The sequence below is a fragment of the Melanostigma gelatinosum genome (assembly GCF_949748355.1).
Source record: "Melanostigma gelatinosum genome assembly, chromosome: 18".
NCBI classification, from domain to species: domain Eukaryota; kingdom Metazoa; phylum Chordata; class Actinopteri; order Perciformes; family Zoarcidae; genus Melanostigma; species Melanostigma gelatinosum.
This window is the reverse complement of record NC_136651.1, coordinates 4,415,763-4,559,941: the sequence shown is the minus strand read 5'-3', so window position 1 is coordinate 4,559,941 and position 144,179 is coordinate 4,415,763. Positions and strand designations below refer to the sequence as shown.

At 43.0% G+C, this 144,179-nt stretch overlaps 1 protein-coding gene across 1 annotated transcript; it reads left to right on the top strand.

The window, feature by feature from the left end:
- Positions 1 to 43,435: 43,435 nt before the first annotated feature.
- Positions 43,436 to 125,893, top strand: fibcd1b (fibrinogen C domain containing 1b; the record flags this gene model as incomplete). The annotated part of the gene is made up of 8 exons (XM_079290185.1): positions 43,436 to 43,483; positions 70,057 to 70,140; positions 73,938 to 74,417; positions 80,969 to 81,128; positions 85,984 to 86,120; positions 98,085 to 98,181; positions 123,188 to 123,367; positions 125,628 to 125,893. The coding sequence occupies 8 exons, from the start codon at positions 43,436 to 43,438 to the stop codon at positions 125,891 to 125,893; spliced, it is 1,452 nt and encodes a 483-aa protein (XP_079146311.1).
- Between the last annotated feature and the right edge of the window lie 18,286 nt (positions 125,894 to 144,179).

Here is a 144,179-nt window from a genome sequence, read left to right as displayed (position 1 = left end):
GCACCCTGAGCGTGTTGTGACTGAACTAGTGACTCCGCTGTGGGGAACAAACAGAATTGTCTCTAGGGCTCTGTTTATACCTACATCTTCCAGACAAAGAGTAATCAGCTTAGGCAAACAAGGCTTCAATTTCTGGAATAAACTTCAATGATTCCTCACCTCTGAAGATTATTACCTTGTCAATCAGTGAGCTCTCAGTGAATCAGCGTGTTTTAATCCAACAATCTCACAAAAGCCGAACAGAAGGTCTCTGTGTGCTACGTATGGAGCATTTAATGTGAACTCATTTTCTCTTTTCTGTTAACCCTTAGATGTCACTTAACGACGCCCTCCATCACTTCTACATGTTTCCTTTGGGGGAGCAACAAAACAAGTTCTGCAACTCTGTGTGATCGTATTCTGTCTGTTTTTGGTCATTTTGTGTCTATCTTTGTGGAATTGTTGCATCTCTTTGTGGTCTTTGTCTGCCTTTTTGGGTTGTTTTGTGTCTCTGTTAGTTGTTTTGCATCTCTTTTTGGTAGTTTTGTGTCTCTCTGTTGACATTTCACGTATCTTGTTTGTTTGTTTTTGTGTGTTTCTTATTGGTAGTTTTTTGCATCCTTTTGTCGTTTTTTGTCTTTTTGTGATTGTTTTTGGTTCTCTTTTTGTGATTGTTTTTGGTTCTCTTTTTGTGATTGTTTTTGTCATCTCTTCACATCCACAGTACACCAGCAAATGACCCCAATGATTCCCAGCCAGTGTGTCTTTGAGGATACCGTTATACTCTACTATAATTAGCGCTGAGCGTTTCTCCTCAGGCCTCTAGGTTCAAGGATCATTTATCCTCATTTCGGTGGTGCATTTTTCTCAATTTGTATCAGGAGGAATGTAAACAGAAGTAAAAAAACAAACATTCCTTGGATGCCACGGTAGAGCAAGGTCTCTGTAAAGATGTGGCCACCTCTCTAGACCCGTCTTCAGTATGAGAATCAATATTTATTTCACAAGATATCCCTGCGACTGTGGTCTCTTTTGCTTGAAAACTACTCGTATTCTCAATGACAGCTTGGCCTGTGACGCATAACCAGAAATCCAACACTGATTTAATCCTAAACAACTCCATTTTTTTGACATGGCTGCGTTGCGGGACATCCCCTGAGGCATCAAGGACACCCTCCGACACTTTGTCCAACTTCTTATCATCTCACATCGGCATTGCCCTCTGCTTAGCCGGGCTCCCAAAAATACTTTTAAGCCTCTCACAACTCATTGAACTTAAAACCCTTTCACGCATACTGGTCACCACAGCCGTTTTCTATATATGCGTGGGTGTCGACGGCATACTTGCACACCAGGAGTGGTCAGGAAGAGGAGTAGAAAGGAAGCAGGTTCAACATTTTTGCATTGCATTGAACGGAGGGCAATTAGCCTTCTATATGTTAAAATATACTGTATAGGCTTTATTTTATAGTTTTCAGAACATATCATTTATTCATTGTTAAATACATCTTTCTTTAGTTGAAAACTGAAATGCATGCTGTCCACCTGAGTGGACTGTGAAAGACTCCTTGAGAAATGCATGTTTTAATAAAAAAATATTTATATAAAAAAAATATAGTTAATTATTATTATAAGTCATGCCGACAGCGGAATCAAATCTCACGACGGAAGTTGTCAAGTCATGCATGAACCCGAGGTAATCGCTCTCTCACTTTCCTCAACAATGCCTCGAGCTGTTTATATCAAATTGAGAAACCTGCTGTTCGCACATCTGCAGACTTTGCCCTGAGTTTTGCTGTCGCACGACAGTTAAAGATCTCAGCTCTGTGCTGTCAGCCTGCACCTCCTTCTTTTCTTCCTTAAAGATCGAGTCAAGTTCTCACCTTGTCAAAACAGCCATGCGAGTCCTTTACAGAGCAAATGCCTCCTTCCATAACTGAAAAATATCTGAAATAACATCACATTTTACATTTATAAATGATTTTTCTTTTGTTATGCTTTAGGTCTGGCTATAGGGATCACAATATCTCTTAATTATTCGGTCTACAACCTTGGTTGTAGACCAAATACATGGTGTCGCTAGAGGAAGATCACTTTGGTGATCTTCCTCTAGCGACACCATGACATTTCTGGTCTGGGTTAAAATGGCATTACGACGTTCCCATCAGCCTGAGCTGTACTCAGTGTTTCGTGCTTATTCGCAAATACTACCACTGACAGACGGGCTCACGGTACTTCTCCTGGAGATGTTGTTTCTGAGTGCAGCACGCAGCCTGGCTCCAGCAGCGCAATGACATGTTCAAGGGAAAAAAAGCAAAAGAAGAAAGTGTGATGTTTGGTGCTGGTTGTTAGGGGTGACACACAGCCTCGGAGTTTATGCTCTGCCTGAGAAGACACATCAAGGGGAGTCAACACAAAGCACAGTCCCATGCATGTGCGAGGTAATTGAGGTTGAGGAAAGGACTTGTTTTTGTAAACAGAGAAGAAACAGTCTGGCTCATTAAAGGGAAAAGATCTTCTCATCGTTCTTGAGTTTAAAATAGGTGTAATGTCATGTCTGTTGGCCTGGAGACAATGAATGTTTCTTTGAACAGACAGGGCTTCCAGCATGGATCACATGTTTCTACTATCTGTGATTTATTTTCATTTTTACGTAGTTGATGAGCTCACTTGAAAGAAATCTATAGTCTTTTGATCATCGCTAAATCTGTTTAACCGAAGATGCAGGAAAGAGATGATTGATCTCTCGATATAAAGGGATGTTGATCTTTTAAAACATGTCTCAGTTGAGAACTAGTAGACTCTCAGAGCTGACAGGTTTCATGGATTTCAGCTTCACAGTCTTTTGTCTTAATGGCTTGCTAAAGAAGAAGACGCTCTTAATGGTGCTGACTAAGAGGCTCCCTGGGATTTGATGAACAAAAGTAGTAACATTTCTGTTAGATGTATTTTAAAAGAGGCATCTCCAGGGTTATGAGGAAGAAAAAAAAGAAATCAATTTTCAAAAACATCAAAAGACAGCAGTAAAAGGAAAGATAATTTGACTGATAATCTAACAACTAAAAAGGCATTCATCTCTCAGTCTGCTTATCAACTAAATTAAAAGTATAATTGGACACATTGAATAAAGCACAAATGATTGCTCACTCGAGGTTGGAGCTGTGTGGCTACAGTACAACTTCAACAATATTTATCGGATGGCCATTTCTCAGACTTTGATGGAATTGCTCAACAAAGCTAAATCCTGTCACATACAATCCTGTCACACTCACCAAGTGAGTTGATCCCTTGCTAGCCTTTATAGAGTTAAAAAGTAATTGATGCAGAATTTGAATTTGTCGCAGTGATTCAATTTGTTCATTTAGCACTTTGAATTAAAATGCATGTTCAATGCTTTTATGCCTGGTTATAGGATCCAATTGTACTTGCTCATGGACATATCTGTAATTCTGCAGCACTTAGTTGCACTTTCCCCTCAGGGCTTTTGTCCTTTTGATGCGCTCTGTCTCTGCTCCACCTTTTCTCTTCCTCAGTTTTTACCGGTCTGAGTGACCGTGTCAGCTCCAAGTGGTTTTCCCTATGATTTACCTGTTTAACACTGGCCTGACACTACAAGCCAATCAGCTGGCCAGGCCTCCCCGTGCTCCCGATGGCCAGGTCGGGCCTGCATGTGACACTCTAATTTTCAATTTCTTTTGTTCTTCCTCTTCGCTAAAATGTTGTCCACCTGCCTTAAGCATTGATACATGTGGGAGGGAAGATCGCATAACAGCAGCGTGCAAAGGCTTCAACACACTTGGATCTGCAGATCTTTTTCAGGCAAACGGAACAGGAGAGAACTTATGTTGCATTCAAGATGCACAACTCCAAACGTAAACTACACCATGGCTGACTGTGACAAAGTGGTATTTCTTTGGCAAGTGTCCACACAATTGAAATTCAGCATTGGGTGTGCAATCTGTTTGGTGCTATGCCCTAATGCAAAGCATCTTGGTATTAAAAACACAATAAACTAAATTGGGCATTCTAGTCTCATGTATGGACTACAAACATGAAAGACAATTGATGCGGAGCAAAGACATGCATGATATCAGTAAATGTGTTCCCTGGTTATTCTTTCTCATGCATGGCATCCCATAGTTTCCACGTTTGTACTCCATATATGCAATAAAACTACAATACCCAACTGATTGGCAGGTATTGTGTTTGGGATAGGTTTGCATTTGGACTTATTATTGAGTGCTCTCAACTTCTATCTGTCTGAAAAAGGTCTATGACCCAAAGCTTGCATGTCGTGTACATGCAAGTTTGTATTTATTCTTCCACTGTCACAACTTTTCAGTCCCTTTAGATACTTTTGGTATTTTTCCATTCTCTGTGATGCATCAGTCATATGCCGATTAAAAAATAAATAACCTGGGACATTGGGACGCCAGGTTTCTCTTTCTTCTCCTTCATTCTGATGAGCGCTGTGTTTGTGTTTGCAACCCACTGGATGTTTTTGAGTAGTTCCTCTCCCCTACACCCTTTATACCAGTGCTCATCCATTCATCTTTCAAACCTGCTTTAAGGTCTTTTTTTGGTGTCTTCCAAATCCTGTGCAAACAGTAGGGCTGGAATAATTCATATGGCAACGAATGCATTTGGGTGTAACACTTCCTCAGGCTGTTCACCATCCACCATCCTACCTTTGTGGTCCAAAGAGTTTCCTGAGCATGCAACTGGAGAGGGAGATACCCCGCCAGCTCATTGCCTCATTTCCTGGTGCTTTCCCTTTCTTTGTATGTAGTGCTCCAATTTCTGCTCGAATCACCTTCAATCATTTTCTTTACTTTTCCTAATTTATATTTTCTGTGTATATTTTCTTTCACTTTTCGCATTAACAAAAAAAGTCTTTCATTTCTTCTTGAAGAGACAAGGGGTATAGTTTTCATGGCATCCCGGATAAAGCTTTTTGTCATCGTGACAGTGTGTCTTCATGCTTTGTTTGGCTCAGTGTACTCCCATTGTAGCCAATATGAATAGAGATCCCCTGTTTATTGAGTCATAAATTAAATACACATTTCCTCAGATTTCATAGGCGCACTAAACAGGTCCTTGTATGTGATGCATCACGGATGTGACAAGACCAGTAAATCAATTTATGGCAGACTTTCCCAACATGTACAGAGGGAGATAATTTATCCGTACGCATGCTTGGCTACTATTGCAACTCGAGTTAGATATATCCATTGTCTTTTCAGGATTATGTTTTTTCATGCTTTTGACCAAGAAAAATATTTTAGGTGAAAAATACTTTAATAGTGAGCAGCATTGAAAATGGAGTACAGCAAGAACTTTTTGTCCTTCAAACTTAGTTAACTGTTTTATTTTGATAAAGTACGAGATAAAATACGAGTCTCACATTGCATGTTACTTGAATACAATTTCAAACATTTGAATTGACTCTATCCTTGAAAAAACGATTTCATCGTGATGCAGGAAGCTGTGCTGTATGAAGCGACTGTTGGACGATAACATGCACTCACAATTCAACTGACATCCACTTCCAAGTGTTGATTTTCCCTGTGCCATCCCATGAGATTCCCAAGTCAATACATGCATTCCATCTGATAACGATTTCTCCTCGCCTCACTTTGACACGTCTTCATGCAAAAGGTCACAAGGGGATGCAAAGACGAGAGGAAGTCAAACAGGGAAATATCTTGCATGCACGCAAGGTGTTGCAGTAATGTCTGAAGCGCAGTGATGAGGCTTCACAATCTCTGAAACGGCGACAGCTGTTCTAATGGCTTGTTCAGACAGGATGCCTGTTTAAACAGGTGTTGAAGTATTGTTTGGGGTTCCAAGACATATGTGGGAGAGACATTTCTTTGTTCCAAATGAATAATATGGGGATCCAAGCTGGACTTCAGGGATCAAAATCAATTTTAATCAATTAGGGAGGACATCGGGGTGGACAAATGGGGTCAAGCATGGGACTCTCACCCAGAGAACCGATGTTTGTGTCCCTTTTGAAAAAACAAGTAAATGTTGAGTTATTTACTCAGGCTCTGATGTTTTCTTTCCTGAACCCAACCAAGTAGTTTTGTTGCCTGAAAGTTGAATTGTTTTTGTGGTGGTGGCACGTAATCTTAGCACCACCATGTAATGCGCCGTGGAGGGGTTGTGGTTGTTGCATGTATTTCTGTGGGATCACATTGTTTGTGAAGTAGTTCATAATCTGAGAGAGGAATGAAACTGGATGGTGCAACACAGCTGATAACCTAGGAGAGCTTTCTCCATTTCGGACTCTCCAGCTCTCCGTTCTTTTAAATGTCAAGAGATCTTTTGATTGGTCACTGGACACGTTCACATGTAAAAACAAAACAAGTTGAATACAACATAAAAAACATGTTGACATACCCACACAGCTGAATCATATTGAAATGAATTGATTTATCTGCAATCTTAAACATTTAATGATGCGCTGGTGTGACCGGATGCCGTTTGCCACTTATTTTTGATTCTCCTACAAGGTCAGAATTGTTGAGATGGAGAGATACAGGTGGAGGCAGAGTGATCGACATATACGGGTCAGCCTTCCACATAAATTGCCTCATCACAAGTCAAGATGCTGCAAGACAAAGCTCAGTAGGATGACGGGCTACTGTGACGTTAAATCCTCTTTTCCAAGTGGAGGCCGTAAACTGATTTTGATCGAGACAATATGTAAATAGATGACGCGTTAATGTTGTTGCCTTGTTTGTTCGAAAGAAATATACAAAGAGTAATGTGTGATTCGTCACGATGATTATCAAACCCCCCTCCCCCCCACAGTATACATTTGTGTAAAAAGAAGCCTTGGCCCTTGATTTACAGCAGTTTCTCTTTTATATTTAAAAGGGGATGATTGTTCATTCAGCATACTCGTCATTGTAGGCGTATATGTCTTTATGCAACAGTTGCAGCATGCAAGACACCATGCCCAGCCAAGCCTAACCTTTTTAGGTGTCCGATTGAGGGCAAGAAAACAGCCAAATGTGTTTTTAGTTTGTTGTAGGTCAGTCATGCTCCAGCCCCGAGCCAGGAAGGTAATTATTGTCTCTCTCTCTCTCTCTCTCTCTCTCTCTCTCTCTCTCTCTCTCTCTCTCTCTCTCTCTCTCTCTCTCTCTCTCGATAAAGAAATGCTTGGGCATGCACCTGACAGATTAGACCTGAAATCCTTTAGGTGCGGGACAGCAGCAGGCGGACAGCATACACTAAGTCCCCTGACAATCAGCAGCTCACAGAAAAGTTGGGCTCAAGTGCAGGGACTGGGAAGAATGTCATTTTCTGTTGATTTGTGGTTGCTTTGCTTTGTCTTGTTGGTAGTGCCGCTATGTTTATGGCAGACCCAGAAGCTGTGAGCAGAGAAATAAGAGGCTTGTTAGAAATAAACACGTACTGACTGAAGACTAAAGTTCCCAGCAGTCTGAAGACTAAACCGACTTAAATCTAAACAAACTGAAGTTCCCATCACGTCCCCACCAGTCTATCATGAGGACTTCCAGATGCAAATACTGGATACTTATGTGTCTGCATGATTTGTTTATAAGCAGATGACTTGTCAGCTGAGCTTGTGATATCCTCAATAAACCAAACCCAAAACTGGACACCAGTACAAGACCCTTCACACTTGATTCCTGATGGTCCTGAGGACTGCGCGGCACGGAGCCAGGTGGAAGGCCGGGAGTTTGTGGCAGAGCAATGAGGTAGCAGCTGTTGTGTGGTCTGGCAGGAGGAACCCGGGCCGTGTGCCTGTGGGTGCTGATTGACAGATGGGTAAAATAGTGAACCCTGTCTGGAGAATTCCCGCCGCGTGATAGATGGAGGTGTGACCGAGTAGCAGCAGAGCACATTTGGATGCAGGGTATTAATCTGGTTTGACAGAGGAGGAGCAGGCGCTAAATCTGCTTGCCAACATTGATCTGGGGCCGTTTTTTAATCTTGCACAGGTTTCTCCTCCATCTGCAAGTTTATCAATGTATCTAATATGGTGTTTTCAAACTGTTCTTCTACAACTACATGCATTACACATGGATAACATCTCCTACCATCCATGAGCTAACACAGACCAATTAGCGAGAGTTCATGTTATTCCTCTGTAATTGAACTGAAACGAGTTTGAGTTGTTAACCCATTGCAAACTTTACATCTTTTGTTTCAGTGCTGTCAAGAAAAACGAAGCTGCTGGCAACATTTCTCATCATGTTACTGTCATTCATCAAGATATTTGTTACATGCACCCATCCCAGTTCAGTTTAACCATCCAGACAGACAGCTGTTCTCTGATTGCATCGAGGCTTCCAGGCTATTTATAAAGTTTTAGAACAGAACTCAAACTTGAAAGGACACATATCCAACAGCAGAAATACAGTGACGAAATGTATCTATGCTGCCATGTCATTTATTAACAAATCGGCCGGTCAATTAATTACATATTTGCTTGCTAATTTGCTAATTTATGACACGATTGGAACTATATCCCCTGCAGGCTAACATAGTATACTATGAAGTACCTAGTTTACCGGCGGCATTGTTGCGGCAATGAGTCACATTCTAGCTGTTCGTCAAAATAAAAGTCCTGTGCTAATCTCATGTTTTTATTCAGGGGGATAAATGCACTTTATAAATGTTGATGTATACATCATAGTTATAAAGGCAGATCAGTTTAGCCTTGATATTTTCATATTTTATCGATTTTACATTTGAAAGTCATTGACTTGGCTACTTAGAATGTTGGTGGAAATCTGTATTAAATTACGGATAACAATAAATTATATATTGTTTCTTTACTTGAGAAGCGAGGGTTATATATATATAGCTATATTTTTACAACAATTGCTTTAACAGTATGAGCTTGTTAAAGGTGCCTACTCACTTGTTCTGGAACGGTGGCAGGAACATGTCACACTGACTTTGCTTTATTAAATGAAGAGTGGGCTGTGAAGTCTAGCTGCTTGTCCCTCACTGTGTCCACTTCTAGCCTCCCACCTGTCTGTGTTTGATCCCAGCAGGACTCAGTATCATGCAGGAGTGAACTTTACCCTTGCACAAGATACGGCCGATTCAATGGTGTCCTATGACATTGGACCGTGAGCCATCTGTGTCTTATGTGCTTTGCGTAGGCAGAAGCGACTGGCCGTGATGGGACTACTGAGCAGGATTCAACCCTCTTCATTTGTTCAGGAATCCGCTGCATTAAGGGTATGAAAGCAGACAGCTGTATATTAAAATTGATGAGCCTACTGTCTATACAAGTCTTGTTGAGTTTGAATCGATTCCTGCACTACCCACTCACTTCCTATGCGCAGTATCAACCACTGGCTCTAGTTAGTATTCCCCGTAGTGTTCACCTTTAATGCCCTGTTGTGCAAGCAAACATGCAAGCGTCTTGGAAGCCAAAAGGGAGAAATTCATTCTTGATCATTTTTGATGAAGGTGACCCGGTGTGTGCATCCACTGCTGGTGACTAGTGTGTCATTGGGTATGCATAGATGTGGACCTTATTTACTGATTGCCAATCAAACATGTTATTGCATAAAGCAAGATTAATTACCGGCCTCTCATTGACATGTTAGGCACACTGACTGCATCGACATGTTAGGAACGTTGGCAGCTAAACAGCACTCTATGCAAAGACGCACTCACAGCTGCAGCCAGTCCACACTCGCAGCACGGAGCACATTGGCTTGTTAGTAGCACTCTCTCTCTATTTATCTTCTATTTTGCAGCACCAAGCTGATCAGATGGTGAAAGATTATATCCAAGTCTCTAAAAAGAACTCAAGGCCAATAAGCTTTTCAAATATGAAGAACAAATATGGCCTCAGTGCCGCAAAGAAAAAGGAGAGGCCAGATAACCAGCCAACTGCATACGAGCAAAACACAACTGGTGAGTGAAGGTGTTTTATCAGATTGCTCACTCACAAAAACCGCACACTGTCTCTGAAGATTTAATTCTACCCGCTACCAAAGCCATTAATCAGGTAATACTGTGCAATGAGGATGCTAGGAAAGTCGATATCGTACTGCTCTCTGACAAAAAAATATCCAGGGACATAAATGAGACGGCCCAGGACGTTTCATTTCACCTTCGGCAGGAGGCGGGAGCCAGCTGATATTTAACGTTGTGAAAACACAGATGTAAGTGATGAGCCCGGCTGCTTGTTTATAGTCTGTGTCTCAGTCAGATGCATTTTTGTGGAAATAACAATGTTATGGTCACCACCACACTGGGGAGAATACGAGCTCATGCACACACTCATTTTTGGTCAAAGGAGTCACTTAAATAGGTGTCAAAGTTTGTAGAGACTTTTGAAAACACGTTCACCGGTCGGGTATGGGCTCAACTGAGGTAGAGAAAATGAATGATTTCTTGAAGATGAATGAATACCTTTCACATTTCCTCTCTGATAACAGGTGTAATAATTTCTATCAGTCCCCAAAATGACTCAAAGATGTGTGAAATTGACCAAGAACACGTTGCTTATTGCTTCGTCTCCGCATGAAAGGCACTTGTAGTCATTTCCTGTGGTGACTTTCGGTGCGCAATCTGATGGCTTTCGGGGGATTAGTTGCGCTATCTCTGATTCGAGTTGTTTGTCCCTTCATTATCATCTGTTTCCTCGAATAGATCATAGCAGATTGGAGCCGGCCTCAATCTGAGAGACCCACATTGCTAAGGCAGCTGCTGGCTGACCAAGAGGTTGGCACTGCCACCACCTTGTAATGACCACGACAGCTGGTATGGCACAGATGCACATCACACTGTTTGAAGACACAAGTGTGCTGAATCGCTTCGCTTTCTGTGTCTGCCACCTCAGAGTGATGAGCTTTTGCCCTGCATGACAAACCTCTCGTCATACTATGTTTACTGTGTAAGCGCGTGCAGTGGCATTGTACACAAATTGGATTTGTAGGGTCGCCCGTGAGACAAATACGATCATTACTGTCTGTTCATTATACATTTAAATCACTCCACTCTCTTTCTTGTAATTTCCCGTGCCACAGATCCTCTCCTCTCCTCTCCTCCTTTCCTTTCTTCCTGTGCAGATCCTCCCTGAGAGTGTGCGGTAGCAGATGCTCCCTGAGCTAAAAACTGGATGGATTACAGGATCTAACAGATGCTGCTCCTGTTTCCACCAGCAATGGTGACTAAACCACATCAAACAGAACGCAGATACATATTAGTCCATAACACTGTACAGTATTTGGGTTGCAAAGCAGTCACTCGAAGGCTGCAAATATTGAAGACTGCTTCCAGGATGTATAGTGACACAGTCAACATTTAGGAAGAATATGATTTGTGCTGTGGAAACCTCCTTAAGATTAAAGTAAAAAAAAAAAAAAAAGATGAAATCAAGTACGGTAGTCATTAAAATTACAAATCAGAAAGCTCTGTTCTTATCGGAACACTTAATTCAGAGCCCCTTCACCCAGCTCTCTGAAAGCCCAGTCCAACCATGTTTTCCCCTTTTTATTTTCCTTTTCTATGAGTATGTCGACCAGTGAAGAATGTGTCAGACTGGCTGGTTTCTGCACAACAAAACCTATCGTTAGGCTTTTTCCTGAGTCACTGCTAAACTCTTCATAATGCTAAAGGAGGATACTCCCTCACAAAATGGCAATTTAGTGCAACACTCACACGCTAATCAGAGACACAGAACATCTCATCCATATTCATACCTAATTTACAGATTTGAGGATGGAGACAAATGGGTGAGCATATAGAAAATGCATCATAAAGAATCTTATTAAACTTTGTTTATGCCCTCTCTCCGACTTACTGACAGACTCACTAAAACAGCAGTTAACTGTTTGTACCTTCTCTCAAGGGTATCCACAGCTCTGACTGAGACTATCTGAGTTATTCGATGTAAGAGATACAATAACAATATGATGGAAACATGATGGCAGAGCCAGCATTGTTTGCCTCTGCAAGCTGGAAATAAGCCGTGCTTCATTCCACAAGAACAATGGTTTGTGTGAGAGGGCCATCCCTGATATATCGTGTTCAATCTTCCAGATGTAACCATAAAACAGGCTTTTTCCACGAAACAAAAAAAATGACAGGATGTGGGAGATAACCTTTACGATACATGTATTCTCCCAGTCTCAAAAGCGAAACATTTTAGTCGTTAAATATATGTGTGTGTGTGTATAACTTTTTTTTCAGCAGATGCACATGATTTTGCTGTTCTGAATAGTGGCAGAAACATTTCCTTTTACCAAATAGATTCAGCTGCAGACGCTGTAAATGCACAAACAACAATTTCCCAAGATTTGTGGCGATATTGTTTGTTGTTCTGGGTGACACTTTCTAAAAAGCGACTACACTGTTGGGGGCAGTTTTAATGGTGACAAAACACCTGTAGAATATGCTGTGGATTTGAATACATGAGTAATTGATGAAAATGACTCTCCAAAATGCAGGAACTGCTTATATATACAGCCCATGTAGCTGAAATGCCTGCGGGTTCATGTGATTAACGGTTAAAGTGTGCTTGCCCATACATTTCGTTGGTGTAAAATGTAATATGCATATTGGAAAAACTCAGAATATTGAGACATTTTAGTATTTTTTCAACTGATTGTATAACACGCTTTATTCTTTGTGGATCTCTGACTAGAAAACGTGTCTTATCCGTAAATTATTCAGTGCGGACGTCCATCGTTCTTCTATCTGTACTGCATGAAGACCACATAAGCATCTGTCTGCTTGTCCGTGTACGTTAACGACCTATCACATTTGAACGAGAGGAATCAAAGATATGGGTGATGCATGTTGAAAATCGGGCGGAAAGAAAACAAGGGGAAATAGACAGTGTGACAAAGAAGGGTCTCTCAGCAGAGATCTGTAACACCTGTTAAGTTTATACGAACAGCTGTCCCAATGACAAGCTCTTGGGCAGCGGAAGCCCGCGGGCTTTTGGGACTGAGAGCAGTTCTGCAGAGCATCTATAATATATGCACTGAAGGAGTGTCTCGCAGCACATTATACAGCCAGTAAAACGTAGGTTCCGGGACAAATCTGAGGTTTTCAGTTACGCATCCTTGAGTTCCATGCATTGATCTTTGTTTGCCTTTATTTCCCCCATCTTAATGATTGATTTCAGTACACAGCGTGGCTGTTGTGAAGCTGATTATCCGAAGTACTGATTGCATTCAAAGCTCATTTTATCACAGACGCAGTTGTATGCCCACTCTCCCTGAAGTATGAGTCATTCGACGCTGACTGTTATGGAGGGAGACAATTAAAATATAATTCTATCGCTAATTCACTGAAAGAGTTATTTCATTGGGAATATTCTATCAATGATCAGCTCCAAGCCGATGTACTGCATGAACTCATAGTGCTGTGCATTCGTAAGGGTATGCATGACAACAAGTTGTATATTCTGAAGGTTTAGTAATGAAACTGTGTTCCTGACTGCACACATTGTTTTTTTTTACTTGGACCTGCGGCTTCGCAGGTTAATTGGATCTTTGACGTTTTAGCCCAGCTTTGTTTTCACCCAACTGTTTACCATATTGAGAGGTCTACCATCCCTAATATCTTGTACTGTGGGCAAATGTAATCAATTTCCTTGTAAACAATCAGCAGCTTCGGTTATCCCTTCACATGTTTAATTCTCACCTTTGACAAAACAGTGTGACTGACAACCGAACCCCCCCCCTGTTCAAAGCATTTATGCATACTGCATCATAATTTATCAAATTAAATTGAATGAAGCTCGAGCATGAATTCGGTCAGGAAGACTTTACTTTGCCATGACAAGGCCTGTTTCTCATATATCCTCATATCCTCACTCCTCTCACGCATGCTCACTCATAATTTCCTTTACGGACATTGTTTGGGGCTGACAATTGTGATATCAGCTGGTCTTGTCGGCTGGTCTCATACGTCCACACCGACATTGTTAGCCTATCATCTTGCTGCTGTCTCTTTTTAAATAGGATTCTCTTTCTGCCTTTCTGCGTTCATGCTGCTGTTACACGTGCCCCTCCGCCTCCCCATCACAGCCCAGTCTTCTCAGCCTCCTCAGCCTCCTCAGTCTACCAGTCTCAGCAGCATCATCAGCCCCAAAGGCTTGCTGTCAAGACTTTATTATAACACATCTGTTGTTATAATAAACAACCTTTTTTTTCTTCACTTGTCTCCCCTGATTGAAATTAAGACAATGGTCATGTTATATAAGTTGGAAATTGTATGATGGCTTTGCGAACTCTCTTTCTTTCATAACCTCCACTTCTTCCCCAAATGCCACCTCTTACTCTGACTCACCATCTGTGACTCACCACTTTCAAATGGCTCCATAATCCTTATCTATCATATCCATTCATTGTAAACTGCCCCTAAGTGCCTCCTGTTGTTTCTCTTTCTTCTTCCTCCAAGATGCTCTTTGTGTCCCTCTCCATTGTTTTTTTTTCTTATTTTTTCTGCTTATCTTTGTATCCTTGTTGACATTCGTGTTTGCATTTCAGTATGAGTTATTAGATCTACTTCTGGGGGTAATATGTGAATAAGCATACATGTATATGTTATGCATGTTATCATCTAAAATGCATCACACGGTGTGGATTTGAGCCAGATGTGTCAGGATCCAGGATTCCCCTGTCTGTTGTGATGTGCTCTGTTTGTCCTCTGCCTTCAGACACCTCCCAGGGCCGCACCCTTAATCGTGCACGGCTGAGGACACTCAAGCTGATCACCTCCTGCAGCCTGACACACCAGACTCAGGGCCCCTTAATGAGTAGCCTGCCACTATATAAACTCTGGTCCTGCAGTCTGGGAGTGTCAGGTCGTACCGTCTTCTCCCGCTGAAACCCCGTGGTTCCTCTGCCCGCCTTGTGTCTGTGGATTACACTCCGCTCCTCTGCCCTCCTTGTGTCTGTGGATTACACTTCGCCGCTCTGCCCTCCTTGTGTTTTGTGGATGCGCTCTGCCGCTCTGCTCTCGTTGTGGTCTACGGATTACACTCTGTCGACTCCAGTATCGAGCCCCGGGACTTCACGCCGTCAACTCACCAGCCCTCCAGTGTCGAGCCACGGGACTCACACCGTCGATCTGTCAACTCTCCAGTGTCGAGCCACGGGACATCACACTGTCGATCTGCCACTCGGGTGTCGGACCACGGGCTCCACACCTGCACCCACCTGTCTATAAATAAAGCCTGTTTAACATTCACTTCTGTCTCCTGTGGTCTTGCGTTTGGGTCCTATCTGTGAACTCCCGTGACAGAACGACCTGACCATAATGGACCCAGCAACCACAGGAGCAGCTACGCTGGCCGGACATAGCACGCAGCTGGAGGCACCCCAGCAGATGCTCATGGAGATGCGTCAAGCCCTGCAATCCATGGAAGCTGAGGTCTCTGGGGTTGGCCGCATCTTGCAGGGACTGGTTCGGACAGGCCAGCTTCAGCCGGCTCCAGCACCGGACCCATCACCTGCACTCCCCTCTCCTGTCCTCGCTCCGCCGGTCTGGGAATCCCCCGTGCCGGCTCCGAGTCCCTATGATGGAACACTGGGGAAGTGTCAAGGCTTCCTGTTGCTATGCCAACGGGTGTTTGACCGACAGCCCCTGACTTTCGCCTCAGACAGGTCCAAGGTGTCTTACGTGGTCTGCTTACTGCGGGGAAGGGCTTTGGACTGGGCCATGTACACAGTGAGCAGCGACCAGCCTAATACTGTGGGGTATGTGGACTTTGTGACTGCTCTGATGAGAGTTTTTGACCCTCTGGGGAACTCTGAGTATATGGTCAAGCGCCTTCTCAGCCGGAGACTGAGCCATGCAAGGGTAGCGGAACACTCAGTGGCCCGGTCGACTCCGGCTCCCCGTAGTCAGACTGCATTGCAGCCGGCTCCTGTTCCTGTCACCTCTTCGCCGCAGCTAGCTCCGGTTCCTACCGCCTCTGCGGCACAGCTTTCGCCAGTCCCGGCCGCCGCCGTCTCCGTACCGCGGCGACCTCCAGTCCCGGCCGCCGCTGTCTCCATACCGTGGCGACCTCCAGTCCCGGCCGCCGCAGTCGCAGTGCAGCAGCGACCTCCAGTTCCCGCCGCTGCCGTCCCGGAGCAGCAGCGACCTCCAGTTCCCGCCGCTGCCGTCCCGGAGCAGCAGCAACCTCCAGTTCCCGCCGCTGTCGTCCCGGAGCAGCAGCGACCTCCAGGTCCCGCCGCTGCCGTCCCGGAGCAGCAGCGACCTCCAGGTCCTGCCGCTGCCGTCCCGGAGCAGCAGCGACCTCCAGTCCCAGCTGTGGTCTCGGAGCCGCAGCTATCCCCGGACCTCGCGGCCGCGGAGCCAGAGCCGCTCTCTGGTCCTACCGCCGCAGGGCCAGCTCCAGTTCCTGCCGCCGCAGCTCCAGTTCCTGCCGCCGCAGCTCCAGTTCCTGCCGCCGCAGGGCCAGCTCCAGTTCCTGCCGCCGCAGGGCCAGCTCCAGTTCCTGCCGCCGCAGCTCCAGTTCCTGCCGCCGCAGTCCCAGTTCCCGCCGCAGCGCCAGCTCCAGTTCCTGCCGCGGCCGCCTCTACGCCAGTTCCTGCCGCCGCAGCGCCAGCTCCAGTTGCTGCCGCCTCTACGCCGCAGCCCGCTCCAGTTCCTGTCGCCGCAGCGCCAGCTCCAGTTCCTGCCGCTGCCACCTCTACGCCAGTTCCTGCCGCTGCCGCCTCTACGCCGCAGCCCGCTTCAGTTCCGGCCGCCTCAGCGCCGCAGCCCGCTCCAGTTCCTGCCGCCTCAGCGCCGCAGTCCGCTCCAGTTCCTGTCGCCGCCTCCGTGCCGCAGCCTCTCCCACACCCGGCCGCCGTCCCAGAGGCGCAACGACCTCCAGTTGCCGTCTCTGAGCGGCAGCGACCTCCAGTGCCCGCTGCCGTCTCTGAGCAGCAGCGACCTCCAGTGCCCGCTGCCGTCTCTGAGCAGCAGCGACCTCCAGTGCCCGCTGCCGTCGCGGAGCAGCAGAGACCTCCAGGACCTGCCCCTGCTGCACCAGCATCCTATTCTCCAGAACCCTTCCGCCCGCCCGGCCGTCCGCCGGAGCACCCGTGTCCGGAGCCCTTTCGCCCGCCCGGCCGTCCGCCGGAGCACCCGTGTCCGGAGCCCTTCTGCCCTCCCGGCCGTCCGCCGGAGCACCGGTGGCCGACGCTCTTCGGCGGTCCCGTGGTCGGTCAGATCCTGTCACCCCTCCTCCGGACCCCCGCCGCCCACCCTAGTCGGCCTTATAGCTGTGGGGACATCCCTCCTCCGGACCCCCTCCACCCGCCCTGTGTTGGGTCTTGTGTTACGTCTGGAATCCGTGCCTTAAGGGGGGGGTACTGTCAGGATCCAGGATTCCCCTGTCTGTTGTGATGTGCTCTGTTTGTCCTCTGCCTTCAGACACCTCCCAGGGCCGCACCCTTAATCGTGCACGGCTGAGGACACTCAAGCTGATCACCTCCTGCAGCCTGACACACCAGACTCAGGGCCCCTTAATGAGTAGCCTGCCACTATATAAACTCTGGTCCTGCAGTCTGGGAGTGTCAGGTCGTACCGTCTTCTCCCGCTGAAACCCCGTGGTTCCTCTGCCCGCCTTGTGTCTGTGGATTACACTCCGCTCCTCTGCCCTCCTTGTGTCTGTGGATTACACTTCGCCGCTCTGCCCTCCTTGTGTTTTGTGGATGCGCTCTGCCGCTCTGCTCTCGTTGTGGTCTACGGATTACACTCTGTCGACTCCAGTATCGAGCCCCGGGACTTCACGCTGTCGATCTGCCACTCGGGTGTCGGACCACGGGCTCCACACCTGCACCCACCTGTCTATAAATAAAGCCTGTTTAACATTCACTTCTGTCTCCTGTGGTCTTGCGTTTGGGTCCTATCTGTGAACTCCCGTGACAAGATGGGCAGAATAACTCTGCTACAATGTGTGCTCCTCATTCCCCTGTGGAGGTTCAATCAGGTGTGACTCATGGTGAATAAAAGCTCGGAGGACAAATGGAATTCACAGTGAGCCGTCACACTGACAAGCTCGTCATCTTCTTCTCATATAATTGTCTTTCCATGTCTCAGCAGGTCAGCAGAGATGCAGCTTAAATGTGCAGCGTTGCATTCATGTCTCCCATTGCTCAGGGAAGGATTCTTTTTTTTTGTAAAAAGAAGAGGACATCTTTTTGATCTTACTCCTTCATCGTCTTCATCTCACACAGAGGTAAAGGAGCTTGGATTCCAATGATTAATCCCAAAATGCGCATCTATTGTAATTCCTGACACAACACCAAGTCCTTGTTGTTCCCACAAGACTCCGGTGCCACGAAATGAAGATTTATCCCTGCGAGGTTGTTTTTGTGCTTTATTGATCGTAGCAGCTTTCAGAGTTAACATGGTGGATGCTACAAACTATCTGCTGTTTTGGTCAGGACACCCTTCTACTCTTCAGCTAGTTGCCTTGGAGATTGAATGCAACAGCATACGCTCTATAATCGTGTTCGTTCATTTATGATATGTTATTAATGGGTAGAATTTATTTCAGAGGGATAAAACTGTCTGCTAATTTCAATAGAGGAGAAAAACCTCAACCCACCGTTAGATGAGAGGAGGGCACACCGGTGTAAAACCCTGGTTGGGAGCAGCGTTGGTGACACCATAAAGCATTGTTAATACACCATAAATATGTTGAGTTTTATATGTCACATGGTTTATGCATGAACAAACATTACTTATGCTTGGAGTCAGTTGGATTCCAGATTGATAAAGCTCAAATAAGAGAAATCCAAATCTAATCTAACATCTAGGTGGAGTAGTACTGCCTAAACAATCACAGATATAGAGCTTATATATGTATACAATTTGGAAAAGTAATGAGCTTTCGTGGTTTGTTTTTTGTGCTTTTAAAAAGAGCATTCAAGTTAAATGTGCAATGCAATTGGATTGATTAGATGTTTGCAAGTTACATGTGTGAAATTAGTGAAACACCAAATTGATCATGACTTGCTTTTCCAGTGCAGTTTGGTGAGGGCACCGCCAGCTCTGATCAGGATCATACATCAATATGAAGACCACGCGCTCCCACATGATTTATAATGTGGAGATTTATAATGATTTATAATGCAAACTTTGAAAGTGAAAGTGAAGCGGACGGAATATGGAAAGACGGAGATGACTTATGCGCTAATTAAACCGAAAATGCTGCGCTGAGGAGTTTTTTTGGAGAGGAAACAGGGACGTCGTCTCATCCAGAGTTACAGCGCCTTATCTCCGCGACAGGAAGCTTTGAAAGAGATGCCGCCATGATTGATAGCTGTCAATAGTTTAATGAAGATGATGTAGGAAGGGGGTTGATATTATGATATTATGATTATAGCATCACAATTAGACCAATATGGATTGAAATAAACATGCTTCCATCCGTTTTCTAAATCACTCATCCTGTTCAGGGTCGCGGGGAGAAAAAGACACTTCTTTCTGGAGATACTGCTGACTGCTGAGTAAAAAGGCGGGTGTGATAACACTTGCTGACAGCTTTGCAAATCCACATTTTCTGTCACTGCCTCTGTAAGACTTCAGCAGTGTCGGAAAGTTACTCAGTGAGAGAAATGACACTCCTACATTTAGATTTAATACTGAATGAGGACCACGCATTACTCATTGTCAAAAAAAACAACTCTACTTCAACTCAACTGAAATACAACTCCGGTACATGGTGTGGAACTTTAAATCCTTCCATTATTTTTGACCTTCATGTCGACCTAACGGGGTTATGTGAAAGCTAAAAACCCCGATAACACTTAAAACACTCGATTGCAGGAAAATCTCTCCCACTCACTAATTTGCTGAGCCGGGTTGATGTTGCCAGCATTTAGCCTTTCACGAAACACCAGTAAAGTCGTCCTTCGACCACTCAGAGACGATGCAGGAGCGGCGCAGTGAAAAGGTCATGAACTGATTCCACTGACTGTCTGGCTAGCGGGTGGTGGCGACTTATGCCTCTTCCCCTCACCTTTTACTTTCTTCCTTTCTTCCCCGAGGTCTTTCCCCTCCAACTCTTCCCGGCTGCAGCTCGCTCAGATGTTACCCCCCACGCACTTCGCTATGGAGCAGCATTCATACGACGGCTTGTGATCTCATGATGAAGTGAATCCTGAATGTCTTCACTCTGCGGATGCCTGGGATGATCTCTCTTTCAGTAGCTCTTATATTCCTCGACATTGGTGGGGTGATAACGGCTGACAGCCGTGCATCATCAGAGCACACGCATTGCTTTACCTCTGAAATGCATTCCAACCAAATGTCCCAGCTGACAAGTCTTCACAAGGCTTTTCTAATTCCGGCTACATATTGTCGCTGTCAGGGCTGGATACATTCCGAGCCGCTGTTTTACAGGCCAGTGAACGCTGCATTACGTGAGGAGATTATCTGTCTCTCCTTTCGATTTCATGAACAAAGATGAAATGAAACTCAGGGGTAAAGATTTCTTTCATTTTTCGATCGCATTCGGAGCGTCACACTTATAGTCGTGTCGAATGATACAAAAATAATGTTATTCTGCTTTTTTTTGAAATTTTGAAAGAAAATGTTTTTACTCTTCATCCCGCAAGAAGCCAATATGTGTCACTCTGATACCTTTTGTCCAGTCAATTGGACTGAATTCATCCTCCAAGAAGTTTGGCGCATTCAGGCACTGATCATCTCTGTTCATGAAACACGCTGATCCTGGTTCAGATTGTTTTCAACTGATTCAAAACAGGTTTATTAAAATTGGAGACACTGTCATGATACAGTCAGCTGAGATAGAAACTCCCAAAACACCAGGAGGGATTTGAACCCATAACCTTCAGAATGTAACGCTCTTTATCTACCAGTTGAGGCACACTCAGTGTAAACAAGTTTCAGTGTGAAGTCTGTGAACTTAGTTTCTCTGCAGGTTATGAAGGTGAAGTTTCTGCAGCTTCAATGTAATCTGTCTCTCGCAGGTTCTTCATGCTCTTCAGCTGTGAAGATGGCTCTGTGGTAAAAGACGCTGACCGGAGACCTTGAGACGGTGGATCGAACCCTTACTCTGACACGGGAGTATGTGTGTGGATTCATTTGTTTGCTAAACATTTTTAACATCACATAATTTCACATTGAATACAAAACAACAATTTGTACCTTAAATGACCTGCATTTTCCAATTAAGATGCTAATTTTAGGTAAATTCATGAATGAATAGCTTGATAAGAGGAGTTTGAATGTTTATCCCCACAGTGATTTTATTTGATTTAACTGTTATTTCGAGCTGATCTTAACTTCCTCATCAGCCTATATTTGTGGATTATCTGAATGATGTAAAACTAAACAATCCAATGAAAGGTACGAAGTAATATTCAAGACACCACAGACTGCTGCTACTGCCATTATAAAGGGACTTGTCATAGAATTGCAGCAAGTCCCTCAGAGCTGCCAATTGCCCCTTAATTGGGTCCAGAAATAGCCAGATGGGGGACAGAAAAATATAACTTAACCCCAATTCCACAGATAAACATGTAAAATAACCATTTACTGCTCAACAAAACTAAATTGAACTTGTGTCATTTACATCGAACAGCTTAAAAAGACAGAGGGCCCATCAGAGGCATCTCTAAATGTGAAAGCAATTCAAATTGTACAAAATGCGAGTTGGTTCACACCCTGTAGGCACTTCAATGATAGGCTACATTATAAACTTTACACATGGCACCAGAATTAGTTTTCTAACAAACTGAAGTGTGTGCACTGTGCACAGTATGTGTGTGTGTGTGTGTATATTTAGTATGGCAAAGCAATAATAAGAGAAAGCCACGTATCTCACCTGGTACAGTGGGGCCCTTGTGAACTAAGGCTGATTGCTTACCGCAGTTCCCAGTTTTGAAATCTGGCCCATTGCCCTTTTCTGCATTTCATCCATTTTTCCTGTCTGTCTTTGGCTTTTCTACATATTAAACGCAAAGAAATGCCCCCAAAAAAATGTAAAGAAGAGAGTGTGATGTGATAAGTATTTACGGTATTGTGACATTTACTTCAGGACATGGAAAGTGGGATAAAAACACAACAAAAGCATTTTTACTCCAGAGTCCAGAAACACACACACACACACAATTTACAGAGCCTACACATTTATGTCCGCCTGGCATGATTAGAGGAGGTAAAGACAAGGTTCTGAACATTTGTCTTACATATTGATCAGAGCGTGACACTGGGACATGAGGTCAGCAGGTTTCAAACTAAACAAAAGCAAATACTAACGGTGACAACATGAATTGACTGTGTCCCTCCACCCGCTCCCCCAAAGCCCCATTGAGGTAGCAGTTAGCCAGTGCAAATTACTATCAAATGTGAGAAGTGACATGGGCTCTGAGACCAATTAGGCTCTAGGCCGCAGGGCATCACTGAATATACGGTTGCCTCACCTCTCAAGAGCATGTTTCAGGTCATAGAAAAACAGCATACAACACACATAAACATCAAAACACGCACGCAATAAAAAAAAATGTTTCAACCCGAACAAGATCCATTATGCATGATTTGTAATGAGGAGGGCTGATGTTTTTCACCTACATGCACAGGAGACCATTGCTTTTTTTTTCCACAGAGGTTCCATGCATTATTCCACAAAGAAAGCATATTATTGATGCAACCATAGCAATGCCTCACAGCTTGTGATATTGATCACAGGAAAAAAACAAAATTACTCTTGGCTTGTTTTTTAACTGTTGGAATAGAAAAAATACAAATTGTGAAATGTATTTCTATTCTGTATTGAATTACTGTAATCACACTAATCATGAGTGGATACAAAACTTGTTATGTGGGAAAGTGTTAAACCCAATGTGCATCGAGTGTTTGTGTGTTTCTGACTGCAACCAGGAGTGCATTCTGGGAGAACACCAGAAAACACTCGGTTATCTCCCTCTTTAGTTCCTCACACTAACAATACAAGGGACGGACAAATGTGGATGAGATGTGAGGACGGGGGAATCAATGGGACATGTGTTTCTCAAATTGGCCAGCATTTGTCAGTTGGCAGTCAGTCCTTGGCTAATAATGCTAACATGTTGCACAGCTGTTGTCGCGCAAGTGTGTAGTACCTCACAGAGTTCCAGACCGATATCATTCAGCCATTTTAAATGATCGAATGCGTTTGAAACTCTTGAATGGTTACAATGTATCACAGCAGACTGCAGCCGTTCGAAGATCAACCTTCCAGATAGATATGTTGTTTCATTACAATTCATGCACATACAAATTGCCCTTGACTTCCACTGGCTCCACTTTATTCTTTTACAGTCCCATCAGATCAGCTGCAGCATCCAATTACTGAACAGACTTCATCCTATCACGAGCCATCTGATACCTTTTTAAATGATGACGGAAGCTTGTAAGCTACAGTGCTGCACCATACAGGCTACAGATATATATATTCACTCACAGTAACAAAACAAATAAACTCCACACAGGGATCCCGTAATATTCCAAATGCATCAAAGAGTGGGATGTTTCAAGTGTGACAAAGACAGAGGAAGGTAATATGAAACATAACAGTGAGACATCTACAAACTCGACTTTCAGTGACTCACCACATCACAGCTGAGCACACTGACAGGGATTATTACGAGAGTGTTGGACAGGTGGCTGAGGCAGGTCAACCTTCATAATTGTCTCAAGGACCACTGCGATTCCATTGAGTCCCACTGTGTTAATAACGTTGACCTTTTGTTGGGTGAGACCCATCCCTCTCAAGTGAAATAGCCTCCATCCACACAGTATGTGTCTCTGCTGCTATCTGGGATCATGGGCTCATTTTAAAGCATCTGCAATTGGAACTAGAATTTGATCAAATAATATGAATTTCGTCAAAATCCGACCATGGAATAAATATCACTGCGGTCTACTCTGTCTGATTGCAGTAATCTCTAAACATTGGCTAGCCTGGATTTTAAGAGTGCTATGTTTTCCTCAATAAAAAATCTGTATAAATGTTCTGTTACATTGTGAGGGACCAGGGTACGCATAAAGCTGGGAGAGCAGGTAAAGTGGGAAAAAATAGTGATTTTATTCACCCAAAACATGTATAATAATGAGGATGGTGACCAATTCCAGCCAAAGTAACAAATTAGAATAACTGTATAAACTTAACATAACAAACCAGAACTTAGGTCACAATACAGTGAGTGCTCTTCTGCTCAAGGGACACTAAATGCACCCTCTCCTAACTGCAGAATATGTACACGGCTGCCCAGTCCATAGTCAATTGCAGGGGTGGATAGACACTCCTCTGCTGTGGCGTAGATGGCAGGTTCCCGCCAACACCCCTCTTGCTGCTACAGATTGGCACAGTCCAATTATTCAGGCTGCTCTACTTAGAGAGGTGTGACGCAGCTGCTCCGTGGTTTGCCAGGATGGTCGGCTGCAACACACTGACAGGCAAGTTAACTCAACATCACAACAAGTGTATTCATAGTTGATTGTTTGGCTCGTTTGCAGCCGCCACACACATTATAAAAGTGGTTGTGTTAGGTCCTGTTTTTGGCTTGCAAGGCCCACTGCGGTGCCCCCTGGTAATCTAACCTGACATGGTGGAGGTGTGCCTTATCTGCTAATCACTACAACACAATGGACTACTTGTTCATGAAACAACAACAAAGGAAAACTTGACATCTGGGTGAACCTCCAAGAGATGCTTTTTTTTTAAAGGAGAAGATCTAAATCTTTCCCATGGATGGCCTGATTTCATAATCTTCTGCGCAAGTGACAATGTTCAATGAGATGAATTCGGCATTGAAAGCTCTGGAGTCTTACTGGGAATTGAAAATGTTTTTGGTGGTATATGTGGTTTTTTTTTAAAGCAACTTTTTATAAACGTTCGACACCATGCTCACAAGGTGCCATGAACATACAGGTCAACGAATCATACAGACATAATTCAAAAAAGAGAGATGGGCAAGGAGCCGCCCCTTTGCCCATTTTTGGCTGCAGTTAAGCCCGCAACAAAAAAATACGTTTCTGATGTTTAAATAAATGAAGCAGTACAATGTTTGGGAGGCACGGTATCGGAACCCCAATGATATCGGATACTACGTCAATCACTCAGCTCAAAAACCTTCAAACTGAAGTGCACTCAAACATGTGTACCAATCGTCTTTAGGTTACACAGGAAGCGTATGTGTGGTATCGGCTTCTGACGCTGAGCATTTCAGAAACCGGAATGAAAAACCATTCAGCCTCACTTCAGCTACAAGGTTGCACCAAGCCATTTACAGAAGTATGCATGCATGAGAGTGGGTTGATGTTCAATGTGAAACACAAGTAGTGCTTAACAAAGCACAGGGTTGAAGGATATGTTCATCAGAATCTTTTCTTCATTTTATGATAAATGTGATAAACTTGTGTTTTGCCACTAAGAAAACCTGAGCAGCTTCTTTACTTCCTTTTAGAAGAGCTGATGCACGCTTAATAATGAACATGAGCACTTGAGTCCATGTAAATGTAGCTTCCAGGGTCATTTCTATCTGCAGACCTGATGCATGTCACAATGCACATTTTGAGCAATGTTTTGTGATATTGTGTTTACATTGATTCTACCCAATGTTGACACAAAGCTGCTTAGTGCGACTGTGTATACCGTAGCTGCTCTGGTAGAGGAGCCCAACTGTTTATGTTTCCCATTTGGCCAAAACATTCCACTCCAGCTGTTTTTCTGTAAATCATGATCGTGTTTCTGTCTTCATTATGCAGTCTGTGGTGTAACATTAAGTGGAAGCTGAATATGAAAGGTTGTTTCCACCCCATTCTCCCGTTCAGTCACAATAAAATAAAAGGAACCCAGTTCTTTTTAACTGAATTAAGTGCCACGTAAATGTGCTTCACAGCTAAATCATTATGATCCAACACAAAGTGACACAAGATATACTTCCTGTTTCTGGAAACATTGGAACAAATGTCTGTATGTGTTTAACAAGGAGTGACTTTTTGTTTTTAACTGCAATGATTACACTTGTGTCTTGGTGTCCTTGTATTGTATTTTATATATTGTTGTTGTATTTGGTTTTGTTTTTAGTTTTTTTTTATACTATATGGACTCGAGTCTGAAATAAAAGTTGATTAATTATGTATGACGGTCCAACACTACTGTGCATTAGAGCAATGCGTCTTCACTGAGTCACGCTTTATTAACCAGTATCTTTCATCAGTCTTTTCCTTCATTTGGGCCATTAGCTATTTGTTAGAAATCGTGAATATTTATTTTCTTCGGCATCAAATAATAGATTTTTTTCCACCGCACTCCATGCCGTATCATTTCTGTAGCTTGTTAAAGACTGTGCATTACTGCATCATTAATATGTCGCGACATTAGACAACGGCGTCTGCCGTTCCTTTCATCCCGCTATCAAATGACGCTTTGATCTTGCATTCTATCAATCAATATGATGCATGTGGTGGCTCAAACAATCAGTGTCTCTGCGGATTCACATTGCATGGCCATGCAACTGTAGCTTACATAAAGATACAAATAAAAAGAAAAGTGTGTTTATTCCAAACTCCTTATTCACTCTGACAGCAGTTCTTTGCAAATGTGATTAGCTGTGAGTAGAACTCATCAATCCGTGACGATAAGACTGCTGCCCCGGAGCACTGGATTACAGCCATATGAGTCAGTCTGTGGTGGAAAACAGCAGCAAGTAACTCTACCCAGCTACCACTTTGTTCATGGCTCCGTTGCCAGCTGAGAATGAGTCATCTGGTATTGATGCTTGTGTACCCCCAGCCGGAGGTTCGTGGACAGCCACTGGGCTGAGATCCTTACATGAGTTCGACACGCTGTGAGCAGAGCTATACTTAAAGCACCTCCACCTTTCATCTACGTGTTTCTGTCTGTAAACCAGCAGAGCGCCCAAAGGAATTGTGTCCGTGTTGGACCATTTCACACATCACAATTTACATCCAATGTGTTGTGCCAGTGCAAGGCAGACGGTAAGTGTGAAGGTCGATGTGTGAGCTGCACGGTCATTCTTGCAAGAGGAAACTGATCTTCATCTATTTACCTAACCTCAAATATATCCTGATCACACAAACCATATTTACTCTTCTTACTAATTCTTGTTTTTCTGTGTATAAAAAAGGTAATTTAGCTTTTACCTCGGAAGGCAATCTTTAATCACAAATATTAAACTTTGCTGTATTTTAAGTTGACTCCCTTTCAGAGTAAAAGCAGCTAATGGTTTCACACTATTTAATTCAGCTACATGTGGTGGTATCATGCCAAGCAACGCAGCAGTGCGCCAGCAAAGGCAGGGAAGGCCAGCAAGTAAAATGGAATTGCAGGTGTCAAAAACAAAAAAATTAATAATCTGTTTCGTAAATGATGTTTTATTTTTCTCGAGGATGCACAATATGCGTTTTTGTGAGTCATCCTGAATGTAAGCAGAGCCCGTGTTTACTCCACAGGTAGGGCTGGGCAATAGGCCAAAAGCATATCTCAATATACCTGTGTATGAATACATACATCAGGATACAGCATGTTTTTTGGTAATTCAGTAAATAAAGTCTATATGAAATTTCCGGCATGGTTTTCACTCTTGTGTGATTTTAATGGAAACATAATTATATATTTTACAATTTTAGTCAATATGTGCTCGTTGTTATAGATTACATAACTGTGTAGCATGTTATCTCAATTATTTTGTTACGATATGATCCCATTGAAAGATGCTAAAATGATCATTTTGAATTATCACCCAGTCCTAATCACAGAGCACATAAGAGTTGTTTGCTAACTCTTACCCTACCTTTGCCTTAGTTTATTTGCCATAACCTCACCTAAACCAAGCAAGAATATAACATACCTTTTGAGGTTTTTACAGATTTGGCCAACGTTGACATTATTGTAATCGGCATCCTACCTTGATTTGCAATGCCCTGCGTATCAGGACTCAGCTGCTTTGTTGATTGTGTTTTGATTCGGCCTTACACTCACTCTCCACCATGGATGCAATCATCTGAACCTAACATCTCATTTTAATCACGACTACAAAATGTGACGCACCGCGCCTTTAAAGAAAGGACTGGTGTTCGAGAAGAACTAAGGGCTGCCACGCAACTCGCCTTCTCGCGTCGAATAGCTCTCGCTTTACTTTAGATTCAGCACCATGTCTTGGGAAGAAAATAGAGCACAGGCGTGGAACCCAAGGGGTCCACACAGTGTGGATTGATTGCTTTTAACATACCTCATCTCGCTTTACCCTCTCCGCAATGTTAGGGAAAGTCGAGGGCTTTGCACGTGTCCAATAGACATCACGGCTTCAGACAGAATTTAGTTTTAAATGTTTTACACTTTCTCCGCATGATATGAAGCAGTTCATAAAAACAGGTCCTTTTTGAGGCAGAGTTCGCAGGTCTGTGGCTCTCAGTGATATGATTCATTTCAACATTATAAAGAAGGATACATTTTGCTTTCCCTGCTTTTTATATTAAACAATCTGTTATTTATGAAATAAAAATGCTGTTTTTGCTTCTTTTCAACCCACTAGTGCACGCCTTGACGAGTGCCTAATGGCGTTTGTAATAGCCCATTTGTACAGTTACTCCAGCACTGCTCTTTAAAGGGTAGATCTGTTTACTCTTGAGAAGAGAAGTAATAGTCCTCCTTTTGAAACCAGTATGACGTCCTCTGCTTTGGAAAGCTTCATAAATCCATTCGCAGTTATCTCAAACAGGCCTGTGTCCACATCGCGACGTTTTTACCAAACTAAGTGCTGCTACAGACCGCTTCAAATTACAAAGACATTCAACTTTAAACCTGTAAATGTTTTTTTTAAGATGTAATCATGCACAAAACGATAAAAAGTTGTGTTCTGACATGTCATGAATCCATCAGCAAAAATGATCCCTGAGATACATCTGCTGCCTGAGGACCCAGCGAGGGTCAGAGAAGGGGAGACGGAAGAGAGCCGGCGAGGGAAAGAAAGCAAGAGCATGAAATACTGAGCCAGTGATTATTACCTTCACTGACGGGTGTCATTTCATTCTCTTATAGCTCTCCCCCACTGGAGGGTTACGGGTCATGGGCGACGGCTCAATCACAAAGCATCAGCTGTATATCTCCCGTTGCTCATCGCTTCTGTCCTCATCACCATCCATCCATCCTGATTACACCTCTAATGGTTCCTCTTCACAGCAGCCACCAACTATAATGGAATCATGCTCGAATGAACAGCCGCGTCTCTCCACTTCTCCCCTTTTCTCTCATTCTGTCTCTATCTTAACACACACACACACACACACCTACACACTCACTTCTTCCAATATTAATTTACAGAAAGCTCTCTGCACATTGAATACAATGCATTCAACAACCATTGAGGCCCACGTGAAAGAAGACGAAAGCATTGCTGTCGGATGTTGAGATGTAGAGTATTTATTTCATGTGCTTTCGACAGATGAGGGAAGCGAGCAAACACTGCAGAAGCTCCTCAAATACATCCGGTTTGAGAAAGACTCCATTCAACAGGTAGGATGGTTCATCCGCTCTAACTTTTCCCTCCGTTTCCACGAGGAAAAGCTTCTGTCATCGCTCACATTTAGCGTTATTCTTCGATTTCAACCCTCCACCCCCGCTGCCTCTCCGAGTCTGTATTGTGGTGCTGTAGTGTAGCCTCTCTCTATCCTCAGGGAAAATCATCCTTCCATCGTCCAACGCCGCCAGCCTTATCGGTGACAGAGGGGAGATAAATAAGGGATCAAAAGAGCCTTTTCGCTCCCTTTTTTCACACTGTCATTTTGTATTTACTCTGGGTCCCAGTGGCTCAGCGCAATGCCACACACACATAACAGGCTTTTTTCATTTTTATTCCTGGGACCTCGTCGTTATTAAAACCTTTCTAAACATGTTCAAGGGCAAACCGGGAACGCACCTATGGGGATGAGGGTAAACAGTCCCCGAATGAAGCCTAGAAGTTGTTGTTTTTACAATAATTTGATTTGTTTTGGGGTTTAGAGTTGAAGTGAAGAGTTGAGGTTTGATTTTCAGGCTTTCGTGGAAGTGTGCAAAGTCTGTTTCGCACCGTGTCCCTCTGGGTATATTTGTACAGCACGCTAAGGCTAAAATGTGTTAACATGACATCACATAATTGACAGACAAGTATCACTAAGCTAGCGTTGCCTCATGCGAGACCAATTATCATCTTGAACCACAAACGAACAGCTTGTTTTTGGCGGTGCAGTTCATCTATGGATTCTCGGCTGGTTCAAACAAAACCCTGCTTTAAAAAAAAAAGAATCCCACAAATAATTTAAAAGGAAACAATAGATAGCAGCAGGGAAGCCAATGTAATAACCCGTGTCTACAGATGCCTACTCTCATTCCTAAAATCCATACCGTCACTGCAGCATCACCACATGTCCCAAGACTAAACATCAGAAGAAGTACCCTCTCCCATCAAGGTTAACTCATCCTTTACAAAACAGGCAATTTAGTTCAGCAAAACTAAAGCGGGACAAGATTTCCAGCGTGTTTGGGTCTTTACCCATCCCCCATCACATTGTACTGAAACCTTGGCGCTGGTGTTGAGGCCTGGCAATAACCCACCACTTCATGAGTAAGGCCTACTGCTGCTCCTGCCAGGCGATAATCTTCTCTTGGCATAACCAAATCAAGCGCAGAGGTTCTTATCAGTCAGGAACAGCAGACATCCCCCCCCCCCCAAACACCCAACAGACCCCCGACTTAATTGATTTTCACCGTCCCAAGGCAGCTCATTCCGTGCGTCAGACTAGTTTATTCGCTGGACTGCTTTTTTTTTTTTTTTCTTTTGCCCGTTTCATTTGATGATGCGATTCAGGCCTTGATGGTGGCTGTGCAAAAATAGCCGTGACGTGGGCGTTTTTTTGTAATATTCACTTCGGCTTCAAACAGGTCCCTCAACTTTTCTTCATGTTTTAATTAAACTGGTGAGTAGATTGCAGACAAAGTAACCCTCCCATATCAAACGGCTGTACAATGAAATCATAATGACGTCTCTATTCAGGTAGAAGAATCCCTTCATATTCTGCACTCCATCTACACTGAACTATTTGGAATAATGCAAGCAGATTTTAAATAAATTGCAAACTTCTTTGTGTATAGGCTCCTTTATGAGACAATGTAATACATCAGAACAAACGTAGATCATACTTACGGGTTATATACAAAGAGGGTTAAAGAACTTTTCACAAAGTCCATTGACCATTTGTTTTGGCCAATTCTACTTTTGCTCATTCCTGGTGCCAGCATTGATCTCATTATGTTTAGCCATCGCCTTGTTCTTTTTTCTAAAAGTATTATGTTTTCAGTTAGAGGAGGCAGCTGGGGTAATACGTCCGTTCTTTTTAAAATAATGAAAATGATATCTGGTAGAGTAATCAGTTTCTAATTGTGTTGACAGAATCATTTTTCACTGATCTGCACTCGAACTTGTGCTGCACTTGTGAAAAACCTCAACAGAGTGACAATGGAGGGACTGTTGGTGCAATTCAGTGTTGATACAAATGAGTTTGGAATAATGAGGCTGCCCTGCCATCGAATGGGATTAGGGACAAGCGTGCTCATACACTGATGAAAGTCAAAGTCTCTGCATCAACAATTATGAAAACAATTCATGGGACAATCGTGTAAATCAATTAAAGCATTATTTCATAATAGAGGTGTTATTAGCCAGACAGTTTAGTCAATCTGGAACAAATTATCATTTCTCATGTCACCTGAATGCTGTAGTTTCTGAGCATTCTTTTGCTAAAGAAATGTTTTTCAGGCGAGCCATCATTTTACGTTTTTTTAAAAACAATGTCTGCCATAGTTCTGGATCCTCCGAAGCCAAAGCCTAGATTTGACCATCAGTGTTTTTTGTGCTTGTGCGAGTGAGCCATCGCTATTCCATAAGCCCTTTTCAATTGTGAACGATATAAACCAACTCAAATCAAATTTCACTCAATGTTTCATCAGCGCAAAGGAGAGGGCCGGACTACCGACACTCGTGTTCAACTGTGGAGCTCACTGCTGCTGTAGAATCATCGGTATAGCAGGATATACCTTCAGTAGTATTTATTCATTTTGTGCATGTATCACCAAGTAGGATTGTAATTTTCAAATGTTTTTTGTGACTGTCACCCCCTCTGCAGTCACATGCACTGTCACTACACGTACGGATTATGTAAATTAGCGACGTCTGGAAAACCAAGCCAGAGAGAGCTCTTGCGCAATCGTTACACTCCATATCCTCACAATGAGTCCTGATCATAATGCAGGCCGAGGTCACCATAACAAGATTTAAATAAATCATGTTCCACCATCAAACTTCCATTTTCAAGTGATATCCCATGGTGGTGTCTACCACTGATTGTCGCGACCATTTTGGAAGCAATCAGTGTGATTGCTTCCAGAATATACGTATTGCAGTGAGAGCCATCATGTGTAATGCTGCATGATGGATGCACTGGCACTGCTGGAGGAAGAAGTAGAAGGGAGCGAGTGTTCAGGGACCACCTCACCCACAACAAGCGCCTCCATTTCTGCCTTGGTGGTTGCCGTCATTCACTTTAGAGAGCGATTGATCACCAGGCTCATGTCGACGCGTCAACATTCATGAGGTGCTTTGCATTGGTTGCATTGGTTGCATGGTTGAATGTGTGCGTGTAGAGGGCGGCATATGAGGCGGATCCACGAGCGCACATTTCCAAGTTGATTTGGAATTTATGAAATGAAATTGTACACTGGCAGGTGTACGCATGGTTTTATAAATTTTCCCTTTTTTTTGGTGTATGTACATTTCCCCATTTGTATGTACGCAAATGTGGATCCTACGCACTGTTTTATAAATGAGACCAGAGTTTCCCTTTTACTCTGGCACTTGTCACTGCAAACTATGACTTTTGGCCTGAGGACAGTTATAGTAGAGTCACCAATGTGGAAGCCAAAGCAGCACCCAGAGGCAATAGAGCATTACAATAATTATGTGATCCTCTCAGTATCACTAAAGTTCCAAAAACGTATGTGGTACTTTAAGACATGATGTGCTGGCCTTTTTTTTTTATGCAGAGAAGCTGGTGGTTGACGAGTAATCACATTGGGCCAATTAATGCCATTTTGAGATACTCGTCATCGGCCAATGCCTGTGCTCACTCGGCCGATAACAAAAAAAAATGTCTGCAAATGCAATCACAGGCAACTTTGTGATTGTGGCTGCTGCAGAACGAAGTGAGTGTAGAAGTTGGATAATTGTTGTTTCTTTTCTCCGTAGCCAAAGTCTTCAGCTTCTTGGCTGCTCAAGAATATCTGTCTTCTGGAAGTTATTTATGTTCTTTAACTTCACTTCCCTGTTAGAAGTCCTGTCAGATTAACAGTACATTATCGCAATTTGGCAGTGCAACAGCGTTGTCAGCAGTAAACCATCCGCCCCTGTCCTCCTGTACCTCTCTTTCCCCACTGTGGAAGGATATGGATAAGAGGTGAGAGAACGGGAGGATGCAGTTTGGCATTCTGTTCAACTCAATTCAATTTGCACACAGAGGGATTAAGATTTTCTGTCTATACTGCAGATTCTGGACCATGCTGTGTCATCCATATTGAATGTCAACGCATACTGTATCACCGCCAATCCAAAATACTGTAGCAGCTAGAATCAATATTTTTTTAGAATGTGTAACTCTGCGTTTCCCTGTGGACACTGAAGTTTTGAAAAGAAACTGCATGTGACAAGCAGCAACTGACACACCGTCCCTGACGCGTCCACTGCTGATGCTAGAGGGGTACCTAGAGCGTCACGTTTTGAAACGTGGCCGACTAAGTGTCGCTGTTTGTTTAGTTGAGAGTGAGAATGTGTTGGCTGGTCAAACACCAGGTTTGGTTGGTTTGCTAATCATCGCCCCCTTGGGTTATGTGCTGAGAGAGTGCCGCCTGCAAAAATACTTTCAACCAACTTTACTTGCTCCCTTGTGAACTTACAGACCAGCTAAACCGCAGAGAAAAAAAGTTAGCTCATCAACTACTTAAAGGATTACTTTGCCAATTTTCAACCGGCTTTGTACAGTTGCAGTCCAGGTGGTATATGTGCAGATGAACAGTGTTAGGCTTCCCTCTGGATCACCAGCACCCGGAGCTCCCCGCTCACCAAACGGCAGGGCTGTGCTGTAACGTGAGCGTGTCATTTCACAGAACATCGCATATATACACATACCACCAACAATAAAAAGCTGTTATATAGTAATAACAGTAATCTTTTCAAATACTACTCGTATTATTCCCCTGTATCTCATGCATATTCAAGTCGAAGTCATAATGCAAATATGTAATTATGTTCATATTTATAACTGGCTGTGTGTAACTGGCTGTGTGTAACATCTGGCTGTGATATCTGTCTTACAGACACCAGATATCTTTCCGTCTAGCGATGCACAATGACAGCGCACTTCTTTTACGGCTTTTGTACGCAGAAGGGAAGGGCTGTGTCTGATCAAGCAAAAGCAATTGATATGGAAATTGTGGTTTTCATCTGTCATCTGATCTCCTTGGGCTTATGTCTGTAACTGGAGGGATACCATTTTGGTGAAATTTGCTCTCATGGAAAAAAATAAATCACAGTATTTGAAATTCAAAGAGCAAAATGGAGATGATACAAGACAACGTGTGCTCATTCTGTCCCTCTGACAAAGCATTTAACTAGGGGACAGAACAGTTTGTAACTTTACCTGTGATAAAATGAGTGCTGGCAAATGACAGCCATCATCTGCTCTTATACTTGAAATACATCTTTTATCTTCCCCGAGCATCGTAATCAACTCTATATTTAGGATGGAGTTTTGTGTTTTTTTTCATGTTCTCCTGTATATTGTGTTTCAATCTTCCATGACTTTGTTTAATCGTTGAATACATGTTTTCACCCGTCAGCGAACAGTCCTGTCCCCTTTCATGTTTGCGCCGTACACTGCAGACTTCAAACGCAACCTGGAGTCATGTCTTCTGCAGAATGCCTCGGATGACTCTGAGACTGAGCGCAGGGACCCGGCGGACTACTTGGTTGAGTGATGTGATGTGAACCATATAAAACTCATTGTGGAAAAGACAAAAGAACAGAGTGGACAGTGGACAGGGGTTCGGAGAACTATGACCCCATAAACTCCTGTCTTCATTCTAAAAGCCTGGGCCGTCTTCTTTAAATGTGGCTTGACTAATTCTTGCTAATATCAGGGGAAAAAAAATAATCCATTGTGTTCTCATCCAGCTAATTTGGTGAAGAGCAACCTGAGGATTGATTTGCTAATCCTGGATAAAGTTATCTTGAATACCAGTGCACCATATGTTCTGGCCAAATTGGTCTTGTAACAGGCAGTATCTCAAATTATATCTGGCTTTGTTCTTTTTTAGAGTACAACCTTTTATTTTGCTTTATATTTACTCATGCATAGAATAAGTATATAACTCTTGATTATGGAAATGAAATGGGATCGTATCACTTCTGCATGGTATGAATGTACTGGATGGTGCACTACAGCAAGCTACGATACCTTCCTCCACTGTGGACTCTGTTCCCTCAAAGGTCAGCACTGTCAAGACGGTTTGCTCATTGGTCAATGGTGCAACTTTACCATTGGAATGAGTTTATTTTGCTGTGTGTTTTCACTATTTTCAATGCTGTTGTGGCCCCGCCTTTAGAGAATCTGTGGAGGTTGTGCGGTTTAAAAATAACTGCGGGTCAGTTGCGTAGTCCAGCAGAAGGTAAAGGGCATGATGTCGGTTTACGAACCCAATCTATTCCCACTGTTTGCCCTGTCTTTCTAATTATGGCATGTGCTTACACTTCAAAGCATGATGAGGTGCAGAAGAATATCATATAAAGCAGGTGCACTAAATGAATGTCATTACATCTAAACAGTATGGCATGATATCGCTCACCTTCACAAAGAAAGGGTGTTTCTTTATATTTTGCACACAGTAATGTTGTGTTCAGTGGTTTAGTCACTGCTACAAGAATCCTCAATTGCAGGCTATTAAAGGGGCATGACAATACATTAACCCACACTGAGGTGTTAATTGGCTGACTGCCAAGAGCTGGCACATAGCCAGGGTCGAATTGTTGTATCGTCATTGTGCCTTTGCATGTTCATTCCTCAGGAGACTAAATTGGATGTGAGGGATACTTCATTTTTTTTTTGTAAATAGATAGGCCTCATTGAAATAGTTATTTGTTGCTGAAGTTATCTTTTTGTTTTCTAATTCCATTATATAGGAAACTCCTGTTGTGGAATATTTCTATGAATAGTCGGGAGAAGAGTGTCAAAGTGTTATCAAATCAATGTCAAATGAAACAGAGTCTGGATGAACGATCAAAGTTGTAATAGTCAATTTATTTGCTTGCAAGCAAAGAGAACACAGTCTCACAGACACATCACCGTCATCTGCAAGAGGTGCTCTGACGACACAGTCAAATGCATGGACATTTATACCCAGCCAGCATGCTGTTATCTTGGTTCGCAAACAAGAATAAACAGAAGAAGGAAACCAGTCAAGGCAGATGTTTTTCTTTGAAGCACAGTGTCCTGTCTTTACGATACCCTGAAGGCGCTTTTAAGGCCTGTTTACAAATCCCTTTGTTATCAGTTTGCCCCACAATAAACCATGGATACACCCAGCCAGATGCGTCCTTTGATGTCACTGTGACCTGGTCAAAGAGTTAAGTCACAGTATTGCAGAGACGGAATAAGCCTGTGAACCATCACACATCATACATGCCTGCAGAGGGCCATGCCCTTCAGCTGATGCCCATCAAGGGAAATACCGCAATCAAGGCCTCTGTGTGTTTCCGTCTTTGAAGACAGAAACAATACACAGGATAACAAGATAACAGATAACAAGACACCTGGATGCAAAACTGATAGAATCATCAAAGGTGTTTGGTGCCTGTACAGTTAAAGATTTACATTCTTTAATCCTAAAGCATAAGACGATGACATATTTTCCCATAACACTCAAAACAGTGCCACAGTCCTTTCATCGTCAGGTATCTGTTGAAGGACCATTTTCAAAACGTTGGATGATTACCTCGTGCTATTATGCTATAATGCAAATCTTTAGCCGAGGATGGGTCTTTGATCCTGATGCATTTACCAGCAGGAAGTCTTTTTCAGTCAAACAGAATGTTTCTCATCTTGAGCTAATAATAAATGTTTACAATGTTTCCCATTAATTACCGAGACTCTAGTCGGCCCGCCAAAGTCTATTTTGTTCTACCACAGTTTCATATGTACTGACAATATTTTACACCTATTTTATACATATTTCATCCGCAGCGGTGCGCAGCGACCAGCTCTAGATTGTACAATATTTCCCTTTTGAAATAAAGTGGACTAGAAGTATACTCAAGTAACGTACAAGTACCTCAACATTGTACTTATTAAGTGCAGTAGTTGAGTAGCTTAGATGTACTTTGTTACATTCCACCACTGCTGGAGCACAACATTGTTTACAAGAACAGAGTTCTTCATAGATCCAGCCTCTTCATTTTGCTCTCAAAGTGCCCCAGATTGAGCATTTCAATTTAAAATGTACAAAATGATCTACTGGGAGAGCATCCACCCACTATAGTCTCACAAAATACTGCAGGAAACAATGATCTATATGCTTGGTCTTTGTTGTTTGTCGTGTATTTAATGAATGCCCATGGCTGAAAGGTCATGTTTTGATGAATAGATTTTCAATTTCTGGGAGAAACAATTGCTCCATATTGTGAAAGTCATCGCTGACTGACTGATGGCAGGGTTTAGCTACGAACAAATATGAACAGCATCCAGTCTTTTTAGCCAAGTATCAATTATTCAAGCAGTTTATATATTCTGTCTTGGCATCGCATATTGTTCGATTGAGATACAAAATAGAAAGACAAATATATTTCGGGGAGACAATGCTTTTGGGAGAGCAGATCCTGTCACCTTTGGCTGCCCCCCCAACTTAGCGATTTGTGTTATTTGTACACCGATTGATTTTATTTCTTTTTTTTTTACTTGACACAAAGATGAAAGAGTTGGCGTCTCTTTCAACCACACATCCCTCTTCTATCAAGACACCCTTTTACCTTGCTCTCTATTCAGGAACGTATTCGCTAGTTAACATCAGTGCTCTGCCGTCAGCTCCAATAGGCTGCATTATTTCAAGATGCAGGACTGTGATATTGGGATTATTATATGTCATTTCCATTCATCTCTTTGGTTCCCTCTCTTCGGTTTCACCTGAAAGTGCACAGACACCCGGGCTGAGTGGAGGAGTATAATTGCATCTCCAGTCTCGCACACATCACTGCATATAGTGCCACAGAACAGTCTCTCTCTCCCTCTCACACTCCCTCTCACACTCTCAACTGATCTTTTTACAGAGCTGTAGGGTCACACAGTGCAGTCCCATGAAATGCCATCAAATGATCGCAAACTTTCAAATGCAGATTTCCATGCTCGAGAACCAAATTATGTAAAAAATTAAATTCCTCCTCCACGATTTGAAGGCTGATTATGACTGAGCGGAAGGCAGGCCACCTACTATCATTACGAGACCAGCGTTCCAACACAGAATACATACAGTGTATATGTGGTCCACAGGTGCAAAGAATGTGATGACAGCGCTGCCATTGGCTGGTGGCGCCTCTTACCCATACAGCTTCCAAACAATGGCGCGCCTTGTTTGCAGTGTAAGACTTTTGTAAGATGTAAATAACCCTCAAGCTGCAATCACATGTGTGACATTTGACTATAAGAGTGAAGATGGAACCTGGTTTACAATACTTTCCACTTTATTAACAAAGAACAGACGAACTCACGTATTTTGGAACTGCGGAGCGAATTTAATGGAAAGGGTTGGGCTACACCACAGGTACAGGGATGTCCCAGTCGGGGGTTTAGGAGTCTTAATGGAATTATAAGACATTACAGGAGCAGAATTCTGGGATTACCGCCTGCCTACTTAATTCCCAATCCCCCAAAAAGGTTGGATTTAGGAGTTCAGCCCCACATAAAACACATTAAAGATGTTCCTTGAGAGAGCAATAGGATCACATAGTTGTGTATTTTTGGTAGGTAAGCTTTTTTGCCATACAGTACAATCGGAAGAGAAACGGAGGAAGCAAGTGAAAATAGGGTGAGAGGGCAGTGTTGATTGCAGAGCAAGATGGGGTTGCAGGTAAACTGAGCACAGCGAAGGCGGATTTCTTCTGCTCGCATGTTTTCATGAGCCCCTTATACATACTTGCACCTTTTTATGATGCGCGCGTTGCTTGTCCGCTGCTCTCATAGCTCAAAAAGAAAGGGCTCATTGGTGGGTGGAGCACTATATACTTGCAGAGGAGCCCTGGGAGCATTGCCCGAGGGAGGCCCGCGGATAATTACAAACCATTCAGCAAACACAGCTCGGCGGCTCACGGAGACAACCTGACGCTGAGCCAAGAGACAAACAGAACTCTAACGAGACAGACACGAACAAAACATGGAGCTGCCTGATCAGAAAAACATGGATCGAAGTTGCAAAAGGAAACATCTGACTCACCGGAGAGGGGGGGGGGGGGGGGAGAGACGACTACAGCAGAGCTCAGAATATGATCCATCCTATAAAGGCTGTTAGTTATCACAGATGGAGAACATAATCGTACTTCGTAGCTTGGAGATGGTAATGAAGACAGTAAAAAAGTCGTAAAGTGTTTGAAACACCCACCATATTTTCAAGCTCATAATCGTTACAATAATTTTTGTGATCATCATCAGCACCACTTATGGAATTCAATCTCCCAGATGTAGGTCTAATTAGCCGCATTAGTAAATGTCACGTCTGTGGGTGTGCCACCAGACTCTCGGTGTACTCACTGGACCCCTCGCCGCTCAGGACTGCGAGTTTGCAAGTGCAAGTATGTGTGCAGTGTTTGATGAAACAGCTTTGCCCACACAGGGTTCACCAACAAAGGGGGAGAGGGCCAAGCTAGGAGCCCCTGCAAAGAATCTGATCAGTAACCTCAATCATTCGGTTTGTGCACGTGTATTTACTTGTGCAATGCGTGTATCTCTATGTGCATATACTTTAAGCTCTGACTAGATTCAAACAGCTGTTCATTTCCTATACTTGTTTCGTAAACCTCTCCGACTTTGTAAACTCGTGGCATTCTGTGCTGTTCTTACACCTATCCTTTTCCATACTTCGGTTTTCCATACCTTTCTTTCCGTTTCCTTCTTATATTTTTTTCTTTTTGCAATTCTGTCGTTTTGCAAATTATAGGCTTGGCATTTTGGGAAGGGCAGTTCAGTCTGTTGCTTCTTCACAGTTCTGTGCATTTGTACTGCTGCCACTCCATGCCTGAAAAATTTAAAAAAAACACAGCCAAGGGGAAACAAATCTCAGACAGCAACATTGAACCTAGAGCAGGGCTTTAGCAAAAATACACACACACACACAGACACACACACATGTTTGGATGTTGAACACACCAAACAGCAAAGCCAATAAAAGGCTGTATTGTCCCGGCTAATTGTACAGATAAACAGCTCTTCCTGGGAGACTTCTCCTTTTCTGCTTTTCTCTTTGGCTGATCAGGTTTCAGTGACATTCAAACATGGAGCCAGAACTGAGCAGACACACACACACACACACTTCTGCAAGCACACACATTATCATACAAAGACATGATCACCATGCTGGTGTGTATTTGGCAGTCCTCCTTTAGTCCTTCTCCTTTGATAGGCTTTTCTTTGTGAAGTAAATCGCTGTGTTGTTACAATATTTGCCAAAAGCCCGGAAGGAAATCGACTAAGTTCAATACCCTTGCAGTTTGTCAGCAAATGTGCAATGTTTGCACATTTCTCTTTTTTCATTAAATACGAACCAAGGCCTCAGGGTGTTAAGCCATTTTGTGTTAACTGCCTTTTGTTCCAGTAGGCATAAGTCAAAGTGTCTGTTTCTACATAATGATCGATGACATGTCACCTTACTCTCACTCACAACAAAAACAATCCATGCAAATAGAGTCACTGTTTGGTGATATGTGCAAACATGTCAAGATTCTACAATTTACTTTTTCCTGAATGTGATCTTGATGTTTTAAAGAGCAGTCGATGAGCATCTTCACACAGAATAGCGAGGCAAAACAATTAACACATGGACAATTTATACATATGCACATATAACATGTACACAAAAATAAATAGATAATTTAATTGATTTATCAATCTTCTGTATTTCTTTTTTGTGCCACTCTCACTCGCATAGTGAGGGCGGGACTCAGTTGGAAACATGTGATATCACGCACCTCCCTGTTACAAACATTATTCAGCATACCAATGTATGTTCTTTGTGAGTTTGTTTTTTTAACATTTTTTGTATTGTGTATTTGTGTTTTATGTTTTTAAACTGGCTACATTAAAGATTAAGTTGACAGTCAACACGGTTGTTCACTGACGTTGCACTCATGTTGCCACGCTCACATTCTTGATGAAACAAATTGCTGAGTTCACGATAATGTGTTCAACCTTAAAAAAGTGGCTGGCTGTGAATCAAAGCCCAGTTATGGAATCTTGCCAAATCAGAGAATGTGAAAACGTTGATACTTTTATGTCCGAACATTTAACTTAAACATTTCTATTCCATCCATCCACCGTGACAATGTACCCTCAATCGACTGGTGGATGTCAGACCTGCTAGTGACGCACATTCTGAGGCATATTTTGCATCCCCCCCCCCCCCCCCCCCGCCCTTACCCCTCCCCCTGGTGGGTGCAGGTCCATCACAGGGATGAGTAATCGGACACTTGCCTTGGTCCCTTGGGACCAGGGATTAGACCTCTAATCAGCTGTCCATCAAACCACCTTAACTGAGCAAAAACATGGCCACTGTTGTGGACCACATTGTTGACGGTGATGACTAAGCGAGAGGGGGGCGTCTTTGTGTTCTGCTGTGCTGCCTGTCAGCAGGAACAGAAAACTGTCAATTGATTTCTGTAGGAACTTCATTTACTGTGTGCCTGGAGTTCAAACATTAGAGCTCTTATGTAAACCCAGTTGAGTTATTCAAGTGCCACATAATAAGCCTTTATAATAACCCTTCTTCTGAGACACGGACCTCTAAAAAACTGAACACAGCCCGGTGCCTTTTCTTCCAATATAATTCCTCATTATTTTCAGTCATGTGCTATACTACTGTGCTGAGCCTTGCTTAGATGCAGCTATATGTTTGCACTCGGATGGTTTTAAATTGGATTTCTATGCAATACATTATTAAATGTGGATTCATAATAAATAACAAGCAGCTCTACTTCCAAAGGCTGTCACTCAAATGATCAGTGCTGGATGATGTCACAGCCGGTCATTAAGACTTTGAGATAACCACTAAACCTAACCAGGTCTCCGGTTATAATAATGTACACATTAGACGATCTTAAAAAATGTGTTGCAACCTTTAGTAGATTTGCACACGTTCGTGTTCTTGCGAGAGGATTTCATCAGCACTCTGCTTTCTGGGATTATGTTCCATGAACCCCTAGACAGTGTTGACATCACGCATAAAGGTGCCACAATCTGCCGCTGTTTGAGTTTGCAGTGGAAAAGGAGGGACCGCGGTGCGGTGGAAGTGAAGTAGCAGGCGTGGAGGCGGCGGTACAGCAGTCGAGGGCAGGGCGGCACAGGGAAGGAACGCTGCCTTGGAGCACGGCGTGCGTACCGAAGGGACGCGCTGATTGACAGTCGGAGGCACGGAGCGCCCCGCGCGGCACACATGCGGAGCACGCTAATCTCCCTCGTACCCGGCTTGTCAAAGGCATCTCTGTGAAATACCAGCCAGATCAGCCTGGCGCAAAGAAAGGACGCTCTATCCGTCCCCGTCCCCCGTCCCCCCCGGGCTCGGTATTTGGAGACTTCTGTTCAGTCATAACTGGTCACAGTCCGGACTAACCTGGGTGTCCAAGTGTCCAGGAACCAGGAGTGGGTGGACAGAAAGGTCAGACTGCACTTTGCAAGCTCAGTCCAAGGAAGATTTTGTCGGTTCCGTTTTATGGAGTTAAAGGACTGCGACTTGCTTTCTGGATCATTTTCTGGGTTCATTTTTTGTTTTTGTTCAATCCAACATAATTGTGAGGCGTTTGTTAGCAAGTTACAAACCCTGGACCCGGCCACCACTCCTCTTCATTCTTTTTAATTGGAATAACGGAAAGATAATCGGGAGACTCACGAGGAGGGGGGGGGGGGATTTTGGTGCGTAATTTGTGCGGTGTTTGCGGTTGCTGAGCCCACAGAAGTAGTTGTGCCTCCCTTTATTTTTGACGGTAAAGAGCCCATTTCCCCCCCATGGAGTAGGCTAAATCACAGGTAAAGACTTCGAAGGAGCGGACTTATTCTCTGTCGCCTGGAACGCACATGCGGATCGGATGCGCAGATTCTCCGTAGTGTGGTAAATGACCAATGGGGAATCATGAACAGCTCTCCTGAACTCGAAGATGGGACTCGGCATAAAAACCAGGTATGTTAACTCCGTTTTGCGCCGTGGGGTTCGCGAGGAGTGGTGCATCTGCTTGGCGCAGTGTCACCACACCGAGCTTTGAGAATGTGTCTCTCGGGTTAATCTGTGTGCGCTGTGGAGACGGTGCAACACGAGCTATCCCCCCGACTCCCGGTGGGCACTGGCACTTCTGTTCCTGTCACAATGTCTGAACCGAGCCGCACATCACACGGTCCCCGTGGCTGCTTGCGTTTAGCGTGACACGACGCTCCAGAGTGTTATTAGGCTCTTTGACATACAGATTGATGATCTGAGTGGAACTGGATAGCCTAATGCTGAAATCACGCCATGAGATTGCGAGGGTGAACAGGCGGGTAGTTGTTTGCGCATCTCGGCTGCGTCTTTGCTAAATATTCTTAAATCGTCCCTCCCATGTAAGCCTTGAGCTGAATGTCTGGAAATTGTGTTTGTGCTGTTTGGAGTGTTGAAATATGGCACACAGACATCCTTCCATAGTCCGCTCGGATGAATTGAGACAGGAGCCGATCGTGCGTTGCAGCCGGGCAAACTCACTTTGGGGAATAGTCAATGTTCCACAAGGTCAGTAGAGGCCTATTGACGGCCATGAGGGAGAGGGCTCGGATCGGATTTTGGGGCAGTGAGAAAGCCTGGCGCCTTTGGAAACCCAGAAGGATTTACCCTTTCTATCCTCTTACCTCCTCGCGAGGATGGGATTGGTTATTGTGTGGCATCACAGAAAAAAGAAAACTTCATCTGGTGCCATTGCAAAATGTTTGACATGTTTGGCATATAAGTACCTGGCACTTTTAAAAAAACTGGGCAACTTAGTTTGATGTGATGTCCAAATTAATTTACCTGTTATGAAAAAAGGTGGCAGCAGGGAATATGAATTGCCCAACATCTTATACTTGTATATGCAAAAAAGAACATGCTTCCTCACCTCTTTCAGCATAATAGTTCACTCAAAAACAATTCATTTTCTCCCCACTGCTCTTAGACTTCAAACCAATTATAATTATGTGGATTGTGTCACTCAGAAGCTGTCGTTTGGAAGGAAACCCATGTGGCACATGTCTCGTAATTTACAAAGCTTGACAGGTGTCAGACGATGTGTTGCTTCCTGTCATGTGCCTCAGGAGATCTGGCAGATCCATCGGAGTCATTTGCATGGTGGCACTCTAAACTGGGCCTGTGTTTGAGTTCTCGGTCCAGTTCCATCAGTATCCTCGAATACAAGTTAATATTTATATTACAGTTGGCTGATGTAACCTTTGTGTTCTGTGATGGAACTGATCAATGACTAAGTGGCTCTGACCAACAATGTGCTGCTTATGAGCTGCCTTGCCTCCTTTATATCCACTTAAAGGTCATGCAAATAGCAAATATGCCTGCCCTGGGTTTTCATTTGATGATTGTGTGTCCTATAATACCCACATATCCTGTCTCAGGTCAGTAAACCTGGCAGAAGAAAATATCTGTGCAAAGGAAAATGATACCCGTGTCATTTTTAACCTATTAATTGCAGTGTTCTTGAAGCAAATAAAACAAATCTGATTGAGTAAACGGAGTGCTAATATGCTGTATGGTAAGCAGATAGGCAAAGCATGTCCCACAACCCCAACACTCGCTCCAGATCAGTCGGCATCGGGGAGTGTTGGATGAGATGAGAGGTTGTGCGAAATGGGGATGGCTAATGCTGCTATCTGTCCCTCTCCTCCCTTCATCTATCGGTCTCCAGCTTCGGCACTTGTTATTTTGCTATCACACACAGACACACATAAACACTCGCTCTCTGTGTGTCAGCCTGTCTCTCACCCTGTAATCTAAAGTAGTAACACCAAACCTTCATCTCCAGCCTTGGTGCTTTGACACAGTCATTTCAGACCCAGTGGGGAGGGATCACGTAATAGAGATATCTCTCGTGGTGCTTTGTTTGTTTTCATATCACAAGACGTGGTCGAGGATTACTGTGGTAACTCTGCATGTTTGATTTGTTGCTGTAGGTGTCCTGTCACTCGTGCCCTTTTGCAACAGATGGAGGCCAGTTAGAGTAAAATGGAGATTAGAGTGCTACTTAAGAGCCTTGAAATCCAATTCACTGGATAATAAGAAACAGTGACCGAGGCGACGTTGTCAGATTTGCACTTAACTTGTGTCTTGGAAAACGAGACACTTGAAAGACAAAATGGCTACCAGGACTTGTGAGTGGAGTGACACTACCGTATAACTTTTATTTTGTAAGGAAATGCAAAGAAAGCTGAGATAAGTCAAGGTTGCTGCTTTCCAATCTTTCCAAATGAAGGACGAGAACATTTGTTCTCATAAAAGTGCTTGATACATGCAGCTTATGTTTTCCAAGATTGCTCTGGAAAAAAAAATGTAATTCCACACAAGATACACAAACAACAAGGGATGCAACATGTTGCTGTAACAACAGCAATATTGATTATTTATTTGTTTGTGAGGGAACACAAGCTAGATTTCTTATAGGACCGTTTGCTATATATCTGTTTCCATGACATCACTCTTAGATCACACATGAGCTAAGTTTGAGCAACTCTTCTTTTAATCGCGATATAAGATCTTAAGCAATATGTGCACATGCACACAGCCTAGCTTTACACATGGCTTATACACACACACACACACACACTTCAATGAAGCCCAATGGGATTGCCGAGTTGGATTGTAGGCAATCAATAGCACTTTGAGAGCTCCAAACTTTCCAAAGCACTGAAAGAACTGTTTGTATATGAGTAGAATACCATAAAGTAGAGCTGTGCCTTGCCAACTCACACATTGAGATACAAACACACATGCACGCACGCACACACTGCACTAAAGAGGTATATTTTACAGACGATATGTTGGATTTTTATAGCCCAGGCTCCACTTGTGTGCCATGAGGAAACACAAACGGATCAAAACCACCACATCAATAAGTGAGCAAATCACCAAACCGTTAGGATGTTTATGTATCGCCAACGCAACCGACACGCAGCTGTAAAAAAGGTGGAAGGTTTGCCTTGAAAGCTCACCCACTGCAGGCACACATCAATCAAAAACACACTCGGCAGAGACCCAGCTCCGATATTATATCAGGCTTGCATGACAGCCATGGCACGCACGCACGCACACACACAGACACACGCACACACACACTTGTCTGCCAGGATGTATCACTAACTCACTTTAATACTCCTTAAGGCTTCCATACACGTGGTAACTGTGGCACATCAGGCAGAACCGAGAGGGCATGAGTGTCCTTCATGCATACATCGTTCTACATATCTTGTAAATAGGCCTGAACAACATGCGGAAACTATCTAATTGCACGAAGCAAGATCACAAACGTATATTGTTTCCAATCAGAGAAGTAAACATGCATATTTTTCTATAGAAAGAAATGACGAATTTGTCTTTCCTTGATGACTTAATATTGAATGTGGTATAGTTGAGATTGCTCAACAGCATTCAAATCTACTGTAACCATGATGCTCAAAGTGGCTTTATATTTGTTGGTCACAGCTGCATAGTTTGCCACTTATGATAAAAAATCAGACTGAAGACATCAGCACTGCACTCTGCAAGTTAACGTTGGCTCCACAGGCTGAAGACAACTGGTCTGCATCCTGGAGGTCCTGATTTATTGATTCTTATTGATTTTTTTTAACTGAACATGCAAACATACAGTTATAATTATAGCCAACGAAATCAACAGCTGCCTGCTTACACTGAAGGGACTGTTATGTAAATTCTGAACAGCGGGAGCTCGCAATTTAAACATTTCAACCTTTCAAAATTGCGGTTCTTATTACTCATAGCCCTACTCATCATGCTGTATTTAATTGAAATAGAAGCAGATATATGTGAAGAGTAGACTTATACCACTCACATTACATGTTCATACAGTCAGTAAAGGGGTGAAGACTGTATAGCTTTGTGCTGCGTGTGTTCCATGATGGGCTGGCTGGTTTTGTGGGTATGCTTGTTGAAACTAATGCACCTGCTGAGCTGGCTGGAGGCGGTGTGGACTGAAGCAGAGAGGCTTCTCTGCTTCAGTGGGCCTGTGATTTCCCTGTGTGTGGGGGGGGTTCTTCTATGATAGCAGTGCAACTCTAACAACCTCCGCTTCTGTCTCGTCCTCTCCTGCTCAGGGTGGCCTCGAGGAAACACCAGCCAGCAAAAGTTTTCAAGCCCCCAAAGTACCCCATCCATTTGTCAGCTCATTTAACAGAACACACAGCGGGCAGATGCATTTATTTGTACAAATCCTGCACTCAGACAAGTTCAGCATGTGAAAATTGGGGCATTTTAACTCTTTGTACCATGTGTCTCTCTCACTGTCACTTTGTACGCGCGCGCCTTCGCCTGCACAGATGGAAACTGTTCATGGAAAAAAAAAAAAGTCTTGTAGTGTGATGTGACTGTTTGACAGCATTGCCAGGATTTGTGTTTGCGTGTATGCGTGTATTGTTTCATTTGCGCATCCAGCTGTACATACAGATTGCTGTTGAAAGAAGTTAACTTTCTCAGAGGAGATCAAATTAGGTCATGTCAGTCTGTGTGTACAGCATGTGTTTAACAGCTGCGCAGAATATAGAAAAAACAGTTTAATGCATTTGTGTGAGTCTGTGCGTGCCGTGCTTGTGTGATCGCGTCCGTGCATCAAATCCATTGTTCCTTTGAAACAATGGGGGAGGGAAGAAAGGGAGAGTTATTCAATTTAAAAAGAAAAAAAACAAACAATCCCCCGGTTTCATTGATTTCAGTTTGGTACTGCTCTTCATAACACCGCCTTTCTATTGGCATGTACGAAAACGAATCCCAAAGCCTCCATGCTGCAGTGTGTTTTTTCATCTTCCGGTGGGCATGCTCTCCTCACACATATCCTTTTTCTAATTGCCTCTATTCTTTTGATGCTTTTTGTCATCATTGCAACATTATCTTCCTTTTAGCTTCGGACACATCTATAGAGTTGAAGCCCATTGCTGGATTGTGGTATCAAAGCATAAGTCGCTCGCAGGAGCGTAGGCCTATTGTTAGAACGACGGTATGAATGTGTGAGAGGAGCGTGTGTGTTGGTGGATCAAAGCGGTAACGAGCCATTACGAGGCGTTACGTAAGTGAAGAGTGATTTTTGCATAGGGAGGGATTTAGTGCCTTTAATGGAGCAGCGTGCTCACTTGTTTAGTTTTCTGCTGCAGACAGATGGAGCCATTTTGGGTGACGTGCGTGCACGTTAGCCCTGAGAGAGGGCTTTACCAGTGTGAAGGTTACGAATGACGGCAGCTGTCCCATGTGCTTTTGGCTTCGCTCTTCCTCCATCCGCCTTTTGTTATCTGACCCTCGCCCTCCTCCATGTCTTTTTCCTCATTTTCTCCCTTTCCATATCTCTTGCTGACGCGAAGGGGCGCAGGACATTTTAATATCAGATTTCTGGTGCTGCAAGGTGGCCAGGAGGCCGCGAGAGAGAAAAATAGGGCGAGGCAAGGAAGGACAGGAACACGAATGAAAACGGGAGTCGATGAAAGCAGCAGAATAAAAATAAGTAGAGCAACAAAAGAGTAACCTAGAGCAGAGATGAAAGGACACGGGAGGCTTGGTAAGCATGAATCACAGTAGGTCCCAGATCAGCGTTGAGCAGGCAGCAGGCTAGCTGGGGGCACATGGACCTTTGCAAAGATGACGCAGATATATTCCAGCTGCTCAAAATCCCACATACCTACAACAAAGGGTTGTTATCAGATGTACCACACGGTGCTGTTGGAGGGAAGAGAGACCTTTCCCAGTCGGCTCTTGGATCAGTTAAAAGGCTCATCACGGAAGCCCCAAAGCATCACCAAGGGCTCACCCGCATCCAACACAACAGCGGCAATAGACCGTAATTGTACCTAAATCATTCGTGATTTTTGGTAATTGTGTTGATTTAATGCATCACACACGCTCTGCATGCGGGTATGCACACGTGTACTCGCATGTCGACGTATGCGTGTGGGCGAGCGTATATATCACACATGGTCGCCGTTGGATTCTTTCTTTGTCTTTGTGCCGTTGAAGGGATGTGAAGAAAGCAATGCCGAGGAGGAAACATTAGGACGGTACCGCAGGGCAAGGTTATACTCTACCTCCCGGAGTATGTATTGACAGATGTGTCGGCAGGCTGACCTGTTGGGAAGGGTTTCACAGCAGAGGAGCTAAAAGTGTGAGAGAGAGTGAGGCAGAGAGGGAGACGAGGCAGGCGGAGGCATTAGATTTCCATCTGCAGGATTTGGCCACTCGTGCATGTGTGTGTGTGTGTGTGTGTGTGTGTGTGTGTGTGTGTGCCAAGGAGGGTCATTAAAGTGGGGAGAAGAAAAATACACTTCAGAGAAAAGATAAACGTGTACGTTCACCCCATTATTTTTAATCTGGAAGACCGTAATATCGCCATTCTGAAATTTATCATTCACTTCCCCGCTGAATCATCATTAAAAATGCATTGGAAATCACCAGCGAGGGGCATGCAGGTGGTGGAGAAAAGAGTGGGTTGGGGATGAGGCAGAGTGGTGGAGTGAGGGATGAGAGAGACGCAGTGTGCGCGTGCACGTGTTCCAGAGTTCAGTCGTCTTGATGGACAACGAGCCCGTTCCACTGATAGATGGCTCTATCGCCATATCTGCAGTGAGGAGTGTCCAATTTCCTCCCGCCGCTCTCAATCGAAGAGTCAAAGAGCTGTGCACATGTGACGCTAGCGTCTTGATCAAATAGAGATTTGAGATTAGAGGCCATCTTTTAAGAGATCACACTTCCCACAACATAACGGCCTTTTTGTCTTTCCGTGCCCTCGGCTCGTCATTAATCAGCGGCCATGCGTGAGAGCGCACATGCACGCACTCGAGCGCAGTTCCCTTCATGTGAATGGGTAACGTTTCTGACGAGGAATGCAGATGGAACAGTAAATAATAAAGGGAATTAATGAGACTCTGAAAATCCAGTGAATAATTTATGATGAATGGAGAAGTTTAATCACGCAATCAATCTACTCCGGCCACCGCATCTGGAGCAGAAGAATGTTACAGGAGAGAGGGACGAGGACGGGAGTGCAGTTTTAACTCTGGAAGCTGCTGAGAGGTCATATATTTACCTGCTAATGACTTGCTTAAGTTAACGTTGCAACATAATGGCATCATTATGGGCCAGGCACCATCAAGTGTCGCACGCGTTAATTGACTAGAAGGATGAGAAATCCTTGTTGATCCTATTAAGTCGTTTCCTTGCTGTTTGGATGCAAACAAAGAAAGAACGATTGCCTCGTTACCCAATGGCAGAAAAACCTCAACGACTGCATCGCTGTCACAGATGTATATTTTTATCTTCAGGGGCAGTGCTTTGCTTTTAACAAGCCAAATATAAAATGTGTTGAGCTCTTCAACCAAAATTAAATCATAACCAAGTATTAATCAGTGAGGTCAGGCTTTGCTTGCAGTTCATTCAGACCGAGATGTGCACGTATAAATGATCAGCCTTGATGTCACATTTGCTGTCCCCTTTGTTTAAAAATTGTATAGGTGAAGCCTATATTTATTAACTTAAGCAGAGATAAATTCTTGCTTGTACTTTGAATTTGTCAAGTATTTAATTTACAAAAAAAAGGCTTATTATTTCAAAATATGTCGTTATTATGAAATTGTGCCCACATTGCCCAGCCCTTCACACCAAAAGACATTTGTGGTCAACATATCTTCACTCTCATCCGTTTCCAGCAAAACAGTTCCCACTGAAAGATAGTTTGTTCACTTAACTGAAAGATAAACATGATTTGTGATAAACGGAGTGAGAGGAGAACTTCATGAAAGGGGTTAGGAGCCTGATACGAGAAGCATTTGAAGTAAAGATAGTTTTAGGAGAGAGATAAAAAATTGAATGATGCTGAAAAAAACATATAGAGAACTAGACAGATAGAGAGGGAGGCACAGAGAGACACAGAAATGTATTTATGCAGCTATCCTATCAAACAGTTATGACAAACTCATGGCTAAAATATTAACTGACTCACCCACCAACATCCATTATTTATTGTCTCAAAAATTCATCCAAAATTCAATTTGGCAGACTGTGTGCCATTATTCAGATGTGCTCGGGGAAAGTGGCACATTTAAATAAATGAGAAATTGTAGGGCTCACTCCCATGGCTCGTTTTTACCCCCCAAAACCCTCCATTTCAATTATTCAAATGTTAAATCAATCAAAATAATCCAGGAGATGGTTTGATATTCAAAAATAAATGCCCTGTCTTGTTCACATAGCTTAGTATGTCATTGAAAGAAACCAAAACATTTTATTCTTTTTGGCAATTTAAAATAGAATCAGTCTCATCAAACGTTTGGAAGTGGCTCTGTCGCACACCATCTGCCTTTTGTTTTTCATTAGCAGGAGAGGAAAAACATTAAGTTTTCTGCACTTTTCGACTTGCATCTCATTTCCAGGCAGTTGCCGACCCCCTGCCGTGGCTGCAGTAGACAAGCTCATGTTTACAACATTTGGTTCGACTTGTTTCTTCTGGTGCAATTCTGCACCTCTCTGCAATACCTAAGTGTGAATGAGATTGGATATGGAAATGTGTAGTATACTGCAGACCAGTAGTTTCTGCTGCTGTTGTGGAACTTGGCAGCATAGAGAACGGCACACATTCCTCTGAGAGACCAACACTTCCGCATGCAGACGGCCCCGTGCGAGCAGACACGCGACACATGCACGGACCTACTCTTCATCTAATGTAGTACACTATGAGAATGATAGAGTATCATTACACAACACAGGCGGTAGTCATAATGACCATGTCACGGGAGTTCACAGGTAGGACCCACACGCAAGACCACAGGAGACAGAAGTTAATGGAAACAGGTTTTATTTAGCCTGACTAATACAGGAAGGTGTGGAGCCCGTGGTCCGACACCCGAGTGGCAGATCGACGGTGTGAGGCTCGTGGCTCGACACCGGAGGGCTGGCAGCTTGACGGCATGAAGTGCCGTGGCTCGATACCAGACAGAGAGTGGGCAGATCGACGGTGTGAGTCCTGTGGCTCAACACCGGAGGGCTGGCAGCTTGACGGCGTGTGTAGTCCGTGTAACACAAGGCGGGCAGAGGATGCCCCGGGGTTGAAGCGGGTGAAAGACAGTATGACCTGACAACCCCAGACTGCAGGACCAGAGTTTATATAGAGACAGGGGAATCATTAGTGGGACCTGAGTCTGGTGTGTCAGGCTGCAGGAGGAGATCGGCTGGAGTGTCCTCAGCTGTGCACAATCAAGGGTGTGGCCATGGGAGGTGTCTGGAGGCAGAGGACAAACAGAGCACATGGCACACAATAACAAACAGGGGAATGACAGAACACATGAGGAGAGGAGATCAGGGGAAACACAACACGGGTCAGACAGGGATCCTGGATCCTGACAGACCATGCATTACCATTCGATCTAATACCCTAGACAGTGTCAACAGTTATCAGGCTTTTAATGTTAATGTTTTGTTGAGATCGTGTCAGGGGGGTTGCTTATTAAACTCTATAGCGTTTGTTAAAGCCTTAGTTCTCTTGTTGTGTTACGCTGCAGTCGTTTGTGTTATTCCACTCGAGGACTTGGCCAACGCATCGGCCAAGCACTGCAGTGTTCAGTCACTTGGCTTACTGTCCGTGGTAGAGTCAAGCGCTGCAATTGGATCTGTGCAATACAGTGGCGCCCAATCAATTACAACTGGTCCAAAACGGAAGCTCAAGTCTCTTTGAACTTTAGAAAAATTGGCCAATAACGGTATCTTGTCGTCCGACAAGTTCCAGTATTTCATGTTCATATATATATATATATATATATATATATATATATATATATATATACTTGGTTGTGATGAATGTGTTCAAAACATTGAGGTATCAGATTAGATTTGAAGATGTCTAGAAATGTAGAAGTTTCATTCAATCTTGGCTCATCTGTCATCGTATAAGAAGTTTCACCTCAATCACGGGAAGATTATTAAATCGTGGTATGGCATGTCAATAGGAGCTCCCATTCAGTATTCACTCATGCTGTTACAACCAGAGTCATTCTTTTTCCTCCATCTGTGCCACCTTGTGTTTTTGGAATATTTTTTCAGTTGATGAGAATTTATGTAAAATCTTGTGGATCTGGGAGCAACAGTTAGAATATAGCACATAACCCTTTTTCTTTCTGCGATAAACTACCTCGCTTTCATCGTCACTTTCCATCACAAATCTCAAATGGAAATTGTCTCGCTGCGTTGGTCAGATAATTCAATTCAATTCAATTCAATTCAATTCAATTCAATTTATTTTTGTATAGCCCAAAATCACAAATAACAAATTTGCCTCAGAGGGCTTTACAATATGTACACATTTGACATCCTCTTGTCCCGGGACCCTCACATCGGAACAGGAAAAACTCCCCAAAAAAACCCTTTAACGGGGAGGAAAGAGGAAGAAACCTGTGGGAGAGCAATAGAGGAGGGATCCCTCTCCCAGGATGGACAGAAGTGCAATGATGTCATGTGTAGAACAGGATAGTGAATTACAACACATTCAATGTAATTACAGCACATTCAATGTATGACACAACCACGACAGGAGGCAAGACCTGGTCCAGGTTCAACCCGGATACACAGGAACCTGTGAGGCGAGAAAGCACAGAGACTCTGGTGAAGAAGCAGGTCAATAATGTGCATTAATGGTATCGGCAGTATGAAATAGTAATGCGAGTAATAATAAAAGTGATATTAGCAGTTGGAGTCAGCAGGGCCATGGTAGGAGGAAGGACCAGGGTCCAGATGAAACCATGCTCCATGGAAACCTGTGAGGAGAGGAAGCACAAGGACTCCGGGGAAGAGACAAAATCGGTACTGTGCATTAATGGTATCGGTAATAGGATTAATAATGTTATTAATTAAGATCGTAGTACTGAGATCGATCCGATAAATAGGATCCAAACCAGTTCAGTGCGGTTCCTTTGATGCCAATATAATGTTCCAGTCTCTGCAACAGGATGCAGTGGTCTATAGTGTCGAAGAGGTTTAATCACAGCTACTTTGAAGGACTGTGGTACATGACCTGTTACTAAAGACAGGTTGATGATATCTAATAAAGTTGTGCTAATTAATGGTAGCACTTCTTTAAGCAGCCTAGTCGGTATAGGGTCTAAGAGACAGGTGGAAGGTTTAGATGTAAAAATTGTTGAAGTCAGTTTGTCAAGGTCAATGGGAGTAAAGCCATCTAAACATATATCAGGGTTTACAGCTGTTTCTAAGGTTACTCTATTTGTGGAAAGATCGGTCGAGGGCAGGAGATTATTAATGTTCTCTCGAATAATTATAATCTTATCATTAAAGAAGTTCATGAAGTCATTGCTACTGAGGTCTATAGGGATACTCGGCACAACAGAGCTGTGACTCTCTGTCAGCCTGGCTACAGTGCTGAAGAGGAACCTGGGGTTGTTCTTATTTTTCTCTATTAACGATGAGTAATAAGCTGCTCTGGCATTACGGAGGGCCTTCTTATATGTCTTAAGACTGTCTCGCCAGAGTAACCGAGATTCTTCCGAGTTAGTGGAATGCCATGTTCTTTCAAGTTTTCGTGATGTTTGCTTTAATTTGCGGGTTTCAGGGTTATACCATGGAGCGAACCTCCTTTGTTTTACCAACTTCTTTTTTAAAGGAGCAATAGAGTCTAGTGTCCTTCTCAGTGAGCTTGTAGCACTGTCGACAAGATAATCAATCTGGGTAGGACTAAAGTTAGCACAGGAGTCCTCTGTATTGAAGCATGGTATTGAGTTAAATACAGACAGAATCGCTTCTTTAAATTGAGCTACGGCACCATCAGATAGACATCTAGTGTAGTAACTCTTACTTAACGGTGTACACTCCGTTAGTAAGAATTCAAAGGTTGTTAGATAATGGTCCGATAGAAGAGGGTTCTGTGGATAGACTATTAAATCGTCTATGTTAATGCCATAAGTCAGAACCAGGTCGAGAGTGTGGTTAAAACAGTGAGTGGGTTTCTGTACATTCTGACAGAAACCAATCGAATCTAATAATGAGATAAATGCAGTACTGAGGCTATTGTTCTCGACATCCACATGAATATTAAAGTCACCTACAATAATTACTTTATCTGTTTTAAGGACGAGAATTGATAAAAACTGAAAAAATTCCGTTAAAATTCAGAATACGGACCTGGGGCCCGGTACACGATAACAAATATAACTGGCTGTATTGTTTTCCAGGTTGGGTGTGAAAGACTAAGAACCAAGCTTTCAAATGAGTTATAGTCGAGTTTAGGTTTAGGGTTTAATAATAGGCTAGAGTCAAAGATGGCTGCTACTCCTCGGCCGGCTCGAGGAATGTGAATATTGATATGTATTGATAATCCAATACTTGTACTTGCAAGTCAGTCTGGTATTGTGAAAAGCCCTTCTACTGTGGAGCCTGTCAGCAGAGCACAGCCTCAGCCATTTGTCTGCCACCTTCAGTCAAATCTCCCTTACAGATGCAATGACTAATAGATAAAATCTGCAAGAGATGGGGGTGGACTACAGAGAGTGTGAGAACTTATTTAGAAAATGTGATGTCTGTAGATTTTTGTGAGAAATCGGGCTTCGAGGAACTCGGAGAGGAAAGTTAAAAACTAAAACTGAGCGTTTTGTAAAACGTTGGATTTGTGATGACACAGAAACAACATAATTGCCTACAAATCTTGAAAACTGTTCCTCAGCTTTTATTTGGTTCATACAGTGTCTCCATGTTAAAGTTATTCTCTCTCTCTCTCTCTCTCTCTGTCTTGTGCAATGTCATCTGGCAGGCTCCTCACAGGCTTCTGTAATGTGCTAACATAAGAAATCAATCAGACTCTCAGTATTTCTACAGCCCCTCAGCTCCCATTGATTTATTGCAATTGTGTTGAAGATGAAGAGAGAAACTCTTTAGCACTTTAGGGTAGGCTGGTCAAGGGGAGTGGCTGTAGGGGAGAAGGATGAGGGGACGATGGCAGGTTTGGGACCAGAGGTGAGAGGGAGGAGTGAGGAAAGAGGAGGGATCATGGTCTGCTGACCTTTGTTTTTATAGGCTGACATTGTTCACCTCAGGGTCATCTCACTGTTTGTCATCGGCCAGAGAAAACGATGATGGTGTGTGGTTTTTTTTTAGATGGCTGCGATGTGTTTGCTGTGTGCTGTGATTTTCCAGTATGTGGAGCGTGACAGCTGCTGTCAGCCCTGTAGCGGGTGGGGTCAGGGGTCACAGAGATGGCGGTGGCTTGGATGCTTTCAGTAAACTCACCTGACAAGCAGAACGACAACTTTCTCCATATATCTTGTAGCTTTCTCATCTTGTGTGTCGATATCGCTACTTGAGATTTGGTCCTAAGTATAGTAGAGCACACAGGTTTAAGGCAACCGACTATATTATAGGACTAACGTTTTACATCATACAATATTGCCCTACTCTAAGAGCTCTGGACAGACGTGCTATTCCGTCGCCAGGCACCGACTACAGCACAACACAACTGCAGACTCACAACCTCAATAAATACGAAAGAGACACACAAAGGACTATGCTGAAGTCAAGGTGTATAACTTAAAGAGGACACAGAGACATTCACGCCGACCACACAACCACACGCTGACAAAAAGAAAGTACCACTAGACTTTGTTCTACCAGCAAAAGGGAACCCACAGAGGAACTGAGGCTGAAAACCATCAGAGAGTTTGTTTGTGTCTAGATGGTGAACCTGAATTTGGTTGTCGGGCAGATAGCAAAATCTAGGGTTAGCAATCTAGACATGACCGCTATTTTTGGCCAACACTCTACCTCGTCAAAGAAGGCTTTCCGGATAAAAGACTGTAAGAATTGGACATGCAAGGAGTTTGACTTTTTTTGGCATCTCTCACAATGCACATACAAATAAATACAAATAACAGCTAGAGACAAGGACAACTGAGCTGGACAGATAGAAGAGTTGATGGTACTGTTATGCTCACAAATAGTGGAAAATACCCATTTTTTACTCTAAATAAGAGCATAATTGAGAAAATGAACATCATGCTATATTGAGGAAACTAGCAATAGAGACCATACATACATGTTTACAATGTTTGCTAAGGCAATACATCAAGTATGTTTTCTCATAGACTTTTACACTATTTGACTTCTATTTTAGACCGGAGGAGTCGCCCCCTGCTGGCCATAACATGAAGAATGCAAGCTAAAGGCACTTTCTGCATTGGCTTCACTATCCAGACCTGAAAGTTGCCGCCTGATTGCCCTACTCTGAAAGCACTGGCCAGGCGCGGTATTTGTCGTGAGGCAGTTGAAGCGCATTATACCACTTCGCTCATACTTCTGCAAACATTATTTGTTTTATAAAGTGTGTGAGTCACCTTTGTGTCATCCATTTATATTAATGTGTTCATTTGTACCTAATACATTTTGTAATGGCTTTTTGGCTGTTATTTATTTGAGTCACTTTTAATCTGAGCATTTTTTAAACTCAAAACAAATTATCTTGCCGTTGCCACTCAATTATGACTCAGAGCAATTTTGTATTTCATGCTCACGCAGCTCAGAGGGGATATCAGGAGGGATGCCTCAACAGTAAATTTTGTTTTCTATTTTACATATCTCAAGAGTGAAAGGCTTGTTTATCCATTCTGGAGAAGATGACTGTCGGAGGGGGAGTCGGAGTAAATAAGAGCCCAATAGTAGCTTGGTGTATTTATATCATTGGCATACACTAAGAAACACTGAAGCTGATGGAGATGAGGATTGAAGTGCACTGAAAAAAAAAGAGTAACATTTACTTGAAAAAAGCTAGGTAACAATTTGCACGCAGAAATTGTGAGTAATTTTTATAGGTTGCCAGGTTTTACTCGTATTACCAAAGTACATTTTACTTTGTTGTGTCAGGTAGTGCATTCAATACAGTAGTTTAGTAGATATTACTTGGTGTGAATGATTCCAATTTACTTATAAAAATGAGGATACATAATTACAAACAAATACCAAGTAACACATGAAGTAAAAGGTGATATTTTAAAGTAAAAGCATTGAAATGATAATTTCTTGTAAAATTTACAAAAATAATCAAGGTAATAATTACAGGGCCAAAACAATTTTTTTTCAGTGTGGATTACTGAGATAGGACCGCGCCACAGAGAGAATGAAATCTTATTTATATTAGGCTTTGGTGAAATACACAAGCAGTGAAACATACGTCTCTCTGTGGCCATGTGCAGCTCAGCGAAGGGGCCGCTGCCCCCGCAGAGAGAGCCTCTTTGAAGGGGTTGAAGAGGAGATTAAAGTGAAAATATGTGTTACATTTATTTTTTATTTTATTCTTTAATTTTTTAATTTTCTCTGTGTAGATAATTTATTGACCCTAGCGTCACATTGTGTTTTTTTATGCTTTTAAATGTCTGCTCTGTTGAGCACTTTGTGATACTACTGTCTGTGAAAAGCGCTATAAAAATAAAATTCATTCATTCATTCATAATGTACATCTCTAATCCCCAGCACTTTAAGAGGAAAAACCGCCTCCACCCACAGAGCTGGACACGAAGAGGGCGCATCAATGGCCATCAGGGTCAGCCATAGCCATGGCAACAGATTGTTCAGAATAATTATCTGCCATATGTGCCTTGTCACAATTAGAAGTTGGCTGTGATCTGGGTCACGGGTCAAACGCTGATCCGCGACCCTGATCCAGAGTGCATCATCAGAGGGCGGCGAACGTAACCCGACTACACAGTTTATTAGAAGAAAAAAGTTACAGACGCTCCTCGCATCTGTCACACGAGCGACGGTGACACAACCTGCTCTCCGCTTTCAAGAAGTTCTCAACAGATCTGACGCTACCAGCTACATCACTTTGTTAAAGTGACTTCCTCTAAATGTCACTGCATACTGTGCGTTTTGAGCTTTCAATAGCGCCCTTTCTTCTATAACAGATCTTACAAAATGAAAATCTGGAAATGAATAAAATGGATTTATGATTTCAATCAGAATGCTAAGCTTCTTAAATCTACGTTTCGGCTGAGTGGCGAGAAAAAAGGAATTGACTGTGTGAGGAGAGTGCGCAAATGAGAGCTGACAGAGGCTCGGCAAAAAAAACTTATTTTTTATTTTTAAAAACCTTTTGTGTTTTGTTCTCACGACCAAACCCTCCATTAGGAGTCCAGACGTTTTAACTCGTCACTGCAGCTCTCCCTCAGGAGTTAGACAGAGTGTTTCATTTCCCATAAAGCCGTGTTCACACTTGCACCCTGGGAAAAGCAGCAACATGGTGCAAAGTGGTTTATCCATTATAGTGTATAATTTATTCTCTCACTTTTGCCCATGTGAGAAAAGTCATCTGGAGTGAGATACCTCTCTTCACTATTTACCATATTGTAAAGGAGGAAGTCCTAAACCGTCTTTCAAAATCACTGTTAATAGATTTGGAAAAAAGTCATTCACTCGAATAATGTAGAGTAAAACAGCTGCGATTCTTGCCATCTACTGTTTTCCCACTTTGCACTCATTCGCATGGTGTTAGGCACACGCTGCTGATTTGCAACAACAAACACATCCTCAAGTGACCCGTGGCGATCTCTATTCAGATTTGGTCTCTCCCTCTTCATTGTGGATTTGGTATGAAACGGTTTGAGGATTCCCGCGGAAGTGCGAAACGTGAAAAGACTCGCGATACCTCAGGCTTATCGCTGCAAGCTGTCGGATTGTGTGAGCTGCACGGTGAAACGTCGCTTTCCTCTGATCAAATTTGTCACATCATGCCAGGCGGGATCACAGGGTGGAGGCACTACCGACACATTTAGGAGAGAGCCGGGGTGTGTTCAGACAAGCTACGTTTAAACACCAATTAATACCCATGCACTACTTACATCTACAGTCTATTAGATTGTCACCCATCACAATTAGGAGACACTTGGAGCCCTCTGCCATTCTGGGAAAAATAATTACATTCTTTCGGCGTCATAATTATTGCCTTGAAAGTGTCTCTCTTTCGAACACTAACAAAGCCGGCTCTTACTCTTTCTCTCCCTACTCATTCCTCTCTCCCCAAGCTCTGCCTTTCTCATCTCATGTCTGTTGTCTCTCCAGACACTAATGAAGTGGTTTAATCTCGTAACTCCAGAGAGGACTGCATTAATTAAGTTCCGTGCATTCGTTTTCAAGTTTCCACATTCCACAGAACGAGCCTACCATATAAACATGTTTGCCGCCATCGCTTTACTGTTGCTTTGCGGCTCGTGCGGGATTGGCTTCGTGTCCGGATTTGCATGCGTTTTTGGGGAAATGTGCCGATTAGTCCGAATGAAACGAATGCAGTTTGTCGCTCTGAAAAAGTTTGACAGCACATTGATTTCCCATTTGCAACTGTGCGAGTCCACACAAATCAAAACTGTCACCAGCTTGAATCTATTATTGTGTAATCTCTGGGAGATTTGCTGAGCTGCTCGTCGGATGCTGTTGTTCTAACACACTAACATGAGCGGACACATGCTTATGTTTACCCCCTCACTTATGAACCTGCATATTGTGGCAAGTTGTTGTGAAAACCAGACATTAGACGTGATGGGAGTTATAGTTCCAGTTGGGTCTGTTACTTCCAGAGTGTGACTGATGTTTAGCACCGGCTAACCACACTCAACTGGTCTATTTTTGCAGTCACTCCACTTTGATTTAGTTGTTGCCTTCTTCAGTGTTCATTGGGATTACAGTTTATTTGACATTGCCTTACTGCATTCATGAAAAAAAATCATAAAAAAGACAGTTGTGGCAGTTCCTTTTACAAACAGCCAGAGAGCAAGCCGCCACTTCTCATACTTGCCAGCTCCCGAGTCCCGAGGATTCCGACCGTTGACTTAAGATCTTAGCTTTTGAGAATAAAGTGTACCTCTGTTTTACATCTCTCTCCTTCATGCCTCTTGTATTTCACCAAAGCTGTCACAGTTCTGTTCTTCATTCGACAGTAGTGTTAAAGCAAAGTGTGACGCTGCATCATGCAAGGTTCACATTGTGCTGTACGAAGTGTTAAATGGCTGCTTCGTTTCTGGGTAATGCAACCACATTAGATTGCATTGTTGCGTTAACCAAAGCTTACGTGCATCTGAACAAACTGAAGATTTTTGCCACCAGAACTCATTAAATTCTCTAAAATACTGCAAAAAAATGTAAAGAGTTTGAAAGAATTGTCAAATGAACCACAGGACACAATTTAGATGGTACCTTCACTTAATTTGTGAAAAGCTTTGTTGACTTTTTAAAATATTGATCATATGTATTAACAGTTCAGTATCAGTTTGTTAGATTTTGTGAAAATAATAGAATAGGAAATACATTCTACACATGTATCCGCCTGGTAAATCAGACTCCAACAAAGGAGGCTTATCATTGCCTTTCTGATGGAACTTTATTTTATCTGTTTCCGCCAATTACTAGGGCATCACTATACCATGCATAATGGTTATCTGGCAGTCAGTAAGAGTTCAATTCCATTCAATGTGGCTTTATTGGCACGTTTCAGAAAAACAACGCTGCCAAAGCATCAAAATATGAAATGTCTTCTATGTTAATCATTTTCAAAATAAACAGTTACTCACACTGAGACTGAAACTATCCACTTTTTAACAAGTTACACAATTGCATGAACATATCCCTGTTGGTGATACTACCTCTTGAAAAGGCAGTGATCAAACCCCCACACTCTGCATCAAGAGGCCCCTTCACGACGCGCACAGACCCCCATTCTACTGCACGCACTGCACTCATTGAACGTCGGGCTATTTTGCAGAGAAATGTAGAATGCTTCCATTACAGTGAAGGCCCTGTTGAGAAAATTGCTTTTGTATTTACGAGTAGTGCCACTACAAGTTGTAGCACCACACTGTTGGCATGCTAGGTACCTTTGTAGCTGCTAGCTAGATCCTAGCCAGATACAATGCTTTCACATTCACTTCTAACGATAGAAAGTCAGGTTTAGGACCGAAGGGGAAAAAATGGCTTCCCATTAACCTTCATGAACAGGACCATGTAAGAGCATTCTTAACCTGCTGGATCGGGAGCGAGTACACTGTCTGTGTTTCTATTTATTCATCTTCATTTATTCTATTTCATGCTCCATCTTCCTCAGTATAGAAAGCCCAGGGAGGCGAGCTATTGCACTTGGCATGTCGAGGGAACTGCTTTGTTCGTCTGTGTGTGATCCTGTAACTTGGGTGCATTATGGGAAAGTTGATTTCACATAGAAACCCATGACCTACGAAGACCAACATCCACTGCGGCGCGACCTACCCTCAGGGAGAGAATGAACACGCAGCACTTACCAGCCGATGGCACTCAACTCACATCTCCTTTAGTCACGGAGTGCCACACACATGCGCACGCACACACACACACACACACCAATACTTGCAGCTTTTCTTTCATAAATAAAGCACCAAGGGTATCTCCGACCCGTGTGAGTAAAGGAGCAAACACCGCGTTTGGATCGCAGCATCAGCATCGATATCTGATCTCATTGGCAAGGGCAAACCGTCAAGCTTTAGGGTATCAACTACCGACAAACACAGTCATAGACACACACCAAGAGATGGATCGACACAGAGACGGCACACGCGCGGTGTAAGGTCAGCCTCCTGTGCTACTTGAGCCACAGCCATGAGTCATTCTGCAAAGTAGCTGAAGCATGAAGTGTAGACACCAGTATCTATAACATGCATGTATTATATATGAGCGCCTGTACGGTTGGCACATAGCGATGTATGCAAATGTATACATTAAGGAGAGGAGGCTCTTGATACCTGCCTGTTTGAAGAAGTGACTTCCTTCGTATCACCGCCTTTATTAAAATAGCATGGCTGTGGGGCGGAGATCCATCTTGTCTTTTAATGGTGTGTGTGTGTGTGTGTGTGTGTGTGCAGCTCATAAAGGTGTGTGAATGTGTTAGCGTGTCTAGTTATGTGAGGATCTTGTGCATGTGTGATTGTGCCGGTGCACTTAACTGTGCTCGCAACTGCAATCGAGACTCTAAGTGGACAGCAATTTCAAAAAAGAGAAATTGAAGTGTGGACTGGAAAGGAGGTAGAAAGTGATGCAAGCCTGTGAAGTTAAAATGTGAGGCATCCTTGATGGGAATCATTTTGATGATTCCTGACAAAGGTAAAGCGAACAGCGGCATAATTACCTCCTCGCTTTCTTCCGTAGGAATAAGTGTGTTGCGTTTAATGGGGATTCCTCTCTGTCCGTGTGTTGGAGCAGTATTAGCAAGGTGGCCATTCTGTTGCTAAGGACCTTCGCAGTGGAATAACAATGTTTTGTACTGCCACAGAAATGCTGCTTTCGCATTCATTCACCCCCATTAGAACACATTTATGTACGTGGTGGTCACATGGTGTTTTCTGCAGTCGTCCTCCTTACTTAGCCTGCATCAAGTCAACAGAAGTCAGCTGTACTAGTACAGCCCGATCTCCCATTCACTGTCTCGATGAGCAATACAAGCCCACTGAAACAGCAGTTCAAGCCGAAGCTCTCTGTGAAGACGGAAGAAAAAAAGTCCACAAAACATTGATAAGAAAATCAGGACAGGAAATTAAAAGAGAGATCCTCTGTTTTTGGATTACTGTGGATGGCGGCAGCAGTAGCTGGGGAAAAGGCAATGAAAGATAAAGAAAATAAAGTTGTACTGGTTTGAGCTCCTACATGTTTGGAGTGCTGTCCAAACATGTGTTTCGGTTCTTAGTAAATGAATAAGCGGATAAGGGAGCATAAGCACGAGCAGTTTTCAGATCCTCTGTGCATGAGAGAAGAGAGGTAACAGTTTAAGCCATTAACGGCCATACGGGATTGAAAGCCCTCGTTCAATCTCGCCGTTTCACTTCAGGCTCACCAAGCAGCCATTCTGACCTCCCGGTGATTGTGTGCTTTATAATAGCGGCTGCAGTGATATGTTTTTGCATTCCAGTGTGTGTGTGTGTGCCCCTCAGGGACAGTGGGTGACAGACTCACTCCCCGTGTGGGGCCGATTGCAGTGCGAGCGCCAAGGACAAGCAGTGGAGGGTAGAGCGGGTGATTTGTCTCTTAGGATTGAAGTCCCGCGGGCCTCTCCCTCTTCTTTCTCGGCATGCTGTCTTATGTCGAAGGTGAAGAGCATTTCTCTGTGTTTGCATGCGTCCGTTTTAGCTGATGCAGTTGATTGTGTTTTCAGAATTTCAACATACATGTTGTACTCGAGCACACGTCTACACACAGAAGATTCAAATGTAGACATCATGAAAACGTGATCCATGGGATTTTTTCTTTCGCTATTTTACTTGTTTTGATGGCTCGCCCGAATACAAAAATGGTGTAGTTTGTTCACAGCATAACTTTAGCTTTTTACTTTAGCCAATTATGAAGGTTATCTTGCTTAACAAAACATATAAGTATCATGAACTCATGTTTTCCACAAAGCTTACTTCCCGCAATACTCCCACATCCAATGGAAAAAAAGATCCCATTGCCTTTTTTTCGAGGTAACCAATGCGATGCTTATTTCTAAACTTAGCTTTCAAAAATACGTTATCCTTGCAGCACTATACATTACATTACAGTCATTTAGCAGACGCTTTTATCCAAAGCGACTTACAATAAGTGTATTCAACATAGGTATTCAAGAGAACACAATAAGTGCTAAGTGGAAGGCTCTGGGTAGTACTTCTTGAAGAGGTGAGTTTTCAGCCTGCGCCGAAAGATGGGCAGCGACTCTGCTGTGCTGACGTCAGTGGGGAGTTCATTCCACCACTGTGGGGCCAGGTCAGAAAACAGCCGCGACCGGGTCGATCGGCCACAGGGACCTCTGAGCGACGGGGCAACCAGCCGCCCCGAAGCAGCAGAGCGAAGAGGTCGGGCGGGGGTGTAGGGCTTGACCATGGTCTGGAGATGGGAAGGAGCTGTTCCTTTCACTGCCCTGTAGGCTAGCACCAGAGTCTTACACTGGACGCGAGCTCTTACAGGGAGCCCGTGTAGAGAACGGAGAAGGGAAGTTGTGTGGGAGAACTTGGATAAATTTCTCTCCCATTCACGTGTCTTAATTGACTCTCCATTCCAACTGTGGCTTGTTTAGATGTGTTTGTTTTCTTTTGCCGAGTCCTGATAACGCGTCTTGAAAGAATATTTTGTTTACACCTCTGAGACGCTTATCTCCGAGCAGATGCAGCCAACAAGCAAAGAAGAAGAAATCCTCTGAATCTAGAAACAAACAGCCTCATGAAAGCATGGAGAGATCTTTCCTAGTTAGTCACTGTTAGCCAGAAATCAACTGAAAAGAAAGTATGGATATAACTTGGACAGAGGACATGGAAAATAAACCAATGATTTTTCTGCCATTATAATGTCTGATGTATCATATTGCCTCACGTAAGGTACTGAGTATTGACACCAAATCACAGCAGTGTCCCTCCTGGTACCATAGAAAGCCATTATTTATGTACCAGTGGCAAAGTAATCCAGAAAAAGTGTCCAGCACTGTCGTCAGCCATCAGTTGTACAGGGTCCCTTTTAAAGTGTGTAGAAGCCGCTATGCCGGCCATCACATCCACTACCGCAGTGTCCTCTAAAATATCCAGACCCAAATCTCTGTAGTCTGCAGAATATAATATTGGCTGTGGCAAGGTAAACACCTCCCTCATCACATTCAGCAGTCCATGCGACAATCCTCTGTGTGCCGCTCAATTCCATTTTGTTTTAGGATGGTGGGGGGGAGGTAGTGAACATATTTTGTCTAAACGGTGTGGTGCTGAATGTCTGACTCTTTCAATGAAAAAAACATCTGCTGCAACTTTTGCCTTTTTTATGGTAAAGATTTGGAAAATATTGTGATCATGGGTAAATAACAGAAATATAAATTGTGACCAGTGCAAAAAGCAATCATCCTCCATTCTCCACCTCAACACATAACAACATAACCGCTCTGATGCAACGTAGTTTGGTATTACGAATATATTACTTGGGGGGGAAAAAACGCTATTCTTTCAGCATTTTCTTTTTTTTTTTTTCAAGATTGCCTAGATGCCATGAAGGTCTCCAAAAACACAGACACAGACTCAGTTTGTTTTACAGTTAGATGTTGGTGTGTGCTGGACAAAAATAACATTTTATGTTTTTCTCATGGCTGAATGGTTTCACAGAAACATTCTAATGAAGTCCAGAAAATCTGATAATTATCAAAGAAACACATCAGGGGCTAACTGCTTATCAATAAGTAGCAAATAAGTAGCTCTTGAATAACGGAGTTGAGGATTATTGAAAATGATAATGACACGTTACTGAAACAGCATGCCAATGATGCAGTATGATGCAGTTTCTGGATGTAGTCTATAAACGCGAGTTTCAGCTGCTTAATAGCACATAACCGACAACTAATTATTACTTCCTGATTACATGCATTTCATATTAGTGACTTTCCTCGTGTCCCCTCAAGTGAAATGGCCACTGACTTTTTATTGGGAGTGTCATTAGTTTCGGCTTTATTAGGTCATTATATAGTAGTTCATTTGTTCTTCAACAATGTACCATAGAGAGAATCCTCAAAAAAAAATGCATTCAATTAACATCTGTAAAAAGCCACTTATTTATTCGTTATGTAGTCCTCTGTTGGAGTCATCCAAGAACTCTGTGTTGAGTAGTCTCTCGTCAATGTTTGAGGGTAAGATAAGGCCTCGTTGTGTTTAAAGATGGCTTCTTAAGTTCGAATGGCAGGCAGGGAATCCTCAGCATTTGTTCTGTCAGGATGTCGCAGTGCTATTCACTCACCCATCCATTCCTTAATGGGGGCTTTGAGAAGGCATAGCAAACATATAACATATCTACAGACAATACATACTTAGCAAGATAATCTCTTATATGATGAACTGATGAACTGTGCACACCATGTGCTTGTTATTCTGCTCCCCCTTTTTACTCCCCCCCCCCCCCATTCTGTCAGTCTCAATCCCTTCATTTAGCAGTCTGAAAGTCCCGTTAAATGATTAGTAAGCCCACATGTGAATATATGCAAATCCTCTTCCACTCCATCGGCTTAGTGAGCAGCAAGGTTTAAACACACCTTGCTAAAGTCCCTGTCACACACACACACACACACACTAAGGTATTCAGCAAAGTGTGCCAGTGTATTCTAAGAACGAGTTCAAACAATCCAAACATTCTTCGGTGGTTGCTCGGATTCTTGCCTTGAAGATGTACGGCCTCACACACTCTCATGTGAACACGTAGGCCCCCTCATTCTAAAAGAGTGCACGTACACACCAGTCACACCCGGGTTAAGTCTGAGCCTTCTGTCTCCCTGGACTTGGCCCATCAGATAGGATTCTGCATGTAAGGTCCAACCAATGAAAAAAAAGCCCAAATATTCTATTAAGTGCAAATCCTCTCCGCTGGTGGAGCTTGTGGAGTCAGATTAGGACTAGACAAACACTGCTAAGCAGTCATGCCCACACCGGGACCACTGCCAACAAGAAGCCCCACAGATATTGCCGTGTCACTGTGTGTGTGTGTGTGTGTGTGTGTGCATGTTTTTGTTTTGGTGCACAGGCTGAAAAGAACCCCAATGTGAGCATTAGCAGGCAGGGGGATGAACAAACTAAAGCTCAGATACGTGCTGCTCAGTGTAATGGGAGGACTCTGTCAGGGATCTGGTGGGTTGCAGCTGCAACACACAACCTTTGTGCTGTGTGAATGTGTTCATACGTGTACGCATGTTCTATCTCCTGCAGCGAAGTGGGACTATACCCTTCGTGTCCATATTATTATAATGTATCGGTGCACACAACAACCAGCATAAAACGCACATTTTTATTCATTGTTTTTTTTCGAACACACAAATCCATTCAAATTGTCTTCACTCTGTAGCTGCCTTGTTAGTTTGTTCACTGCGGGGTCTGTGTTTATTTCGTAATGGTAGCTCTGTAGCTCGTCTGTGTAACGCAAGCACAGACAGCTGCGATGTTTTAGACGGAACAGACAGATGTTTATCGCTCACCCTGAGGCTGCTCATTAGAATTCAGCCCACCTTTCCCAAATATCCCTCCATCACTTTCTCCATTGCTGCCTCCCCCCCCCCCCCCCCCCCCACCATCTTGATGTCGTACACATTGGAGGAGAATGCTTCGAGCAAAGGGGTGAACTATTGGTCAGCCATCATAACAATGTCTGTGTGGGCTGCATACACAGCAATGCACTCTCACTGATTCACATTTTTTGCTGCTCTTTTTGTCACGTATACCATCACACAGAGCGTGAATATTATTGTTATTATATAGTTTTGGTGCGAAATATTCACCGGCGAGTATTTCAAACGTTCATGTTGTTTATTCGTCATGGCCCTATGTGTGTAAAATGGTAAACACCAGCAGCGGATCGGTACTCGGTATCTGCCGATACTCAAAGCCCAGCTATCGGTATCGTGACTGAAAAAGTTGGATCCCCAACAGACAGAAGTGGCTAATTGGGTGAAGAATGCTGAGCAGCTACAAATCCAAATATTTTCCTCAAGCGTTATTAGAATCAGAAACAGCGATGAAAGGAGAATAAATAATGAACTTACATTTAACCAAACTAATGTTAGTCTTCTTCAAATTGAGCTTGTTCCCCCTAGTGGTTGAAAATTGATGAATGCAGCTTAAAAATAAATTTGTAACACTCGTCCTGTCCTGTTGATGGTATTAAAACACACAGTGTCATAACAAGCGTGAAGAGCATATTTAGTCTCGGTCACGTGTACATTCTCACACACAGGCCTATAACACCGTGCTCCGATATATAACACGTTCTGATACATTAATTGCTAATGTTTCCTGCATCCATTTTTTTTTTTTTTTTTTTCCACAGTGGGAGCAGCGGGGGTTTACGGTCATGGAACAACGTGCTCTCCTGGAGCAGTTAGAAAGCCCCCACTTTCATAATTACTCTGCTTCTATCTGTGCAGCAGCTAGAAGCACTCCCAGACGCATACGCGAGCACAAGAAGCACACATGCTGAATGAAGCATGTTATGTTCAGATCTACAAACACCCACATTCAACTGCTTATGCACACGCTGTACCCACTCGCATTCCATGGAATTGTCCTTTTTATTGCTTTGCTTCTGGGTTTGGAGTAGCAGGAGACTCTGTGTGCTGAGGATCTTGCAATGCCATCTTTTGGAAGATGCATCGAGCCTGTCATAATCTATTGAATTCAGTGATGCCTTTGAGATGTACAGCTGCCTGTTCAGATCCGTCTATGTCAGTGCGCGGTTATGTGTGTAGGTGGTTGTAGTTTATCAGCGCCAGCAGCATTGATCACTAAACAATGATTTTGTATTCGATTTGAGGGCTGAGAGAATGTGCTGCGCCCACTATTTAGATTTCTCTGTTATTTAAATACCGATCCAACACCGTTGTCTGTGCGTATTTGTGCATGTGTGTGTGTGTGTTTGTGCGCATGTGCTTGCATGCTTGATTGCACATGTGACTTGAACAAACGCCAACACTGGTGGCCCTGTCTGTTTGTCCCATGCAGACATTCTGTGAGTGTGTGCCCAGCTCCTCCCAGCTCAAACATCGCTGGTCAGACTCAGAAACTGCCAGGGAGACTCCTGCCAAGGTAAGGCCCTGTCATCCCCAGCGTACTGTGTTCACCAGCAGGCAGATCGGCATGCACACACACACCAACATACACACACACCAACATGTGCTTTTGTGTCCTCGGTTATATCAGAAGGACATAATTAGTGAAAGCTAAATTCGAGGCTTTATTGTAAATGTGTTAATGTAAGAACTTATGTTGTATTATCATTTTTATTCTGACCGACTAAATCAACTTATTCACCATTTGTTACCCACTCTTGGTTAAATTGGAATATGTCTGCAACTGACAATTATTTTCACTATCAATTAATCTGATGATTCATTTCTCAACTCATCGTATGGTCTATAAGATGACAGGAAATAGTGAAAGATGGACATCTTCACATTGCTGTGTTTGTCCAAAAATCCCTTTATTGTTTCCTGTACAACCTCTAGGTCCTACTGTATATATATCCCACCACCTTCCTTCCAATAAAAACCAGGGCACACTTTAAACAGTGATCTGCTAAACTGCGGATGGGATTAGGTGTCATTGATGATGATTTTTTTCCTCGCTTTCTCAATCGGCTTTCTCCCTGCGTTGGTTGATGGCAGTGCAAAGGATTAGTTCACATTACGCATTACACGTTTCCACCGTGCGGCAGCGACTCAACCCCAGCTCAAGTACAAAAACACACAAGTTCTAGACGGGATTAGGCCCCTGCAGATTCTTTCAACTCGGCGGAGTCATCGTGGAAAGATTTCATGGCAGGATGTCGGCGGTAGCTGCAGTATGAGTTGGATACCGATGTGAAAGTATTATTCATAAGTTGGAGGTGAATGAAATAGAAAGTAGGGCCGGGGAAAATCAAAATGATGAGTTTTTGCTTCAGGCTTGCCATGCATATAGTATGTGTGCCAATTCAGCTTTTAAAAATGTTTGTGCCTTTCTATTATGTTCCAGTTGGGTAGCATCAATGTGACAATATATTTTGTATAAGTCTGCATATGTGTGTGTGTGTGTGTGTTTGCATTTGAAGGGGAGAAAGCGAGTGAGAGAGAGAGCAAGAGTCCCGCTTGTTTCCCGCTTATCTAATGAGCAGACAAAGCCTTTCGTCTGCCAATGTTCCTGTGTGGGTGGACAACATCGTTTTCACACAGAATGATTCTCTCTCATTCTCTGCCTCTCCTTTTCAATCCAACCATCCGATTTCCCCACGTTGTGGCACGAGGAGAGACACGAGAGGATCTGAAAGTCAGCCACTCATTACAGAGAGGGCTCCTGCTGCGAGATTGAGAGACTAATTTACAAAGACGATAACAGTGTTTAGAGGCTGCACGCGCACCATTCTCAGTGTCGCAACACCCCGCTGCAACTCGTGATGCTGAGTTGACCGATTTTTTATTATGTTGGGACATGAAACAGGTTGAAGGTTCGAGTTTTTATTGACCATCTGAAAAACCATCTTTTTTGTGTGTGTGTCACTGTCAGCGCATAGGGGGTCACCATATACCTTCTCTATGTTAAGTCAACAATCAGCATGCTAGCAATGAATATTTAGCGCAGTGCCAATGACGGTTTCCACTGATGTCCTGGCCCGCTGGCGGTAGAGCTCAGGGAAACTGTTCTAATGTTACACTGCAGCCATTCTGTAGCGCAAGGCCATTATGCACATTAAGCACGGCACAGACACCCTGCCACGTACACATCCACACACATAGCCGAGACCTCGTCATAATCACTCAGCTGCACCTGCACTCCAGTACTCAGGGCAAAAAAAAAAAAGGACTAAAAAACACTGTTTGACTTGCAAAGAGAGATTTCATCATGCCGTCACGGTCTGCATCTTAAGTCAGATCAAGGAGAGAAAAAAGAATAATGTTGCGTGCAATACTTCCCTGGAGCCGTTTTCTGTGATGATGTATTTGGTTGAAAAAAACAGGAGGAAGTGGGACATTTCTGACAAAGTAATCCTTTTATTTTTCATGTGCAATATGTGCATGTGCTTGCCTGTCTGTTACACGTATTAGGCAGAATGGGCTGTGTGCAAATAATGTGTGCATGCGTGTGTACGCAGTTTCCAACCCATTCGGACAAATAGAGCCTCGGGGAGGTTCGCAGTGACAGTGCTGATACGTCAGTGGTGTTCAGAAAACAGCGGTCATAGAAGGTGGCCCCTGCAGAAAAACAATAATGCATTCTTCTCATCAATGTACTCAGTAGATTCTACCAAATATACTTATATATTACAGGAATAAAAAACAAAAAAGATCAATAGATGCTGAAAGTAGGCATTTCACCTTCTGAAAAATGATTGTTACTCTCCAGAACAAAGGAATCATTTATTCTTTGGCTTCAGCGTAAGTGGTAAAACAGCTGGTCTTCTCAAAAATCACATCTACTAAATGCATGTATTGTGTTCCTCACCAAGAACACATCTGCCTATTGTTTGTCTTGGGGGTTAGATTTCAAGATCAAAAGCTAAAATCTAATTTTTTTTTTTTTTCTGTAAAACATAGACGCATTAGATTGCAGCAGGGACTAGCCAGGCCTAGCCCCGTGTGTGTGTGCCCATGTGAGTTCTGAATGAAGCCAGGGGGTTACAAATGGGACCCACGCGAGAACAACCTCAGGCTCCACATGAACCCCTTTTTTTCTGCATTTACTTTGGCTCACGATCGGAGTAAGGAGGGCTACATGTGATGCCCTTAAATAGAACCCTTTTTTTTGCGCCATCACTATGGGTTAATATTTGGGAGCCACATGGTGTATGCCGTGTAGGCCACACAGCCCATATTTCAGCCCACACAAGGACAAGTTGCCGGGGGAAGTTACAACTTCTTTTATTGTGGGTAAACACAGTGGATCGGAGTATTTCCTGGACAACACGATTGATTTTCTTCACATTAAATAAACCATAAACCTCTCTCGTAAAGCAGACCATTAGCTGTCTATTAATGTGCTTCACTGTGCTTGTGCAGCCAATTTACATATTAATGAGCTTGCACTCAGTCACACTTCCACATACAAAAAGACAACAAACACACTCTCTCACACACACACACACACACACCTGCCCACATATTCTCACAGAGAACATCCTCCAATGCAGAAAATGAAAAAAAAAATCTGTCAGAGATCACTTGCTGATTCATTTGGAGGAAGATGTGGGGGAGCCAGGAATTTTTAATCATGCATAGGTGGGCCATATTGCTCTCTCCTACCTTTTGCTAGTTCTCTGGACCTGAGTGGGAAAATGGATCATAAAAAAAGCCATCATACAGGCCTTTATGGTGCAGTTAATGGAGACCATGTTACTGGTAGAGGTCTGCCTTTGTCCTCTAAGAGGATTCTACTTTCTGCTCGTTCATTTCAATTCTATTGGCTGTCTTCGTTTCTTTTCTTTTTTTCACTTTCTCCTCCTGGCTGCTGTCGTTTCAGGTTTGTATTATTTTCCTTCCTGTCTCTAAAATGGAAATATGGAACATCGGTGTTTTGACCAGAGGTGTCTCAGGCTAGCATCCTCCCTCTACCGAAACGCCGCTACTCTAATGACATACAGGAAGTTTTACAGAGTTTTGATTCCCAAGACAACTGACAGTTGTTATGTTTCCACATAAATCATTCTCAACTACATTCTCGCAAATTGGAATATGTTCATATTGCTGAGCATCTGGCATTCAAAATATCCCCAGTGATGGATGAAAGTAATTTATTTTTGAAGAAGGCGAGTTTTCTTTTGCCGTAACTTTTACTTTCTAGCAACTGTGATCCTAACACCTCCTTTTTCTCTTCCTTCCTCCCTTCCTTCCCTCTTTCCTTCCTACTTACAGAGGATGAGCTGCAGCTACCTGCTTTGCACTATCCTGCTCTTCGTGGCCGTATTGTTGGCTGTCACTGTAACCGGCACCATCCTTTTTATGAATCACTACCAGGCCCCACCCATGTCTGACGGCCTACCCCACATCTCCACCAATCAGGATGAAGCCAATGCCCTGGTCACCGTTGAGAGAGGCGACGGCTCTCGCATCAACATCTTCATCGACCCCAACTGTCCCGACTACAACAGCAACTTTTTGCGCCTGGAGGGTGTGCAGACGTCCCTGCTCCACTCACTTACCGACCACGACTCTGACCTGAAGTCAGTGAAGGGCCAGGATCGGTCTCTTCTTGTCAGTCTGGCTGAGGAGGTGGCCAAGCTGTCAGCCCATGCGGGCCAACTGAAAATGGACTATGAATCCTTACGCAGGGGCCAGGGTAGCCTGGGGCAAGACCTCAACACGCTGCAGACGGAGCAGGGACGCCTCATACAGGTGAGACACGCGCACACAAGCGTAAATGCCGGAGACAAAGGGTCAAAGAGAATACACCACCCAGGTCAGAGTGGTAATTGAGCCGCCATGTAACACAAATAAGACATTGATTATGGAACTCCAGCTTTATCTTTCCTTACAGTTCTATTATATGATCATTTTATCATTATCATGGAAATGAAACTGCTTAATAAGATATGGATTTTATTCCTCAGTACTGGTGAAATAGATTCTGCAGAGGTGTAGCCCAACATTGTTCCTTGGCCTCATATATATATACGACAGGCAAAATATCAAAAGCAAAGACACAGGGTTGAAATGAATCATTGAAGGTAGTATTTTTATGATTTTATGAATTTGCAGAAGCCGTAGCATCCTTCTGGTTATGTCGTATAAAGTAGTGTATTGTAATAATCCATTTCTACTGTGATCAACAAATGCAAAGGTTTGACATCCCATGCACTGCAAATGATCTGCAACGGTGAACATGTTTGTTCCATCCACGTGGTCATGAATCATGGTGCTCATTTGATTTCGAGTGGTTTACCGCCAATTATTTTAGTCATAACTAGATCTGTGAAGAAACACTGCATCATGTTTATTTGTTTCTTTTTTTTATCAGAATGATTGGTTGAGCAGTAAAAACAGATGAACTGAATCCAGTGTACTGAAGTCCCGACTGTAAGTACTGTACCGAGGCGCTCGAGGACTGGCTTGGGAAGCCCCTATCAATATGTATTGATTGTGAAACCACCTTAAGACGTGTGACAGCTCATTGGACTTGAAGTCGGCCTCATTTAGTCCCTTCCTTTTCCTGACTGCAAAATCTTAACACCATCATTCACTAAGCCAGTGCCAACTCAGCCACGTTAATTTCTCTTTGCACTTCGCGAACCCAATAGCGACACGATTGAAGTGCAAATAAGGCTCGTGTTCCGCTGAGTAGAGCTCGCTCAGTCTAGTGTTTGAAGATGAGGTCACGGGGGAAGAGATGCCCATCAAGATTCAAGAAACCGAACAACTCGCCCATTAATTCAATAACATTACATAATGTGTCCCTAGATGTGTAAGACAGACTCCACATTGGATGAAAACATGATTAGACCCCCTTTAGTTTCGCACTGTCTATATTGATTTATTGACGATGCATTTCCTAAATGTGCGTGGAAAATCTTCACACCACATGCTCTTTTAATTTTGGCCCATCAGGCTCATTCCCTCTATTCTGCAGTGAATAGATTTCATAGCTACCAGCCATACAGCTCAAACAACTGAATGCTTTCTGCCTCTGCCAGTCCTTTCTCTTCAGCTCGTGGTTCAACATTGTTTAGACATCACTCAAAAGCTCACTGGATTGGTTCGCGCTGCCTCTCTAAGAAACCACGGGTGCTGATTGGTCGTCCACTGGAGGCAGAAAGAGGGCTTGTCCCCATTGCTGTTAATGTTGTGTAGGTGGCATAGCGCAGTGGGCACTGGGGCTAAGTGGAGGTGGTGCATGGCAGCCCAGACACTCCCGGTGATTGATTTCCTCTTTGGAGGCGAGGCATGTGGAGTGCACATCCGCTGTTTTTTTTTGCCTGACACGATGGTGTGACTGTGTGATCTATGAGCCACCTGTGGCCAGGATTTCTGATTTATACAACAGACGACAGAGCTGACTGTGCCAGTGTTAGTAATGGCTCCGTGTGCACCACAGCCCCCTGAAGAACAGTTTCACCCCGCCATATAGAGAGAAACCTTTTCACATGCCCCCCGAGAAGATAAGCAGCAGAATCCGATTGCGGTGAGTTTAGGAGCGATGCGTTTTGATTTTTCACAAACCGACTTATTCATTTTTCACCGTGAGTGCTTGCAGCCTCAAATAGAAAAGGCATGCACATTTGCATTCACATAAACAACGGTCGATGGGACCAGTGACTATGAGGTAGCAATACATTGAACTGATAGTTAGGCTGCGGAGCGTTTGACAAGTTGTATTATGTTGCTCGTGTTTGCTCCAAGTCAAATTTCTCGCATAATACCGGGAGTGTATTTCCTCCTCCTTCAGTTACCCCTGCATATTACAGGCTCAGGAATTGAGCCCTGGGGGGCTCTTCGTGGCTTAATGTCCTCACAACATTGCCCATGATTTCTAGACACAACCTGAACTGACGGAGAACAGAACCAGATGGACTGGGATTTTTTCCTGATTCAGCAATCTCTGTGCTATGATTTTGTCATGAGCCGGATTGATTATTGTCCGAAAATCTATTTACATTTAGAAAGTAATTAGCGGAATTACCACACACACACACACACAGTCATCCAGACACCTCTCTGCAGTCATCTGTGGATAACTAATGAAGCAAAAACACTGTCACCACTGAACGACGCAACTCCCTGACAGTTGTCTCACCTCACTGACATGTTGTATGTCAAATTCTAAAAATAGGATGACGTGTGCGCTGTTTGCTTTGGAACAGTGTTTGGAACAGTGTTTCTCTTTTGACAAAAGTGACCTCAGCATCACAGTTCTCATGAAGTGTTCTCGTCACAGTATCCGCAACGGCACGTTAACAAGTACAAACCTTTGGCAGTGGTATAAACTGCATTAAAACAATTACTAATGTACTTGTTCAGCTCTGACCAGCAGTGGCAGCCCTGAGCACCAGCAGGCCGCTGTGTCTAATGGCCACGAGCTGGAGGTCATGTGACATGCACCCCTTCATTAAATGGAAGGGTAAGATCCCCCATAGCAGACGTCCAACAGACATAGTGTGTAGTTCACATATTCATCTGACTTGGCATTCCGTTTTGCACAATGTCTGACTGCAAAAGAAAAAAGAAAGAAAGAAAAGAAAGAAGACTGCAAGGGCCGCACGGAAGAGCATGACTTACTGATTTCCTTGAACCGCAGGTCACAGTTTAAACTGAATTGTGTGGCTGTGGAGTATTAATGTGTTTGACGAGTGTCGCCCACAACCTCTCGTACGGATCTGCTGTAGAATAGAGAACCATATTGCCTCAAGATGTTCTCTCTGGTGGACACGCAGTCCTTTGAGGATTTGAAAAAGTTAAATTCACAGAGTGCTTGTTGCAGGGATGTGATGCAAATAACTTCAAAACCCCCCAATAAGAGTGGATAGCGATAAAAGTCACATATAATGTGGAAACCAGATTCAATTCAGCAAATGGGTCGCTTCAAAGATATCTCTAATTAAGGAAATTACAGAACATGTCATTTAGCCATTTGCTTAGAACAAGAACAATATCCTGTGGAGATTGCTGATGATTCAGTGCAACATGAATTACTGGAAATTAGTTTTTGTTGTACAAGTTGTACAGTTACATACAGATATGTCACAACTGTGACAGAAACTTGCGAGACAAAAATGGGATAACATCTTCAGGAATTGTTGCTCAACAGAGACTGTACGGCCGATACGCGGGCAGAAACATTAAAGGGTCACTTATCCACTTTATTCATGAATAATGATTAAATTGCACAGCTGGATGTTTTGCCCCACCCCGACCCCGACATCAGAATCTGAAGCCTGATCAAAGACCAGAGACTCTCTGTGTGATATGAACCAGATTTGCTGTGGAACGATTCCCTTTATGCGTGAAGGTTCTGTCAGTCAGTGGGGAAATGTTTTATTCATCGTTTCTGTGCTTCAGAGGCCTCGTATATATGTCTGGGGTTTCTGATTTCTGTTTCGTGAGAAGGATACAGTAAGTGAGGCAGAGGTTTATATATATATATATAAACAAACAAGTTATTACTACGCTCCATGATGACCCGCATCATTATGAGATATGTTTTCCTGTTCTCTGAAAGCACTGATTGGTCGGTGTGTCCCGCAAAAGCACATTTGTTTGAAATGTTCGAATTATCTCAACCTCAGTCGGTCACTTGGATTTATAAGTGAAGTCGTGGAATAGCTCAAATGTGCTTGAGGCTTTAAATTATCTTCAAGATGGGTTGTCAGGCAGATGGTGACTGAATGACTTTATTTAACCCGCCAGTCCCAGCCTTGTACCTCCTCACTGTTCTGTGACTTGTCTCTGACATATGCAGCACCTGATTAACGCCAACGAAACAACACCTTTTGCTATGCGTGTCAAATGATTCAATCATGTTTAACAATTCACTTAAGTTTAGACTCATTCGACAAAGCGTGAACCAAACTGGATTTGAACAACTGTAACAACCACAGAACTTGATTTTGAGTGTAGGTGCGCCACATGCTTTTGTGCGAGTCGTGTTGAGATTTTTAAAAAGGACGTCTTCATGAACATTTAAATTCATCCCTTCCCTCAATCTGCCGCAGATGTGAAAACAAAAAAAAAAACAAAAAAAATGCTGGTGTTTAAAGCTTTACTCACAAAAAAGTGCTGTGGTGTGACTGATTGTGTGCACCAATGGAAAGGCGGCCTAATGAGAGCTAATTACATCATGATGCTAATTGATGTGTCAGCCAAGGCTTGAAATAAAGGCTGTAGAGTACGGTCCCCTGCTTTTAGTTTTCTGCCTTTGAACAAATCACAACACTGAAAGAGGCAAACTCATTCATCAGATAATGTTCACCTTAACATACACATAAACAAAGCAGATAACCCACATTATCTTTTTTATGCATCCTGCCTATAGCTGCTCAGCACAGCGTGTCATTTCTGTAGAGTATTCATGCATGTGGTTTCCGAGTTGCATGCGGCTACCTAAATGTGCTGCTGTTGTTTATGACTGTGTGTGGGTTAAAGCCCCAGTGCCCATGTAATATGATTGCTGTGCAGCTTGCTGTGCCTCAGAGGTGCGTTACATAGTTATTGAGGCCAGGGAAAGGCCACCGGGATTTCTGTCTGATGCAGTTTTAACACCTGAATATAGCTGCACAGACACACCTTTGGTAGGACACTTCTGAACCGCTTCATAGATGACTTTAAAACACTGCATGTCTTGGTGTGTGTGTGTGTGTGTGTGTGTGTGTGTGTGTGTGTGTGTGTGTGTGTGTGTGTGTGTGTGTGTGTGTTTGTGGGTGATAAAGTGGAGGAAAAAAAAAGGGAGTGAGAGAGACAAGTGGGTATGTGTCAGCGGTACGGAAGAGCTAGAACATTTCTCATACCAGCATAAGTATAGTGTGTGTGTATACATGTGGGTCCCCCACACCAGGTGTTGGCCAACTCGGGCAATAATGTGAAAACGACCTTTCGGCAACAAACAGCACATAAACTGCAGGTAAGAAAGTGACCACAGTAGATCAGAGAGGTTACCCTGCTCTCCGCTAGGCCCAGCACATACATTCATCACCAGGCTTCCCATAGGGCACTTTGTATTTCACAGCATTCACCAGGGTGCATTATGGGATAGGGTACCATGTGGCGTCTTTGCTACACTTTGCACTTTGGTTTGTTTCTAAAGAGCCTTACTACGCTGTACCAGTGGTTATTAATATTGTATGATTAAGCCAATTAACTACAAAGGAAATATACTTTACATTGGTGCCATTTCCTCAAGAATACAAACACTTTTCCGAAAGACTTACCCCCTTTTTAAAAGTCACATTGTCATCACATGTCCATGCAGTGGAAACTACTGTGAAAACTGTCCTTGCTGGTGTGTTCAAGGATGCACCGACATCTGAGTTGGCTGTTGAAGAGCGCTGCATCCCCAAGCTGTTAACATGGGATCAAACCCAGGAAGCATACATTACGCAGACATGGACACTGTGGGACAGATCAAGGGGAGAATGTTCTACGTTCCCTCTTGCAGTTGCATTACAATGCAAATGTGATGCAACTCTGACAAAATCAGAGGCAAAGAAAAACAAAATGTTTTGGATTGCTTATCTTTAAAGTCCTAATCCGTAAGCTTTCCGTTCTGGTCGATTTGGCGACACCTGTGCTTACTGGTGATAACGCTAAGAAGTTCTTTACAATACAACTCCCAGACTTTCCTTCCAAATGCCTGGGGGCAGGAAACATACTGCTAAGCTGTGAGAAATACTTCTGAGGAAGACAAGCAAATCGTGTATTTCCTTCTTTGTTCAGCCATGATGAAAATGTCTTCATACGTCGTCTTTATCGCACTCTACTTGTGGCGATGCGAATATGATTCCGCTTGGAAAATGCCCGGGACCGGCTGCTCTGCTCTTCCAGATTACGGCATTACAAGAGTTTTGCAAAAATTACATTTGCTATGTCAAGTATGCTCACGCATCGTTTTCTGTGAATCTAACACCATTCAAATCCAGTGTAGGAATGATGGAATATGGATGTAATGGCAATAGTATTGCAAATTGGGTTTGATATGATTGTAATGTTTACGATTATAACTCTGAGAAGGTTTTACACGTCTTTTTTTTTATAATGTAGTAAAATAAATGGAATTCACTAACTGCCTGGAAGGTTGTTAATACACGTAAATGGTCAGAAGCAATATGAGGTTTTTACAGCTTGTAGCACCGTGCATAATTATATTGTTAATAAACGTAATGTGTGTGTGTGTGTGTGTGTGTGTGTGTGTGTGTGTGTGTGTGTGTGTGTGTGTGTGTGTGTGTGTGTGTGTTTTGCAGCTGCTGTCAGACAGTCAGATCAACATGGTGAAGGTGGTGAACTCAGTGAGTGATGCTCTCAACGCCATGCAGAAGGAGAACGTGGGCCTGAAGGCGCGCGTCAAGGCCGACTTGCAGAGGGCACCGGTCAGAGGGGCCCGCTTCAAGGGCTGCGCCAACGGTAAGAGAAACGAGGCGCGGTCGGCCCATCTGTACCTGTCTGGCTGGATTTGATTCTTTCTTTGAAGATTTGTCTGTCTGATTCTCAATTCGTCCCTCTGCCTCTGTGTATGTTATTCATACATCACAGACCCCCCTATATGTTTCACCTTCTGCCACTGTATTCCGCTCTGCGTTGTGATCCCGGCCTCTGCCAGCCCGACTCCACTATTCTTTGAAATTGTATTCCAGTGTGTCATCCATCTTACCACATAGTCATTCAACTCTACATCTCCTGGTGATATCAGTATGTTTCCCTGGGCTACATCTCCTCCACATTATCCAGTGGCCTTGGTAGAGCTGTGGATGTTTTCTTCTTTTTTTTTACTATACATGAGAAATGACTTGCATGTCCACTGGGCTGTGTTGCTGGGAGGGCAGAGAAAGGCCTGAGGCATCATCCCATTGGAAGGCTTTTAACCAGGCACAGTACACCCAATGCCATTCCCCTGTTGGATTTCCCCTGCAAAGGTAGCCAAGGAGCACAGAGCGAACATGTATAGCACACGGCATACAATAGCACAGCGAGAGAGATATTCACGTTTTTTGGGAACGCAGCATGATGTCTCATAAATCTGCAAACATGAGAGCGAAGGCATACGCTTTTTCTTTTGCACTAAGGAACTGAAGTGCTTCACATGACTCATCGGGTGTTTTATTAATTAACATGATATCTTACAAACAGTTTCGGGCCTGTGACATCATCAGCCTGATCGTCCGGTGCTGAATGGGCTCACACATCTGCTGTCTATCAGCAATCTATTGCCTGGAATTCTTACCTGCACCTGATGATGGTTTGAAAATGAATCTAAAAACTCTTAAAGTTTTTAACGTCAGTGGATCTTCTGGGTACAGAATACAGTTTCATTTTTCATTTACATTCATTTTTATCAGGATGATACCCTTCTTGCTTAAGGAGCTTAATTACAATGTCCTGATTATAGGTTATTTTATTATTATTATTTTATTTTTTGGGATTAAAATTTTGATGTGGTGTCAATTAAACTTGTTAGTAAATGTTTAAAATTAATTTGCACTATACAGTAATATATAATTTAATCTTAAGTCTACCTAAAAGCTGATCAAGACCAAACACACCTTTACACCTAAAACACTGAAATCTCCAATTTTGGTTATTGTGCATTGAAAAATCTCCTTAAGCAATATAAACTTCTCAAAAATCCCACTCAAGTATCAGAAAAAGCTGAAGAGCAGGCCTGTTCCACATGACATTTTGGAGATACATGGCTTTCATAGGCCAGTGCGATTGGACTGGTTGAAACTCTGTCCATGGTGCTGAACTTGTGTTTCACACAGTTGTATGCCTGACACCCCCTTCAGATTCGTCTTGCCTTTAACCAGATTATTAAAACATACCAGAATCCAGGGTGGTGATACATGTTCGGATGTTAGCAGAACGCTATATCACAGCAGGTATTATAACTGAAGTCATTACCAAAAGATTGAGTCAATTCATTAGCTGCATGAGGAGAGCGAGAATAACTCGCAACAGGATGTGAAGCATCATCACTGCTCTAACGAACTCAAGAGAGAGAAGGAATTTAATGAGGGAACATTCATTGCAGGGCTGTCATTTTGCATTGCATTTGATTAAACACACGTTTGTGTTTTACACTGTCATATAGGGAAATGTCTGGTACAGTGTTCATAATCAGGGATGATTATGTTATTAGCTCCGTGTTTTTTTTCAAAATCCATTCCTGCCCAACACGCTGAAGTCAGCAGCCGGTACGAGGTTGTAATGACGATTGCATCAGTCCTGTTGTTGCTTGCTGGAGTGTGGCTCATAGGCTGTTCCTGCTGTCATCATTTCATACCGACAGTCCTGGAAAGAGCAGTCCAGTTCAGTCAGCGCCTCATTATTATTCATATTTTACCCATATGAGGAGTTCACCCATTAGCAGCAAATTCATATGGGAAAGACGTGTTTACTAAAACCAATGCATTTTTTTAGGAAGCCTTTTTTTTTTTGCTTTTACATACTCTTGAAGTTTAAAACAAATTAAAAATGTATATAAATTATTGGGTTTGTCTGTTTGGGGATTTGGGGTTACTGAAATATGCAGACCTATTCGTACAAAGCAGATTCAGCAGAGGCACAGTGGACCTAATGCTGAAGGCTTGAGTTTGCTCTTCGTTGTGACATTAACACAAGCGATATTGGGAGAATAAACATATCTTTGTTTACTCTGTCATTATCATTCAATGTGAGATTTCCAGAGAATTACCTGTATTTCTGTATGTTGTCCTGACCTTATTTCTGAGGAAATGACATCCTATTATTCAGCAAAATACAGCTATTAGTCTCCCCTTAGTAGCTTGATTTGTAGATGTTGCCATCTATATCGAGCCAGGATTTAATATGGTGCCCTTGTAAGCTAAAATGACTAATTTGCTTTGACAATACCAAACGGTTTCAGGGAATCTTTCTCTGTTCTTGTTGTTTATAATTGATCACCCCCACTTGTTTCATGTAAATGTAAATGTCAGTGAGTAAAGCATTCACAGTAATCAACCAACCAGCATCAATGTTCAGCACCATGGATAGCGCCTCACTTATTCTCTGCTCAAGGCTCAGGATTCTTTGAAAGCACTCTTACATACAATACATACAATATATGTGTATAGAGTGTGTTAAACATGTACAAATAATGCAAACTTATGTTGTACACATTTTAAGTCCACCACATCCCGCTTGAAATGTAGTTATATGCCGGTTTCCACTCCCAACACATATGTATACATATGTATGCACATCCACACACATCTTTGGCTGCCTGTCTGTCCCACTGTGCCTGTGGATATTTGAAGTATTCATCTCTGTACTGTTTGCATTGGATTCCCATAAGAGCACATTCGATTTTCAAAGTTATATGAATCCAAACCTGACATCAGTGAAGCCCCTCTCAGCTCACACGGGAGCGGGGTTTTCTGAGTTTGACGAAACCACTGTCGGAGTCCTACTTTTCAGTTCATGCACTGCCTGACTTCGCTGTGCTGTTGCTCAAGTGAAAGCCCATTTCTGTTATTGTTGCTGTTGCTGCCACATTAATTATTCAGTTTTATGAGTGGTGGGCATTTCAAAACACAAGAGAGAAAGACAAATCATATATAAAAAGGTCAGACGCAGGACATGTGCATGGATGGAAAGAACTATAGTGGCTGCCACAGATGAGCAGTGTCAGCTGGAGATGCGAGTACGGGGTGCATTTCAATGAGTTCAGTTCCTGCTGTGCATTGCCTGTGATGTCAGGGTGATTTACTTTGAAGGGTTTATGCAACTGAGGATTTTGTCACCAAACAGATGAGATTCAGGGTAGATACTCTCCTAGTCTGACAGGAGACCCGTTTGCCAGAATGCTTCTTTTTTTTTTGACAAACCACACGATGGGTTGAATGTCAACATTTCTCAACCAAAAATACGCTTCATAAATATGTTTCATATCAGCCTCGTATCACACTTGCAGAAAAACAATGCATTTGTGAAATGATTGGTTAAGTGACATGGAGCTGAGGATCGAACCGCCGATCCTCTGATTGGAGGACGACACCGCTTACCACTGAGCCACAGTGGCCTATGTGACACTTTACGTTTCACACGGGACACAAACTTGGGTCTCCTGGGGGAAAAGTCCTGTGTTTGTTTGACACAACACACCCCATCCGCCTGCCTTCAGTGGACGTTCTCGCTTTTTATGCCACGTAACTTTCAATAACGATCTCTCGATTTATTTCATCTGCACGTTGCTCGTTGTACTTCGGTGAACCGAATGTAACAAGGTCCGCATTCAACGTGTCAGTGGGCAGCCTCAAAGTCCACAATGGTTCCAACAGGCAACAGGACGAATGGTCACACATCATGCCAGTTTGATAGCTTGGTTCCATGTTGTCACCGGAATAGAAAATGATGCAATGTGAATCCTGCAAATTGGCACACAAGAGAAAACCAAATCATTTTTCACTCATGGTAAATTGTGTGCGCACCAAGTTGTGAAGTTAAAGTGGACCTGGAAAGTCTCCGCTGTAATGCATCATTAAACTCAAGACACTTTGAAAGCTCTTGTTACAGACGACCAAATTCTTAAATAATGATGACAGTCTTTTTTTTCAATGTCCCATGGAACCCAGGCAGCTTCGGTTTTCTGTCATGAAAAGAAGAACCGGGAAATGTTACCGTTTATGTGTGATGATGATGATGAAAGTCGGAGCGCAGTAGTCGAGGCTTAACATGGAGAAATGAAAACGCTTCTGGGAGACCAAACATTCCACATCGTGTAGTGATGCTTAAAATACAATCTGCTACGCCCTTTTCAAGAACTCTCCTGCTGTTTTAGGAGTTTGACCCTGCGGAGGCTGACATGCATAATCTATGACATTGTCCCTCCTGGGGAATAGATTTTGTATCCCAGTTGTGTAAAACTGGTTTCTCAGTCACAGACAAGGGTGCAGCTGTTCTGCTCTGCTGTAGCTTACAAGATTCCTGACGCCGCCTCTTCTTCTCTGCAATAACTTTTCCTCAACTCTCTTTTTCTGTCTGTTTCTAATAAGCTCTCGTCACTCTCCCCGTCTCGTTTTCTGTGCGTCATCGCTCAGATCCGCTCCTCCATGTTAACAGTATACTGGTGTGCCTCTCTATGGCTGTAGACAGAGGACAAAGTGTGACGAGTGTGATCTCATGTGTTCCTCATTTCCTCTTTATTACTGATTACACTTTACCGCTCCAAGCACTCGTTCCCTTTGCGAGCCATATTGGATCTAATTTATTTCATGTCCCCGCGACTTTCACCTCTCCCTAGGCTCGCGTCCCCGTGACTGCGGTGATCTGTACGCCAGTGGTCAGAGAGAGGACGGCATCTACTCAGTGTTTCCTGTTCACTACCCTGCAGGCTTCCAGGTCTACTGCGACATGACCACAGACGGAGGAGGCTGGACGGTGAGTCAGAGGGAAACATGCGTTACAGTTATACACAGGCTCATAAGCTGTATATGTACCTAAAATATATTTAAAAAACATTCACTTAGGGGTTATAATCAACATTAAAATGGAGGCCTATTCACTATGTCTGCTTTTATAACATAAAAATGATTCACTGAGCATGAATCTGTCTAACTGCAACACCGGTTCCATTCGAATCGCAGTCATGCGGCACAAGACATCATATACTGGACACCTGCTGTAATTACACTTGCACTGCCTTAGGAGTCTCGTGCATCAATCTGAAAAGGTCTCATCAAAGTTTGATCACAGAACAGCGAGGAGATCTTAGGTTTCACTTTGAAAGCAGTCCATTCATTTTTCATGTTGAGTTTTTTTCCCATTTAGAAAACAGAATGCTAATTAGTTACATCTAAGTGAGGATGTCATCAGGTTGCCTGCTGAAAGGGAAAATGAATAAAGAGGAGCGAGACAAAGAAGGCCAATGAAACAGGGTTCTGAGAGACGCGGCAGAAGAACCAAAGTGCATCCGATGAATCATTTTGTGTTTAGCAGTAAATGGTGCCATAATCACAAGGGGCGAGATTTTAGTGTTCGCTGTTACCGTGACAATTGATGGCAGAAACGTATGCGCTGTGGCTGAGACGTGTTCAGCCGGCTCATGTCATGACAGCTTCCATTTTGAATGTTCAACCACAGTTGTCATTGTGTACAAAAAAAATAAATAAAATCCATTGGAGCTGGTGCATGTCTGTTTATGTTTTGGTATTGTACATCTTGCATTCTCGTCTTTGCGTCATAATATTTTGACAGGATTTGGGATTCTTAAATGTTGACACGGAAACATATACTTCGAGTTTCTTTAAGTGTGTTTTTTTCTTTCCTTGATCAAACAGCTGTCAGTTGTCTGGCCTTGCTAAAGTAAACAGAGCTGTTTAAGAGAGACTGTACACTGGAAGCGCCGTGTCTTCTGGGAATGACAGACAGCGAGGTGAACAAACATTGACACTGAGACACTGAGCTGTTTGAAGTTATATTTGGAAGTGTGGTTTAGATGTATTTTACCGTGTGCACGCGCACACACACACACATACCATCGTACTGGTTAGAGACATTTATTTCCCTTTGTTGTGAAGTAAACTGCAGCAGTCCTCTGGGAAAGAAGAGCAGTTCTTAATGGAGAACTAAGGCCTTGTAACTCTTTAACAGTTTCAGCGACATGAATCCATCACAACTCCCTTTTTGTTTTCTTTTTACTGGTTCCGATGCATTTATGAAGGCACGCAGGGGCTGTCTGTGCAGCCTGTTCAAAAGTATTCAGTCATACATACTGCATTTAGTAATAACGGTCCAATCTGCTATCTTCTTCCAGCTTGTGGGTGTGATGCGGTCTTGTTGACATCACTTTCACAGATGTTTTAAACGTGCTTCGTGTGTGAAAATGTTATCGAGGTGTAAAAACTCTCTCCATAGTTTCAATATGGATAATTTCCTCTGAACAGCTTCACTAGCAATCTCTGGCTGCAAATAGATACACGTGTTTGTCTGTTCTTTCTGCTGTTCTTAGCTGTTAACACCGGTGCTACCTGCTTCCGCAAAAATAAATGTCCAGTGTAATAACTGATACTTAGAAGAAGCGTAGAAAAGCTAAATATATTCTCATCCCACTCTACAAACACATACAGCACGTGTCAAACTCAAAGTCATGACAGTGAGTTGCGTGTGTTTGTGTGTGCGCGCTTGGAAATCGGTGACTAACTGTGCGAGATGGGCAAGGTCGCCCCCGCCTATCATCAAATAAAACAATGCTGTCAGTTTGACAGAGTGCTTAGCACAGCACGATGGAAGAGAGTTACATACCAGACTGTCGGCAGGTAAATGCTCGTGTGTGTGTTTGCGCGCGTGCCTGTGTGAAACTATGTGCATCTATACATACATAGCTTGTGAGTGTGACTGTGCTTTCAGCTTCGCTCCCTTTTTGCACAGTGCTCAGTGAGAAAGTGTTAAGTAACGGCTCTTTGCATGTTCTGTCATGAAAAAAAGGATTGATGGAGCAGCTGAGATTGAAGCGATAACGTTGCAGTTACCGATCGTGCCGTGCGCGTTGAGCAGATTGTGATCACGCTTGCGCCTCATTAAGAAAGAGATCGGCGCGGCGTGAGCCAACAGGGGCAGGTAGGGAGACATATGCATGGTGAGTTGAGTTGTCTTACTGTCTGTCTGACGGTTGAGCTTAAATAAGGGATCAGCCGTATGCCGCCGCCTCATTAGCATGCGTTTGCCGTAACGCAGCACCTTTGCAGAAAGTCTGAGAGATGAGAAGGTTACTTCGATGAAGACGGCGAGGAGAAGATGCAGAGGAGACAAAGACGAGAGGGCCCGATGAAAACATCGGAATCGGATGTTGAGAGAGAGAGAGAAAGGAAGAGATACGGATAAAAATAAATAATACGCAATAAGGGAACAGCAATTTATTTTATTTCTCTGAAATGCATTCATTCCGATGGGGCCTTCAACTACATCTTTCTGTTCTCTTGTATTTGCAGTGAAAAGGTAGCCGTAGGGAGCCTCTGGGATAACGCCTGTGTCTTAAGTATCTCTACGTCTCTCAGTATACAAATTCACCAGAGCACACCAAAGACTTGTTTTTGCATGTATGGGTTTGTTAATGCGTGGGTACACATGCAGTGTTTGTGGAGTATACTCATGATGCCCAACAAGGTTTTCTTTAGTTCGAAGAAAAAAATGTCCAAACAAATCCATCACAGGCCTTCAGCTATTTCAAAAGCCAACAGCTTTTTTTTGTAATCAAAGAAATTATTTTTCCGTAATACTCTGCATGATGCACAATCAGACTGTCCAAAGCAACCCGGCCACCCACAAATATTTCTAACTTTATAAATGAGAAACTAGCTTTTAAAACCAGGCGATTTAGGTATAAAACGACACACTGAATAACAAAGCCTAAGCTGTCAGGTTGTTTCAGAGAGACACTGACTCGGGCGTAGTGACTCATAGATCACATATACGTGCGTGTCTATTTTTTTCTCCTTTTTGAACGTGAATAACCGATACAAAGATAAACAACGGGACGCAACGGCTGCTTCTTTGCTGTCTTTTGATAGCTGTTGCTACTTCAAACCCAGAGCCAGGTGTGCATAGTCTTCACTTTATGGAGCTGGCAGTTATATCAACACAGAGAAGATAAATACTGTAGCATGAACTAAAACATGGAAACATGAGTTTGAGTTAACAGTCATTTTGTCAGCCAGACATTCAGATTTGGGCAAAACCAAGTAGAGCCGCAGGGCAGGTATCAATTACCAATCAAGGCAAACATGACCTTAATCCAAACCAAACCAAAGGAATATTTTAATCCACTTTTGTCAAGTAGTGCAATATGTTCACTCTCTTGCCATGTCTTTTACTCAAATGTAGACATCGGGAATGCAAACACACACAACAAAACAAAAGGTAAAATGCTGATAAAAGATGCTAGAATTAAATCCCCTTTTCAGGACCATGGATAGCACCACTCTGCCAGACGTGCCAAAACACTTTATATACTTCAATATGTAATAAAAAAATAACATCGCAATAGCACAATGTACTGTCAACATAGCAATAAATAAGCTACAGTACAAACCTACTTTCTTCTTTGATGACTTTCTTCTTCTGCTTTCATGTGGACGGGTCATTTTGATTGGAGACGTTCATAACGTGTGCTCGACGTGGTGTATAATCTCACAAGCACGAAATCCATTTTTGATTTACTTGTTTCTATTGGTAAAGTAGCATTAATCCCGATGAGGGGGGAATACATTTTATCTCAACCAGTGATGGAAATCATTCGGTTGAGGCGGGGACATATAGACCTGAATGCACCCATACCGTACATACAGTATAGATACAGTACATACCGTTTATGTCGTGTTCATTTTGCGAGACAGGGTGAGGGGGTTCTTTTCATTTTAATAGAGTCTAAGTCACTAGAAAACTGTGTCCTTTAGTGTCCACTAAGAACTAATAGGAAGAGAGGAGATGATAGTACAGGTTGATGTGGATGGTTATCAGAGGAAATTGGTCAGTATTTCACCACCGCCGTAACTCAGGCCCTGGAGACTGTTTGAGCACAAAGATAGGAGGGATGATGGCAGATAGGACGTAAAATAAAAAACCTGTCATTACGAGGCCCCAAGCTCCTCAAAACACAAATACAAAAACACACACACACACACACACACACACACACACATGCAGGAAAGAGTATTTTGGACCATACCAAAGAGACATTTATACAATCAAAGAAGCGTACATATGCCATCTCTACGTACAGTAAATGTGTGGTCATATGTGCGTACAGACCCATGCTTTCACACACACACACACACATATACTAAAATATGTAGACACACTAGCCCCTCACTCAGATAAAGTAATCCTTTGGGCATGTGGTCTACCTGTTTCGGCAGAGGGGGATTCCAAATGCATTTAAACACAGCCTCGCGGCTTCGGGTAATGTCTTCTATTATTACTATTTAATTTGTTAAAAGGAAGGGACTAAAAATGACCACGGCATTAATAATGAATGAGAGTAGATACATCGGAGTGCAGTATGGGGCTGCATTATCAAATGGTGCTTTTATCAGAAGTACTGCAATCACTCTCAAATATACAATTCAGCTCAGAACTGAAAAGTAAAAGTTTTAGATTGAATGTACGACTGTGTGCATGTTGTATCGCCCCCATAGAGGCTCGGAGTGCCTTTGAGCCTCTCAGAGTGTACGGAATAGGCTTTTCAGTGTCTCTATCTGGCTCACAAGCTCTTCAATATTTCATCTGTTAGTTTATTGGTTTGGAAAAAACAGAAAAATCCAGGATGGATGTTTTTTTGCAGTTGTGTCTTATCTGTAAATGTTTTGTAAGGCAGGGAAATTGAAAACTTCAGAGTACAATCTGACGTTTGTTGCGAACATAATTGTTTTCATCATGTTCAGATTGAGTGCACTGAGCGGACTGCGAGTTTATTCAGATGTGACCTGACGTTTTAATTTACTTTCCTGGACAAGCATGTACTTGTGTGCTCATTAGCTGGCATGCGGGTGGTGCTGAGGGGAAGTATGCAGCTGTCTACCAGTAACCTTCTCACAGGTAGTGTCAGACATGTGTTTCAGGATATTAGTGCTGTTGACCAGAGGTTATATGAGGAAACGTTCGGCAACATTGACTGATTCATATATTTTCTCTCAGTAATGGATGGCGAATGGAATCCCAGTTATGTCGTTGCTGTTGAACCTACTGTATATATTTTTGCACTTTTTATTCATTATTATAATGATTTTCCCTGAAAAGTTAAAGCAGTCTGAGTCACTGTATTCACATGCAAAAAAACAAACACTGTGAGACAAGGACTGGACGATATGGCCAGAATATTCTATCCCTCATTGCATTTCAAAACTCGATGACGATGTCACAACACAGCATGTTTTCTGGTAATTCAATAAATGAATAGTCAAAATGAAATAACCACATGCCTATTTTTAATGTGAGCATGCTACCGTCAGCATTTAAATACATAATCTCAGTCTAAAACATTTTTAAGAATGACCTGCAATCAGTTATGTAGAGTGAAGTTGTTGTTTTTTGTTTTCAGTTGGAGTTTTGAGTGATTTTTGGATACTATTACGCCCATCATATGATGGTGTGACCCTTGTTTTTGTCCTGCCACGTTCCTACCACTGATACTAAGTCTCTCCCTGCACTTGGTCTTTGTCATGCAGGCAGATTAAAGAAAAGCCTGAGCAGAAATCTACCTGTGTTAATCTGGCTTCTCTTAATCCTTTAACCCAATAAGGAAAACCTAGTTTCTTGTGTATGTGGTGTTTGAAGAATCAGGTTACCGCTGGAAGCCAGGAGTAATCTTTTTACCTGCAGTAAGTACATGTAAATGCAGAAATGGTGCTCAGGCCTACACATGTGAGAGGGAGTGGGAGAAAAGCCTTTCTGTGGATGACTGTGTTCCTCCTGTTCCCATTTGCTGCTGCTGTGTTCAGAACACATCTGTCTTTCTGATAGGATTATAAAACATTCACCAACAGATGTTTGCAGTCCCCTTTGAAGACAGCAATTCTGCAGACTGCTGTGGATTTATGAGTGCTTTCGTCAGACAGTGTTGAATTTATAACCATATCGTCAATATCCTTAACAATGTAATCAAATTGTTTGCAATTCCTCCGTCACTTTTGATCCATCTTAAATCTATGAAGGGAGGCAGCTTTTGCCGCTGATTCTATTCGCCTCAACACAACCGTTTTGTTTTTTTTCCCCTGTATTTCTGTTTTTTTTGCCATTTTTCTCTGTACTGTAATTGCTGATGCATTAATCACTCTCTGGAGACGTTACACATTATCTTCAGTTAGTCAGTGTAGAGCAGCGGTACCAAGTGACATCTGCTGCCAAAGCACCAAACATATAAACATAGTGTGCTCACAGTGTGTACATGCCAGGAGCTAACAAGCTATTGGCACGTTTCCTATTTTCCACCCGGTCACATGCCAGATTGTAAATCTCCCCCAATCAGCTTCAGAGGGCTCGTGTTGATTCTTCCCTGTGTTCTAGTCTGTCAGTCAGGGTGTCCGTCTGTGCATGCTGCGGGCTCCTGGTAGGTGACAGAAAGCCTGCTGAAGAGCTTAAAGCACCTTGTTAAGTAGCCTTCATCTACTGCAGCGATTACAGAGAGCTTAATGTGATCATGCCAATGCAACAGCCCTTTAGCAGGTGCTTGGTGAGATGGTTATGGATGAGAGATTTTCTTGTTAACACTGCTTGGCCGTTTGACTTGACGTAGCTGTTTGTGGGTTTAAATAGTTGACCTATAACTCAAACTTCTTTGTTTTCTTGACTTGGGAGGAAGAGTGCATGCGACTTTCAGCTGTCAATACTTTGTTAATGCCGACTTGCTGACACAGACGCTCTGACAAAACATGTTACAGCAGCCATTCTCCCCCTCAAAGGTACTTCCCTTCATCTGTATGGCCTGTCTGCCTTTGTGCTGTATACATGCGCGTCGATTCAAATAAAACAAGGCTGGTGGGGAGAAAGACAGCTAACAGATTCTTAAATGAGGGAAATTTGAGGATAATAAGTCATTAAAAGTTTGATTTATTTCTATGACTAGAGATAATTGCTGCTTCAATGGAACATCGTCAGGAAACTAAAACAAGTGTTTACCCCGTATAATGTGTGGATATTCATAAATGTTAATGAATTGGAAAATGCCAAGACTATAGTGTATTTTTACTGGTTTTCCAGCGACTTCTTTGAGATTGATTTCTTTACGAACTTGTAAACAACGCTCCTCACCATATTGTGAGATGATGGAGGTAATTCTGGGGGAGTTTCCTCCAATAAATGGGTTGTTTAGGTTTTGTGGGGCATGTAGAACAGCATGTATAAAGAATTAATTACCTTCGAGCTGCAAAGAGCTGCAAGAAAAAGAGATAACGTGAAAACACTGCAGTGTGGAAAAAGACTGATGGGGACTGCCAGAGCTAAAAGATGAGAGGAAGCTGAAAGTATAACTGTCCCAGAATCATCCTTTATTTTTACCGTGCAGATGGTACACACACACACACACACACCAATGCAATACAGTAAAAACGCAATGAAAATGACCTCTATGAAGCAGCAAATGCTGCATGTTTGTTCAGATTGTGTCCGAGTCCTTTACTATTAGTACTTACAGTGTATGCACTGATATGTCGATGAATCTGACACGTTGAAATGACAGCAGTGGTATTGCTTTATCTTACGTGCCTTCTGGTATGAGCTACCTGCTCCAAATACTGAAGCGCCCGGTTCCAAACTATTACATTTATGAGCTTAAATTATTAATATGATATGAATGAAAATGTAACTGGGCAAATGAAACTCCTGTAATTGATGTAACGCAAGCCGCCCGAGAGCAGATGTCCATTGCACTTGTTGGAACTCCAGAAACTGTCTACTTGGTTTCCTGCGGCCAGAAGTTACACGAGAGGGTTGTGTACAACCCAACATCGAAAATGTTACAATTAACTGTCATCAACTGAAAACACACTGTGAAAGGGTTTCAGTTGTAAGACAAAAACAAGGACAGATCGGACAACGCAGGGGGAAGCGACCTGTCAATCACAAGGTAGCCACGCCCTACTTTGCCGTCTTTAAATGGGACCATAATTTACTTAACGAACAACCGAGGCTCTATAACACACAAGCATTTGAGCCACAGTACGACCATGTGCAACTGTACAAATGCACTCGTGCACATTTATACACACTCTGAAATGGTCCGCCGACTTTTGTTTCTTTAAAGGTGAAATTGAAAAGCTGATGTTTTGTGGCGCTAACAGTCTTTTAAATTCCTCCTTGCCCTTTCCTCTCTGCAGCTGTGTTGACCAGCGTTGGGAGCAAGTACTTTATGAGCCAACCATAATGTAAGCGCCAGAGACATTGTACTGTCTGCTTATCTGCCTCTTGGCTGCATATTTCTGCGTGTTCTTCACTCGCATGTTATCAGTAATAAAACAGGCCAGAAGCAACAAAAGTTTTTCATGGTGCCCAGAAACTTCAACATTAATATTAACACCCACAATCTTATCCAACAATGAATACAATTACGGAGACACACACACACACAAAATAAAAAGCAACGGTGCATGCGCTGCACACACATTTACTGAGCAGCTTTTGAAATACACAAACAGTTGAATGTGACATTTTTGGCTCGCCATACAACACATGCAGACATATGTGCACATCGCAGCATCACTATAACATGAGGCTGGCTGCTGTACATGGACGCACCTACACGCAAACAATGTACAGACATGTATGTTTCACACACATTGTCTTTCCAACAGCATTGTCACCCACTCCTCAAATCCGATGTTTCCCTCCACCCTGACATTTTGACCACAGCCTTTCCCTGTTGACACATGTGAAAGAAAAGGATTGGAGGTCTCTGTGAGCTCCATGTCTCCAGGCAACACACACACATACAGATACTGGCCTTCAGGGTCAACAATGCAATTAAACCTCAGAGGGGCTCTCCAGTCTTACAAGGATGCTACACATGGAAGGAGGCAGGGCCAGAAAGACAAGAGCTCAACCTGCTTCATGTGACCACTGGTCAATTCCTCACTGTCCCAATGATTCATAGCTGCAGATACCGTCGGTCGTCTCAGCTTTTCTATCAGGGCAACGGCAGGAAGAGACCTCAGCTGAGGCACGAAAGCCATCTTCAACAACTGCTGACTGTAAACGTCACAGCTACCAAAACACCAACTCTAAATTGAACATCAGGGATTGTCTCTCTTCGCTCCGTCTCCAGCCTAGCGGACGTATTTGTCGGTGGCTCTACTCCACGTATGCATCCAGACTGGCTTGCTGTGATAATGTGAGCGATAAATTGTTCTGAAAGGCCACAGAGGATTTAAATAGAAGGCAGACTGTAGTCTGGCACGTCTGTTTGGCTTTCTTTGGTGTACATTTGTTGAAAGAAAAGATTTCCGTGTGATTTATTGAGTTGAGGTGGCAATTCGCATGCCTCCATAAACTGCTGCTTTTACAGTCAGTGCCAGGGGAGAGAGAAAAAAACAATTAGGGATGGATGAAAAGGAAAACCTCGTCCTCATTTTAAACAGCATTATCAATTTGAAGTCGTCTCTATTTCAGCTCATTTGAATGTAGGGGCAAAGGGGTACGAGGAAGAAGGGAGTAAGATAAGAAGGCTGGGGGGGGTCATCATTTCAAGGAGACTTTAGTAACATGAATGTTGTAGTTTCCTCAACTGGCACTTGGCCTCTGCATTGGAGACATTGGTGTTTTACTGCAGTGCCTTTACCAGAGAGCTTGACATAAATCTCACCAGCAGGGAATCGGTAGAAAACACAACAGGGGCCGGCTCCCCCGCGGTCCTTCAGTGCTCTGCTGACGTATCAGTGACATGATGACGGTGCATTGTTTGCACGGTAAAATGCCACAGCCTCTTCCCCAAGGTCTCTTGATTTGTCTAATCATTGCACTAACAGCCTTATTAACGAGTTATTGGTCCCCGCGAGTCAAACACATCGTTTATTATCACCATGCAGATTTAATTGAGTCAAACACTATATATGTATAACTCTACATATTTTAACACAGCATAAACATGTTTGTTATTATAAAGATAGCTGTCATATCCTGTGACACACTTGATGCCATGTGTTAAGATAACACTCTGACACATATCTTACAATATGAGTAGACAACACTTATTGAGCTGAAACCTCTCCATCTGTGCATTAAGCTGTTCTGTACTGTTAGCACTTGGAATGTGAAAATGAACTCTACCCTCCAGCCCTCTGTGTGAACGTTTGATGACATTATTTACAGTATTTACACTGTAAACCATATATTAATGTTGGAATCATCAGCAATAATATACCTCTCCAGTAGATGGATACAGGAAAACAAAATACATCACTGTGCTGCAGTGTAAAATCTGATCAAATCTGATAAAAAATCATTTGTAAATGAGTAACACAGGACTACAGTATTACTCATATTGATGTGTACAAATGTCATAGCGTAACAGTAAAAGCATGCGGAGAAGACACAATTAACGATATATATAAATATAAATGTGAATTGTTTGCTTATGTTTATTTTAAAAGGATAATATCAGCCAATATACCGTATATTTTTTGAACGTCCCATATCGATATCTATATTGGCCTCAAAAATGTGTCTAGCTATGGTCCACATTCATATCTTTGGAAACCTCTACCGTGGTAATGCTGGAGAGTTGAGGTTCCTGAACAGGATTGCCGGACCGATGAGAGGAAGGATCTTGAATGTGACGACAGAAGTTCGGTTGGAAGATGATCCTATCTCTGGAATAAGGGAGGAAATCAATCTTTGGAATTATTGTGGAAATGATGTTGGAGATATTCCGAGAGCTCTGAATGGGGACATGAGATAGTTAGCTTCTTTAAGGATAAGGAGGAGAATCCCTACAATCCCTAGATGGTGTTGATAACTGATGATGATGATTAAGATGATCACAATGAAGACAAATACGAGGAGGAAAACGACGACGATGAAGATTCTTGCCATTGCTCTGCAGGATGTAGTTCTTCGCCTGCGCTGATCTTGAAAGCAAATATGTCTGTTGGTGCCATCTGGTACCTTATGGTATGTTACGGGGTTAGTCACGCTGAACATAAACTGTCTCAGGGAGTTTCCGTTGTCATTTCAACATTAACACAGCCTTCCAACTGCAAGTCCTGGGCTATTTCCCATCTGCGTGCATTTCCTCTTCAGGAGCAGATTTCCAATGTCCCTTCATCCTCAACCTGGCACTTCGAATGTCAGCACTTTTAATGCATAGACAATTTCATTGGGTGTTACAGATGCTGCACCGTCACCTCACACGTGTGTCCGCACACACACACACTAGAGTTAAATAGCTAAATATATGCTAAATATATGCTACTGTATCCTTTGTTTTTCGTACTGAAAGGGTTGCTTTATAAATGAAAAAGAAAAACACCATTGCTTCATAGAATTTCCAGATTCACAGCACAGAAGAATAAGATAACTGTCCCTCTCCTTATATTAAGGATTATTGTTTTATGAATACCATCTCTTTCCTGGGACTTCAATTCAGGATGCAAAATCCATGCAGATTTTTGATTCAAAGTCAGTCAAAGATTTAATGGATTCCTTTTATTAGCTTCCGACAAATTGCCTTTTTAGAGGGAAGAACATTTGCATTATTCATTTGTGAAAGAGCAAGTTCATTTAGTTCAGTTTGAGATGAGCTCAGCGACTAACAGTGGGACTTCGTATGGCTCCTCACGGAGGAGGATGAGACACTCTCTGTGTGAGATGAATCTCACCTGACCCCTGACCTCTTGTCTTGCTGTCTCGGCTGCGTAGGTGATCCAGCGCAGGGAGGACGGCTCGGTCAACTTCTTCAGAGCATGGGAGTCCTATCGCGAGGGATTCGGCAAGATCACTGGTGAACACTGGCTCGGTAAGTGTCTCAGCTGTGAGACTGTGTCTGTGCGTGTGTTTGGCAATGTATGACTCATATCTAGTCTGTGTAATGTGACCTGCCAGGGCAGAGCAAACCCTGGGAAGCAGATTTTTACACGGTGTTATCAACTTTGGTTGGAAAACCATTTCAGTGAGGTCGACAAACATTATTGCAGCAAATCAAAATGTGTGTGTAAAGTGCACTTCATGAGAGGAGTCTGTTCAGCATCACAATATCACAACACAAGCCAAAGGACCAGCGATTCAATTACAATCTTTTTTTTTTTTAATTTTCACATGACAAACACAACAGTATCATTTCTTTTTTTTGCAAACCTCACAGCGTTTCAACAGTTGCCTTCTGCTTATAATTTGCATTTTTCAGAGTGTGCTTGTCCAAATCCTTTTATTTCTTGCTGGCAGCATGACACATTAGTCCATGCCTCCTCTCAAATTTGACAGGAAAAGAATGCCAACGCAGAAATGAATTCGAGTGTGAAATTATCAACTTTTCCAAAGCCAAATGCCTCTTCTTCACACCACTTCTCATTAAATAGACTCAAATATTTCTCGTCTTGGGCGGCATCATGTCCATTCTAGTGGCTCAAAGTTATCTGCTTCGACCTTCACATGAGATGTTGTATTTGTGTTTTATCTATTAACATTCATACTCCAACATGTTTCGTAAAAAAAAACAACTCATACCGTGTAGAAATAGACAACCAGTACTTTCCATCGTAGACTGGCCTTTGCAGCTCCTTTTTAATTGGACTGATATTTGTTCAAGAAGCGGCAGAATGATGAGACGGAGTCTAAAACCATGTTTCTCTCACATCAGGTGTTAAGTATGAAAATTGACTGCCAATGAAGCTCATATGCGGTTGACAACAAGTGTGATTTAATTAGAAACAACTGCAGCTGAGGAGCGTGACCTGTGGGAACATATAATCACACAATCAACATCTCTCTGGGTCGCTATGGCTGCAGAATCTTAACCATTATCCATACGCAAACTTCCTCAATGCGTTTATGTTCTTTTGTGTTTAACACTCAGTCAGTTGAGTCACCACACTTACCTTCAGTCTACAAATATAAGCTGGACTGGGAAAAGCAAACCAGCGAGAATCTTGAAAGGAGAAGGTTAGAGAGCTTCGTTCTACATCACGAGATAGATTTAGCCTGACGTGTACTTGGGTACTCTTTTAGTCCCGATCCCAGAACCTCCAGGGCTACCGCTCTCCCACCTAACACGTCGTACACACAGTGACTGCACTGTGATTCATGCCGGAAACAGTGACATTGTGACGGTGACAACACTGGCAAGCTGGCCAGGTGCCCACCGGGGATTCATCACATCACACAAAGTTGATGTGAAAACAACTTAGCCTACAAAACATCGTCATTAAACAAGACAGTTCATTGCCAAATCAGCATCCATGGGGAAAATACTGGGATCGTAAGCTGCTTCCATCATCGTATGAGTGCATTAGTGATCGGAAAATCTGGTCCGCTTACAAAAAAAAAACTCCGGTCCCAAAAGCGCTAAGCATTTGCAGAAATGTAGTTTCCTGAGGAAATGTGGGTTGAGCAGCAGCGTTAATGAGATATCACCATGTCTGTGTGTGTCTTTAAAAACCTTGCATCGCAGTGTGCATAAGCTCAGGCGGGTGGAGCTTGAAGAAGTCTATTTCTGTAAAAAAACATGAGCTTGTCATGGTCAAGGTTGTGGACGTGCGTGCCATACCACAGCGGAGATGCTCTCCCATCAGCACTCTCGATTAAAGCACACGTCCATCGGGGTGCACGGCCAGGCAGTGGCATATTACGTTTGTATGTCGAACTAAAATGCAGGGGTTTTATTGGCAAAAGTACACATACATTGCATGCAAGAATTGAGATTAAATCGCATAAATATATAAAATGAAATATATTGAATTAAATGTAAATATAGACAATATTTCTATTCCTTCCCGTCATCTATCATCATCATCAATGATTAACACCGTTTCCTCCGGGTACTGGACTGTCCATGTCGTGTAAATGAATGATGGATGTTCATCCCCTTCATTCCAATCAAACCAAGAATGTGTTTCGTTTCGCCGATCTTCATTATATGCTTTTTAGATGGCGATGCACTCACTCACACTCACACACACACGCACGCACACGGACTAATCTGCGCCACATGCGTGTAAGGAAAACACGAACAGCTGCAAATGTAACATTTGTGCCACCTGAAGGCAAAGGGCGGTACAGCTGTAGTTATCTGTAGCTGCTGTTTTATGAGTTTGTTATAAAGATTCGACTTATATTTTACACTTGAAACATGAGTTCGTTGAAATGAAATCATCAGAACGTCGACATTAATCTATTTCCGGCGCTTGTCCATCAGAAGTGAGCGTAAAGTGATTCATAATTGACGATATGTAAATACATTGGGCTGCAGGACCAGAACAGCAGGTCAGCAGAAAACATTTGCGATTGCGTCTGTAATTGTATGATATTAGGTGGGCCTGCACAGTTCTGGGTTATTCGCCACCTTCACCACTCTGTGTCCTTGCTATAGGACATATAATACAGGAATGCTTGCATGTACTGTATAGCGCTTGCAGAGGTTATGTGAATTAATGGACATCTAGGTCTCTTTGCTGCCACGAGGCCATCACAGAGTGCACCCATAATAAAAGACGTGGTTAGAATGCCAGCGTGATCTCCCTGTGGTACGCTGTAGGAAGATGGTGTGAATATGGAAAGCTCTGGACTTAGCAGACTGAATTTCAATGAGCCAGCAGGCTACTTTGAACCTTTCAGAGTACCCTTGCTCATTCAAGGTGCGCTGTTGTCTCGTCACCATCATCGATTACCCTCCGGGCAAAAATGAGAAATGGATCCATGCTTGCCTGCAGCCTACAGAAAGAAATGCATTGCAATTACCTCCGCCAGACAAATATTGCTCACTAATGCCACCCGCCACCTCTGAAGATCTTTACCCATCTCATTGTCTTAATATGCAGCTGGATTCTGGATTTCATTTCAGATTATTTTCCTCATGTAATGAACTTCTAACAGTGTGACGATAGTGGCAATAAAAGACGTCCGAAGAAGAGCGGCTGGGAGAAAATTAAGAATAAGAGCAGTCGAGAGTTAACAAAATCATACATCATGTGTTTTTTTTCTAAGTTCTCTCCTTCACTGCATGTATTAGTTTGTGCATGCAGGATGACACAATCACACTTTTACAAATTTCTAGCACATTTGGGACCACATGCAAATGATATAAACTCAATTCAGCATCCCTTTTGTCTGTTTTTATCCCTTCCTTTGGCGGTTTGGCAGCTTAGGTGTTAGTTAGTTGGGATGCCTGAAGATTTCACGCGGGGTGTCAAGAGTAGCCGCAGTAATATTTGATTTAAGACCGCTTAAAGCTGCTGTTTCATGAAGGTATAGTTTTATAGTGAGTCATATAATGATTTGGTCTCACATGCGGTGGATCGCTTGCATGGACGTTAAGCAAAGAGTCTTTGATATGGTACCTTTTTTATCTTTTCTTTTTTAAATTGAGGGACATCATGGATCTGCAGTTATTTGGATAAAGTGTATGTCGGGCATGCAGACTGCAAATGTAATTAGTATCCTCATATGGCTCAGATATAATTCACCATGCTGTGTAAACTGTAAACACTAACATATTGCTGAATCATCCCTCCCCAACGACCGTGTATAAAGAGCATAAAAGTGGGTCAAGGCAATTCCATTGCTGCCGTCAAATCTATTAGACACCTGGTCTCGCAGGCTGATGGAGACGTGTCCACCTGTAATGTAGGTCCTGAAGCAGTTTAATGCTCTCCCAAAGAGACTAACCTAGTTTTCCAAATGGCCTATTACAATAACATACGTCGGTCTGTTTTGGTGTTGAAAGCAGCACTTAAATCCATCACAAAGAGGATAGACAAATTGTTTATTGTCATAATCATGTCCCCTCTCCTCGCTGTGAGTCCATTAACTGCAGCTATAATTCATACTTGCGGTACACTTGTGTAAACAACATATTACAACAGAAACCCGAAGCCGTCACTGTGTGCCGTAGAATTATGGAATATCAGTCGAGAGTTGTCGCAACCAATTCCCTGTGACATTTTGTCCTTTTCTTCTGGTGAAACCTGTCGTCGGGGGATTGACATTCAGAAGAAATGTTTCCAAAGTGATCGGGAGGCTATTCATCAAAAAGTTTGGTTGTTAGTTCGGTTGTCGTTTCAGCTCACACTGTCGGGTGTATGACGTTATATAACGGCAGCAAAATGCCATCTTTGTCATACTGCAGTCATTTTCCCGTGAACATTTTTTTTTTATTCAATCGACACACAAGTACAATAGTTATGTGGATAATCTAACGGAGAAAACCCTGAACTTAGAGGTAAAGTCAAGATTCTCTTTTTTGTTTTTGAAAACACAGACACTGTACTTTTAGGGCGGAAAACTGCTGATCCCTTGTTATCATGCTGACACTATATTCGTCACACACAGGGATTTTTGCAGATGGCACAGTTTGAGAAGCAGCCGTCCTCTGAAGCAACAGGGAAAACACACTAGCGCTGCTTAAGCTCCGACCGTTGGGCTTTCACTGTGCGCTTGATGGATCTTTGCTCTCTGGGCAATAAGATAAAGAAATTGTTACTCTTCGACAGAACCAGCAAGAACGCGGCTCACTCTCTGTTGCACTTTGAGTCACATAAACCTGTCAAGGTGAGTCCATCCAGGACATTACATTATATCTGCCTGGTTGTCTCCCCGGAGGAGTGGACCACCTATTCAGAGCCGTTGTATCAGGAAAATTAGGGGAGACAATCTGCTTTTATATCAGCGAAGGTTGGTGTATCGATGCCCCGGTGGTACAGAGAATCTGTTGCCCTCACCTTCAAGCTCTTTTCATCAACGGTAACCATTTTACTCACCAAAGGAGTTTTCTTCCTGAATTCTGGCCGGTGTTTGCATCCTGCCTCAAGCTTGTATGTGAATGCAACGCTTGGCTAACCAGATAACCAGTATTGAGCAAGAACACCGAACTCGCTACTCGTTATTCTGGGGAATTTTGAGCAAACCTCAGTCATAAGGGACACAAATAAAGACAGTGTAGCAAGTATCTCACGGGGAACAGAAACAGGATGCTTACTGTTGTGCTTCTCACAACTCATCTAATCCCAATTTACAAAAAAACAAATCCAGAAAGCCTGTCGTAAAAATAGTAGGAGCCATGAGCCAATGATCTTATTGGGATTACTGGTACTGCAACACTGCGAGGTGCAGATGGACGGAACATGTGTTCCCTCGATACAGCATTAGAAACGAATCGGGCCATCAGGATGGAATGAGGTCCACAGCAGTGGAAAAGGAACTAGAGCAGGGACAAAAGAAGAACGGTGAAAAGCCACAAAAGAAATTATTTCCGGCCCCAACTCACTCCCAACACAGCCCTCAATTCCAAACGACTTCCCATCACTCACCACTCCCGCCAGTCCAACCTGCACGCCGCATCAGTGAGGAGGATGTCTTGCGACTCTTTCAGAGTCAAAGACCAGCAGAAGCCCCAGGCCCAGATGGCGTCTCTCACTTCTGCCTGAAGGCCCTGTGGTGACCAACTGGCTGCCATCTTCACACCGATTTTAAGCAGATCACTCACTTTGTGTGAGCTTCTCTCTTCTTTCAAATGCTCCATAACCACAGTGCTCCCTGTAAGGCTTGCATGACAGGAGCAATGTCTACAGCCATGTTTCCTTCACATCTGTAGTCCCAAAGTTCTTTGAAAAACTAGTGTTGGCCCACATAAAGCACATCACAGCCCCCCCTGCTGTATCCCCTGCAGTTCGTCTACCAGGCAAAAACATTGGTTAATGAAGCAGTCATTATGGCACTGCACGTATCCTGCAGAGTCTTCAGTGGAAACTTACTGTATGCATGGAGCTTGTTTCTTGTCATGGAACTCTGTCAGTGAATTCACTCACTCAAATCAAATACAGCAAAGCATCCTCCTCGAAAAACGTACTCATTCTTTGTGCGTTTTCCTACAAAAGTCAGGCGACACGTGTCAAATCCCGCTCGTTACATGCATACAGTCTTTTCAAAGTAAACTTCCGTCTTCACCGAAAACAACTTGGTTAGGTTTAGGCAACAAAACTGCTTTGTAGACTGTGTTTGGCTTAAAGTAACTACGGAAGTGGCGTTACTTAAGTACGGCAGTTACGTGACAAAAAGAAGAATGTTGACTTCTTGTTTCACACACGAACAGCAATCTCCATCGGTGAAAGACAGGTTTTTGTTTGACCCATCCACCTCCAATCCCGCCTGCCCTGAGTGGTTTTATTGCGATCTTAATACTTCCTGGTTCATGATTACGTGCATTACATACAAATTGATTTTGTGGGATATCTACAAATTACAGCACATTCATTTCTTTAGGGATAGAGAACAGCTTGGATACAGGTGATTCACTTGTGTGCAGGCCGTTCAATCAGCAACTTGCTGAAAGCAACAGAGAACGTTTTTCTGTTCTGGCATTCCGCCTGTGTGTGTGTGTGTGTGTGTGTGTGTGTGTGTGTGTGTGTGTGTGTGTGTGTGTGTGTGTGTGTGTGTGTGTGTGTGTGTGTGTGTGTGTGTGTGTGTGTGTGTGTGTGTGTGTGTGTGTGTGTGTGTGTGTGTGTGCGCGCGCGTGTGTGTGTGTGTTTGCGGTTCACTTCTCTTTTTCCTCTACACAAATGACTGTGCCTCTGGGGACACCCAGGCTCTTTTGAGACTCCGCTGCCCATACAACCTCCCTCACCACTCAACACCGCGGCCTATATTGGAATGTTCGGGTTTACACCAAGCGTCATAAAAAAGACCCAGCAGAGGCTGCTCTACCTGTGCCAGCTGAGGAAATTGCAACGGGAGCTGTTACTTCAATTGTACACACCAACTGTAGCTTGGGTGTTTGTTGGTTGTGTGCTTTGGTTTGGCCACAAAACAGGAAAAGAGCTCCAACATATGGTCCGCACTGAGGAAAAGATCATTGGCACCGACCTATACCCCCCAGGACTGAGTCAGCAAACATGTTTTGCAGAGGCCCTTAACCCTGGCTTGGGTTTATTCTCCACCCTGATGCCAGGTTTTCTGATCCTGATCACTGTCGCCTACAAAAATTCTCGTTGAATTCTGGTGAAAATTGGCCTGGAACATCCCTCACGGAAAATAGGACATGTGTAGCCCTCATGGATTATTTTAATCCAAAACAAAAACTAATACATTCATTCAGCTGTAGAAGATGTGAACTGAAAATAAGCCTAATTAAAACAACTTCATCCTGAGGCGGTGGGGACTAAAAGTGGACAGAAATGTTGTGGATCGTGTCCTTGTTTGGCAGTTTGTCATTTCCTATAGCAAGAGATGCAACCAGATGCTGTAATGTCAGACTGTAGTATTTTGTTTCAGATCAGATTTGGCTTCCAGAAAAAGACAGGCTTGTATCCAACTGCACAACTAGTGTACAAAGAGAGAGGGAGAGCGAGTAAACAACACAGGAATTTATTTAATGCCATATTTGAAGGCTCTAACAGCTTCGTGTGTGGACTTTCCTCCCACGCTCATCCTGTGATTATGACGCCGGGGTGAGCGGATCAGCTTGCGTTTCTGTTGCAGCCCTCGAATTCAGATCAGCGTGCACCAAAAGCGATCGGGCACAGAAACAATTTCTTTCCACGCGTCTTTGCAGTAATGAACAGATAACTCAGCCGCATGGTGTCTCAAAACAATATCTGCCCGATAGCTGCGCAGTGCCATCTACCCTCTACATAACATCCAACGCGCTGTGCAGCAGCAAGCCATTGTTCTGAGCCTAGAGCTGCATACTGTACACAACAGCATCGTATTGTTGATTACACATAATTATTCATTTCGACCCCTTTTGCACTCATACTTGCATCGAGTTTCCAATGAGTCCAGAAGCGTGTATTCACAGTACATGTTTGGCTTGTGTTTGCTCTTTATACTGCATCGCTGTGTGTTTGTTGGAGTCTCTATGATTGAAATGTCGCTGTGTTTTGCACATGGAGAGGCACTGACAGCCAGAGCCAAATTCCTGTTGTGTCCAATCATGAAAGCGTACTTCACCAATCAACTTAGTTCTGGTTCTTGGTAGTCATTAGCATATGAATTTCGTTTCGGAGAAGAGATCGCCCACAAGCCCAAACGACTGGCATTATCTCTCTATTATTACATTGCAGCACTACAAAAAGACGAGTAATTTTCACGTCAAGTATTTAGTGGTTCTCCTTTCAGAGCGGTTGCTCAGAGCGTGTCGGATCATCATATTTCTGTGGTGGTCCCCAGCAGTACGAGAAGGGGAGCAATGAAATAACATCCATGTGTCTTGACTGCTGTGCCTGGGAGTTGTCCTCTATCTGACGAGTGCCTCATTGTGATCTTACATTCCTCGGCTGATTGCCTCATTAAAGATACACTTGAGACTGTGAGGAGATAGAAAAGCGAACCCTTGTTTTCCTCGACAGTCTTTTCTCCTGCCTGTCACTAAAATTGCCCAGAATTCTGCAGAAATTGCAGCGTGAGCCACTTAGCATACAGATCACCTCTTAAACGAGTAGGGCACGCACAAGAGCTATAATTGAGCTCTTAGCCCGACCTGAGTAGTGTACGCGCATGTGATTACTGGGAAGTTAGCCACAAAGAATAAGACGTGCGTGTTTTGTGTGTGTGTTATGCGGAAGCGAGGGTTGCAGATAGGAGTCAAGCAGGGGGATGACTATAATTTAGAGATGGCCGTTTGACAGGCTTGGCTGTCTGTTGCAGTTCTGAGCGAGTGAGGGCCACTTCACATCAAACCTGAAAAGATTGGGGGGGGGGAGAAAAAACCCTGCATAGTGTCAGTCTGAAAAATGTTAAAGTAAAGTGTAGACACAACTACACGTGGTACACCTGTAGGTGGACTGGGAAATTGCTGACAATGTCTGTTGTCTTTCTTTTTGCCCTTTACTTTCCTTCATCGCTCTCCTATCCAAAGTATCTTTGTCTGTGCAAGGACCCGTGTATCTCAGATCAATGTCTGTGGCAATTAACTCCAAGCCTGTAGAACTGTTCAGAGCTTAGAGACGCAGAGGAGCCACGCGCAGCATGGGAGCCCATTTAACCTCTGTATGGAGAGAACATACGCCCACAGGAGGACACACGCTTAATGGCACTGATAGCTTTAGAGAGCGTTTATTCGCTGACAGGAAATAAAGCTCTCTGTGTGGATGCCATCTGGAAACCTACTCCTTTGGGTTAGCATGTTACTGCCGTTGTTAGAACGTTTTTAAGCCACCAGTGTCAATGTTGTTGACTTTGACCACACTGCATGGTGCACAACCACATTCTCTCTCACGAAGGGCTCTTAAAGAGTAACTTTGGTATTTTTCAGACCCTAATTTTTCCATGTTTTTGTGTCCGATTGATTTAACGGGACAACAGTTTCAGAAATTGTTCCAGTATTGAGTGAGAGAGAGCAGCCGCTTACTAAAATTGCTTATTTTTGCGACTGACGGGCTCTGATTGTTGACATTAGGAGAGGAACATAGCAGTAGCCTCCTTCTGAAATATCTTGTCCGAGTTTGTTGTGTTGGACTACAACAAATCATAGCTTAGTGTTATCTAAAATGTTTTCTATGTCACGTCTGAATTTCTTCTTTCTTCTTCTTCGTTTCTTCTTCTCAATACTCGGGTGATTTTGACAATGTGGATGAGGTCTTTAAATTCGATGGTTGCCCATAGTATAAGAGCTCCATTGTTTGGTGCTGTATTCATGTTTTGAACGTTAAATACAGCTCCTTTAAGGTCATACACCACCACATTGAACAGAGTGAACCGTTGCAACCATTTTTCAGTTTATCTTTTTCTCTCCCAGGGACCAGCATGAATACATTCTTACACACATGTATCCACCACAATGCAGCATCCTGAGGCTTGTATTTCTTGTCGCACAGTGGAGAATCTAAAGAGGACCTTATCTACAAAAGAGAGCACAAATCAAAGAACATCGCAATTCCTGCGAGGATGATGGCCCATTTTGCCTTTCTTTGTGTATCTTTTTTTTTCAATTATTCTGTTTGTGGACACTTAGGGGCGAATTCATGAAATGATTATGCGACTTTTGCTGCACAAATAAGACAAAACCAACCCAAGTAATCCTCAAAGCACCCGCAAGGGGTGAAATGCACCCGTTAAGCAAATAGAGTATCAGTGCTCTCTGCTATCTGCACATATTTAAAGTAGGTAACAGGCCCCTTTTTACGCAAATGAGCCTCATTGCAAAAACTATTCCAATTCACAAGGATGCAGTTGCAGTGCAATTCTTCAGGGAGACATTCATACCGACAGACTGGAATATTAAATCCTCGGTACGGTTTCTCTCTTTAAATTCCTAACCTAAAGTTTTGAGGAAGGCCTCAGCACTTGTCGGTTGGGACCTGTAGCTTGCGGTCTGAAAATATAATTCCTCTTTTCCTCTTTGCTGCCTACTCCGTGCAACATTTATACTTTGCCACATGGATAATTGCAATTGCAGGCAAAGAAAAAATGGCTAATTGCACTCAGCTGCAAAACTTGCTGGCTGTGTTTGCATTGTACTGTCATGAGCGTAATATCTTCTGTGAATCAGACCTTGAGATGGAGCTAATAGCAGGTGCAAGTGATGCACAATTCATGGTAAGGGCCACGGGTTTGAATCAACTAAATGATATAAATGACAAACTAAATAAATTAGATTCTACTCATGTGGACCATTCCCAAACTCTCCCCTCTCCTCCACTTTTACTTCCATATCCCTTCAGAGGCATCCATTGTAGGCAGCAGCAACTAAAACAATTGGCTAGACATGCCTTGACCCCGTCAATGGTTTATCTGTGAAAATCTGCCAAACACCCCCGATCATGTGTTGCCGTCTCCTCTCAGCTTGGCAGCAGTACCACAGACAGCAGCCAGGTCAAGGGTCAGTGACGCTCACACCACTCGCAGGTTAGTGAAGAGAGGGCGACGGAGTGCTGATCGATTGTTCTCTGGGAGATTTATTACTCCCGTCTTGTTGATCCTTCTGCCTCATTCAAAGGCGGCTGCACAGCTTGCCAATGTCCAGCCGATACAATTTGTGAAAATGCATTATTCATTAATACACTGAGGGAGTTTGACAGAGAGGACTGGTAGAAAATAAAGTGGGAGAGGTGATGCGTGCAGAAAATTGGTGAGGTCACTGGAAATAGATAAGCAACAAGGATTTGTTCGCAATGAAGCCGGCGCACGCTGGAGTAAGAGAAGGGGAGAAACAGTGGTGAGGTAGGAGGAAGAAAATCCAATCGGCTGTTAGGAGGGAAGAGAAGCATAAATCGAAGCACAGAGTGAAAAAGGGGCTGAAGCAAAAGCGTAATTAAAAAGGTATACATGAGATTTATATTCATAGCAATCTTATAAAACTGCCTCAGACTAGCAAGCTACTTTCAATGCTTTTCAGTTCCTTATGAATAGCGTTTTGCAATTCCACCGTATTCCTGCCAGGAGTATGTTATCAGATGCACATGCATAAATGAACAGAGCCTAAATATGCACAAGCTAATATACATGCACAGCCACGATGTGCATAAGAGGCTGATTTGAAACTGGTGTAGAGTCAATAAAGGCTGCTACCTTGCAGGAAGGTCACAGCGTAGAGAAACTCTCCACACAGCTTCACACAGTCTCCACCTGAACTCGCTCCCTGTTCCCGTTTGAGGGAATAAATAGCCTCATTATTCCTCCAGGTGCTCACCATCCAAAGCTGTGTGTCGCCGCCATTGTTTCTCCTCCTAAACTATTAACTCTGTCTGCTTCTCACCATAGTCGCCATAACCATATATGTAAGAATTATTGGACATTTTACATCATTCTAACAATATCATTTGCAGTCTGTCTACGGCGCAATTTAGAACCAGTCCTTATGGTGCTTTGTTCTGCCCGAGGAAGCAAACGCCAACTTCTAAATCCGGTGAGGTGTTTAGAGCAGGTGACGTTAGGACCCCCAGACTCCACCAGAGAAACAAGTTGTCAGTTTACGTATCCTGCAACATGTCACTTTGCTCTTTCAACACACCGGCGTGGTTGTAAGTTGGTACTCTTGTTACGACTCATTAACCACTCACGTTTTCACGTCACCGCTGTATCCACAAAGCGTCGACAGAATTGCTAAGCCAGCATGTGGTTTCCAAATCGAATGTCAAGACACCTGCAGGGCAGCCACTTTATTCTACCATATCATGCTGGTTTGCATATTTTTGCACATATGTATTTGTATAGCATTAGCATGTTTTGGCTCCATTTGAGCATGTTGCTGTTTAAAATGCAGCAGGTAAACAATGATGAGCATGGTGAGATGTCGTTGCAGTGTATCATCTAGTATAAAGCATGTAGCCTGTAATAGCATACAAAAAACACAACAACACTGATGTAATAATCAGCAATTAACAAAGAATTAATGAACAAAACATACTCTATTTCACTCGAGATTTAATTTTCAGTCGACCAGTGAATCAGTAATTCTTTGGCTGAATAATATAAGTGCACAGCTTGACACTTAATTCTACAGGTGTCCCTGCAATCCTACTGAATCTATAACACAACTTTTTGTCAGTAATACAAAATGGAATACTAATTCCACGGGTCGAACCTTTCACAACAGAATTCGAACATCAAACAATGCTTATTGTGATCACCTCAAGATGACCCCAACATTAGGGGAATAATTGTTTTTTAGTGCCTTGTGCAGCTCTTTACAGTCACTGTCTGCCCACGCACTGTACCCATGTGGCTCACACTGCCTGTTGGCTTCCCACCCTGCCGACTTCCCGCCAGCCGTATACCCACTGATAATTATAATCCAGAGAAACCATTTTCATGGGTTAGCACAAGCACAGCAGTTTGCTAACACTATGTTTAATTCCTCAATATGACACAGTGTAAAATTCGACGAGTGTTTCATACAATCGCTGCCATAATAAGTGGCTCCACATGAAAATGGCTTTAATATGCATTACATTATGGTCCCTGGCTATTCAGTTCACACTCTGAAAGAAGAGCACAAATCCCCGGAAAGGAACAATAGCAATAGTCCTGCACTATGAATGCATATGACTGATGAAATGAAGGGTCTCTGAGGTCATTGACAAGTGGCTCTGTGTGGGTGCTGTGCTTTGTCAAATATCGCCGTCTGTGTGCTCATTGAAGTGACTTACGGCAACATTTCTGAGACAATATTTTTCTTCATACTTAAAAATCACAACATGCATTCTGCTGCAGAGCGGTATTCAACAGAGAAATTAATCATATTTATAATTCAAATATGCGTAAGGATGTGTTACATATGATCACAAGTGTACTCCTTGTACTCTTCTCCACCATAACAGTGTCTCTGGAACAAAGGCTTCAGAGATCTCTCATTCTACAAGCACACCTTAGTTAACACTACTACGTGTAGGGACTTTCAAGTGGGAGCACATGTGCATTACATGTACTTGATATGTTGATGAAAGTAAAAGCACAAGCTGCAGAGTGCAAATCCAAACATATCAGGGGAACTGACTAAGATGTGTTGAACCCAGCTGTCCGGAAATGCAAGAATATATGAAATGATACCATATCCAGCACAACAAAGACAAAGATAAACTACAATATCTCCCAGGACTTGAATCCCAAGGCAATCTATTATTTAGAGCACACGTAAGTGTTTGCAGTTAAAGCTCCTCCAATACTGCATTCATATCCAATCAATTATTCAACAGTGTGATTCCTCCTCCGTCAGTCCGACACACTGATGCTGGCTGTTCAGGGATCCAGTGAGCCGGCCAGCTGAGGTCTTGCCAATCAGCCCTGATGCTGTTACAATGATGCCTCAGCCTCCAGCTCTGCTTCCTTCAGGAGGGTATGCTGTCTCTGATTGGTGTGGCTGTACCCTGGCAGACACTCCATATGCACTAGATTGCACTGCTGGAGTGGAGATAGCTGCAATTTGCAGCAATTCCGCCAGTAATTTCGATATGTATGAGAACCAGGGCAATTCGTATCCCTCTCCACAAGGACCGGGGAGGTACTTTATTTGATGCCTCTCATCGCCAGCCTACAGGTGTAGTCCAACACCTCTCCACTTGTGCCGACACCAACGTCTAGTTTAGCTCCTGCTAGAGAAAAGGCTCCTCGAAAGGGGAAAGGGATCTTATTTTCCTGAAGCTGTAAAGAATGTATGAGCAGAATCTTCCCACAAAGGAATGCTGAACGAGCACAGATTGGGTGATTGAAGCTTATATTGAGGATTGATTGACTGATCTCCTCATGACACTCAGAAATGTCTCTGTGCCAAAGACGCATCTTTTAGCCACATCTTTTCACGTTTCACGTAATAATTCATTTCATCATTCATGGTTTTCTTAAAGGCCTTCAATTAAAAATAACACGTATCACTTTTTCAGTACTTTGTACATAGCAGTGCCACGTTGTTCATGCCTGGTCAGACGTTTAGACACCAGAACAACGTAGATTAACAATTCATCATTTCTCATGCTCTCTCGTCTCCTCTGCACTGAGATACTGTAAGCACATTTATCTGCAGGATTGCATCCCTGTTGTGTGCTACTGCATTGTGAATAATACCGTAAATAAGGGGTGAGGCGAGGGCGACTGTGAAAAGCATGTTTCTCTCGCTTCTCTCACCCCAGTGCTATAATGTTTGTAATTATTACTACCTCTATAGAAAGCTCTTCATAGACATTTTCATGTGTACCCATGAACTTTTGAAGGCCATGGCAATAGGATTTAAAAAAATGTATCTAGCTTCTATTTTAACCTCATTTTATTCCATCAGTCAGGGAATTTGTGATTTTGATCTTAAATCACAGCTGAGTGTCCAAGGAATGTGTCTAACAAATGAAATAATCCGAACAGAAATATAACATCCACAATGCAAAAGCCAGAAGTGAGCAACAACGGAAGTTGGCAATGAAACAAGCCGACTATCGTTGCTGGTTGATTTATTCTAGATGAGCTAGAATCAGTTAGATAACCTCACGAGTTTTGCATTTGCTTCGTGGCTTTCGCGATCGGTCAACACTTCTCGGCCACCATACTGAACAGTGAGAAAAAGTCCTTCTGTTGACCATACTAATATTTGATGGAGTGTCATGACATAAAAGACAAATGATGCCTGGTGCTCAATTAGTGGCAAACTCTTAGCTACCTTATTGCAGGCACACGGCGCTGAAGGGTCTGAAGATGTGTATCCCTTCGGACACTCTCTCTCTCTCTCTCTCTCTCTCTCTCTCTCTCTCTCTCTCTCTCTCTCTCTCTCTCAAAAGCCCCTCATTACTTTGACCCTAGAATAGGAGGTGGGGCTTAGCGAGAGCCTAGCTTTAATGGTGTTATGTGCCCATGATCAAAGTCTTCGTGGCATCTCTACTCCATGCTCATCATGCATTGCTCCGGGTCGAGTCTCTCCCCTTATTTTTCCCTCTCTGTTAGTCTCTTTCCTTCTCAACCAACACATCCTCTCTGCTCGGTTAGATTTGCTGCTCAGCAATCCTTTTAATGCATTCCACATGTGTTACCAGTCCTCCCCAAGGCCTCAACCCATCAGGGCAGATCGAGCATTGGAGGTAATAGAGGTCTTTTACGGTTCTCTCGATTTTTATCAAGACTCGACCGTGTACCGAATTATATTAGTCAGGTCCGGTTCTGTCCTGACGTGGGTCCGGGGTCCAGCTGTCTAATACCCAAGTGGATCGAAGTGAATTCACCATCTGCTCTGTTCATGTGTTTTAAAATAATTGCAAGGGGCGAATGTGATTTTTTTCACATTCATTTTCACCATGAAGTTTAGCTAAACAGGAACACCAGCATGCTGATGTTTTTGTGTTGAAAAGCTGATGGTATAGGCAGACAGGAAATGAAAAGGGTTCGCCAACATTGTAATTCACCCTGCACCACGGCTGCTTAGTAATTAATGGTGAATCAAGCTGCTACCAGTGTTGGTGTTCTCTCTCTGGACCATATTTTGGATTATCTGTCGGCCTATTTTGGATCGGTTCTGACTGTTTTGGGGTTCCTTTTTGATTTTTTAAAATGTTTTATTTACTTCGGGTTCAGGTGGATGTTCCATGGGCCTGGTTTAGATCAGGTTTGAAATTGTATAAACATGAAGACCTCTTGTGGATGTATCTGTTCCTGATGAGGCCTGTTATTGCAAAATGTACATTCTTTGAAGCAAATTTACCTACCTCAGAAAATTGTGTCTTCTACCGCTAAACCTTGAAGCTTTGTGTGTCTGTGTGACTGCGGCAGTCCAGCTGGAGCTCATTTAGTTTTACCTGATGGCACCTCTAAATATTAATGTGGTCTTCTCCCTGAATTACAGCCTTACAGGCCTGCCAACTCCCTCAGCATTTGTCTACCTGCCTCTCATTCTCTCCACTCTCCCTCTGTAGCTCCCTTCACCACTCTTGGCTCAGTCTTTACACCCCGAAGGTTAATTTCTGATGATATCAGATGTGATGGGTTGTTGGCTCTCATTCTTCTCTCTCACGATTTTATGACTCACATCCTGCCACTTGAGCAAAATCGCCTCCTTTATTTTGCCCTGTGGATGGCATTTGGAAGCATTTAGTTTCTCAAAGGCGGGAGGTTGAATGCAAACCTGGAATCTAATACCGACATCAATCTGCGCTATCTAGCATCACAGAGATTAATCGTATGTGACATTAGCCAACATTAAATCTGCATGACCTCAGAGATTTAAATTAGTTGTGTCACCCGTGTCTTACCTGCTGCTATCCTCACTAACAAATGAATCCAGTTTGAATGGAATAAGCACGATAGCTGGCTTGGCTCTGCCTGGGTGTTTAGCAGCCGGTTTGATGATTTCTGACTTTGGCACGTTGCTGCTTTTGAAGTGGACCTGGAGTGTTCTGGAGTGGACCAATAGAATGACATCCAGCTCACTTACCCACGCTGTTATTTAAATACTCTCAAAAAGACACTTACGATGAGGTGTGAGAGTGAGGTGCTCTGAGGAATAAAAACATCAGCCACTCTGTAAACTATCGATAGAAAAGCGATAAATGTGTGTGTGTATGTGTGTGTGTGTGTGGGTGGTCTTGATGTGTTATTGGTTGCTATAATTCTTTGGTAGAAATGTTAGTTGGAGGGGTAAATGAATCAGTTTTAATCAAGCCTCATCGCTACTATTCATCATTGTAAACTGCCAATTAGCTATGCATCTTTCTGTTACAATAACATCTGCCTGTCCCCATCTATTAAAATAATGGACCCGCTCATCAGTTATTGTCGTGACAGAGAAATGCAAGATCGTGTACGAAGGATGAAAAGCTTTTCAAATAAACAAGATGAGTGTCTTCATACAGTTGGCCCATACAGTACAAACATGAGAATAAACCGCTCAAGCAACATCACAAGCAACATGAGCAAACGTGTCACCTCCTTCATGTCTTACTGTGAGCTCACACTGGCAGCAGCAACAAGAGACAAAGTGACCGGCAAGTCTATCATTTCAAACGAGCGCCGGGAGACGTGGTGCGACAGAAGACGCAGTGACAGCTGGCGGAGAGATTTCAGTCACAGGAGAACGTTAAAACAGAGTTCATTTTTAAATGAGCAGAGCTGAGCTGCAGTCAAAGACACCGCATTGTTTGCACAGCTCATTGGAAATAACGTTCACACACACAGATTCTGAACAATTCAACAGCAACAGGCTGTGCTTTGTGAACTTCCCCAAGTGTGACACAATATGGAACGCATTGACCGGTGAGAAAGCAGCTGCTTGGCGATTCACAACCACAACGTCTAGATTTACATAGACCTGTAGAAAAATACGATTTGACCTTGAAATATTTAACATGCAAATAGAGAAGAGAAATAGCTGAATACATAAAAGGTTGACCGGTAGATACAAGTAATGAATTGAAAGGTGGGTAAATATTTGAAATAGTGAGCTATCAGTTATGCAGTGGTGGGCCGTCAGGGCCAGCTAAGCCTTCTCTGCAGGCCTAAACAGAATCACAAAGTGATAGCTATTTTATAATTGAATCTTTTTTTTCCCCTTTATCTTATTTTTTCATTGCACAGCTCCTGTCTTCCTCTGTTGCTCTGCTTCCAGCAGAGCTTGTTTTAGGGAGAGATTCAGCCCGGTGTTTCTTTAACGCCGGCCGGCGAATTTATTTGTCATGCATGACAATTTGTATTAATGTATATATGGTTGAAAAAGATGGCTAAAGGGAGTTGATAAACCAAAGATAAAAGTTTCAGATAAATGGTAAAAATGTAGCAAACGGGGATGAATAAGAAGTTGAATAAGTTAGCTGCTCAAAGCAGATAAAAACCTCCAAAATACTTCCAGCCACTTAGAATAATTGTATTGCAGTTGGAGCTGTCCCTGATGGAGGAGGAGAATTTTAAAGCACAGTGAACACGTGTTTTGTGGTGGATTAACATTTAATTATACCTTGCATTAGAACACCGACATAATAACTGTCTCTCTCTGTCACTTAAAAGCTCATCCGGACTGCCGCAAAAACAACTTTGCTTTCAGTGGCTGTCTGCCTTTGTGGTGCTGTGCAGCTTTGTGTGCACAAACTGCCGACTTAAATATGGCCCTTTGGCATGGAATATGAAAAGTAATGAACAGAAGCCCAAATATGTTCTACTGCACTCATGATTATCGTATTAACATATCTGTCTGGTTGTATAATTCCTTCTTCTGACTGTCATCCTACACACCGTTCATGGCACATCTTCAGACCTGCAGTCACACTGAGCCACCTCCGTCAATGCCACAGTGAGACAAACGCCCATTAAAGCTGCTGGATTTAAATCAGTGAAAATGCTGTAGGTCTGAAAACTGCAACTCGGCGAGCTTTAGTCTCTTCAGAAACCCATAAGGATTCAAAGGAAACAATGTGTATTCATATTATATCGCTAAATGTATCTGTCTTCAAAGATGAAGCAAGTGACTCCTGAAAGCAGTAATGAGGGCGCTGTGGGCAAAGTGAACAAACATTCCCAAGATCATTATTCCCAAATTAGACTCGGCCTGGGGAACGGAACCGCGCGTTCGCTGCTGAACAAATAGTGCCGCCAAAATGTTCATTCAGTGAAATAATATTCTGTATGTCACTGCTTTTGAATGTAGTGGAATCAGCCTCTTATGCACTTGTTCTATCAGTCGAATGCAGGGCGCTCGAGTGTGCACGAGTGCAAACCAACCAACCAGCCAAGCAAAAAGAAGTGCGGCTCCCACACTCTTTGTTGTTATTTCTCAACGAGCGTGAAAACACGTGGACCTTGTTAGTGCCCATAACAGGCCGCATCTCGATTGATCTGCTGCTCGTCTGAGCATTCACCATTCAAAGTGAAAAGTGAGTGAGTAAGGATGTGACCTTTCCAAGTTATGGATGTTTGTGCGAGGCGGATTAGGAGCTTACGCTTCAAAGGAAAAATGCATTAAAACCATCCCTCCATATAGCTTACAATAGTATTTTCCTTTTTACTGATGAATGACATAAGTTTACAAAGGGAAAATAGGAATTTTCTAAAGGAAACTTAAACAAAACAGAGGTAGACATGTCAGACGTGAGACAGTTAATCTTAACATAATTTTACTTTTTGTGTCATCGTCGGCTCCGGGGGAGCAGCAAGGGTTCAGCACACACCTGTCTCTGTTTTTCTCCCTGCGCTCCTATCTTTTCATGACAAGAGGAGCCTATTCTATTCCTTAAGAGCCGACGACAGCAAGCCTTTCAGCAGACGTGCGTTCACAGACGCCCAATGGCAAAGGGCACAGCAACGGCCCTTGTGACTATGGAAATAGCCCATCCCCTTCTAACTCCTCCCCATCAACAATCTGCGAGTAGAAGAGCTTGATGGCAAGATCACGCAAGAGGGAGAGATGGAGGAAAAAAAGAGACAAAATGAGGGAGGGGTTGAGCTGTGGTAGGAGGAGATGGAAGAGTGCTGCTCCTTTTCTCCTTTTCAGCTGAAACAGTCTCAGGAGGTGCCCCCCAGCAACAGAGGGAGAAAAGCATGATGAATAATTAACGTTGAGAAATGTCACAAGCGGCAGAGAGAAGTGTAATCATTTCTCTGTTGGGTTTAGAGATCTGTTTTTCCATTCTTTTCCTTGCCCTGTAGTGCTGCACTACGCTGAGACTGTAACCCGTCCCTGAAAAGCCTCCAATGCATTCCCCTACATACTTTTCAAATCAGAGCAAATAATTCATTCATATTTGGGCCTTTTAGCAGAATCACAGACATCTCGCAGAGGTCTTCTCCATTTTTAATCAAGTCATTGATGTCAGTCTCATTAACTGTAAAATCACGTTTAAGGAGCAGGAGTCTCTGGTGGTAATGGCTTAATCAATGGAGGGCTTCAGCTTGGTGTCTTTGGAGAACACAGCATGCCCTCTTGGAATGAATAAAAGATCAAAATGACAAATTACCATCTTCATGTTCTAAACAAGCTAAATGTGTCCCCTTTCCCGTGAACCTCAGAAAATGAGGCATGGATGACCATGGCCTAGTTTAATGAGGTAATTGCAGATATATATCATTTTGTTTTGTTGAAATTGTAAGATTGGCCTGCTTTTCATGTGTTGAAGAGAGGATGCTCTTTGTATTTTTGCCACCTGAAGTGCTTCAGTCATCACAAAGGGCACCAAGAAGATGTTGTTTTGCTTTTAGCAGACAAAGGTACTGCACTACAGCCTATCAGCCCTCAGCTCTGTTGCATCTGTATTGTGAAGGAGACCATAATGACACGGATGATTTAATACCAAAGAAGGCTTAAAGATTTTTGTCCCATCGACGTGTTTGTTAATCAGGCTCACTCTAAATGAGATTCCTTATCAGTAAACACATTGATTGTTCAAAATGAGATGCTGATTTTTCCAGTGTTATTAATCTTCTTTTTAGGTGACATTGAGTAATTATTCCTGTATGGTGCTGTGCTGCTGGTGTAATATGGAGTTTTATCCAGAAAGAAGTTCAGAGAAGATTACTACCCATTCACTAGTTGTTATTTGAAGTGCTGGATGGCATGGGCAACAATGCGGCATGGGCCCTTTCTGCTAACTGTTCCCTTGACTTTTCGTCTTGCACCATCATGAGGTCAAATTAATCCGTCCGATACTTTGGTTTTTGATCAAACTAGTAACAACAGCTCCAGCTGTACTTTGTGTGTAACTGCAATACTAATTAACAAAAGTTAGCATGCCAACACGCCAAACTTAGACAGTGATGATGGTAAACGTGCTCACTGTTAGTGTCTGTGTGTTACCGTGCTAAATTTAGCATTCATCAAGTACAGCGTCAACGAGCCGCTAGCACGGTGGTAGACTCTCGGCCATGTTATATATATGTATGCAGGAAACACACACACACACACACACATCAGCAAAGTTCACCTTTTCACACACATTCAGAGAAACTATGATGCTGAAATATTGTTTCTCTGAGAAAAAGTATCAATCCACACAAACACCTAAAGGAGTGAATGAAGACTTCTTGTAAAATTCTGATAATATTAAAAATGTCTTGTCAATATGATTCATATTAATATCATCATCATGATTATGGTGGTTATTATTATCATTATTATCATTATTGTCCTGCAGAGTTCAAAACAAAGTAGACCGTACAATCAAAACAAACATCAATTAAAAGTAATCTGCCCGTAATAAGATGTAAAAGCAGTCAGAATAGAAGAAATGAAGAAGGCAGACCCTAATTGCCATCCTAAAGCGCGTAGGAGGATCGGAGTTTTTGGACTCTCTGCTAAGCTTCCCGTAAACGGCAAATCAGTGAGAAGAGAGAAGCGTCTCTCCCCAGCGGAGCAATCAGCATGTTAATTCTGAAGCAAAACACCTCAAAATTCTCCCTTGTATTAGAACCCATTTTAAATAACCTAACCAGAGCATTTAATTAACAGGGAGTTACACCTGAGCATTTAGATTTTAACCAAAGAAGTTTCCGTTGTCGTTCCACTTGTCTTCCGCTTTAATTATTCTGAATTAGAGTCTGGCTGAGATTCTCTGGGGCTTTAATTAGCGACTGAATAAGAGTTATGTAAATATAGTTGGAAGCTGCAGAGTCTTTAAATAGAGTTGTGTTGCATCTGGTATTTTCTTTTCTATTTTTTTCTGAAGGAGAAAACAAAGTCTTTCTTTTGAAGTTTGTCAAATCATTGCAGGGTAATTGTCCCCTTCGGTGTTTGTGTGGATTGATACTTTTTCTCAAAGGACTAGGTGACAAAAAATATTTCTGAAAATTTGCCATTTTTGTTTCTCCGAGTGCGTGCGAAGAAATGTGTTGAATTGTGTGTCTTCCTGTCCGTGTCTGTATCTCGCATGTTGATATTCTTGCGCAAGAATGAAGCGAAAGCGGACTTGCGTGACGTTACCTGCCCATGAATGTATGAATGACTGATCCTCCGCCTCCAATTTTATGATCCGCTGTGAAAATGGAAAGAGCGGGATCAACCTCCCGTTGGGCTAGATTAAACCCAAAACTAAGTGCCGGGGCCCAGACTGCAAGCTTCTGTCTCTGCATAATAATGGCTCTCTTTCAGCTGTGTTTGTCATCAAATTAGCCCTCCACTTCAGACGAGGCGCTCTCGGAGTGCAATTCTCGACTACGACGGAATTCAAATTAGGCAATGCCATTTGTGTTTAATTTGTGAGCGCGATGATTGCAGTAGGAGGTAAAATGACAGTGTTCAGGTTCATAAAATCACCGTCCGTGGTGCGGTGCAGCTGCATTGACTCACATTACAGGAGTGCCAGGAAAACAAACCTTGAACCAGCAATCGCAGCCGACAGCATCCTCTTCATGCTCCAAATCCTACCTTCAGTGTTAACGATGAAGCCTTTGAAGCCCCTCCATCAGTGCATTATTTCAACTTTTTTGCCTTTTTTTTTTTTTGTCTCCCAAATAAACACTGCAACCGTGTCGAGTGCATTCATAAGCATGGAGGAAGGCTGTTTAGTCTTGAGGCTGAGTTCACGTTTGTTTGTCTTCCTGCCTTGAGTTTTGCGTTCAAGACACCCAGGTTGAGTTCCTCCCGCTCCTCTCCGCCTGACACACTATCCCTCTCGTGCCTTTGATCAGCTCGGTAGAGTGAAACTTGCCCTGGGACGCACCATCAGTCCAACGCAGCAGGGGGAAACATCGAGCAGCAGGGGGCAAGGAAGAAGGGATGGAAAGCATTTTTCCTTCTGGCACTTTCTGTCTAACACATTCTCTCCAAAGGATTGAGCAACAATTCAAAGATCTGTTCGGGGCATCCGATGAAGCGATGGCAAACTAGGATCTGAAATAGCTGAGACAGGTGGATGTGAACTAGATGTGTGTATTTGGCTTATGGAAGGGATTTCCAAGCATGGACCCACAATCGAGGATTCATACAAACATGCTTTCCCTGAAACAAAAATGAATTAAGATGCAGGGACAATGTTATTGCAGAGCATATACATTAATATTCAAATCAGTTCAAGGGTGCTTCTTCCATTCATGACTGATGATGAGCATGAATGAGCTCGGATCTGATGCCTAATCACATATGTGCAATCAAAAGTCAGAGGATTTATATCTGTATTTATTGTTCTTTAAAGCAAATTAGTGTTGCCTTAAAAAGTAGGAAACTCTTGAGCACAATCAGACCTATACCTATTCCTGCTAATGACAACTCCGACCAGATGCTACTACTCTTCTTTGGTAATGTCTCCTCGAGCAGTACATCCCATCAGCCTATTAAGCCATTTCATTGCTTTCGTAAATACACAATGTGAGTGCACAGCCGTTTGGTTTTTTTAGAGCTGATCTGAAGGGAACTGAAATGATCGCATGATTAGTTCTGTAGTGAGAGCAGAAATACTCATCAGTGAGTTTTTGAAAAAAGCTTGAGTCCATTTAAAATAACAGACTACACTTGACTTCAACATACTGTGGATGTTTCATTACCAAGAGGCCACAGATGTTGTGGACCCTGCTGTAATATGTTCCTCTTCGATATTACAACTTTTAAATCCAGCTAAGTATCCTTGTAAGTGTTCGGCGACTGGCTCTGATGTTTCTGAGACAGAGCGGGGGATGACGTTGTTGTTTTTTACATTTGAATTATGAATAACTTTTCATTTGAATGAATAAGAATCAGTTTGTTCAAAAAGCAATTCACCTTCCTGGATCAGTCTGTGAAGCCCTTCTATTTGAAGAAATGTTTTTTTTCTTTTTTTTAATATAGTCAAAACAAATTGCCCGAAAATATTTTGGAACTTTAACGAAACAACACATAACATTCTATAAAAAAAAATTTAAAAACATATCCTTGCTGCACCATTTCATGGAGAGTTCAGAGCAATTGAAGACAAATTCTCAATCTTTTACATTCGGGGCAGGCAATGGATGAGCTTTAACCCAGCAGGATGAGGCTGAGGTGGGCGAGAGAGAATTAGGATATTCCCGTGAGATTGAGATGAAACTAAATCTGTGAAGCACACTAAACACAAAAGAGACATTTTGCAATGTTGATGCAAATGTCCTGATACCAATTTGTTGCTGCGACAGATTGTCTGAGTTGTAATTTTGAAAGTGCGTGCCAATGTGAAGAAGTTGGTCTCTCGACTTTATTTCAAATCACGTGCATAGTTTTTCGGGGATTCGGCTGGTCTCTCCGTCCTCATGTCAAACAGTTCTGTGAGCGCTAGACACTCCGCTCACTTTTGAAAAGAAATCTTGTTTTCCAGAGAAAGAAGATTCAGCGGGAGACTCTAAATGGGCCAAAAACCATGTTACATCTTATTTCCAGAAATTGTACGGCGTTGAGAGGCTGCTGAGATGGCTTTAAATTGTTTGCTGAGAACAACGGCAGTACTTTGTAATGGATTGTTTTGGTCTGTGTCTCCCTGCAGGGCTGAAGCAGATCCATGCCCTGTCCATCCAGGGGAACTATGAGCTGCGTATCGACTTGGAGGACTTTGAAAATAGCACCGCTTATGCCCAGTATGGAACCTTTGGAGTCGGCCTCTTCTCAGTAGACGCTGATGATGATGGATATCCTTTGACTGTGGGAGACTACTCTGGCAATGCGGGTATGTAAGCTAGTCAGACTTTGCCTGCAAGATTTCCTGTGCTTGTACTCTAATTTTAACTCGATGTTTCTATGTTTGTTTTTCTATTAATCTGTGAATGCACAAGTCACAGCAGTGGCTGAAACCTCCAGACGACTTCCAGTCTATGCCGCCTCATAGTGAAATAATCATTTTATTTTTACAGTTCAGTAGGTGTGCCTACTTGTTAAACCATGCAGACAGGTGCACAGGGAGAAGGACTGTGTCTCTGCTCCCCAACCTTCAGACCCAAGCCAGCTACCTGTCACCTTGATTAAATTACCGCCAATTAATTGCACTGCTTGACCTGCAGCGTAAACAGAAACCAGCCGTTGAAGCGAGGAAGCAATTTAAAGAACCTTTGGGGAGCGCTGCTCCGAGAACACAGAGAGAGAATGGGGACAGATATGAGAGATTGGGCAAGAAAAAGGAGTGGAGAGGAAGAGGGGGGCAGGGAACAGATGTGGAAAGTAACAGGAGAGAGGTAAATAGAAATGAGGATACAGGTATTTAAGGTAACAGGGGAGTAGGGAAGATACAAAAAGAGAATGTGTTGTGTGTGTAACAGCTTTTTCCTCAGATTCAGTGTCCTGTAATGCCCCTGGTCCCCTGTCCACAGCGTGGCCTGACCTCGAACTCATCTGCCTGTTTGACATTTGAATCCAGTCAAATTCAGGGCACTCAAACTCTCTCAGGATGCTCGCGCTCTCACCTTGGCCTCCCTCCAGGCAGAGTGCTGGTGTTGTTAGTTGTATTTTGCTCTGCTGTGGCTGCTTTCCGATCAGCTGACGCTCATTTGGGCTGGGAGCAGCATGTGTCTTAATGGACCCCCCTGCCTCCAAGGTGACATCCAGCGTGTTGCAAATGAGCCTTTAAGTGCTTCTGTTTTTGTTTTTTGGGGGGTTTCTCTCCTCTTTTCTACAGCCCCTGGACATCATACCATTGTCGCTGCCATTGAGCTGCTGCTGTTTTCTTCTCTTCTCTCCCACTGTCTCATTTTTTCCTAATGTCGAGCAGCACACAACATTAATATCAGACATGGCTGTCGGAATACTTTTCCGGGCTGACTTGTTACCATGGTAATGCCAAGTGGAGAGCAGTGTATAGGACAGAGTGAGAGGGTAAGGAGCTAGGCGGCCACATCCTGAGCAATTAAGGGTTGTTTGAAGCCCTGCCGGGCTGTTAGCTTTCACCTGATTGCTGGTGAGCCGTCTTTCATTCTGCTCTCAGCTTTGTCCTTCCATCCACTTCTGGTCGCAGTGTGACGCCTGCTTTGGAGAGAAAGGAAAGGACAGAGAGTGCAGTGGAGGTATGGGGAGTTCAATGAACATTATGAGCTGTTTGAACATCCATTTGCTGAAAACCTTAGATCTACCGCAGTGTCTGCGAGGGCGTTGCTTTCATTTTACTTGTAAGCCTCTTAGAGCAATGGCTTGTGAAGCCGCTATCGATTTGGAGAATTTGCCAGTGAGAAATCTTTATATAGTGAGGAGATATTTTCAGCTCGGCAATTTGATTGTGCGGATCAGACTTGCCCTGCAGACGGCGATTAAGGGCACGTACTGTAGGTGATTCGACTTGTCTGCAGTGGTCTTACATCATGATCACAGGTTGCAGGAAAGAATGCCCTGTCACTGTTGTTCATGCTTTTCCGTACCAGTTCCAAAAATGCTTGAAAGACAAACGTAGAAAGAATGATCGCAGCATATGTGATGAAGTCCATTCACTGTGTCGTTTCTCCTCTCTTTCAACATGTCTGTCCGTTAACTGACAGACATCCTGATGCAATCTCTGGGTGTGCGTCATTAAGAAGTGGAAGATAAAAAGGTCACCACAGAACCTGTGATAAATTGGCCACAAAGCCGTCTGACTTCCTGCTTTAGATAATGAGAAGCAATACTCTGGAGAACTGGGGAGCCGAATTCTTCATTTCCCTCTGTTTATAGAAACGATGAATTGAAATGCCCCATACTATTTTGAAGTTGATCTCCTGTGGATTTATCTAATTGCTGGTTTCTCGTTGCAGATCCAAGAATATGTCGGCGAAAGACACAAATATAGGGTTTTGCCGATTTGTCTTCTTTTTTGATTCCAAACCGATATAAATTTCAAATGCAAAGGAGGCGCAAGAGCCGTGCTATCTCCCTGCTGCACTTGTTTATGAGAGCTTGTATCTATATATATTTCTTTATATCTGTACTCACACATTCACTTTGTGCCGCGCATCTTTTCCCCGCCCTAGGTGACTCTCTGCTGAAGCACAACGGGATGAAGTTCACCACCAAAGACCGGGACAACGACCACTCGGAGAACAACTGCGCCTCCTTCTACCATGGTGCCTGGTGGTACCGCAACTGTCACACCGCCAACCTTAATGGGCAGTACCTGCGCGGCCAGCACACCTCCTATGCCGATGGCATCGAGTGGTCCTCCTGGACTGGCTGGCAGTACTCCCTCAAGTTCTCCGAGATGAAAATACGGCCTACCCGCGACCCGGAGAACAAATGAGAAAGACAAAAGGAAGAAGGAGATAAAAAAAAGTTTTTTCAAACATTACAAACCACAATTTCTGACAGCTAGGCGGAGTCACTTGTCTTGATGTCGTTTATTCACTTTGAGTTTAGTTGCCTCTGTTGTTTGCCTCCCGATGTCTCACTCCCTTTTTTGCTCCTCTTCCTCCATCACTCAGCTACTGGTGTCATGCTGGCTACCATTATCCTTACCCCAGGTCCCTTTGTTGAAAACAAAATAACATAAGCACCATGCATATTTTTTTTTTGATCATTCAGTTCACGAAAGCAGCATACCAGAGCTGCGAAGCCACAGTCCACTGCGCTAGCTTTACTCAGTCTGACGTGGTGGTCCAAGCATCGCCTGCAGAACCACACACCAGTAGTTCCCTCTGACCTCCCATCTGTGCTGCCATGGCACTTCGACTGTGGTTCAGGCTCACTGCCCATTGCTGTATAATGTGTGAACGGTGAGGGCTGCTCCAAATGTAGTAGAAAGAAACTCTGAACTAAATATAAAAAGGAGATACAAATTCCCCCTTTTTCCCCCTCTGCAAGGAAGTCCAGAGTTTCAGCAGTGAGAAGGGACAGCGCAGTGGTACATACGTCACATTTACATCCTTGATCTGTGTGAGCACGACCCAGCAGGGTAGTGGCAAGAAGTGCGGGGTCTCAGATAAGTAGTGATTGAATTAGTCGAATGAAAGGGGGGGGGGGGGGCAGGGTGAATCAAAGGGGAGTGAGGAAGTGGAAGAAGACGAGGTGAAAAAAGATAAATGAGAAAAAGAAAGAGACAGCGGAGGATCTCATTCATCTGACTTGGGCCATTAGGAAGCATATTGGGCACTTTGTCTGATCTGCCTGCCAGCTGAGTACTGGCCAACTGATGCAGCATTCACAGATGGTAACCCAGCACTTTGTGTGTGTGTGTGTGTGTGTGTGTGTCTTCGACAAGAGAGAGACAGACAGAGTTCTCTAACATTATCAATTTCCTATCATGAGTTCAGTGGAGCGTCTCGACTGACGACAATGTTTAGCACCAACAGACTAAACGTGGTGCATGGCTGGCATACCTTCACTCTCCATTTAGGTACTGTAGTTACCGTGAAATAACAAAGACTGTAAAGTATGCGTGTGTTAGGACGGGGAAGACATTGGCCACAATTTGAATGGGATCACAGAATGAAAGAGGAAAGAAATATTGCGTCATTGTTCCCCCAGTTCATCTCATTTTCTTGGACCTGTCGAGGAAACAACCCCCCATTCTCACCTCTTTGGTTTGCCCCCCCCCCCCCCCCCACCCCGGTCCATTCTGGGTGATTCCTATGGGTTTCATTTGTGTGACACGGTTTCTCGTCATGCAAAGGGAGACAAAGTTGCTGTAAAATAAGTTGCTCTCAATCGCTGTCTTTTTCTTCTGAGTAGGAATTCTACAATGTGTTATGGCGAAAAAAGAAAAAAAATTGAAAAAGAAAAAACGTGTGATGAGGAAAAAGCACAAAGGCAAAGTGTGGGCAGAAAATAGTGCATTCCTGATTTTCCGTCTCTCTTAATTTTTATTTTTTTCATTTTGAAGCTTTTTTTTCATCGAGTTTATTTTTGATGTACTAAAAGCTTTAAAAAATATCTGTAGATTTTACTGTACAGTGTGTATGACTTTTAGAGCATGTGAAGCTGTTTTCTTACTATGCTAAAACACAAAGAATACTCAAGCACATGGACTAAAAAAATAAAATAAAAGAATTAAGTGAAGCAAGAAGTATTTATGGAACTTTTTCCCCTCCCTCTACCTGCACAACAGAAGGACGGATACAAGTGAAGAGGAGGAATGAGATTGTCCCTAAAGCACATGCCCGTTCAAACCTGCAGCACAAATACAAATCCTAGAAACGGAGGCACAACATGAGAGAGATTTGAAACCCCTCGGCACATTAGCTGCACATTGCTGGACATGTGGGATCTTTTCTGACTATCTTGGCTTTTGGAAAGTCTCGTCGCGCTGGGAGACAATTTTGAATGTGTGCTCGAGGGTGTTGCCCCAGCTGACAGCAATGTTGCACAGAATACCCCTGACGCTGGAACAGCTGCAAGTTTTTGTGTGTCTGTGTGTGCGTAGCACCTCGGCCGTGTGCATACAGCGACGACAACGTCAGAGGATACAGCAAATGTAAAGGTTGGAAATGTGTGAGGTCACTCAAAGAGGATGAGCAGTGTGTGAACGTAGGCAAATGTCTGTGTGCGTGTGTGTCTGTGCTAGACAGAGGGTGTGTGTGTGAGTGTGTGTGTGTGTGTGTGTGTAAATGTGTGCGTCTACAGCATCTGTGTGTGTGTACACATATATGCACATGCTTCGGTTTGTACATGCCCGTGTGCATGAGCCAGACGACAGAGCGGAAGGCTGAGTGCGTCTCTCTGTGGAATTCTGGAGTAATGTGATGCTTATGTAAAACTTGCCTCCCCATGCTATTTGTGTTGATACCAGAGAGATTTACATAATTATAATGAACTATTACTTATTGTGATTGTGAACCCATAAGAGTGGACACCACCCTCTGGTACTGTGTTGAACTGCGCTCGTGCCCCCGAAACCCCCCCCCCCCGCCCCCCGAGAAACCCACTCCCCAAAATCCCCAGTCACCTCGACGCAACGTTGTGCTCACTGTATATGTGGATGCTCCCTTGTTATTTCAATGTAAAGTATGATTTGCCATGGCCGCCCCCGTCTGTGTTGTCGTTGAGTGGATGCCTTTGCAGTCACTCTCTCTTGCTAAGTCTCCAACGGAAGAGATGATACAAGAGGGAAATCAGAGGCTCGAATCATTCCCGGTTATCCCGCTCATTACAGTGCATCAGCACCCGGATCGATCCCCCAGGTCCCCAAACCTTCTACTTCTCTTACTCTGTACCTCCTTAATTGCCTTAGCCTCTGCTGCCAATTCCCTCACTCCATAGCTCCTAAATTCCCCCTCTCTTCTCTTCCCAGCTCCCGACTCTTTATTGCTCTGCTTGTTGTTTCTTTATGCGCCACTCTCCTCTCCCCGGCCCTCAGTCCTCCCTTTCCCTTCAGTCCCAGCGCAGAAACTAACTCTGTTTTTTTGTTCCTTTTCTTTTTGGTGAAGTACTATAGATTGTTTTGCTGAATCTTGACACTGTGTTTTAATGTTCTTGTCAACATTTAATAAACATTCACATTTTATAAATGGGGAACACCCTGAAGTGTGTGGGGTTTTCTCAGTGCGTCCGTGCGCGCTCACAGCACTGTGGTTGCTTTTTCTTGTGACTTTGATTTGATCAAGCTGAATACAAACAAGGCCACGGACATTTGATAGCCTTTCGCCTTTCAAAGGAAAACTCTGTTCGTGTTTTGGAACGTGACAACAGAACATATTGTTCGGTGAGAGAGGCAGCCGTAGCAGACCCACAGTGTGGAAATGCTTCAGGTCATCGGGGCCACGCAGCGAGTTAAGGCTTTACTTGAAAAGGTTTTTCAGATAACATCTCAAAGTGTTCTGCTGCCAGTCCATTGTAATGGAGGTAAAATGATTTGGTTCGTGGAGCTTTAGAAAATGGCATTTTGAAAGACATGAACTCAGCAGCACCGTGTCTTTTCCATGTGCAATGTCACTCCACAGAACTATGAACAGCTTTTTAAAACTTATTATTATTTAAAACTTACGCTGAAAAATAATCCCAATAATAACTACAAAATAATGGCCCGTATTGCATTATCAACCCCAGAGGAGCTGCTATCACCAAGCACAAGGTTACACTGTGCCATTGCATATAGAAATTGGCATTGAGATAGCAGAAATGATTTAGCTTTCAATAAACGTTCTCTTCAATCATGTATGATCTTAATTTCCACAGACAAGGTGCCTTGGCCGTGCTGATGTCTTGCAACATGGGTGGAGTTTCTTTGCTCGTGCTTTTTTTTAGGGCAATCCAGGGTAAGTTTAAGTGACGTTTATATTTGTGTTAAAAGTAGGCCATGCATATTCAATGTGGGTAAAAGCAAATCTAAGGGGAAACATTGTCAAATTGGATGATTGACAGGACGGAGCATAATGTGAATGTAGCAAATGAGCAAGTCATATTTATGAAAGCTGCACTTTTTCTCATTTGATTAGTGACGTGTGGATGAATTAGTGTGCTGTGCCACAAGGGGGCCGTTGACATGTAGGTGATGGGTCTCTGCTCTCAATCGAGCAACAAGTCGACACAGGTGCGGCGTCTCTGTGTGTTTGGACCGCTGGACACGTAATGGTGCTTCCCGCAAAGACAAACTCAATTACACGACACAAAACAATCAGCGAGATTCTAAATAGTGCACGAGTGCTGACACAGCAGGAGAAACTACAGTCTGCCATCTACAGCTACAGCGTCACGGAAGAAGCAAGCGACCAAAGATGAACCAAAGGCGTGAGCGTCACGAACCTGCGCGCTCATGGGCCAGCAGGTCACAACACTCGTATATGTTGAAATTCTCTTTACATCCTGACAGCTATCAATAAATCAAATGCTCTGACCAAAAAAAAAGGTATCTGTGGCTGTTGCAGGACTGTAATACACCCGTCCAATTATTTCATCTGGGCTGAATAAAAAGGTTGGAAGGTCTGCGTATACTTACTTATAATTAGCTCTCATGTCTCAGGAACATAAACAACATAACATTTAACTACAACGTAGACAGGCTACGGATTCTCGTTAGTTTTCATACATGTTACTCCAACATCACCAACAACGTGGATGAGCAGTTTCATCCTATTTCATATAAAATACACTTCTAAGTCCAGCTATAAGGTGCATGCTGATGATCAGCTTAATGAGTGACTATCCAGGATCACATCCTCTCTAGCAGGGTAACTCAAATGTCTCCTAATGCTGAACATCCTTCCTACGATGCCCTGGTGTTTTGGAACCCTAGCAGCAAACACAATGCAACTTGTGACTGATCAAATTTTGATAGTTCCAGCACATGACACTCAAGCGCTGTGGACGTGGCAACACCGTATAAATACAATCATTAAAGATTTGTTTCCAGTACACAATGATTAAAAAGGTAACCGCTATAAAACACTGATCATATTTTTGTGTGAGGTATCACAAACTCCTCGAATGTTTCTTTATATGTTCGGATTTTGATCCATTCCAATAAAGTTTGGAACGTCTTGGGGAGTCGAAGTATTTCTGCCATTTGTTTGTTTTCGGGAGATCACAGCAAGTCAGCCAGAGAAAATGTTTCATGCTTTCACTTCATGGGTTAACGCAGAAGTCTGAAAATACAATTCTGAATGGGGCGCCACCTTGGAACGCGGCATCCACTTCTCACTCATTCATTATAACTTCCTGATAACTCCTTGAGACGCTAAGCTAATCCACTGTTTGCTCAAGTTCCAAGCACAGGTATACAATCTGGTTCTCCTCATGTAACTCTTAGCAAGTATGTGAATAACAGTATTTCCCCAAATGTCAGACTTAAATCGTGCATTTAATTTGCAAAAACATCACTGCATGGGGGTAAACTAAAACATAAAGGGTCGAAATCATTAGACGTGTGCACCCCCAACCAAGAGAATACAAAGAGAAGGTAGGCTTGTGTCTAGGTTGTGTTCTGTGTTGTGATGAAGACTTGTTGGTCGCTCTCAAAGAATCATCTGCTGCACCTTATTTGTCCTGGCTTTGGGGGTGTTAGCATTTCTTTTCAGCATGCCAGCAGGGTAGGGAGTACAGATTACTGCCGAGCCGTGAAAACCAACGCAACACATGAACACCTGACTGAAAGAGAGCATTGTAGTAGTTCAGGCAGAGCACAAATGTCATGCTTTGCTAATCTATCGGCTAATCGCTGCACAGACCAATCTCCATCAGTCCATTTGGAGGACTTGCTGTGCTCTGATTGTTGCTGTATGAACTGCTGTAACCCCATTTTGCTTCAAGGTAAAGCCTTTCCCCCACCTCGCTGCACCTTTATCTGATATAGTCTACCCAGTGGCTCTGACACCGACAACACAGTACTGTTGTTGCCCTGGCTTTACTCTGTGAACACCCATGGGGGGATTCGAATTACAACCCGGCTATATCCTCAGCATGCTTGCTGGGAAAGCAGAGGGCAGCCTGCTGCAGAGGCAGGGAAGTCAAATGGACCTGTGTTACTGTTTGTTGCTTTGTTTTTTGCTCTGTTACTGGTGCATGTTGCTTCGTGTCGTCTTTAGTCGCGTCAATTTGTTATAATGGTGTAAGGCACTTCGATTTAATCACAACCTAAATTGATGATCCTGCAGTCTGCAAATGAAACACAGGTGTAAACAGAGACACGGTTTTACAATTCTTAACTTCTTAGCATTTTAGTTTTGTTCTTTGATGTAACTTTGAGGCGACATTAATTAAATTGGGTGATTTAATCGCACTCTCCTTTGTGCATGAAAATGACCCCTTTCAACCTGCATCAGCATGTCCTTCAAGTTGGTGACAGCAGTAGTACAGTACAGCCATATTCAAGTGGAGATTGTGTCTTCTTTTTTTCAGCGGGTGGTGCACATATCTTGCATTACTAACTGCAAAAGTTTGACCACTCTAATTATTTTCTGTTCGATGCGTCTTGTTCTCGCTTCTTTCCTTTCGACGAGATGTTCGCCACCACTGTAGGCAGTTTAACGTGCAAGCTGCAACTGCAACAAAGTTTATTCAGCCGTACTTTAGCGGCAGTGGAACATATTGAGTGCACAGATGGAGAACGAAGAGGTGGATTATGCTGCAGGAGTGGTTTAAGTTTTTTATCTATATTTCACACTTTTCTGCAGTGAAACCTCATTACCATTGGGTTCTATTTCACACACCATGAATTCAAGCTAACCTCGAAATTGGCAATTGTTTTTAAGCCGGAATTTGCTGGTTCCAGCTGCTTAAATGTGAAAATCTTTTGTTTTTCCTTCTATGATAGTAAAGTGAATATATTTGGGTTTTGGACTTCTGCAACATGTGACGGCATTTCATTTATGAACTAAACGGTAATTGATTGATCCATAATAATCAAATTGCCATTAATCGAGAATGAAAGTAATCGCAGCCCTTTCGATTAAAGTACAACATCTTGTACTATTAGCTGTATACTGTTGCAATAAATCCAGCATATAATGAGACAAGTTTACCTGTGACTTCCTCTGTGATAACACAAACACAACAAATGTTCTGCTTCCCTAATCGGCCATTTCTCTTTCATCTGCAAATCGATCCATGAACATCGCCCTTTTTCTACTTCTTGTCCTCCTGAGAATGTGTTTACTTCATTCCTCAGACCCCAAACACACCTCACAAGCTAAACCTTTATATTTATGTACACTGTATGAGTGTATAATTGCTTCGAAAACTACCATCAGATCATCCCACCATCTACATTAACACCACATGCATTAATCATGAAATATGTTCACAAACAAAGCGATGTGTCCTCTAGACTTAAGCATTTCCTTGTAAGTGTCTTTGTTCTTTTAATATTGCATCGCCACATGGAATTAGAGTTCTTTGGCGCTGGAGCCACAGAGACCTTCGTTCCATGTCACCCGCCGGTTGCTTGGACAGCTGATAGTGTTTGGCATGGATGGGCTCCGTCGTTAGCCTGCACAGGGATGTGTGATATCCTCAGAGGGCTCTAGAATTACGGTGCAGCGATGCTGGCTGTCAAGGAATATGTAGTCTGCTACAATAACTCCATCTCATTTCCATATGAAGCAAGATTTTATGGAATCATTTCTGAAACATGAGAAATTTGGATTTGTTTATCAGAGCAAAAATCTCTATGTGTAAAGCAAGTTGGGCAGTTTAAGTTATTTCATCATTTGATCCTCTTACTTTTATGAATCTTGATGTAAAAAAAATCAAACTGTCAACATGTTTTTCCAATCGGTTTTCTCAAATTCCCGCATATATAAGCAATAAATGAACTGTCTTAGTGAGTGCTGCCGCACAGATATTGCATCACGCCAGAGTTGGTTCCCTTGAGCCTATTATCACACATGAAGACTCTCAGTGCATGACATGATGCAGCAATGACGGGGACTCATTGCAATGACCAGCTTGAGAGCAGCAGTCGCTCTTGGCCTCTTCACACAGCGTTGTGTTTGGCTCTGAAGAGCTTTCAGGTGTTCGGGTTTGTGAATTTCTCCTTTGCAGAAATCACTTTGAGTTTTGGCAAGGCTTTTATTTTTCAAATAGCTCTTTTCTCCTCAACCTCAGCAGGGGTGCCATATCAAACTAGCAATGTCAGGGTGAAACCACACACGTTTTATTGCACCTTGTATTGTAGTGTACCGTGACGGTGGCCAGCTCTTCACATATCCGGACCTTAATTGGAATAATAATCAAAGGAGGGACCGGGAATGGATGAGGAAATACTGAGGCAATAGTTTTACTCGGCCTTACCTGACCGTCTTCTTTCTTTATAAATCACACTTGTGAAACCATGAACCCTGGATATTCCCTCTGACTGGCTATATTTCATTTCCTGGAAACTCTGAAGCAGCATTTTTTAAAGTACGAGAGTTTTTGTGAGGAAATTGGAACTTCAGAAAATGCATGCAGGCCGTCCTGACCCCGTTGCTCAACATCCAGCGAAACCTTTCGAACTGATTCTGAGTCAGCCTGTCTGGACACATGCTGTTTTCAGCAGATATCCGACAGGAACCTTTTCGAGGCTCCAGCTTTGTTGGCGAATGTGACAACCTCGATAACCGAACACTCACACCGGCAGTGACATCTAGAGACAAACTGAGCAACTGAGTCATTCATTTCAAATGAGTGCCCGGACACACACTCACACACACACACACAGAGAGAGAGAGAGAGAGGGAATATGAATTTAGGCTCTGTTCAACAAAAGAGCTCCACCTATTCAAGACAGGCCTTTTAAAATAAGAGAAACCTTAAGGGCTGACCGAAAGAAAACAATCCAGCAGGGATTTGAACCCACATCCTTCAGTCTGTGTATACTTTCTCTCTATCAGCTGAGCTGTCTCAACTCTCCAGGTTTTTGTAGACAGCCAGGTCAAATGTGTTTTTTGCCATATTCTGATTGTATCCCGATTGATGTCTGAAAGTTGCAAATGGGATCCAAAGGAGGTGGTTTGAAACGTGATCCCAAACTGATTTCTATACAAATGCATCGTGATCGTGTTTCAGTGTGAACAGGTTTCAGTCTGTAAACTATTGTTTCTCTCGGTCGATGAAGGCGAAATTTCTGCACCTTCAATCGGATCTTCTTTCTCTCTTCTGGTTCTTTGTGCTGATCGGCCCTGAAGACGGTTCAGTGGTGGAGGACAGCGACCAGTGACCTCGAGACGTGGGATTGAACCCTGACTCACGCGCCCTGAGGTACGTCATTCAGAAGTTTCTTAGATGACTGTGTGGGGTCATTTTTCACCCCCAAACAAACAAACCTAAAAATTTCAAACATTCTGGCTTCCTGTCGATTTCAACTTGTAAATTTTCACCCGCTGACCGACAAGGAGGGAACAGAAAACTGGTGAGTCCATGTGGGTCGCAGTGTTTTAGTCTGCAGGCTGTTGAACTGACTCTGCAGGCGAGGGGCTGATCACGTGACCTTCACGTGCACATTACATATTTTCCAGTTAACCTGCCCTGGATAAAATAAGTTGATAAAATGCGGCGCTAAACAGGCCGCCCTACATTCTAGAAAATGTTCCCCACCACATGCAGCTGGTGCCTTTTTTTAAATATATTTCCCCCCTGGCCCTCAGACAACCCAAGTTAGCCACTGCACGGAACTATGTCACGTTAACTTTTTATAAATGAGCCCCGCCCCCTTCAAACAGAAATCTCTCATGTGAAATGACCAAAACTCAGCAATCAGTCAAATCTGATGCAAGTCTTGTTTTGGCATTATTCTTGTATTGACTCAATCAAAGAGAAGTTGATTGTCAACCAGACTTGTGAATTGCACTGCACTGCATTCTGTATTCCTTCTGTTCTCCGTCATTTGCAAAGAAATAAATGTGTCCTTTCAGCTTTTTTTTCGAACCAGAGTTTTGAAATATTGAATTACATTCTATATAAAATCATTGTCTCGGTGTATGCTTGCATGCTTCCATCCATGCTCCAATATATATGCATCTGGCTGCAAGAATTATATTATGCAGCTCCCCTGCTTTGGTTATTGAGGCACAGTATACATATGTGAAAATACCACAGGCCAGTCGTGTCTCCAAGCTCCTACCCAGGAGTCCCCTTCTCCCTGTGGCCCCCTATTTCGCGTTAAGGTAATTGATGGTGCTGGCAGGTAGAAGGTCCCAATGGGGCCTTGTGGGAAGTGTGGATTCAGACACAGGCAGAGGTAACCCGGTACCTGCTTATTACTGGTGACACCTCACAAATATGAAGCAGTGAATGGGGAAGTGAGGAAGTGAGGTTTTGGCTGACAGACGGGCAATTAATACAGCAAAAATGGTTCTCGTTAACGCTTTGGGATACAAGGGAAGAGGTAGTCATGTAAAGCCAAACCTACGTATCTCTGTTTGCACAGTGGCAGCCCAGGACAACGGAGGGTACATTTTAACATGAGTCATATTAGCATCATAACAGCCAGGGCTCAACATTAACACTTGCCCGGGGGCTAGTAAACTCTATGTCTGACGGAATGATCCTGTGTGATCTTTACTATAGGCCAATATTCAGAAAGAATATGGAATCCCGAGATCACCATTAATGCTAGTCTAGTCGCTAATCCCTCATTAATGCCCAAATATCGCAACGTCTAATACATGAACAGATACTTATGGTTCTCAGATTATGTATTCGAATGATTTTGGTGGTTTCCTGACTTTTCCTTCAGTGCCCCCATGAGGGCAACATTGTATTCTGTGTAATGCATTTATTATGCATTTATGACATCATCTGTACCATTAATTGTACGTTATATATATATTCCACATCTTGGGTGAAAGTACTGCCGCTGAAAAAAACGTGAATTTCCAAACCTTGAGTCATCACAGAACAAAGGTGGGAAGCTAATGCAGTGTCGCATGCAGTGTGGGCACGGAATGCAGGTGGGGCTGAGCTCTGCAGTACTGTTGACCCAATTGACTCACCGGTTGATATTATGCAGTCTACCGGTGCATATCAGGAAGCACAGTGTGCCTGTTACTTTCCTAAAGTAGCATCCATCTCTAAGCTCACAATCATATGTCCAACAATATCGATGTCGAATGTCGATATGGAAGGATTATAGGAGGACGTGCAGTTAGAGCTTATTGACATGCAATGTGATAATACAAAACTGCAGCTTCCACTTTCAGAGATCTACAGGGGTTTGGAAAAGTCCAGACTGCCTCAGATTAGGCGCCATGAGTATTCTGTTAATTTGTCTCGATGTAGATGTGAGAGCCACTTTCTCTTAATCGTGATGAAATCATCCTACTGCACAGCATAATGTGCTTAAAACATTAAGTATTTTAAATGGCCTGGGATAACATCCTTTTTTTATTCCATGTGGCCCCCGGGAGGAAATGTTTGGACTCCTCTAGTACACAGCTTGTTTGGTGGGTCATGAATTTAATTTGGTCAGAATAAGACGAAAACTGTGCTGGGAACCTAACACTGGGCAGCTTTACAAGCCTCTCAAAAGCTTACAGTCTGTACATTGTGACCCTCGACTCACTCTCGAGAGGTTTAATAACAATGGTTTCCTCACATTATATGGAATATATGGGCCTTCTGGCATGTTAAGTGGAAAGTTATGTGTCTACATTTACACTGGATCCACCATCAAAGCTTTCCAAACTCATACTTTTCGGTGTACAATACCCTTTTGTCTACTTTTTCCTCACTTTGTGTCAGCCGTCTTCTCTTTCACACGTTCATAAAACCCACTCCACCACCAGCAAAACGCAGCAACACTGAGCCCGATGGCTGTGAAGCTGTAAAGGGATTTTTTTTTACAGTCAAAAGTCACACTGCAGCAACAACCTCTTCCTATTGAGGCGTGAGTGTTTCAGTCGTTACCTCGCGCCAATTACAAAAATATCAAGTGAGCTTTTCAGCTATGTTTGTCTGCTAGCCTCAGATGCACCAAATGAACGTTTTTTAAAAAATGGTTTCATTTTTTTACTAACACGGTTATTGATATGATAATTGTTTTGTGATTTCTTAACTGAAGTCATCTAACAGATTATGCAATGGTGCAAGCCATTTGCTTAAACTCAACTCAAAAAATCCACTCAACCTGCTGAAATAAAAATGCAGTGTTTTTTGCTGACATTTCCACGCCTAATGACGGATTTAGCAGTTTATTTTTATTCCTCTTGAGGTTTTTCTCAGCATGGCTGGTCTTATTTATGCTCACAATGATAATTAGTTCAGTCCTTTATAAAACAATGAATTAGAGATTTAGCACTGCAGATAAGCCTTATGCCTAATTGATAATTACTAACATTTAACTGTGTAGGAAATGGGACTTTAATGCCATCTCCGTTGTCTCTCTCTCTCCCTTCTCTAATGCAAATGTTTACTCTTCTGTTTTTCTGTTTGTCAAGTATGATCTCCCTCAGTAATTATCTGTATTCAATTGAATTTGCTGTACTGGCTTCACCTTTAAGGCCTTGCCTGGAGCCTGAAGGAGAATCTTGAGATTTACCCCCTGATCGATGTGCCAACTCTCACCTTTATTCACAAGCTTTGGGTCATGGCCAAAAGGATGAAACCGCAGATCCAAGTATCTGAAATTACTTTTCTTAGCAGGGATAGGCTGGGGGGCTGAGATTCTCTGATACTCTGTCTAAGCTCCTGAACTACTCTTGCAACAGTTGCTCCTTTATGTTGAGCGGAGGAGGTGGTTGGGGGCATCTGATTAAGATTTCTTCCCGAAGCATCCCCGTGGAGGTATTCTGGGCACGTCTGACTGGGAGGAAGCCCAGAAGACTCGGAAGGATTAAATATTCCAACTGGTCTGGGAATGCCTCCGGATCCCCTAGAAGGAGCTTGGAGGACATGGCTTGGTTAAAAGGATGCCTGAGCTGCCCTTATTAGTTTACTGCCACTAGAGCCAGGACTCTGGAAATGAAAGGATGATTTATTTTATTTTTTTTCATGGCTTAAATGTTAGAAATGAATATTGCAACAGCTCCCATTACAATGGAATAAAGCGCCGGCTTCAAATGTTATCAGCCGAATGAATGGCCGTTATCAGCCTCATAGATATGGCTTAGAAGGGGCCTGCTACATTGAAAAGCATAGCTTCAGAAGGCCATTATCATATGAATACAAGAAGATGACGTAGACTTTGAGTGGATGTTAGAAGAGGAAGTCAACGTGACATAGTATAAAGAACAATCAACAAATACAGGAATTTTGCGCTGGGGAAACGAGACGATGAAGCCCGCCTGATGCTTCAGAATGGTGATAACCATTGATGGCACCCATTCGGTTAGTAAAATTCAAAATGAGTGCATGAAGTTGATCATTTATTTAACAACCAATAAAAAGGGCTCTGCGGAGGCTGTCAAATCCGTTGCTAATAACATTGAACATAAAGAATATTTTATCTGGACCTGCATCATAAAAAGCTGTAATTTTTTATTTCTTTTTTTTTCTTCACAAGGATGAATTGTAAAAAATATACGTCAATATGAAATGCCATAACAATTTGCAGGATTGCTGGTCAAGCTGTAAATAGACCTACGGTAGCAAAGGCCGATAGTTTCGGGGAACATCTTTGGCATGATCACACACGACTCTGTACTATACTATACTAGCATACTATACTATCTATACTATACTATACTATAGCATCGACGCGCCTGCAATTGTTGCACAATACACATTTAGTAATACGGGACAAATGAGTGATTCTGCAGCACTCATTTGTCTCTTAGTTATGGAACTCCTTGTTTATTCTTTTCAATAATATTCCCTTATGCTAATATACTTGTTTTGTAAAGTGTTCCGTTACGTAGTGTTTGAAATATCCTGCTGACAGAAAAAACAGACAAATTGGTACCAAAAACAACCTGCTTGCAAAAGGCGGTTATAGAGCATTTACTGCGCTAAGAGCAATGGCTGCTCTTTGTACTGTCAGCGCAATGTGTGCATGTCTGTGAGGTAAAAGAGACAGTTGCATAAATCAGTCATAGACGTTTTTAATGGGAAGCCTCTAATATGCAATAAAAGGCCGTGAGACCTTGCCTTATTGTTGCTTTAAAGCCAGAAAATAATATCACGCTGCTGATGAGCCAGCAACTCAACATAAGAGATTCAGAACAGATGTTTGGGATGTGGATCCAAACTACTTAATGACCCATCTTTGCAAGTCTCAGGACCATGTATTGACTATATGACACTGGCTCTTTTTCTTTTGTGTGGCAGGTTGACTTCTTGATCAAAGTCCTCACAGGCATGGTGGCAGGATTTGCATCTGTCAGCGGCTTCTCAGTGTGAGACTCCTTTTTTTTCTTTTGTTTGAAATCTCATTTTTATAGCGGAGTGTCCAGGGTGTTGTCTATGTCCCGATGTGTGTCATATTTCACAAGCACATAAGGTACCGCTGGACAGAAAAACACTGTTTTAAGGCAGAGATGTGCACATGTGCATCTTTGCGCCCTCAAGGTTCAGTCATATCCTGTCAAAAGCTACTCATGATGATCTCCAATTGTAAATAAAACAGCGTGCATGGCCTGACTTTTAAAGTTCTGCCTGAGTCTGCAATTTCACGAAGAAAACTGAATGTTTTTTATCATACTTTGTTACTGTCGAAAATGTTCGATCCTATTACCCATTTGTGCATTTCACCCAATCACAAGCTAGTATAATCTACAGGCCTGTGCCTTTTAATTTGGTTTTGCCACCAGTAATACTGATGGCCTCAGTGTCCCTGTCTAAAATTACATAGGAAGCACTGAGCGAGGGGCCATTAGAAATTGAATGGGAAATCGATACCGCTTCATACATGCTACATGTAACTGTGGGGCATTGAGTATTGTAAGTTGGGTTCCAAAATATAATGCGATTCTATCTACTCACACTAACGCCTAAAAATGATTGATGTTTTGAGTCAACATCTCTGACACACAAATTGAAGCTGTGTGCCTCATAAAGTTTGGATTGGATTGCATCAAATTGTACAACTGTCATCACCACTTACCAGAGAACATTGCCGCCTTTTTATGGACCATAAGATGCCTCGCACAAAGCAACAAAACAAAATGCACCAAATTAACAGAAACAACCAGCATGAAAACCCAGCGTAGAATGTGCACTCATTGTTAGTTCTTATCTGTACTATTTCAGCTCTTTAAATTAATATCACAACCCCGATTGTAGACAGACAGTCAGGTAGATAGATTTTATTTAGAACATTTAACAAAAAACAAGAATATAAAGATAAAGTCCATCGTGATCCCTGATCAACCAGAAATTCATATTTCTTAATGTGTCCCTTTTACTGGTCAGATTTCTTCAGCTCAGCATTATTTGTTGACCTTCTTAATTCACACTGGACAATTTTTCACTTGAGTCTAAGTGTTGAATAACTGCTGAGTCAGCCGAATCGAGAAAAAGAATAGAGACTCGACAAGACACTTTCAACAGATTACAAAAAGACAGTCTTTAGAATTCAAACACATTTTTTCCATCTTTTCTCATGGTCCAGCGATTCTCTTTCACCAATCTATAGACATGTTATTGTAGACAAGTCACCAGCCTGCCACAGTGTCACGTAGTTCAAATAAATGCTCATGTCGACCTCGCAGAGCTCAGAGACCGGAACCATCCCTGCGTTTTGCGTTTGCATTGGCTTTGCGTTCGCTTTTTGATGATAATGACAGCATTGTAAATGTCCTCTTTAGCTTTGGGGAAAAATATACGAGATAACATGAAGACGATATGCTCGATATGTTACTGATGTTCACTTAACTTTTAACTGGCAAGTGGCATCGTGGACGAACCTGTATTCATAAAGACAGCTCTTGAACTTCATAGGAAGACGAAACATCATGGATGTGCAGTTGCATCATATTTCTGCGTATTCTATCTTCCCGTCCATGCATGACTCTGAAAGCGATCAAGCTCTGTCATCATTATCATCTCTTAATGTTGTTCAGAGGAGGCCTCCGGAGGTGCTTGTGGATAACTTTCACATGAGCATCCAATGTTGACGGTCCTTTCATTGAAAGTCTGTCAGATCCTCGAGCTGATCTGACGAGATGAGAGCGATGAAGCGAGCGGCTGTGGAGACTGTACATCACCTCAGCGCTGCAGATTTGTCAAGCTGCAGGCTGGGACAGGCCCGAATGACAGCGCGCAATCACGAGTGACGTACTGGGCCAGAACTGTGCAGTGGTGATGATGCCATCCTCTGGATTACTGGAGAATGTACAGTTTAAAATATGCAGATTTCAGGACAAACATTTTGCTGCTGTAAACTAACCGTTTAAAAGTCATTACTTTTTCATTTTAGCCTTGTAAGTTATTATTTGCCGATGGGTTCCAATGTTTAGAATTGACACGAGCATTGAAACGTAACTCATGAGCGATGCTTTTGCTCGATAATTAATTTATAGTTTGCCTATTTAGAGATTTAAATCACTTAACAAAGTGACGATCGTGACTAATAATGTGTTTGAATAATGAATAATAATGAAATCACAATTAGTCATCACGTTTCGTGGAAGGAAGGCAGAACGGCCTTTGGGGAAATCAGAAATGCTCCTTTTTTGTCTCGATGTGTCTTTGTTTGATTGACAGCAGCTGGCAGGCTGCCAATGTGTCGGTTTTACACCTTAAGGGATGAAAGACAATGTAAAGAGTTCGCGCGGCCTTTTCCCCGGTGTGGTCCCTCATTCAACAAGCTGCGGAGCAGGACAAGATACGTGTTCATGTATGTGAGTTAAAGCCATACTATGCAAGATTTTTCTTACAAAAAACAAGATGTCGATTTATACAAAAGTAACTTCTCTCAATCCTCACTTACTGGAAGTGTGTGGTGGTGTCTGTTTCTGAGAACTTGCCCTCTGCCTGTATTTTCTTATTTTCTTCCTTTTTTTGGTGGTCAGACTGTTGCAGCAACTGTTCTTATCACGAGGGAATCCGTTGCTTTCGCGCTTAACAGTGACTTTTACTGCACAATTCTCTGGGCTATGGAGCCTTAAGCAAGGGCTTACTGAGGCTGAAGTCAGAGTTCTAGAGTGGTGTTTTATGGGTAAAGCAAGTGCAAAGAAACATGAAACAATCGCTCTCTCTCTCCTGCTAGCTAACCTAGACGAAGGGTGGCCTATAAGCGAGGAGCGTACGTACTATGAAATAGAATTCTGTCAGCGCCGCTGCAAGAGGATGCTACAAAAATGGCAAACAGAGCACAGAAAGAAAAACGCAAATATAGCGAGGCCAAGGACCAGGCGGACAAAGCTCATTCCACAACGAGAGAGCATCGGGGGTGGACTAAAAAGTGTAATATGGAACGTGAGACGCTGCAACATTGATGCTGTTTTTCGAGGGTTGCTGTATGTTGCATTTTAAGGTAAAGTGTCTGGAATCGGTGTGAACCTTTTCATTCAATTTAAAAGCAGATTTTGAAAGAAATTTAAGGGAACCCACTCATTCAATTAATACTCAACTGAGGGAAAACTCATAGCCAATGCAGTATGTGAGACAAGGGTCAATTAAACAATCCCTGCATTTTGAAAGATATTCGTGCCTTTGCAGATGATGCGTAGCCATTTTATTGCTCTTGCTTGCAGCATAACTGCCACGAGACTGATGGGACAGAGCTTGGACAGCTCTCTGCACTGCATGAAGATTAGGGCCAGTAGACTTTACATGTAGCAGAGAATAATGGAGCTGATGCAGCTTCAAAAGCAGCCTCATCTTGTTTTCCTTCTCAGTGCGTGACTTTGCAGTTTCTGGCAAATTCTTCCGTTCTTTACTGTGTCTTGGGAGAGCACTTATCTCTATTTAATTTGCCACAGAGCCGTCTTTTGCTCTTTCGTACTCCTCCTTTGTCCATTCAGCTCCTCTGCATATCATGCCACGGAGAGTTCAGCCCAGTGCTTCACTGTCTCTGCTGCTTGAGATGGCTCTGTGTTTCAAGAAAATGCAAATGACGGAACAATAAAGGATTTTTATGTTCACCCTTTCCAGTCTTCTTTTGAGTTCACTCAGGTACACGTTCAGCATGTGGGCTTCAAACTGAACAAACGCAACGTGGACGATTCCTCTTTTTCAAAATGACATACAGAAGCAAATCTGACAAGTCCTGTTGGTCCCAGTCATGTGGTTCAGGCTGC